The sequence below is a fragment of the Pieris napi genome, chromosome 1, assembly GCF_905475465.1.
Source record: "Pieris napi chromosome 1, ilPieNapi1.2, whole genome shotgun sequence".
Classification (NCBI taxonomy): Eukaryota; Metazoa; Arthropoda; class Insecta; order Lepidoptera; family Pieridae; genus Pieris; species Pieris napi.
This window is the reverse complement of record NC_062234.1, coordinates 4,875,912-5,020,090: the sequence shown is the minus strand read 5'-3', so window position 1 is coordinate 5,020,090 and position 144,179 is coordinate 4,875,912. Positions and strand designations below refer to the sequence as shown.

At 34.3% G+C, this 144,179-nt stretch overlaps 9 protein-coding genes and 1 long non-coding RNA gene across 14 annotated transcripts; 5 read left to right on the top strand and 5 right to left on the bottom strand.

The window, feature by feature from the left end:
• Positions 1–6,697: 6,697 nt before the first annotated feature.
• Positions 6,698–8,062, bottom strand: LOC125051528 (centrosomal and chromosomal factor). Its single transcript, XM_047651912.1, has one exon. The coding sequence runs from the start codon at positions 7,930–7,932 to the stop codon at positions 7,330–7,332; it is 603 nt and encodes a 200-aa protein (XP_047507868.1). The 5' UTR covers positions 7,933–8,062; the 3' UTR covers positions 6,698–7,329.
• Positions 8,063–41,108: 33,046 nt separating this feature from the next.
• Positions 41,109–44,064, bottom strand: LOC125049804 (lipase member H-B-like). The gene is made up of 2 exons (XM_047649267.1): positions 43,892–44,064; positions 41,109–42,499 (listed from the first exon to the last, which is right to left on the bottom strand). The coding sequence occupies exons 1-2, from the start codon at positions 44,001–44,003 to the stop codon at positions 41,604–41,606; spliced, it is 1,008 nt and encodes a 335-aa protein (XP_047505223.1). The 5' UTR covers positions 44,004–44,064; the 3' UTR covers positions 41,109–41,603.
• A 7,060-nt stretch (positions 44,065–51,124) lies between these two features.
• LOC125049783 lies at positions 51,125–57,022 on the bottom strand. Of its 3 annotated transcripts, XM_047649239.1 has the most exons (11): positions 56,575–57,022; positions 56,140–56,349; positions 55,374–55,539; positions 54,749–54,876; positions 53,939–54,065; positions 53,702–53,851; positions 53,481–53,612; positions 52,653–52,839; positions 52,421–52,527; positions 52,115–52,254; positions 51,125–51,235 (listed from the first exon to the last, which is right to left on the bottom strand). In XM_047649239.1, the coding sequence occupies exons 1-8, from the start codon at positions 56,775–56,777 to the stop codon at positions 52,792–52,794; spliced, it is 1,164 nt and encodes a 387-aa protein (XP_047505195.1). In that variant the 5' UTR covers positions 56,778–57,022; the 3' UTR covers positions 51,125–51,235; positions 52,115–52,254; positions 52,421–52,527; positions 52,653–52,791. The 3 variants fall into 3 exon arrangements, with proteins under 3 accessions (XP_047505195.1, XP_047505204.1, XP_047505211.1); XM_047649248.1 differs by lacking the exons at positions 56,140–56,349; positions 56,575–57,022 and having other exon boundaries at positions 53,438–53,612; positions 55,374–55,770; XM_047649255.1 differs by lacking the exons at positions 55,374–55,539; positions 56,140–56,349; positions 56,575–57,022 and having other exon boundaries at positions 53,438–53,612; positions 54,749–54,982.
• Positions 57,023–57,311: 289 nt separating this feature from the next.
• Positions 57,312–81,582, bottom strand: LOC125049823. Its single transcript, XM_047649289.1, has 4 exons — positions 81,402–81,582; positions 72,237–72,365; positions 71,318–71,498; positions 57,312–58,444 (listed from the first exon to the last, which is right to left on the bottom strand). Exons 2-4 carry the CDS (start codon positions 72,330–72,332, stop codon positions 58,119–58,121), a joined length of 603 nt encoding a protein of 200 aa, XP_047505245.1. The 5' UTR covers positions 72,333–72,365; positions 81,402–81,582; the 3' UTR covers positions 57,312–58,118.
• On the top strand, positions 60,224–63,657 carry LOC125049849. 2 transcript variants are annotated; one of them, XR_007117064.1, is made up of 4 exons: positions 60,224–60,950; positions 61,062–61,213; positions 61,407–61,465; positions 61,555–63,657. It is a non-coding gene; the product is annotated as an uncharacterized LOC125049849 (long non-coding RNA). The 2 variants fall into 2 exon arrangements; XR_007117063.1 differs by having other exon boundaries at positions 61,407–63,657.
• Positions 81,583–84,109: 2,527 nt separating the features above from the next.
• On the bottom strand, positions 84,110–100,475 carry LOC125049765 (nuclear pore complex protein Nup133). The gene is made up of 22 exons (XM_047649215.1): positions 100,276–100,475; positions 100,056–100,174; positions 99,711–99,904; positions 99,185–99,398; positions 98,818–98,933; positions 98,449–98,641; positions 97,568–97,693; positions 96,480–96,635; positions 95,687–95,846; positions 94,519–94,606; positions 93,711–93,916; positions 93,026–93,183; positions 92,303–92,430; positions 91,474–91,674; positions 90,739–90,860; positions 90,028–90,176; positions 89,028–89,161; positions 87,558–87,794; positions 86,428–86,622; positions 85,580–85,690; positions 85,178–85,292; positions 84,110–84,570 (listed from the first exon to the last, which is right to left on the bottom strand). The coding sequence occupies exons 1-22, from the start codon at positions 100,383–100,385 to the stop codon at positions 84,419–84,421; spliced, it is 3,384 nt and encodes a 1,127-aa protein (XP_047505171.1). The 5' UTR covers positions 100,386–100,475; the 3' UTR covers positions 84,110–84,418.
• Positions 100,476–102,544: 2,069 nt separating this feature from the next.
• LOC125049758 (structural maintenance of chromosomes protein 2) lies at positions 102,545–121,094 on the top strand. The gene is made up of 22 exons (XM_047649205.1): positions 102,545–102,811; positions 102,977–103,126; positions 103,218–103,379; positions 103,660–103,770; positions 103,999–104,120; positions 104,474–104,630; positions 105,635–105,826; positions 107,125–107,260; positions 108,618–108,793; positions 109,418–109,601; positions 110,214–110,287; positions 110,867–111,013; positions 111,906–112,127; positions 113,064–113,206; positions 113,668–113,767; positions 114,628–114,740; positions 115,045–115,273; positions 115,892–116,086; positions 117,442–117,642; positions 118,736–118,951; positions 119,886–120,095; positions 120,919–121,094. Exons 1-22 carry the CDS (start codon positions 102,644–102,646, stop codon positions 121,030–121,032), a joined length of 3,522 nt encoding a protein of 1,173 aa, XP_047505161.1. The 5' UTR covers positions 102,545–102,643; the 3' UTR covers positions 121,033–121,094.
• A 4,041-nt stretch (positions 121,095–125,135) lies between these two features.
• Positions 125,136–128,370, top strand: LOC125049832. 2 transcript variants are annotated; one of them, XM_047649302.1, is made up of 5 exons: positions 125,136–125,228; positions 125,473–125,611; positions 126,609–126,758; positions 126,974–127,068; positions 128,139–128,370. In XM_047649302.1, exons 1-5 carry the CDS (start codon positions 125,207–125,209, stop codon positions 128,321–128,323), a joined length of 591 nt encoding a protein of 196 aa, XP_047505258.1. In that variant the 5' UTR covers positions 125,136–125,206; the 3' UTR covers positions 128,324–128,370. The 2 variants fall into 2 exon arrangements, with proteins under 2 accessions (XP_047505258.1, XP_047505264.1); XM_047649308.1 differs by lacking the exon at positions 126,974–127,068.
• A 1,648-nt stretch (positions 128,371–130,018) lies between these two features.
• LOC125054097 lies at positions 130,019–133,386 on the top strand. Its single transcript, XM_047655826.1, has 3 exons — positions 130,019–130,212; positions 131,523–131,692; positions 132,383–133,386. The coding sequence occupies exons 1-3, from the start codon at positions 130,019–130,021 to the stop codon at positions 132,748–132,750; spliced, it is 732 nt and encodes a 243-aa protein (XP_047511782.1). The 3' UTR covers positions 132,751–133,386.
• A 1,741-nt stretch (positions 133,387–135,127) lies between these two features.
• LOC125049814 (phytanoyl-CoA dioxygenase, peroxisomal-like) lies at positions 135,128–137,833 on the top strand. The gene is made up of 4 exons (XM_047649277.1): positions 135,128–135,358; positions 136,001–136,174; positions 137,111–137,281; positions 137,447–137,833. Exons 1-4 carry the CDS (start codon positions 135,158–135,160, stop codon positions 137,699–137,701), a joined length of 801 nt encoding a protein of 266 aa, XP_047505233.1. The 5' UTR covers positions 135,128–135,157; the 3' UTR covers positions 137,702–137,833.
• Positions 137,834–144,179: the final 6,346 nt, after the last annotated feature.

The following is a 144,179-nucleotide window of genomic DNA, read 5'->3' as shown; positions in this document are numbered from 1 at the left end:
TAGGTTCAATTCATGGAGTATAGAACTAGGTGGTCAAATGAGTAAGCGGTTTTAAGTTGTTTATTCGCTTTTTTAGTCTTCAAAGTACTCTTTAGAAATGTACTTCAAATTTTTTAGTTCAACAGATATTTAATAGCTATTGAACTAATGAGGATGCTTAGCTTTTTGTTTAGAGAGCAGTGGCTTAGTGGCTTGAGCGTGCGACTCTATAAGGTCGTGCGTTCGAATCATGGCTGAGTATTTGGCTTTAAGAAAGCTGCCGGTTTTCTTAGTGCTAATATTATCTACTTTAAAAAAAATCTACTCATTGATTTAAGGCCAAATCCAATATCCTTTGATTTTTATATTCTACATATTATCGCTTCGCATAGTACCTAATAACAGAGGTTAAACTATTCTAACATAGTCCCATATTATTCGATAGAATAAACCATGACATTAACAAAAATGTGTTCCCTTATAAATAAAATAATATCCCACAGTTAACAGTCCAGTCCAATGAGAAAGAGGTTTTCTTTTCGATTCGTTATAAATAATTGTTTCCAATCGATTAACAATCAACTCCAATCAACGGAGTAATGAAATTCAATTTATTGCCATTTGTGACTATTGCAATTCCAATTATTAATGAAAAAATGTTTATAATCACCATTTAATCATAAAATTCGGTATCATACCATAATTTTAGGTATAAGTAGGTACATAGATAGATATTAACACTAAGTAGTTATAATTCACGCTCTATATTTCATTTAAATTTATAATCTAAGTTTTAGTTGAAGTCGGATTACAGTCGACTCAAGTCGACGTGTCACAGATTAAATAAAATTCTCATAAGCTGCATGTCAGTGTTTCGACGGTAAATATAAAATATAATATAAATGTATTGACCGCCACATCCCAACACAGGGTTGGTTCCCAACACATGCGTACCTTCAGACAAAAAGTATCTTAAATCTACATCAATTCATACATTTTTTATATGTTAATAGTATATCCTAAATTTGATGAAAAGTTTATGCGCATGTCTATCGAACAACCTTACGTTTACCATATCTATAACTGATGTATATGTCGCAGCCAACTAGCTTAATTAGCCGTTTAACTAGCGGCCTGAAAGATGTTCAGCCAGATGATCAATCAGCTAGGCAAATAACTTGGATCGATGACGTTTCATTACTTGCCTAGCCTGTTGACTGTTAATTTAAATTTAATTCCACTTCCTGCCACTCTCAAACTTGACATGAAACTCTTCAAACTGTCAATATGGCGTCAGAAAACCACAACTTGGATGGTGTTTTCCAAAGTTTCATGAAAAACATCAAGTACAATGGAAGAGTGTGAATAATGTGAATTTGACTCAAGCAATTTAACTTTAAAAGAAATATTTTTTATGTGATATGTTTCATCTTTTTTATTTCTGCCAAATAATGACTCTATCGTACGAATGGCCTAAGCATTAGCCAGCCAGTTTCTTAAATGTTGTAAGAAACGCTACGGCTGAATATCTTTCAGGCCGCTAGTTAAACGGATAGGCTGTTAATTGAACGGCTGATTAACTTAGTTGGCTACGACATATACACAACAATCATATCATAATCGCAAAATATTAAGTATCGTCCGACTTAGAAAATTTTCTTTTCCATAGACTGTTATACTTAAAACACAATTTTAGTAGATATGTCACCAAGCCGCGAGCTACACAGAGCAAACCAGAGAAGCCAAATTAAAATTTTGGCCTCCAAAACTTTCTGCCACTTCTGAAAGTATTTATATTTACTGTACGAAAGCGTACGAAAGCTAATTGTAGCTAGTCACGTTGTTCTAAAAACGTGTTCCATCGTTTTATAAACAGTTTTCACAACCACTGCACATTTTGTTATGTCGCAATGTTTTAATCAACGTTTCCTATTCAGAAGAACAGCTAGAACTAAACAAGAACGTGACAACATTGTGAATTTCACGCACTATTTACTGCGTACCGGTATCTCCTAATTAACTGTAGTATTTGCTTTTGTATTTCAGCGTTGAATAATTATTCAGATTCGATACCAGATTAAATAGCTATATAAATGTAATAAAAATCCCCAATGGGGCATGGCCTATGGCCATGGCTAATTCTGTAGACCCAAAACAAATATTATTTACCTGGAATATTCCAGAACACGGGCATAAATAACTAAGACATTACAACGCATGGATGAATAAAAACAAAAACAATATCAGGAACAGATACGTTGTAAAAGGTAGAAATTATCTTTACATATATAATTCTTCTGTGAGTGTGTATGTCACTGAACTTCTCTCAAACGACTGGACCGATTTTGATGAAATTTTTTGTGTGTGTTCAAGGGGATCTGGGAATGGTTTAGACTTTAGTTTAGTTTACTTCACAAATCAGCCCGGCAGATGGCGCTGCAGTCGGTACTTTCATACTTTGTTTAATATCGTAATCGCTTGAAATATCATGCAGGACAACGTCTGTCGGGTCCACTAGTATTTTTATTTTTCTACTAGAGATATAAAGCATTGTGAGAACCACATGATTATTCGTTTAGTCAGGACTTCTTCCTCACAACTATTCCAAACAAGTAACGACGAAAGTTTTTATATTAAGCAACATTATTTGCCACATAGGTCTTAGTATATCCATATGGATAAAAATTGCCATTAAATAATCTTTTATTGTATGGATAATGGATATAATACCATTCATAAATATCATTGATTTTTAAAAATATAAAAAATAACTAGGTGACCTGGCAAACGTCGTTTTGCTATGTATATCATTTATAATAAAAAACAAGGGTTTATCGTAGAGGGGTGAAAATTAGGGGTTGTATGTATTTTTTAATGCTGTATCATAAAAAAATTAAAATTTATCTAAAAATTATAAAAAAAATAATAAGGGGTATTTACCCCTAACATTTAGGGGTAGAAAAATAGATGTTGTCCGATTCTCAGACATACCCAATATGCACACAAAATTTCATGAGAATCGGTCCAGCCGTTTCGGAGGAGTTCTACAAACACCGCGAAACGAGAATTTTATATATATTAGATTTTTCTCTGTGTTGTATGGCGTTGTCGTAGTTTAATTATTAATTATAACCAATATGGATACACACCTATACTTAAAAATTAGTACCAAGTTATCTTAAAGTAAATTAAAGTTATATTAAACAATATTAGCTGTCTTTTTGTACGTTGGAAATTATCATATTGCACGTGCTCACTCATGACAGATTTGACAAAGATGGATGACTAGCCGCCATTTAAACTGTGTATGAGAAATAAATTCAATTTTAATAATAGCTGTAATGTGTGCTTGTAATTTGTGCAGTGATTGATTTACAAAGCGTAGTATTGAGCGAGAGAATCTTTACCTCGATCAAACTCATTAGCCATTCTCATTCCTCATTATGCTAGTAGCAAAAAGCAAGTATGTAGTAGCAAATAGGCTTAGCGTAGCTTCTTATTCAGCTAACCTTTTAATAATTTGATAAACTGAAACATAGACATGTAATTAAGCGAAAATGTTGCTAATAATTATTACTGTAACAATAGTCATCATTATTATTAATAATTTTAAGATAAGAAATAATAATTATATATACACACAGCCAATTAATATAATATGTAAGTATTTGTCTTCAATTAGCCTTCTTATAGTCATTTGAAATAAAAGTTTCTAAAGATTTGAAGTTAAAACGATACACAGCTGAAGCGACTAAATTACAATTGCTGTGCTTGTGTGCGATGTCCGTGTAGTCAGCTGAGCGTTCGTGTGTGCGTGCATCGCGACAAGGCGCGCCCCCCCGCGCACACTAGCATTCGCCAATCAGCTGATCGCTCGAGGTCGCGCTAAAACGCTTTCATTTCGCGCACTGCCAAACTAAGGCCTACTTTAGCACAGGCCTTCATATATCGGCACCAAATTGTTACCTTCTCACATAAAATAAAATTAATAAAGCTTCCAGTCTTGAATTATATTCTGTATATTTATACATCTCTTTCCGGTACATAGAAATTACGAACAAACCTACCAAAGAGTAATTTAAAACCACCATTAAATGATACGTTTCAAGAAACAACTACTTACTAAAGTATTAAGGAAGCAAAGACATAGGTAATTCGTACAAATTTATAGAATATGTACATATAATTCTAACAGTACCCAGAACACGTGGCAATGCCACTACATTAATTGTCTTTTCAAAATAAAAAACATTACAGCCTTAGTTGTTGCGTTCCTCGTCGTTATTATAAATTCAAATGTAATTATAACTTGTCTAACAAAACGAGTAGGTAGATGTTTAAAACATGCGTTCAAAACATCAAGATTTAAACCGAGACGCCGATTCTTAATCTAAATAATAAAGCACATGCTCGAGTGTAATTTATTCCCGACAACCCGCTGTTTAAACCATCAGTGAAGCCGTTCATGCGTTTCAGATAAGAGAAGAGGATTCCGGCAATTCAAGCTGGCGGCTAGCGGCTGTACGTGCACGCCACGGCTCGGCACGCCCGGTTATTTCAACGTATTTATTTACAAGGTAGGTACCTGAAATCAAGCAGAACGCTCCACGAATGGAACATGAAAGATACCGCTCCCTATTTTCATCCCTTTCGCTCTCGAACGTGAGCACTGGATAGAGAAGGACGACAGGATTTGGGATGCCGGGCACGCCTGTCAATTTCGGCACTTAAAATGGACGATGCTTAGTTCGTGATCGCCTAGGGATAGGGAGGGGGCGATGTCGATAATATTATGTTTTATGGCGGACTCGAGCGTACATAAATTGGATATCCGTTTTATGCGATATCGATGATAAAAATAATCACATTTTGGTGTCAGCCATATTGGAATTAGTAATTTAACCTAAGCTGAATGAAGTAGATATTATGTACTAAGTGGCAGTTTTATTGTTGCAACTGTCTAATTACAAAATGAAATATGTTATTAGGCCATGAAAAGAGATATTATTATACTTTATTAGCCATTTTAAGCTTAGTTTACCCACGGTTAAGTTATTACGTTTTACTTAGATTTCTAACGTCATAAGGTTGATCATTATACTTACTGAGGTTATACAGCATTTATCATAACAATAATCGTTAAAGGAAAGAAACGCGGTCATTAATTTATATTTTAATAGTGTAGTAATGAGTCGAGTACCAAGAATTCCGTTTCGATCGTGCAGTATTGGAACATTTCCTTTTAATAACTCGTTCATGATTGGCGTGACAAGGTTTAATTAGCATTATATTGAGAAACACAAACACGATATGGAAATAAGAATTGGAAACGACAATTTTACTGCCAGATTCGGATAAAACGTCAGCGATTTTCACGCGAGATGACCACATCGCACGAATCTGGGTAAACGCAATATCACGGCCATAAAAAGTAACGATAAACTTTTTACGATAGCGAGAGGATAAAATAAATACAGCTATAATTCGCCCCCTCGCAGAGTATAATTTTCTTTCTCTTATGATGGATATAAACTCTTAAAAGAATATAATAGCAGTAAAAGCAAGGAGGGAGGCGCGCGGCGAGCAACGCCACGCCGGTTTCCTACAATCATCCATTCGTCTCGATGTTATTTCGTGTTTATTATATGAACGCTAATTTAACGGATCTGACGGCTAATGTGTGAGAAGGTCTTATGTACTCCTCTAACTAATGCCCTTCTCTGAGATCACGTACATTAAATACTTCGATTATTCTGGTTGTTCTATAACCTTAGTTTAAAAAGTCGGAAGTAAATAATCGTATCATCAATTTCGTTGTCTTGAACCTCATTTCCTTGAAAGCCGATTCAGTATACACCCTCTTTCCTAAAGTCATTGTTGTTAATTCATGACGCATTGTGTAAAAGAGCCTTTGGTATAGAAAATGAAATGAATGAATCTTTAGTCTTTTGTTCGGTAAATGTTTTTCAGACTTGAACAATAGAGACGCTAACTCCGTCGGATCAACTGTTCAAATTCATATTCCTCTTATGAAACACAAATCTTAATTATTTTCTATTGTATACAATATTTCTAGTTTTTATCATTATTACAACAAACACGATGCCAAGTTATTAAATAAGAAATGTCTTTTTGGACATTAATTACGTAGTAATTTTCTACTACACAATTTTTAATTAAACGCAGTAGTTTTCTACTACACAATTTTTAATTACTTTTAACGTTTCATTAATTTTATAGGCGTGTAAATTCTTTTTTTTATTTTAATGAACACGCGATATCTACACGTGATTGCAAAATATTATTTTTGCTTTCAATATTTAATTGAAATTGAAGAATATTTCATTACATTCAGCCAGTAAGCGCACTCTCAAACACTTAACTTTCCAATTTTAATCTGTGAAAATGTAATAAAAGGTAACATTTAATGTTATTTTAAACTACTATAAAAACGACAAACCTGTACAGAGAGCACTTAATTGCATTTACATTTATTACACGAAAGGTGGTAGAGCATGCTCCTCTAATTACCTATATTAGACTTAGGAGAATTGTTTTAAAATGTCAGTCTCTTTAGTCCATACTTACGGTACCTTTGCTAAATGCAATCCAGGTTCGTCAACATCCATCTGATGACACAGCACTTGTAATTTGTAATACTAATAACACTACACAAGGACACTATGGACACAAACGGCAAACGAAATAAAACGATGCATTAGGGATTTTTGTAAAAAGATAGTTATATTTTTGGCATTGGACTATGACACAATATAATACTATGATATGCTAAGTAAGCGCATTATAAAGACTTTTACATGCCGAATATTTGTTAATCAGACTATTCATCAGAGGACTCTTTATATTATATAATTTTAACAAACATAACTGCTTACAAAATGAGAATAGAGTACGAATCTAGTTCACTCGGGACTGTCCTATATCATCACCTATCGAAAACATAACTATAACTAGTTTTATTCGTAATATTTTTTTCTCACTTTCATGTTTTTACTCTATAGGTACATATTATTTTAATATAATACAATTTTTGAACATATATTTATCGATATGATATCTTATACAGAAATACGCAACGAATCAGCGACCGTACAATAATTTATGAAGCGTCGGTTACTGCGAATAAATAGGTTCGAGTCGGTGGGCAACCTGCCGTCCGCCGGCGGGTCCGACTGACGTCAGCCGTAGCGCGTCCACAACACATAACTCCACGTTCAAACAATATATCAACGCACATAGGTACTATTTGGTATCGGGTCCGTCCGCGGGTCGCGGGGCACTTAACACTAGCTAATTACAACGAAACATCACAGAATGCGGCCCGAGCGGCTACATGTAGATCGGCAGCTGCTGCAGCGCTCGCTTGTCGAAGCGCTCGTAGTGCGCTGGGGGCGGCAGCGCCCGGATATCACAGTCCAGCGCCTCGGGCGGCAGGTATGGGTGCGCCTTTAGCCGGCCGCGGGATAGCTTGCTGCCTTCCGTTAGATACTCAAGCCTGTAGCGGCGCGCATCTTCGGGTAAGCGTGCTCTCTGGGCTGCAGCTGGTTGGGGCGGCGGTACTGGTGGGGCAGGTGCCGCGCGGCAACAGCGTCTCGCTTGGCGGCCACGGCTTCGGGCGTCCGGTGCGGCTGCCGCTGGCGTGGGACCCAGCCCGCCGCCCGCCGGCACCGCGCCCTCCGTCCGTGGCAGATTATTCACGAACGGCACACGTCTTAGGCTTTCGAGCCTCCGGAAATGCGAGGGGTGGATCATGAGCAACGGCTCGATCTTGACGCCCTGCGGCGGCTTGGCACAGTCGGGAAGCTCGTATTCGATACTGCAGTCTACGTGTAAAGGCACCGAGTAATCCTTTGGAGCCAGCGAGGCGGGCCGGGTATCCCGCCGGAAGCGGTCAGCGGCAAAATCGGCCTCGCCGCGGGCGTAGCCCGTCATGGTGCGGGCGCGGCCTCACGGCATGTGCGCCGCGGGGCGCGCGCCGATCAGCTGATCTTGTGAGGGAAAGCGCGCAAAACGTGCGCGCAATTCGGCGACGAGCGTTAGACTGAGCGAGCGGGCGCCACGCGTGCGCGGTGTGCTCCCTTCCCCCTGTACTCCCTCCGCGGAGTCCCGGCGACAAGTCGCGGGGCGGGCCGGCGGCGGCGCTCCGCTCGATAAAGATGGCGACGCTTGCGCTGTCCGCTAGGCCACGGGGTGCTTGCAGGGCGCAGTCGTGAAGGCTTAGCGAATGTCAAACAGCTGATCGGGCCACGTAGTAGGCGCCGCGAGACAAAGAAACTTGAAATTCAAATGTCTCATTGACGCGACTGTCGCGGCTATCGTCAAAAGAAACTACCAAATTTTTCGGCATAATTACCCAATTAATGATATAAATTTTAAGTTGAACGCAACCTTTATTTAAAATATACTTTAAATGCACTATTAGATTAGCTTAGAAAGAAAACCCGAGGAACGGTTGCAAAAATTCGATGAAATACAAATTAAAACAGTCAGCAACGCTTTCGTCTATAGGTTACCTTTATGATTGGTACTGAATAAAATTCCAAGAAACGTACATAAACTGACACTGATATTTAATGAAACATGTTTCATTAGTCAACTACAGAAGCAAATTAAGACAAAAGTCTTCGGTAAGATAGCTGTATCCGCAAACCACGAAACCTGAGTGGCTGGGAGTAGACTTGATGCGGGCTGCAGGCTATGAAGCTATGCGGTTTGATCTTCCCACAGGTCATTCAATTCTAGCATATAAAGCGGTGGAATAATCAGCGCCTAGTTTAATAATAAAAAAATGTATTATTATTATCCATGCAGTGAAGGAAAAAGTTACGAGAAACCCAGATACTGGGACTTAAAAAATTACGACGGGTGACGGAAAGAAGGTTGATTTCTTATAATGGAAAAATATTATATAACAATAATCGTGTATCACAGCTATTATCTATTGATATTTATTTAAGTGTAGTTTCCTTGAATCTCTATTCCCAACTAATTGTTATATGTATAATGTTTTGCTTCTGTAATTTTAAATAGTATTTTAGTTTTAATATAACGTTTGGCAACACATTAACTGAATAAATACATAAATCTGAGACCAAGACTGCCAAGAATCACTTTTGAATTACTTACGTGTTTATTAATTAAATATGCTTACTTTTAGATTTTTAGATATATTAACAAAATTAGTAACAGTGAGTAAACACAATAATATTATTTGCACTCAGTCGTAAACATATTATGGAAAACAATGAATACATTAAAGTAAAGGTCTTATTCAGGCTCCGGCCGCGACACGAGAGCTTCGAGCCTTGTATCCGAGCATTTACACACAAGAGATATGGAATATGTATGAATTAGATCTTAACAAACAACACTTCTAACTAGATGATACAAGCGGCTCATGCGTAGGCAAAACAAATTATTTTCAACATTCCTTAAATACTTTACTTATTATTCCTTCAAGCTTTGAAAGAACCTGAAGAACTTATTGTACACGTAGGTTTCCGTGTGTTATCTTAGCGCTAAATATGACTCCTGTCTGCAAATAAAATCTAATTGGATTTTGAAACATTGGCAGCCTCTTCGCGCATAGTATGGACTCGCTACAATTCCTATAACTGCAACTAAAAACATATTTGTATTAGGTTTTTACAGTATAGATAAATTTTTTTAAGTGATATCGCCACACATGGACACACACACTGCCAGGAGACTCGCAAGTTCGTTGCCGGCCTTTCAAGAATTGGTACGCTCTTTTCTTGTAGGACCCTAAGTCGAATTGGTTCGGAAACACTTTAGTGGGAAGCTGATTCCACATAGTGGTGGTGCGCGGCAAAAACTGCCTTAGAAAAACGCTCAGTTGTGGAACGACGGACGTCGAGGTGATACGGATGGTATTTTGTATTTTGCCTTAATAATGTTAGTAAGTTCGTTCCTTGATAAGGTGAATAGGGCTACCCTTTCCACGAGGTTAATCTGGCACTCGTTAAGTAAACATATTAATATGCTATCTAATTGTATAGCAAATACTACGCACCGTTAAAAATGCTCTCCAGTTTGTACTATGATTGCGCGACGGTTGCGCCGCTGTGATTGGTTTTGTCACAAGCGATCATCTGTCACATTCCATCATAGCGTAACCACAGTTTGACAGAAAGAGACGAAAGAGCTAATGTACGTCGTCTGTTCTGTAAAACTAAAAGTAATAACTTCTCTTAAAAAGCGGTATTAGAGTATATGTATTATAGGGTTAATTTCAAAGGCACGTTTAATTTACTTGGTTAATCACAATGTATATATATATATACTATGTCAAAGTATATACTTTCAACGAAGAATGGGTGGTTCCTTTATCTGTTGAGATGAATAGAGAGATTGTCTCCCCTTGCCGAGACCACATCTCGGAGCGGTCTAGCGTTAACAATTACAAGCGACAATGTCGTTTGAGCTTTAACAGGCAACCTTTGTACATTATTTTTTAATTCCAGCCTTGCTCACATTTTATCCATTATGACAGGTGATCCATTTCTCAAATCTATTGTGAGAAACGAACAAGAGCTAAGATAAATTAAACAGAGAAACGTAAAATAAAAATTGGTTCTAATTTATTAAGTACCTTACGCGGGACGAGGTATCGACTATCGACTATTGCTGGACCATTCAAAGCTGTTATTTTCAGTATAATAATTGTACTTTAAACTCTCAAACTGTACGTATTGGTGATACACTTTAAGGTAAGTTAATTAACAAAGATATACTTAAGATTTTGTAAAATATTCCTCTATATAACAACAAACCGAATTGTAGTTAACCTCCAATACTTGAGTGTTGGAGGGCATAGATTGCCTTACAAAACTTATAAATAAAACAGACGCATTTCCCCATTTCTCCAACATGGGATTGCGGGACTTGTATTTAACTGGTTGATTTCTACACATTCTCAATTACTTGATAAACATGACCACACTGGCAACAATGTTAAAATTCTCTACCTATAACCATAGTCTATATATCCTGTTTAAGCTTGAATTATTGAAGAAACGTCAGCACCACGTGAATTAAAGTCCTTGTTAGGGCGAAGGTATTAAATAGGTTTGAAGTTAATACGACGGTGTATTTAAGCCAAAGCAGGGTTATGTCGTGCAGGGAGGAGGTTGAAGCGATATTGCGCGACACTAAGTCGCCTTTTGTTATTTTCCCGAACAAAAGAGGAATATTTTTAAAGAACTCTTCAAATAAATCGCTTTTGTTCAGATATCGTTTGATAAATATAGCGAAAGTTTCGGCGCTCCCAAATACAATGACAGCTACGGTCGGTCGGTCTTCGGGTTTTTATTGCCCAAACAAATCAATTCTTTAGAATAATATTTCTTGTTATTGATTAACTTATGTGTTTTATAGGTATATTTTTGTATATAAACTATGTAATGTAGATATAGCTTAAATAGTAATAAAAATAATAAGTTTTTGTGTTTGAATTAAAGATTATAGCAGTTTTACGTCATACACTATTGTAACTAACTGACTCTGTCTCTTTCCATCACAGTGTAATCACAATTAGATAGACAGGGGCCAATGATGGTAAACGGCTTTAGTTTTTATGAATAAATTTGTGAGTCTTTAATTTATGAATCATTATTTTTGGCTGGTGTCTTACTATGTCTACTTACTAACTTTTAATGAGAAATAAAAGAGCCATCTACATTTTCTGACTTACCAAGATCGTATCTTTATTATTCCAATATTGTTTTTTTTTTGGTTGATCCAATCGAAAACTATTTATTACAAAGACCTAATTCCTGGACCGTTGTAGTATCGTGTCGCTGCAAGGACGATGACGTAAGAAGAAATTTCAATTAAATATAATTATGTATGTATAAGATAAATACAATGTTATGTCAAAACTTTTGGTCTTCGAATATTACATAACTTTTGTTTCTATTCAATTCGAAAGTCTGAATATAAATTATATTTAAGAAAAAATTGAAAGCTTGAAACGCATTTGCGCGGCACGGCACATTTCTCACTTATTATTTACGTATTGTGCCATTTAGAATTGAATAGATCGCACACCCGCTGTGTGTGTACAGGGTGAGTAGTCCAGTCAAATTATGACTAAAAACGGGTTAAATAAACATGAGCGAACACAGTTTGGGGATTTTGAGGATCGATAGGGGGGTGTATTCTGAGCATAAATTCCAATTTGAGGGGTTGTACTGAGGTCAGCTCAAGGTCATTTCGATGGAAACGCGTTTAATTCGATATCTCGAGAATGGTTAGTGTTAGGCGAAAAATTGTAGAGACCTTTTCTTTTCCTAACTAAATTTACTAACTTTTTTATTAGAAACTTTTTTTTATAACATTAATATTTTTCAAGTTATTACTCCCGCAAGGCAGAAATTTTACTTTTTTTTCAATTTTTCGTCGTTTTCTCCCCAACCATTTAATTTTATTAAATTTTACCGATCATGGAAGTGTAGATCTTTTAATTATGAACAATTTTGTTCTTAAACTTTTTTCCGTAATGCCAATACCTTCGGAGTTATAGATTACTTTACCGAGCGAAATCCGCGCCACTGTCGCAATATAAAAAGGTCAATCGATTAAACTATTTAAAAATTATTTATTTAATTAAGGTAAATTTAAGTAAATTAACAATTAAAACTGTTTCACACATTTATTTATAGAAAAATAGGTTATAAAATTCGGAATATTAAGCACCCGAGGTCGATGGAAGTGATTCGTAAATATTCGTGGTCCTGACGGTATCGGGGCATACGTCATCCTCGTCCATTGCGTCAAGATCATCATCGTCGATAACGTTCGCGACATTCGAACAATAGTTCTCTTGGCAATTGGTGCAAATCACTGAGCAAAAGAGGCCGGCCTTTCTGCATTCGCACGCTTTGCCGCATTTGGTTTTGCATTTGCACGCAATCGATCTCAGTAAATTATTAATCTTAATATATGATTAATAATGATAATTAATCAGTAATTATTAGCCGATAGCGATGTCATTGAAACCAGCTCCGGATAATTTAGGACGACGTATGCCTCGATACCGTCAGGACCACGAATATTCACGAATCACTTCCATCGACCTCGGGTGCTTAATATTCCGAATTTTATAACCTATTTTTCTATAAATAAATGTGTGAAACAGTTTTAATTGTTAATTTACTTAAATTACCTTAATTAAATACCTAATTTTTAAATAGTTTAATCGATTGACCTTTTTATATTGCGACAGTGGCGCGGATTTCGCTCGGTAAAGTAATCTATAACTCCGAAGGTATTGGCATTACGGAAAAAAGTTTAAGAACAAAATTGTTCATAATTAAAAGATCTACACTTCCATGATCGGTAAAATTTAATAAAATTAAATGGTTGGGGAGAAAACGACGAAAAATTGAAAAAAAAGTAAAATTTCTGCCTTGCGGGAGTAATAACTTGAAAAATATTAATGTTATAAAAAAAAGTTTCTAATAAAAAAGTTAGTAAATTTAGTTAGGAAAAGAAAAGGTCTCTACAATTTTTCGCCTAACACTAACCATTCTCGAGATATCGAATTAAACGCGTTTCCATCGAAATGACCTTGAGCTGACCTCAGTACAACCCCTCAAATTGGAATTTATGCTCAGAATACACCCCCCTATCGATCCTCAAAATCCCCAAACTGTGTTCGCTCATGTTTATTTATTTCGTAATTTGACTGGAGTAGAGTCCGTCACACATGATTTGTTCGCTAACTAATGTACATTACCTTTTCAAGCATCATAAACTATGCACACCCAATTTTGACAGGGCTATATATATAAAACTAGGCTTATCTCGATGACAAGCAAACCTCGTCCGCAGGTCCGTCAAAATTCTCAAGTCGAGACAAAATGCGATACGCTCCTACGCAGTTCGCGTGGCAACGCTGCGAGCAACTAAGTACTTAGACTATTGAAACTTTGACAACTCCACCTGTGAAGATTTGAAAATTCTGCAATAATTGCTACATTACCGTCAAAAACTCGTTTCGCGTTCGGCAAAATCCTCAAGTCGAGGGAAAAGATGCGCTCCGCTGCTTCGCGAGTCAATAGTTTGTAAAATTAAACTTTGACTACATCTCTGAAGATTTGAAAATCCGTAATAAAAATACCAGACCAAGTAAAATTGCTTTCATGTACTAAAGTTTTCCGCGCCTTCAAAACCACATGTCATACGTATCTATAGGAAATAGGTGTGCTTCGCAGCTCACGTGGCAACGTTGTGCTTACATTAATACTCAACAATGACTAAAATACGTGCCCTTACATTCCGAAGAAAGTACCTATATTTTGCAATCGGCAAAAATAAAATTAATTAAACTTATAATCGTATAAGAAACCTTATTTGGTACATTCAGAAATATTACATATTTCAAAAAGGCGATAGAACGAATTCCTACCGACGCAAGTACCTACTGCATGAACTAAGAATAAAATGGTCGGCCAGATATTTTTATCTTTGTTTTATATAAATTTAATATTACGAGCCCAAATACCCATTCAAATGCTGGTATTAAACGGAGGGTGGTCTGAAGCTTAGCGGGCAAAAGGAAGAATTATTCAATGTATCATTAATATATTAATAGGCAATCTTATAAATAGGTGCAGTATAAAAAAGAGAACATTATCTTCTACCTTCAGTATTTATATATTTTTAACATTTAAATATAAGTAATATAACGTGTGGGACTTAGTAAGTGGTTATTGCAAAATGTTCAGTTGATTTGCACTTATAATTCTTTTGACGAATATTTGTTTGTTTTTCTGCATTATAGTGTATAACATCAAACAGCAAAGTGGCATGTGGGATGCCTAACCTATGGTTGTTCATCTGCCATTTTGTTTGTCATATTTTAGATACTATATATATATATATATATATATATTTTAGTGAAGGAGTTTTTTGTTCGTTGCGTTCGTTACGTTGATGTACGTACGGATGACTGAGAACTGGTAATAATTATAAATTTAAAATCATTTAATTCTTTTATTGACGTTCATTAGAGTTAATATGTTCGGTAATAGGAATACATATTTCGTTAATATTTTATAAATACATAAGCTTATTAAAGATACATTTATACTTTAACCCCTAATAATTTCTATTATTTAAAAAACGAAAGTCATTATATAATAAACATATTATAGAGAATTCTTTACATATATTACGTATTCATCTATCATTAAGTGTTAGTAATATTAATATATGCATATATTGTGTAGCCGTCAATAAATCGAATTAGCATTAATTGCATACCTACATCCCAGGCTGTGATCTAGATAATATATATATATCTACACAGTTGGATATGTTTATTTGTTTGTTCAAAACACATATAGGTAACTACTGTCAACGTAAGACTATGGAACGCCTATTCTGTCTCCCAGCTCCAACTCGTACTCTATATTTCCATTAAATATCCCTTCTTCAAACAATATTTGTCGATATGGTATCTCTAACATGACCTTGAAATTCTAACGGTTATAAACTAGATTTAATAAAGGTGTGATACATTTCTAATAAAGTTATGTGGCATTTTACCATTCTTGTAGGGTTGTCTGGAAGAAGGGCGCCCGTAGCTCTAATTGTTTGTACTTTCGTGCAACAAACTGTGAATGCATGAAATTTTTTTGTCTTAGACCTTTCAAATTCTGCAGTTCAATTTGGCCGTTCACACGTCTTTCGTTCAAAATCGAACACAAAGAGTTCACCTGGGACCAGCGGCTCGGGTCATGTGCAAATCGACTACTATTGTGTCCGTGATGATGTATTCATCCGCTAAATTCCATTATATCTATAGCTTTCACTCCAACGTAAAATTATTGTGATAGAATAATAACAAATCGAATCCTAGCTTAAAAATTACTATTCATAGCGCTAAAATTTGCAGAATAAGTTCTTACTGTTTTTTTTAATTAATTCACAGTATAGTACATAATAGGTACATCGATGTAGCAGGCTTTTGTGAAATACCGTGCGCGCTGTGTGATTGTTATCCAATATCACATGTCATTTCAAATACGTCAGCACGACAACTACTTATTATTGACTGTCGCAGCGGAAATCGAATTCCGAGCCGTAACTTAAAAAATAATGAAAGGAAAGTAGCGGAGTATGAACGGAAAGTATGGGGGTCGTTAGCATTTGGACTGTTACAACAGGAGGCCGAACACGAGCAATTTAAATACTATTAAAGTACATTTATATACATATTTACATAATGGGCCTGCGAGTCACTTGTCAGATGTCAAGTATTTTTATAAACTTTGTAATTAACAAAACTTGATTAAATTTGAATTGAGTTTGTCTGTAATAAATGGATTTCGATTACGAAAAAATTTCGCCAAATATGTTATTCATATTATTTTATATCCTCCTACGTAGAATTTTTAAGTTAATAGGTTGAGTCATACCTAATTCTCGTTATTAGTTACTAATATGAACGCATTGACATTTCCTTAGGTCGGATATATAATACGTGATTTTTGCAATGGGGAAAATTTATATTAATTCACCAGACTATATACGTCGATGATCTGATACTATTACTTTTCTATTCAACAATACGTACCACACGGCAAGATACCATATCCCTCGCATGTTTGACATTCAAATTTAGTATGATTTTGTGAATACGCAGAACGGAAACATAATAAAAACGCCACGTCTCGATTCTAACATTGTATGTTAATATTGCGGCAACCCTAGCATCTACTAGCTCTACCTTTAGAATAACTTTGAGCACGCAAAGAAATTGATGAATAAACATCACTTGGATATTCCCTCAGTGACACTTGTATAGAAAATACGTCATTAGTGACATTACCAAACATCACGTGAACACAACTAGGTTCGGAGTTGGGTGCCATGCGAGGGGAGTTTTGAACAGTTTCAAGTGTTTCACTGTCGCCACAACTAGTAAATTAATGGTCCAATTTTGTAGTGTTGGCTGAACTTGAAGGCCTTTAATTTGAATGCCGTCTGTCAGAAGTACATAAATTATTTTGGATGTGAGATTTAAGAATCAACCTCATAATAGAAAATATATTCCAGTAATGTATAACTGTTGAGTACAGTATTGAAATGCTGATAATGAAAAAGTCAGAAGCAAATCTAAAAAGTAAGCTTGAGAAAAATAGAAATCTTTGCGTGTATTTGAAAGGGAATACTTTTTTACAAAACGTATTCAGTCACGAAATAACATTTGAATTATTTTATATAGATGGTGTTCATACTACACAGAACTTTATTCAATAATTCATGTCCAACTTTATACATTCTGCGTTTGAACTATCCAACTATCATACAGCAACGTTTTAGTATTCCACGCGAAATGCATTGCAGAAAGCAGAAAAGAGCTTTCAGAAACAAGAAGAGCACTGCTTTATAGTTATAGCAAAGATATAGCTGGAGTTATTTGCGCTCCGCAGCTGCAACGCTTTCATGGGTTTACAGAATACAAAGTCGCAGAATACGCGTTTTCTATATACTATGAAGACTATAGAAGTACGTAGCATGGCCACAAGGCAGCGACGGCGAATGAGTTTTGCAATATGCATTGTGTGCCCGACCGCATAATGTCTAACTTTTTGTGCCTGCATACAATTTTGCTTGAACTTAAGTGAAATGGGTCGAAAACAACAAAGAAATCTGAGAATTAGGGTGGAATATAACCCTTTTCAATGAGAATAATTACGGAGACATCGCGGCTGGGATGCCGGGCGGCCGGCCGTGAGTTCAAATTGTAATCATGTCCCGGATTAGCATTTGTATGAGTTGGCTTTTTATACTACAATATAATACATTCAGTATCAATTATAAAGGGTTCTGAGAACATTTTGCCTTATCCTTTATCTACATCGAAGTCACTGGGAATTTAATTTATTCGAATTAACAACTGATAAAGACTCGTTTTAACTGAATTCAAAGCCTAAGGAGAAAGTATACAATTCGATATGTATTTTTTAAAGTAAAAGTTGACTTTAACCAACGTTTCAGCGAGTATAACTATATACATATATACCTTTAGTTACGTATTCTGTTAAAGCAATTAAACTTCGATGTTTGGGAATGGTAGACTTACAAGTTAAGAATAAATATTATGAAATTCACACGTTGTAAATAATATTAAACTGACTTGTGTGATTGTTGGTACTAATTCAGTACTGGCGGAGTAAAATACTGCATATAACATGTTTTGTCACCCGACACTGCCCGGTCGACACAATAACAGGATAAGGTTTGCACACAATGTACAATGAAATATTGTCAGGAAAACTGCAGCAGCTTTGAAACAACAACGTTTACAATTTTCATTTGAATGGTTTGCTTTTATTTTATTGTTCCGACGAATACAATCGTCTAGAAAAAAAGGGTGCGTGTACTTATGTACGCGCGTAAAAAGTTATACTTCTTTGGCATTATTAAAAATTGTTTTTGATTGCATGCAAATAATTAATTACAATTGAATAATCAAAGACTGGAAAAGGAGTCATTATAGTCAATAAAGTTCAGTTTACATTTGAAAAATTAAATAAATAAATATTTATTATTATTCTCTTAAATTAAGTGTAACATAAATTCTATTAATATTCGAATGTTGTTTTTAAATTATGTATGTCCAATGCCGTAGCATCTTCCGTGGGTAACTTCATTCTGTTAATTTTGTGTAACGGTGCGCGCGCATCGTAAAATTTTACTCTCATCAATTTCTAATAACGCGCCTAAGTATAACTTCAACAAGTGCAAGTAATCACCTACTTGTTTATAAAGAGCAACAATTAACGATCCATAAATGTGTCTCCATACACAATTGGGGGCTAAGTATACAAGTTTTACACGTATATTATCTATTATTTTGCAAATTACTGTTCCATTTTCTGCTGTTGTCTATATGATCTTAACTTAGCGATAATTCGTCAGCCAACAATATGTGTGTTCACCAACCACTAACCACACTAAACATTACATATTTCTGACGACTATTAACTTCTTTGTTAAACCAGAAAAGAAAATGACGGTCTTTGTACTTTCGAAGGACGAAAAATAATGTATTTTATACGTTTGTGTATCCCACAAGTCTATGTAAAACGTGATGCAATTTGAGCGTCAGTTTTTAATTGTTTCTCGTAAAACTGGTCATAAAGCGAGTGGGTTCGAGTCCGCGCGGAGCCAACCTTCCATTGTTTTACGATTACTGCTCAATTCACGGTATTGTTATTCACCCGGTCGTGTTGCGCTCAAAAGTCCTTACGCATGGAAATAGAGATTTAATTTAGTATCAGTAATGTTTTTATTATTATTTATCAGTAATGATAAATATTACTATGGAATTGATTACAAATAACTGTCAAAGCGAATTCCATATTCGGGTTTCTGTCGCCTTGTGTAATACGATCTCTTTAACTATTTTTCATTACAGTACCTACCTGTGTATACGTATGTTTATACCGTGTACATAAAAATATCATTTGAGATCTTTAGATTGTGTATAAGATAAGATCTTTTTTATTAGTCTAAAATTAGTAAATACTTTAAGAGTACATTTAGGTCTTTCTTTTATACTTACGATGAAAGGACGTTTGAATAGGTGTAAGCAGTATTACGTACTTCTATAAGCGTTTGTAACTCACAATAGCTCCACATTCACGATTCCACGTGATTATGCACTTAGCGTCAGGACTCAGGCAGTGGCCGGGAGCCGGGAGACTAATGACCTATTGTGGCGCGAACCGATCGCAAAAAATAAGCAATTTGCTCCGAGAAGCCGCTTTGTCCCGCTCCACCTCGCTTCGGGGTGCCATTAAACTATATTTTTTTGTTCAAATAACAGGAAGAGTATGTGATCGAGGGCGATTGTAGTTTTTTTAATGGAAATAATAAGACAATAAATAACTTTGGCTAAGCTGATATTTCACAGGAATTTTGAAAAGGAAATTGTGCAGCTGTTTGTGTCTAGGTGGAAATGGGTCGGCTCCGAGATTTATGCTCTACATCGACGGTCGCCTGTGCACGATACACCTTAGCAAAATCAATACGGCTTGTTTGCGTTCGCTATTTTCTACTTTGTAACAGTTCAGTGAGGCTTCATTTGATCAGATCAAATACATTATCGTTGAATAAAGTATTTAAGCGTTTGTGACATTACGTGATAGGTACATTGTCGTAATACAAATGTAATTAATATCCCTCGGAGTTACAAGAAATTGTATGTGAATCTTTCATTCTCCAACTCCAACAATATTGCGTTCTCATTAGAGTGAGTTCCATAGAACCCACTTTAGTCCGTTCGTTAAAAGGGAACAAAGAAAATATACTTCAACTTCTTATGTTTATCTTAAGTAAGGACAAACAAAGCTGTGTGATTACAAAGAGCTCTAACAAAACAAACAAATCCAATTACGGCATATTCCAGTAAATTCAAGTTAAACAACGTTTCTGAGGCGACTCCCGCGCACTGTGCGGGTAACATGTGCTCTTTTAAAAATATTTTAATATGTTTTATACGTTGCGTGGTGTGAGCCGAGCGTTAAGGCTGCACATGTCGTAAATCACGCGATTTTCATGTTTAAACTTAGTCCTAGAGCTTCGGAATAATCTCACAACGTTGCATTATTTTATAATCTTTCCTTCTATGAAGATAACCAACAGAAAGGTTTAACGGGAATAGGTTAGATTATGTTATAATAATTTAAAGCCTTTATATTTGAAAAGCCAAAGTATTTGCCATAAAGATGAGAAATATTAAAAATTTCACACTAAAAATAAAAAATAAATAATAATTATTAATCGGCAAGCCGGTTGTATTCTGTTAAACAGCTTATCCTTGGACATCATAGGCCTCCTCTCTTCTCTGTTTCTAGCTTTACGTAGCCACATCCGGCCAGCTACTCTTCGCACATCATCTTCCCATCTTTTTATTTGTCTTCCTCGTTTTCTTTTGTCATAACGAGGAAGCCATTCCGTCACTTTCTTCGTCCACTTATCTTTTTCTTCTCTCATAATGTTAGTGCACATATAATGCAATACTTTTGGTTTAATGGAGAGGTTTATAAAACATAAAACGCTTATAAAACTCATGTATTTTGTTTATTTTCATCAGCAACTCTTTGTTTGACGTTGAATATTAAAGCTAGCGACAGACACGTAAATATATGAATAGGAATTAATTTGAATGTTCGTACGCTTAATACCACACGTCGCCTTTCGGTTTTGAATAGATATTACAACAATACAGATTCGCGTAAACTGCACCGTAAGATCAAAATCATTCTAAGCTTCTATTTTTGTTAGCATAAAAATTAACTCATTTTTTACCTAGCAAGGCATAGAATAGAGCAGTCAGCCATATTTGTAAATGTGGAAACTGGAGAGTGATAGCTGAATTCACACGTGAACGTTAGACAATGTGAGACTGTGACTCGAACAGAATACATGATTGTCACACATGATACGGCAAACTGGAACATCTCTATTACCTCGAGAACGAAGCAATGTGCCATTAATATATCGCTTTGTATGAGTCTCTAGTCGCTATGTTTAGTGGTTCCGGTTGTTTAAAATGGCTGTTGTTTTCCCTCACGGATTTGGTTACATTTGTATGTGTACAGTTTCGAATGCACAAGTAGCTAATAATTTGGCAAAGGTTGACAAAAACACAAGTTGTTGTCGGTTCGAACAGAAATACTGTTGCTTCACCCTCTACAAAACATATTTTTTTGACTCCAACGGAAAAGATGATAAAAACTGCAGGTATTTGATGACGTCATTTTTACAATACTTGATAATGCGGCCGTCATTCGAATTTTCTTTTAGTGATTTTTCTTTTCTTTCATTCTTTGTAGTATGTATATATGAAACACCATCAAAATGCGAAATTATGAATAAAAAATAAAATACCCGTTTCTTTATTTACTTGATAAAAAAGAGTACTAATATTTTTTGTGATAACATATGCATTTGAGGTTTTATGTATAAACTATATTTCAACACTATCGTTCTTTACACAGAAATTTGATAAACTGATATGCATTTTACATGTCTTATGTTACTTTGTACTATGAAACATGCGACACAAATGCGCACCGAAAAGTGTTTTTATTGTAGAAATTTATTATAAATTTTGCTACAAATCTCTCCGCCGCTACCCTTCGCATCAATTATAAAAGTGTGTGTGAAACAACTATTGTTTATTACATACACACACACGAATGTATATAATTTTGCTAAAAAAATATATTCAAAGGTTGCCCTTCACACCATTTAATCATCGGTCATACCTTGCCCTTTACGAATTAGTTCTTTCTTCAAAATACAGTTTTTAATTACCAAGACAACGGATAGCGGCGTCAGAGGCCTGCGGTATTTTTTGTCTTAAAATATCGTTGACGTCATATCTGCAGAGTACCAGGCGCTGTCCCACGATAATTCAGTTCCAAATCTAGAATGACGACGTGTTACGCCCAAGGGTCCACGTCCGGTCACATTCACGCTATTACTTCGTAAGTGCGCATAGTTTCTCGTGATTGAAAGTGTAATAAAACATGCGATCGGCTCCGTCCCCAATACTCATTGTTATCGGAATGAAATCACGTAAGCTAAAGTTATTTCTCAAAATCGTATTACGCTCGCCTTTGTCGCAGAACTGGCATTAAGAAAGTTGTGTCCATAAAAACCAGCCAGCTTGTATGGCTACTGGGAATTTTGATATATCACGTCTGCATGTTGAATTGCATGAAAGAAGTCTTACAAAACTAGTTGAGGTTTATTATTCAAATTTCGAGCATGAATCTCGAATAAAGATTTTTATGAAAGGTCTCTTATCTAATCTACATTTTATAACTTTCGTACGAGCCACGCTTTGACTATGTTTATTATACTTTTAGGTCGTGGTTTCAAATAATACTACGATACCTTATCTTACTCAAGTTATTGACATTCAGTGAAATTAGAACGTACATTATCTATACTAATATTATAAAGAGGAAAGATTTGTATGTTTGTAACGCATTGGCTCAAAAAGTACTGGACCTATTTTTAAAATTCTTTCAGAATTTGAATGCTACCTTATCACTGATGATTTAATAGCAAGAATAAATTATTAAGGAACTAACTAACTAGAAAAATATCTTTCATCGTTGATATGTTCTTCAATATTAAAGAACATATCAATATCTACAAAAAATGTTTAAAAAATAAATGTCCAGCCGTGCGAAGCCGGGACGGGCCGCTAATCTTATATAAATGTTAAAGTTTATTTGTTACATTTTCTTGTTTGAAATCACATAAAATCGATATATATTTTTAGTTAACCTGTTACTTGCAGATCCTAACAATACATAATGTTTACCGCTCATACATAGTTACAGATGAATCATTCTACCAAAGTTCTTATTTTTATTATTATCATTATGTTTCCCAGTTTGTAATGTTCTTTTACATTCAACATTCATCTAAGATTTATATGCTAGACAGGCAACAAATAATAAAAGAGGCAATAAAAGTACGTCAATCTCAGATGAAAGAGTGTTTTTTATTCTATAGCCTTTGTGCGCGGCTCCCGACCGCTCCATACAACTGAAACTTCAATGTACTTTTGAGAATTTGTAAAGAATTTCTTCAGTAATTTGAGTAATTATTCGCGTGAACGAAACACAGGTCCTCCACACCCCTCACATCTCTCCGGAGTATTCAAATATGTCACGAATACTAGCTGGGAAGATAATTAAATGACGTGCGAGGGGCCTCACTAAAGCAATATTAATATCCGGTATTGCACAGCGCAGTGCAATTCAAATGTGTGCTTTACCTTAAGGCTATATATCTGCGTTTGGCTAAAGTCAAATTCACATCTTGCCTTGGATTTATTTAACTAAAAAAAGGTTCACCAGCGGGCATTCTTATGAAAGCTTACATCTAGAAACAAACAAAAAAAAGGGTGCGTGTACTTATGTACGCGCGTAAGAAGTTATACTTCTTTGGCATTATTAAAAATAGTTTTTGATTGCATGCAAATAATTAATTACAATTAAATAATTAAAGACTGGAAAAGGAGTAATTATAGTCAATAAAGTTCAGTTTACATTTGAAAAATTAAATAAATAAATATTTATTATTATTCTCTTACATTAAGTGTAACATATACTCTATTATTATTCAAATGTTGTTTTTAAATTATCTCCAATGCCGTAGCATCTTCCGTGGGCAACTTCATTCTGTTAATTTTGTGTCACGGTGCGCGCGAATCGTAAAATTTCACTCTAATCAATTTTTCATAACGCGCCTAAAGAAGTATAACTTCAAAAATCCCTTTAACAGGGACAGCTACTATATACTTTACTATTACTAACAGAATTCAAACTTTAAATACATATGTGATTTATAAAGCATAGTAATAAAAACATTAGAATGTTTAACATATGACCTTTTAATATGTGATACTTTTCTTATAACATTGGAGTGTCTATACATGTATTATAAACGTTATGAACAAATATGACGCGCCCTGTGACGTAGGTTGCATGTATGTAATTAGACATTTGCGCAGATGGTGGCGTATTCACATGTTCGTAAATAATATATTTTCATATCGCAATATAAACTAAACATGTGCGTAGAGGAAATAGCATAGGGGTTAACAGTTTTAAATTGTTAATAATGCTGTAGTATTTTTTTTAAATGTAACAGTATTCTATATTTTAAAGACAACTAAAAAATCGCGGGCGCTTCAATCTTTTTAGGTCTGGGTCTGATTCTATTTAGATTTTTCCAAATAGACAGGACTTCTGTGTCTAAGGGTCTAGGACATGCCGGTATTCTCCCGACGTTTTCCTTCCGGACAGAAAGTCAATTGGTGCACAGCCGGGGTTGGAACCAACGACCACGGTGCATCCATCTAAATTAACGTTTGCGCATTTTACATATTTTATAAATAAATCAGTGGCGCTACAACCTCTATAGTTCTTGGCCTCAGATATCTGAATCTGTTTCATTTTTAAATCTAATAGGCAAGTAGGTGATCAGCCTCCAGTGCCCGACACACGCCGTCGACTTTTTGGGTCTAAGACATGTCGGTTTACTCACGATGTTTTCTTTCATCGTTTGAGCAAATGTTAAATGCGCACATAGAAAGAAAGTCCATTGGTGCACAGCCGGGGATTGAACCTACGACTTCAGGTATGAGAGTCGCACGCTGAAGCCACTAGGCCAACAATAGAGCAGCTATTTTTTAATATATTTTACTAGGTTTAATCTGCAATGTGATTGTATAAAGCAATTCACTTTCCAATTCACGTCGAGACCACTGTAAGCTTGTAATAAATAAAAAATGTATTTTTATTATATTCCCATGCGCTAATAAAAATAAAGGGCGCTCGAAACCAACTGCCACTGTGAAATAACAGTAAAAGGGAATGTGTAATATGTATGGAGAGTGGTCGATTCGCCACAGAGCCGAAGCCGAACATATACAGACTGCCGCACGTCAGCTGCATGTGACGGCTCTTAATAGAAAAACCGACAATACACAGATTAATATTTGCCGCTTCATTATAGACGCCCATTGCCCTCACATCGTTCATACACGAACACTACGGACTTTGTATATTAGCTCTTTGTTAGCAAAACAGCTAAGCTTAAGTATTTTTGGTATTTATTTGGGCTTAAATACGTGTATAGGATAGTTTAGAAGATGTTGAATTCTACAAAAGCATGGGTGCGACCACTAGTAAATGAAATCCCTACTCATCCGAATCTCTCGCAGCTCGAGATGGTCCTATGTTTAAAAAAAACGTTTTGTGTGAATTTTTATCAATGGAGGTTTTATAACGACTCCCTAGTATAGGGACCAGCGATAGATGAATTTTGTCACAACCAATTTCTATTATAAATAAAGTTTTTATTATTTACTAGCTAGGCATATTGTGATTAGTTGAGAAATGAAAAACAAAACAAAAAATACATATGATATAAGTTTAATTTTGCAATACTTGTGGAAAAAAAACAATGCTTGATGCGGATTATATATCATGCTTAAATTTCAGTTCGATCGGTGCAGAACTTTTTGAGTTTTTGAAGTGTACACAAACCAACATAACAATTTTATATACGTATATAGATGTCTTTCCCCAATAATATACAAACTGTAACGTAAATATACAGTATCCGACCAGTACCTAGTATAACAAGGGTAATAATGACATATATAGTCAGCTTATAGATACGTGACTGTAGTTCAAAGCTTTCCCTAAACCTAATAGATGAAACAGTAATCCCCAACAGAGCTTGTGCCTGGCAGCTATTTACCTTACTGCCGCAATAGACTGCACCCTATCGCTGCCAAATTTCATACTTATATACCTACTTGTATCATATTGAATAGGTTTAATATAATTGTTGCTTGCGTGATCTAGTTAGACAACAGCATAATCACGTATTATTAAAATTGCACAATATATAGTGAATCGTTTTAAATATAATTAAAAGTTTTCCCAGGTCGCACCAAATAAAGACTTTTCTGATATATTTTAATACCTAATACGTTATATTCTTTATAAATTAGTTGTTAAATGAACATTTCAATTAAAAACAAACGATTTTTGGTAGTATAAGATGTTGTTAGGTTAGCTAATTACGTAATACCTTAAGACAAGGTCCCTGAAGTAGGGACTGAATAAATTAACCGACTTGGTATTACATGGATCTGACAACATTTTGCAGTAGAAGACTTGAGTTGCGAGACTTGGTTTTTATTACAGTTTGATTACGGACTTACTTATTAAGAAAGAAGATCACGATAGCTGGCTGTAGTGACACTGTTTCATTTGTTATTGACATTCATTTGTTTCTTTTAGAATTTTGAATATAATATATATATAGGATAGGACTTGCGGGCAAAAAGCCTACGCGACGCCCAAAAAGGCCAGTCATCGCAGCTCATGGACACCTATTTTAGCGAGTGCGTTGCCGGACTTTTAGGGAGGAGTATACTCTTTCTTTAAACAGTTGGAGCTCGTATCTACCAGAGACGACCCCTAACGGCAGTCGATTCCGCAGTTCTATAGTTCGCAAAAGAAAAGTGTCGTGAAGCGGACCGTAGAAGACTTCCAGTCATGAAGGTGATCCTACTAAACTTAGTCTATATATATAAAAATGAAACCCGTTTTCCGTTGTCACGACATAACATGAAAACGGCTTGACCGATTTGTCTGATTCTTTTTTTATAATATTCCTCGAAGTACGAGGATGGTTCTTACGGAGAGAAAAATTAGAAGGAATTGAGTGAAAAAGTCTAAAAACAACACTTTTCTATATTCCCATACAAAATATTCGTAATAATATTTAAAGGCAATTTGAACTTTAATACCATATCATAAAGTTCAAGTGTTAGTGGAGGGGTTCCGGGAAGGTAAATTTTTATTTTTGACATAATGTATTTGTTGTATTATCAACTTTCTTTTTTTATCTTTCTAGCTAGACCGGTGTACCGAATAGCAGAATAAGTATTAAAAAAAAAGAACCGACTGTTAGGCGGTACGATGTTCGCCTGGCCAGCTAGTGAATTAATAAATATACCAAATAGTATTATAAAACCTCATTTCACGCAGGTGAAATCACCAAGCAACTACTATTTATTTTAACAACACAAAAGGTGTGTTTCAGTAAAGAGCTCTTTGAATTCATAATAATACCTACCTTTCATTTCAAAGGCTGCGAGCCGGACACAGCGTGAACTGAACATTGATGGGGGTTATTGTTCCAGTCTCAAGAACTAACAACGTAGACTTATAATTCATGCGATATTCGTTGAGTATACAAAAATATTCGTTTGGTATTGAAAAAGTCCGGAACCGATATTACGTATCTTTCCTAAATTCTCTTGCATCATTTGTGGAACTTCTATGCAAATTAATTGAGCGCTTGTTTTTGAAAAAAAAAAAAATTGGAAAAAAATTTAGTGTAACATTTTTTCGTTACGCGTCACATTTTTCGGTTACGCGCCATCTTTTTCTTGTCCCTACCACGGTTGATCCGAAGAGATTCGAAGCCATTAGTAACAAAAATATATAATAACGATAACAATGTTAGTAATACTAATAATTCTATTACAATTAATGAAATTCTGTAATAATCTTAGTACTACATAGTAAGTACAGTAATAAGTTAAAATGAAATAATTGTATTTGTATTCATGTCTATGATAATAAAAGCCTTTTGATAAACTTTATCTAATTTAACTTTATTTAACCAATTTCTGTAAAGTTGCATATAGTAGATCATTTTTCGAAAAATAAGGTCATAAATTAGTTTCACTTCTTACGTGTGTACACCTAGTACACTCACACATTTTTTTTTTAAATGTATATTGTGAAATTAATCTGTGCGTGTGTGGGCTGTCAGTATTATTTATTATGGCTGTATAATTAATTGTATGAAAATACAATGACGAGAATATTGTAAGCTGATATAATAAGTTATTGTCTTGGCATGTCGATAGAGTAATTGTTTCTTTCTAATTGTCTTCAAGAGATTGGTCAGCAGTGTGTCGTATTGTTCCTTATGAAACTATTTGTTATCATTACGTGACGTACCTAGTGGTTTAGGCGTGCGCCTCTCAACCATGAGGTCATGCGTTCAAATCGCGTTGCACTGAATTTTCGTTGAAGGCAACATTTATGAGGAAACCGGCAACGCTGAAACCCAGTAATCGACGAAATACTTGTGTTTAAAATATTAATCGAAGATCGATAGATCGGATGCAATCTAAGACCAGGCTCCATATAGGGTTGTATAGCCACAGAATTAATATAATTATTATTACCAAGAGGTGTATCACGTCGTCTTAAAAAAGAGTGGCGGAGAGTTTATTGCCAGTTCTTCTCTTCCGTTCTACGCCCTTAATTTGAGAAATGGCAGTAATTGTAAAATTAGAAGCATTTAATGTATATTTCTTTTTTAACTGGATGTACACAAACTTGCTTGTGTTCTGCTTTGACCAAGACAGAATATTTATTAAATGTAACTATACAAATGTTATTAAAGTGAAACTTGTGTCTGGTTTCATTCGTGGTTATATTAAATACCATTATGAAGTACTCATAACACTTATAATCTTCCATTGGACGCGCTCGCTATGTTGCCTTCGTTACCAGCAATCGTTACGCCCGGAGCTATTATAATTACTTTCATGATCAATTTTCACATAAAAACTATTAAATGGCGCCGAACGTGCTGAATAAATGGGAAATTTACTTGAATTGATGTCAGCGACGCGTTTATATATATAAAAATAAGTTTTTTTTATATTGAATCACACCGTGATATGAAATAGATTTTAAATACATGGTCAAGTATTTAGGTTAACGATTATCGAAGTATTTAAGTTTTATCTTCGGAAATACCACCCGTATAACGTTCCACAATATTTTTTATTTACTATGTAATCACACTACACACACCAAAAGTATATAACAACAACGTTTACCGCTTTATATACTTGAAATATATATAGCGTGTATACTTTTTGGAAATGGACTTTTAGGGCGTTCTAAGATATATATATTCTTGCCTAAACTTTACAAAATAGAAATACTTATTGTATAATTAGATATAACGTTGAAAATATCATCTACTAGTGGACCCGACAGACGTTGTCCTGCATGATATTTCAAGCAATTAGTAAAGCAAAGTATGAAAGTACCGACTGCAGCGCCATCTGGCGGGCTGATTTGTGAATCTATCTCCATTCCCAGATCCCCTTGAACACACACAAAAAATTTCATCAAAATCGGTCCAGTCGTTTGAGAGAAGTTCAGTGACATACACACTCACAGAAGAATTATATATATATATATATAGATATATCGATGTAATTATCGTGAGCAAAGTAGACCCCTGTCAGCGTTAATGGCTTTGGAAGAGTCGGAACAATAGCGTCTACAATGTCGTTCTATCAACGGAGCGGATCTGTTCACCCACCCCAGGCTATACACACGAACTGAATCAAGATCTCTTTTGATGCTAAGAAATTGCAGATGCGTGCGACTTATCATAAATCTCTTTCGTATCAAGGTGTGCGTTTAATCGCGATCTTACAGTTATTTTACGTAGATAAAAAATAACCTCTCAAATTATTTCAGATCATAAAAAGTAATGGTAAAATGTATTAGTCGAGCGCCGCGCAATTATTTAAAAACTTTAAATTTAAGTTAACTGTTGTGTTTTGAATGGTTAATGTAAAAAAGTATACCATTAAGAACACATGTTGCTTTTCAACTAAACTCATCAATCGTGCATTAAAATGATATTATACATAAGTTTCATATAACATGAGTTAGGTAATGAATTGAAAAAGCAAATATTATTTAATTTTATATACATCGACCATATGTGAAGCTTTTAAAAAAGAAATAAGTACAAATTTAACCCATCATTATGTATGAATACTCATGTACTGGGCATGCTAAAGGATGATACTTATCTTTAAATTAAAATTATAAACAAAAATTTCCTGCGACGGGCGACAATTACGAAGACCCTAGCGGGATATTACAAGGGAAATGTGTGTATTGCGCTCCCTGCGGCTCTTTCTATAGCAATATCGCCATACAAAAGTTCCCTTTCATAATGTACCAAGAACGGACCTGTACATTTGATAACAAAAGATAAATTATTACATTGAATGTATAAGGTGTTCTAAAAATACCCTAACCCGTATAAGTGCGGGAAAATTAATTATAATATGATAAATATAACAGACCATAGTGCACTATGCACAAGCAAAAATACTCAATGGACTGATGATGTCATGGAAATATTGGGTCTTAAATGGAAGAAAATAGTGGATAGTAAATAAAGTACCTATTGGGAAAGGGAAATCTACATGTGTACTTTAGCTGGTGCTTATACGACTGAGCTCGTTAGATGTTCGATTCTCGGAGAAACAATATTCATATGCACCATAATTTTTCTTTCACACTTGATACTCTTGTACGGGTACTTTATTTAAATTTCTGACTATATAAAAGTTACAAATATATTCATTCAAACGCAGCTGACATTCAAAGAGCCAACATGTTTACGAATCAAAAGTTGATTAAAAAATATTATTAGGATTTTATTATACTGTAAAAAATAATCCTCTAAGCCCAGTCTGGGCTTAGAGGATTATTTTTTACAGTATAATACACACAGTCGACCTTATTAATCCAAGCTTTAACATTTAATTTAAAATCATCGTACAACTCATTTAAAAAACTAGACATTAAATCGAAAGATAATATCTTGAAACGTGAAAGATTAAGAATAATACCTTTTTAATAACACGTTTAGGCGCAGTGGGTCCGGGGATTTGCCGGGCGCCTTTCATTTCTATAAATTACAAACTGATGCAGAAAAAAACTTTAATCTTCTTTAGGTAACTTATTACGTATAAAATGTGTGGGAATTAGAATTTATAAAGTACCTTTAAATGCCTCGTAGTAATGTACTCGTAGTTCAATGTAAATTACGATTATAATCTCGTATTCAGATATAGATGCCATACCTTCCGAGGGCCATGAACTTCTTTGTTGCACGTTTTTATTTTCCATAGACAAGAAAAGAAATTTATTTACATTCAATAGATACGAGAATAACATGAATGATTAAACACGTTTCTTTGATACTTTATGCAGACGCTATAGAAATATAAAATTCTTTTCAGGCGGCGCTTTCATCTATCAAACATAATATAAACTCAGACTACTATACATACATACTAAACATAGTACAATTCAGAAACTAATTAAAGGCTCGTGAGTGTGTTGCCGGCCTTTTAAGAATTGGTATCTCTTTTCTTCAAGGACGCTAACTCGAATTGGTTCGGAAATACTTCAGTGGGCACCTGGTTCCACATCGAGGTGGTGCACGGCAAAAACTGCCTTAAAAACGCTTTGATATGGAACGACGGACGTCGAGGTGATACGGGTGGAATTTGGTATTCTGCCTCGACGTCCGATGATGAAACTTAGCTGAAGGTATTAAGCCGAACAACTCTGAACACTTTCCATTGTAAAAAACAATTTTTTTTTTCATTTCAAACATTTCTGAATGGTTGGTTTTTTATTAGTCGAAATGTTTTAAATGTTTAAATTTAAGTTTAGAAAAGTCGCATTCAAACTAAACCTCTACTGTCCCATTTATATCAAATGAAATAAAATTGTTAAATATAAAAACATTGATAGCTCCAGTCTTTATTAGATTGTAAAAGTTTCTCTGTAAAATTAAAGTAGATGGAGTTGTTAATAAAGGAATAGTAAAAGTACCATAACTCGGGTTGTAAAGGTTGTATAGAGTGAGATGGAACTCGAGGCTAAATAACTTTATTGCTGGCAATTCCGAGCGGCTCGGTCTATTCCGTGCGGACGTTATTACTCATTCGAGTGCTCTTAAGACTTCTTTCATAATGGCTATTGACAAGTAAACGCGTTTTATACGAAGATAATATGAGTCCCTGGAACTAACGTTATTACACAGAGATAACATGATCTATGTATGCATATGCGAATATATGAAGAGTCGTAAATCTATTCGATATGAAAAAATAAATTACAGTTGTTAACATTTACCGTTCGTACAAACCTCGTGCCAAACATGTCGGAGAATACTGTTAAAACTATTTACTACATAGCTATATTCTGTTAATAAATCAAGCTCCGAATAAATAGAGATATAGGGAAATAAAAACGATAATTCGTTTATTAATGAAGTAGCTATAATAAACATCGAAGGCAATATAGGTCATTAAAATGCATAATATCCGCGAAAACCCATTAAATTGTCAAATTGCGCCGCGCTGCGTGTGGCCAACTGGAAAATTAACTGAATTTCGTGTAAAAATTGTTACGGCCTCGGTAATTTGTTTGCGGCTATCGACTGCACACAGATACAATGATATATCGAATCCAATTACTGATTGGTACTTTATATTGAGGATATAATACATATGTAATGAGGCCAGCCGCTAGTAAATAGACCGTATCTCTATGTATAAATAATAAATATTGTCTTTTTTTTTTAAGACAATTCACACCAATTGACCTAGTCCCATGATAAGCTGGTGAAGCTTGTGTTATGGGTACTAGGCAACGGACATACATACATATTATAGTTAGATAGACATATAAATACATATTTAAACACCCAAGACCTAAGCACAACACCAAATGCTCATCACATCGATGTTTGTCTCAGCCGGGGATCGAACCCGGGACCCATGGATTCGCAGTCAGGGGTACTAACCACTAGACCAATGAGTCGTCAAAGTCGTCTTCAATCCGTGAATTTATTATTTAACTTTTAAAAATTAAAAATCGTATAAAGGCTTTTAGCCAAATAATAATTTACTTTCATTAAATGTAAGTAATTAATTTTAACGAGATCCAGTATGTATCCTTTTCATAATTAAGATGGGTACTGAAATTAGTTGGCGGTAGTGAAACTTAATTACATCTTAAGAATGAATATGTAATTTAAAATTTAATTTGATGTTTTTTAATAAATTTCGTCGTATTACAATACGGACCATAACTTTAATCACTTAAAATTAATGATATATATTCAAATAAAAAAAACATATTTCTAGAACAGTTACGTTTAATATTTGTATAAATGTTAGCCCCAATCCCTTGACAAGTGTTCAGAAATGTTTTATGTTAATTGTAGGTGTTCAAATAAAGTGCCGCCTCTCATGTTAAGCTTGGAATAGTGACAATGTAAATCAAACTCTGTGTACTTACAATAAGGTTGGGTATCAAGTAATATTAAGACAGAGTTTGTACCTCTTAAATTGGAATCGTTATAGATTGGGTTACATTGTTAGAGGACAAGTAGTTGCAAAATTGTGTACTTCACAATTTTGAGGAAACGTGAGGGCGTTCATTCGTGTTCATTAACAGTTGCCGGTTTGAAAAATAATTAAGGAAATTGTAACCAAACTAAATGGAGATAGGGATTGAAAGAAATGTTTAGTTAATTATTAATTTGGCACACTAACAAAAATATAAATCTGTTATAACACTAACAACAAACACTGAAAATGCACGTACATCAAATATAATTTACGTGTATAATGTACAGTACAGAATATAATAAACATAACAAACCAACATCATCATTCTATGTTACAATCTTGAACATTACTATTTCACTTATTATGCTGACAAAGTGTATATACAATTTACTAACCCATGTTTCGGATTAAAACATTCTAACTATAAAATATTTTATATTAGAAAATCATGTCTTTTTCTGGTTCCTCATGAGATCTATCGGGGTAAGAATTTAGATTTTGTATATGTATTTTACGATTTTCATAGTAAGACGATATGGAGTAATACAATTCTTCAAATACCTCCAACCAGCAAACAGGCAACATGCATTTTTTCACATTTTCATTGTGTTCAGTTTGCAATTCTCATTTTTATGCAACCACGTGATTGTGTTGGCATTTGTATGTATAAATCAAAGAAATTTAAATGTAAGAACCCCATTTTACCGTGAAAAGAGAAACGAAATATGTTAAGTACACCGAGGCAACTAAAAATAAATAACAGTCTTCCGAGAAAGAATGTTAAAAGCCTTCAAACATGTCGAGGGCAGAAAAAGCTCTATTTGTTGTGTTCTGTGACGAAACGTGATATTGAAGATCGATGTGCATCGTCATCAACCACTCTACAGACTTGATCTTAGCTATGGGAACCGATTTTGTTGCTAACTCCAGGCTGCGAAAGCCATGACGCATTCAGTGGAAGACCAATCGAGTAGATTGGAATGTTGTATTGCCTTATCTGATATAAAGCAAAACTTTCGAACATTTTTAAAATTTTCGTTTTTGTGTGTTCTAAAAAGTTTCTACATCTTTTTTATTAGCGGTAACATTCATATGATTTATTAAGTGGGTTTATTTAAATATAAACTTCTTGATACAAGATTGCCGATTCAGTATTCGGTGGAAATCTTTGGGACAACACAAATTGACTTAACACAATATATATTATATAATATTACTTAACTTATTCTTGATTTGGAAATATTATATAAATGTTATTGTTAATTTGTTTATTTACCTTCAATCAAATTTACAGTCAATAAGATTTTGGGTAAATATCAAAACGACTTATACATGCTTCAATGAAGAGAATTCTTTTTTACTGTTGTGTACACAATTGTTAAGTCTTTAAGTGTACCAGAAGAGTATCAATAAATAGGACATGTTATATATTCTTTACATAGCCACAAGACTAGAGACCACAACGGTTATGTACTTTTATGTACAATGACACAGCCGCGGGCTGTCATATCACGTATAATTACACAGTCATTACAGTAACCGCACGCTTATCTGTATAATTAGTTACATTCACCAGCTCTTTCACTAATAACAGTATTGCTGCTCTAACAATATCATACAACTCACGCTCATTATTTGAAGACAAGAAACTAGTAATTATATTTTACCCTACATTCGTAGTTTGAACTATGTTCGGCCTCTAATGATGTCTGCCTTGTTCTATCTGTAGTATTAATTATAGTAATTCCAAGATAAGTAAATGTTATCTATTAGTGTAATTTCAAATTTTTATTTATTTTTTATTGGACAATTTACACCAATTGACCTAGTCCCATGCTAAGCTGGTGAAGCTTGTGTTATGGGTACTAGGCAACGGATATACATACATATTATAAATAGATAGACCTAACACATATAAATACATAAAATTTAAACACCCAAGACCTAATCACAACACCAAATGCTCATCACATCGATTGTTGTCTCAGCCGGGGATCGAACCGGGACCCATGGATTCGCAGTCAAGGGTACTAACCACTAGACCAATGAGCCGTCAATGTCTATTGATTTTAATATTTCGTTAGCATGTTTTTGAAGAGAAATTGAATTTCATTATTATAAACTTTTATAACTTAATTGCTAATTAAACAAACTAAAGTTTTGCTAGAGGGCGCCATGAGCCGGTTAAAGGGTGCTGAGTAGGAACAGAACAAATAGGCAAATGGGACGGTTATCTTTTATTATTGTTGGCTGAAAGGGTCGCGTTGTTGCGACAGGATAATTTTATTCCCTTTTGCTGTGGGATAAGATGGAGCTTAGATAATGGAACTAAGTATTTATTAAATTAAATTAAAGATAATTAAAATGTTGCCATATATGTCAGGTTTTATATTCATTACAAAATCGATTAATGTATTTCCTTAGTCAATCAGGAGGGCGAAATTGTAAACTTCGCAAATGTAGGTAATCCAATTAAAAATCGATTTCACGAAACATCTCGTGTCCCCTGCACATTTCCAATTTATAGACACTACAGCTACTTCAAAGTACGGAACGCCCTAAAAAAATAAAAGAATCCCTCGAATGGAGCCGTAAAAGTCGTTTAATATAATTTGAAGAGATCTCTAGTGAATGCCCCTTTCCCGCGTCCCCCCCACCTCGCCCCCCCGGACACAATACAGCGACTGTGATATAAAATTTGAAATGCTGAAACGTGCTTCAAAATATAATTGAGTCAGTGCCATGCCGTGGATAAAGTAGAGTTCACATTACGCTCACTTTTTAAAATAATTTATATCCATCAAATGATTCGTGCGATTTAAATATTATAAGATCGTGGTTAAAATAAATTCACATTAAAACAACACTAACTTTAGTACGTATTATTTTATAAAGGCGACTATTTATTCGAAATAATTTAATATTTAAAAATAAATTAGTTTCGAATTCTTATAAAAATACTCTAAAACAATTTTGTATTTAGGAAAGTATTCCTTTGTTAACAGTTTTAATTAATTTTAATACCCAGTTTAGCGTCGGCCGAAATTGGATATTTATGTAGGATTTATTAGGCCCTCAAACCCTTCTCAGATGTTAGAAAAGGGCTTATCAAATCTAAGCCGTGTGCTCTCAGCCTTATCTCAGTTACCTACCCCATGCGATGTTCGGTCTCAAAGGGCCCGGCAATTACCAACCAGCCGCGTCCGAATGTCACAATTGTTATAATAAAAAAATATAAACAAGGGTTATTGTTAAAGCGAATTATGGACTTACTAGATTTAACGAGCCGTTAAATTTACAATCAATAATAATTACTTCAGTCTCGGCGGTATCTTTGATGATTCAGCTAAAATCGTGGCGGCTTGTTTGAAGATTTCGCACTCAATATAGTATGCATATAGAAACAAAAGATGTTTGGCTTTTGGTATTTCCGATGTTTTTTGTCTTATATAAGCAAAGTCAGGTTCAGTAACGGTGATCAATAACGGTAGATCTGTTTCCGACAGAGCAGTCGGTTGACAAAGTGTAGAGATGGTGATAAGGTGCTCGTTTATCATCGTCAACATGCATTATGTAGAGCTCCTTCCGCTCCGAGTTGCCTCCCTTATCCTTTCAATACAAAACCGTCACTAAACATAATATATCATTATATACACGTTTTTAAATTATTATATGTAATTAAACCGAATTATTAAGAGGAACGTTAAACGAGGTTTGGTCTTTATAAACTTCTAATACAGCTTCTATCGTGCGTAAACTTCAATCGATTTTCCGAAACATAAATAACTTTTATAAAACGCATGAACTGCTCTATTTGCAAATGTGACCTATAATTAATCACTTAAGTATAATATAATATACAATAATTATAAATAGATATACAATAAAAATTAGAAATAATTGATGCAAATATTCGCTAATACGAAGTTTTAGTACTGATTTTATTTAGGATTTTTCACAGACAAGTACCTCGTGGTTTTTAACAAGTTCTAAAGGCACAAGTCCTTATTAAATCAATTTCTGTAAATAAGTAGAGGGTGAATATAACCCGCTTATATTAATTGGAAGGGGAGTATTCTACTCATGAATAGATGCACATATTTTGTGACATAATTGCAGGTGCGCAGAGCTTTAAGCTGAGTTGAATAGTGCAATTAAAAAAAGCTATTTAAAACCAGGAATTAGTTACTTTTGTGTCAGTTACTATTCATGTTAAATATATAGTTTTATATAAAACATAATTTAGGTTCCTTTCTTTTAAAGTGCATAAAATTGTTTGATAACATGATATTTTTTAGTTTTTACGTGATATTCAAATTAATGGAATGTCAATATCTAAAGATACAATATGCAATGTTTCATTAAATGCGATGTTTGATCTCAATTGTTATCCATTTATACTTATTAAGTTAGAATCGCGAAATAATAATATTTTTAAATTTAACACGTTCGTTGCATTACGAGATCTATAAGATCTCTTGCAGGACTTTCGTATTGTGCGTTGAACATAATCGTGTTTTTTCACTCCTTGCGGGAGGATCTAACTTGTAAAGTTCTTTAAGGATGAGCAGGACAAATATACATATTTGCTTCCTACTTAAAGCTGAATTCAAGGACATTAAAAAATAAATTAGAGAAGGATTAGGTCCCTAACGCACAGTACTGTAATTGTTTTAATTCCTTGCGTTAGGAGATATGTCGGTACTCGTGAAATCGTACGCCTCGTAGACGCAAGAGATGGAGGATGGGATTTTTAGTGTTGTCCTAGAATCGACATTCAGGAAGTCGCGGGCACGTTTTGGAAACAACACTCGCGTATATACCAGCGTGTTGATTATTTTTGATAAACAATGAGTGATTTTAAAAGAAAAAAGTGTAAAAAATCTATTTTATTGGTGAGGTTTCTAACAAAAAATCAACGCCAGATTATACTGCTGCATCGTCCAGTAAAATATTTGTTTTGGAAAATGTTCAAATTTGCCCCACATTGACTAATAATGACAGTGATTCTGATTATGAAATATTTAACGATAAACCTTTTTCGTTGGAGCACACGCAGTTAAACAGCACTGACGCTTCTAAAAAAAACTAAATGAATTGTTACCATTTGCGCGTAATGTGCAAGCAATCAATGTGCTTACCACGTTTTAATGAAAAACACTTTGCATAATTAATAAAACTTTTAGAATCGATAACTGAGATATTATTTTATTCCCATCACTACTTACTACACATATTGAACTATCTTCGGTTGCGGTACGAGATACAATCGATATCTAATTTTTTTTTTGGTATTTAAAGTTTATTCAAATGTCGTAACTGCGTGCGAACCTAGCAAAATATAAAGCAATTAGCTATCTTTCACCCACAAAAACTTCAAAATATATGTCATTGTTTTTTTGGAAGATATAAATTATTTTCAAAAGTGTATTTTTAGGAGACTGATTAGGTCTCAAACGCACCCAGGGATAGGCTTGTTACGAGATCTTTTAGGTCTCCATAGCACCAGCTGAAAGTTCTTTAAAAATGATGGCGCAGTGAACGTGTTAATATTTATTAGATATAGAAATTTTAATTATGATAAAACTTTGGCTATTATTTCCTTAGACTTTTCCCACTATATTTTGATTTGAAATTGCTGCAAGAAGCAGCGCTGGCACGCCCCGAGCCGCATCATTAATCTGCTGTCGAGCGCACACCAACTCTGAACATTATCCATCGGCGTACAATGACGTCGACGTAAGCTACCATACACTTGCGACTGTATTGTAATTGTTTCATTAATTATCTATATAAATAATACAAGCTTTTAAATAGTTGTATGTTAAACAATCGCATGTTACGATTATTTATCAAAATAATTAAATAGGCACTTTCCGATTCAATGGAATGAAATCATACTATGAATGAAAGAATTCGCCTGTATAAGAATTAATTTTAAGGGATGCGTTAATGTAGGTTATACATTCACACTTACAGCTAATGATTATTTAACTCGATTAAATAATCGTTTAATAGATTTTGAATGCGTGTGAAACGATATTGGTATAATATTCAACCATAATTCTAATTTGATAATCGAAAATCAAAGGCTTAACCCTATTTTTATATAAAATCAATGGCTTTTGCTCAGCATACACAATTTGGTGCCAGGCGTATAATCGGGCAGTGCTCAAGTGCCTACTCACTGAGCGGCGTTCTGCTCTATTCAGTCAGGCCGCAGCCCACAGCCCGCTTATCATTAAAAACCTTCCCCACAGCTCACAGCCAATATCCTTTGTGCTCACTTCACAACGGTATCGAATTCTACGCAGCTATTAATTATAATGGTTCTGTGAAAAAAACTTCTGTGAAAATATGAAACCGGTGTGAAAGCTACGGTGTAATTACCATTCTTATTTTTAAGAAAATAGTTGTACGGGTGTAAAAAGGTTATGTTTAATATATTTTTCATTTAGATAATTATTTTTACCACACGCTGTAAAACATAGTGTGTCTTTTTGTACAGAATCACAACAGGACTTATCGGGTTAAAATTTTTATGATAAAATCTACGTGCCACGAGGAAAGAATTACTAATAAAAACAGTCACTTAAAACCCACATATGTTTGGAGTATTGTGCTTATCTGCCTACTAGCTGCTCGATTATTATATTGCCACATGAATACTTTAGAGCTGACAGGTGCCATCAATGCATCCAGTAGACATATGCAACGATTTCAATACGAAAAGGGCTTCAAATTTAACTAGAACATAGTACTTAAAAGTAATGTGACATAATATATATAATTATAGGTGCCAAATAATATTAAAATAAAAATAATTATCTAAATTGGCAGTGTCTTTCTCAGATTACTACCGCCATCTGTGTTTAGTATATGAACACGCTAGTAAATTGTAAGAATGATGTGTACTATTTATTACGTTACAGCGGTAGTTTTGCGTGTATTGCATAGATGGCGTTGTTAATAATATACAAACGGGCTTAAAACTAAAAATGTTTTTAAATATCTTGTATAGAAATTGAACTTCATACTGAGACATAATTAATTGCTACATAGTAAACTATGTAAGAGAAATTTTCTACGGGTAAAACCTGGAAAATCACCAAAAAATATTTGATCAACAAAAATGTTTTTGTAATGGTGGTGACGTTTTTTTTACATAGATGGCGCTTTAATCAATAATATTATGGGATTTCATAAGCAATAAATTTTCATAATATAAGGTTTTAATAAAAGAAAGTAATAGAATTAAAAAGAAATTTATTAAAGCGATTAAATTTTAAATCGAAGTACTCAATAATTATTATCACAGCCACAACTTTACGAAATATATTATAATAGACTTACACAGTTTCATATGACCAATAGGAATTATTGAATATAAATGTGTAGAATTCATGAAAAATCTATCCATATAGTACGGTCAAATTAATTGAACAATTCATATTAATATACCGTTTCTTATCGTACGTGTTCGGAAGCAATAATGGTAATTTATTTGTAAAAGTATAAACTCATTACAGTTATTGCTTATTAGAAATGCGGAGAAGCACGTTTGTTTTATTCATATAAACTAGAAACTAATAAAAAATCAGGCTATACTGTAAACCGATAGGCATGTAGGTGAGTCTTTCGGAATGAAGATATCAAATCCGTTATGAGTGCCACTTTTCTTACCTACATACATTTCAAATTACCGATTACTTGCTTACACCTAATAAACTACAGCAAAGTTATGTTATCTATTAAACCATGTTTTTATATCGAAAGGATTAAAGACCTTGAGTCTCCTGCTTTCCTCCTGAGTTGTATAAAGATACAGGCCTCTTGTTTTCGACAAGCAACCATAGCCTACATTAGTTCTGTCACCACTACATTTCCTGTGTCTGAGCTCGTTCCATGTTACACATTTACTTCCGATGAGTAAGCTATCGTTGTTGACTGACACGGCGTAAAGTTTCCACGACAGCGCGTGATCGCATTCTAGCGTAATTGCACGTCCCTTGCACTCGGGTTGGTTTGACGTGATTCCGTTAACATAGACATCCACATGACCAATAGGTTCCTCTAGACCAACGACGCCAGAGCTTGTATGTAGAACGTAGACGAAACTCGCATCTTCCTTCTTTAGCCTGTACTTGGAAGGCTTTATGAAACACGGTCTTGCCGGGTCTAACGCAGTAATCCTCTGCAGACTCTTATGTAATTTCTGTTGCACTAGCCTCCCTGTTATGCCAGCTACATGTGCACCTAAACTAAATCCTACTAAATGTATTTTAGATATCGGATAGCCCTGAAAATGAAGGTTTTGAAGGAAGTTGAACAATCGACGAGCTATCCCATTAACTTGAAGAGCTGAGGACACGTATCCTCTTCTGAAGGATGATCTTGTGTCCATTATGAGTACTGTTGGGTTCTTCATCAATAAAGCTTTGACGAGTGCATCGGAGGATTCATCTGTGGGGGTGTTCCACCAGCCCGGGATGTATATTATTAGCTGCGAAGAAGGACTAAAGCCCCTGGTGTGTGCTTTCGACACTAAGTACTTTCTCTTCCCTGTTTGCGTAAATTCGAAGAACTTTAGTTCAGGAATAATCTGTCCAGATGCTAGCGCGTCAAGCGGGAGCGACTCACCTGAAAGCATTTAATACAAATTATTATAATCCGGACAATAGGTATAGCATGTACATTGTACAACGCTTATATTGAATAAAGCAAATACTTGATTCTTCGGACACAAAACGGTATTTCGTATAACTCATTTGGGAGGTACCCCACGTTCAACCTAAATGTGTTTTTTATTGAGATTTTATTTATTTTATAAGGCGGAATAAACCTATTTGGACGTGAGTATGAACACAAATCACAACTAATGCCGTGTTGTTTGGGTTTTAATGAAGATTAGGAAGAGGATAATATAACGTTTCCCATCAGTAATTGCTGATTCGCTGCTGTTGGCTATTTAATTATTATGTATGTCGTAAGTAGTTGTATTTAATTCCCATTGCAAATGCAACCACACTAACTTTAAAACATTATGGATAAAAGATATATATATACTTATATCGTTATGGTCATACGTAAAATTTATTTTGATAGAATTCAAAATTATTAAACGGTAAAGAATTTCATACTGTTTTAAAAAAATATCTTTGTTCTTATATAGTCACTGCAATTGTTAGATATAGAGACGCTTTAATGTCAAAATACGTCTAAGTCAGCGAAACGTGTTTTAATTCAGTATTTTAAAAATATAATAAAGTAACGTAATACATATAATAAACAGAATTTCTGTTAAGGTAGACCTATTTGTTTGTACATTGCCTGAGTTCACAAGAGTTGCTTCCTAGTTATAAGATTTAGGTATATAAATATATTTTTTTTAATGTTTTTATCTAGGTTAATTGGTGTGGGTATAAATATTGTGTCGTTCTATCGAATTAGTATTTACTGTAAAGATAGAATAATGATATGGAATAAAATAAAATAAATAAATAAAAATAAACGTTGTCTCTTGTTGTTTGTATTGTTGTTTTACACGTAATCATCTTGACATGTGAACATTCAATTAACATGTAATTGAAATGAACTTGTTATAGTGTAATATAACATAAACTTAGCACTAATTGTTTACATAAATATTGCAATATTGCCTACACAATCATAGTGACACTTAATCACTAATTGATCAGTACTAGATATGTTTGAATCTACCTACATTGCAAATATATATTTACGTTTGAATAAGAGTAATATGATGTAATTATTGAAATGAAATGGTATTTAAATTCTCATTAGTTTGGAAAAATTTGTTATTTTGATGTTTTTAGTATCTGGGAAAAACCCTCCAAATAACACGCGTTTACGACCTTTGTTTAAGATGCAACATATAATATTTCAAACATCGAATTATCTACTGCAATACTTATATTAAATACAGCGGTCTTACCCGCTGATGAAAAGAGTCGTTTTCTCTGATAACACTTCACTAATTATTGCACGAGCCAAGAAACATAAAGAACGCACATGTATTAGAAGCTGCCTTAACGAGTTCGTCGACTGTGGTGGACAGCAGACGGGGCGGCAGCAAAGCAGCGGCCGGCACCACCAGCGTCACTGCTGCAACAAGCACGAACATGGTTCCTAACGCTTGCGCATCCGTGCGCCTCGCGCGCCGCGTTCTCTGACATTGGCTCGCCAGCAGCCGCCCTTGATCTTCACATACGATGGCGTATAACGTGACTTATCAGAATAGAAGGGGTTCGTCGTTATCGCATCACACATCATCATCACATTAGACCATTGTAAGAGATTATTAAGTGTTGTGCATTTACAGGGTTAAATGTACTTGCTCTATTATTATACAAAAAATCTGTGGCACTACAACCTCTTTAGGTCTGAGCCTCAGATATCTGAATCTGTCTTAGCCATGTCGGTTTCCTCACGATGTTTTCCTTCACCGTTCGAGGAGATGTTAAATGCGCACATGGACACAAGTCCGTTGGTGCACAGCCAATCTAACCTACGACCTCAGGGATGAGAGTCGCACGCTGAAGCCACTAGGCCAACACTGCTATTATTATAAATATAGATCTATATTTGTGTTTGGAACAAAAAATCTCAAAAAATACTAAACCAATTTTGAAAATGATTACACCATTTATGCTACGTTATCCCGAAATAATATAGGTAGTGTATGCTACAGTGCCCAATTTCTTTTGAAATAAGTCAGTACACACAGTGCTATTATAATACTAATAGTCTGACCCGACAAATGCCCCACCAAGACTACATTATCCCGGGATCAGCAGGGCAGAATCTATCCCCGCCTATTTATATATATATATATCATATATACTTATTACTTATATTGAAGTCTTTAGGCCTACCGTTGCACTTTTTTCAAGAAAATAGTTAATAGTGTTTAATTATTTTAGTTATTCGTATATAAGATTTGTTGCAGAATCCAATGCTTTTATTAATTAATTAGATTAAATTGTTCAATTCTGTGAATGTGAATTTAAGTAGTAATGATAACAGAATAAATCGAAATCTCGCATTGTTAGCTTAGCCTCGTTCCTATCTTGATAAGCTTAACTTTACTTTAGAATAAAAATCTAAAAACTTTGTCCGCTACGGAACTTTGTTATTGCGTGAGTTTTATTATAATAAAGGCGATAGGCTCATCTTTTATTCAGATAACACTAAACACTTAAATATACAATTTCAATTATTGTTACTAGATATCCCTTTTTATGCTACAAAATATACTATAATATGTATATATAATATAATACAATATAATATAATATAATATAATATAATATAATATAATATAATATAATATAATTTTTTTTTTTTTTTTTTTTTTTTTTTTTTTTTTTTTTTTAAAAGACAATTCACACCAATTGACCTAGTCCCATGCTAAGCTGGTGAAGCTTGTGTTATGGGTACTAGGCAACGGATATACATACATATTATAGATAGATATACATATAAATACATATTTAAACACCCAAGACCTAAGAACAACACCAAATGCTCATCACATCGATGTTCGCCTCAGCCGGGGATCGAACCCGGGACCCATGGATTCGCAGTCAGGGGTACTAACCACTAGACCAATGAGTCGTCGATTATATAATATAATATAATATAATATAATATAATATAATATAATATAATATAATATAATATAATATAATATAATATAATATAATATAATATAATATAATATAATATAATATAATATAATATAATATAATATAATATAATATAATATAATATAATATAATATAATATAATATAATATAATATAATATAATATAATATAATATAATATAATATAATATAATATAAAATAATAGATTTGGAGGTTACAACTATAAAAAGTTAAACTTAAAAACTTAGTTTCGCGTAAGTTTTTAAAGTTTAACTTTTTAATGTAATAAATCAATGTGATGTATTAAGCAAAAAATTTGAGAAATATATTTCCGTAGGTAATTAATTGTTATAAATCTCAAACACAAGGCTGTAGATGCACTTCCTTAACATCAAAACGTGTTTTGTAGCTAAACATGTAATATAAGGTTAACAGTTACATAAATTAACTCTTCCTATTGAATTACCAACTTAGATGCAAAAGCCTTGATAGCGTCTCATATCCTTTTGATTGACTCATTATAAAAATGTACTCTATAATAAAATCCCGACTCTCTATAACGTTATGTATGAGAACATGTAGTCCTAAAAATTGGAAACGGAAGGACTACGGAAGTAATGAGATAAGTTAACGCCAACAAATTAAGACCGACTTTAATTATAAATGAGTTGCGTGACAGGTACAGTATACTTATTTAAAAACTAAGCAAATTAATATTAAAATATTATAATTTTCATTATTTGACTAAAGTACATATAACAATATAAAATAAAAAATCTTAAAGCAAAAAATAGTTCCGTGAAATGATGGTGCTATTAAATGAAATATGTATATTTATTTTTTAGATATATTTTAACTAATGACTTTAGTTTTAGTATCATATTCTATAATGATTAGGCACTATTTAAAAATACCAATTGTTATTGGGTCGGTTAATTTCGATGGTATCTGTTATTGGCCTCGATAGATAAATTATATTGCTCCACGAGAGCCGGAGGGCCTTTTGATGCATCTCGTAATTTATCAAGAATCCAGTTAATCGGCGAAAAAACTGACAGACCGCGCCCACAAAATTGAGAGACATTTTTGGGTAACCATTCAACGTTTTCTGAATTCCCGTAACCCCAGACACATTTTTAAAACTGTTACATTGATCTTTTTCTTCAGTCAAGTAGATGAGTAGCCTTCAGTGTGTGCAAGCTGACACGAAAATGTTTCGGCGGGAATCCATTCCAAGACTTCGAGGTTATATGCCATATTTGCAAACCCGTGGAGGCGGTTAAATATTACGTATAAGAGATTTATTTTACAGAACCGGTACCGGAAGATGAAGTACTAGATTCCACATAAGACCAGCATTAATGACAATTCAATAGTCCTTTTATATAGAAGTTACTTATAAGAAGATAATTTGTTGTGAAATCACAACACACCTTTAATAATTTATAGTATCTCTTCAGTATTGAAGTGTGCGTGAGGACGATGAGGTAACGGTATTGTTGACTTTCTTGTTGAGGTTCAATGTCGATAAATTTATTACCATATCGTGAATCTACTATCGGTTTTTGGCGAGATTGTGAGGGTCAAATCGGTTAGATGAGTCTAGTACCTCACGAGATTTAAGGAAGGAAAATTCAAAAGCATTTAAATATGAAGAACAAAATGGAATTTTTCCTTTGCTTGTCTCTTTTATTAGCATCTGGTCGATGTCATACTTTAAACGCTTTGTCATGCGTTAATTTAGGAAAAACCTAGGTTCTTGCGTTTAGGTCCATAAGACACGCAAGAACTCGCGAACACATGTGGTCCGATGGATGGTTAAATTTGAAGTAGTAATCGCAGAGATTATAGATATCTCATTAGCTGTATTATGAAAGCTAAAGTGGGAAACGATAACAGTAGCTCGCAAAGGCACGTATACAAAGGCATGTACGAGTAATCTCTAAGTTACGTCCAGCTTCAAATCACTAAACGTGCTAAACAATCATGAGAGTCGAATACAGAAACCTGACATTGAAGTAAATAATTCGAGAAGAATGTAAAGTAATGTATGCATTGTTTGAGGTACTTCATCACGAGGCCGATGTCGGTTAGCTGTAGTCTAATGCATGTATACTCTCACCTTGTAACTACGCCAGATTTTGCATACTGGCAGATTGTTGATGTTATTTTTCCATATAAAATTGTTCCTATTAGGAATAAGCCTAAAACGACTACTACGTATCTCTCACTCTATCTTATTTTCCGGGAAACATACGATTCTAAGGTATCGTATAAAAATAGTATTGTATCAAGCAAATAAATCTTATTGAGTATTGCGTGTTACAAAAAATTATTGATAGAAGCAACTTAGTCTTTGTGCGTGGTAATTAAATCAGACAAAAGAAACGGAAATTATTGTAGGTTTGGTTTTGGTTGTACTTCTAAATTATTATCATAATTATTAGCTCGATGCAAAGGGAATTGAATGAACATATAAAATAGGAAAACAGAAACATCTTGCTAATTTTAGCTCATATAATGAATACTAACTATTATGAGAATGGGTATAACCCGTCTTAGATAGAGCTATTTATTAAAATTAGTTAATTAATTTTATAAAAAATATAAAAAGTTATAAATATTCATTCTAATTGCACTATTCTAACTAGTCTTTTGTCTATTTGAAAAAGGGAAATAGTGTTGGCCTAATTACTTCAACGTGCGACTCTCATCATTGTTGGTTCGATTTTGTGTCTATGTGCGCATTTAACACTCCCTTGTACGGTGATAACATCGTAGGAAACCGGCATACCTTAGACTCAAAAAGTCAACGACATGTGTCAGGCACAGAAGGCCGAAATAATGATACACATACAGAAACCTGAGAACCTTAAAGGTTGTAGCGCGACTGATTGTTTTTATGACACACGTATGAAAAAAAGTACCAGATGAGTACTGAAGTTAGAACGATGCAACAGGACTTATTTATGTTTCAATGAATTAGTTTATAATCCTATTTTTACCCTATATTATATATATTTAATATAAAAATCTCCGATCTACGGAGTAGAAAGTGAACAGTTGATGTTTTGCTGAGTTTTTTTGAGTAGTACCACAAACAGTGTCGGGTCAACTGTATCGGTAAGATGTAAACTTTAAATAAAAATTGAGAGGAATAGGAATTCACACAAAAGTCGTGGTTACATTTATAACAACTATCATTCAAGTGCTTTTGTCATGTGAGTTGCAGACGAAGTATGATGAAAAAAGGACATGAAAACTGGCAGCCAGTTTTCATAATCTAAGTAATTTGGTACATAGGCGCTACAACCCTAGATGGGTTTCATTCTCTGATTTTATATGTTCCTTTAATCATTTTTATTTTATGAAATAAGTGGGTGTTCAGGATTCTGCCAAACACTTTCTGTTGTTCTAGGGTCTAAGACATACCGGTTTCCTAATGTTTACCACCATCGTAAATGATGATTATTATAGGAACTAATAATCCAATGCGTCAGAGACGAGGATGGTAAAAATGCATCTCCATACATGTGCGATCCACTTACGAAGCCAGAAAACAGAGTCAGGACCTGCAATGATCATCCCTGCCCGCCAAGGTACTAAAACCTCTTATAAACATAACTATTGGTATGAAGACTATCGAAGGGAGCATAAATACTAAATATTCTAGCTTAAAAAATCCCCACTCATCTGCTACTCTGTGAAGATACTCGATATCGAGTACACCAATGACCAATCGGGTCAATAGTTTTTGCAAGCTTAGACCAGTGCCGATAATTTTTGAAACCAAAAAAAATTACAGTAGGATGAAACCCATTAGAAAAGCAGGTGAATATGATCAAAATGAAAGGAAAAATAAATTACGGTCGATCTGAGGTCGGGAAGGGGTAGGGGGGGGGAGTTTTAAGGGTAAAAAACGGTTTATCTCGATTTCCGGCAAAACTAAAAGTCCTATCGAAGAAAACTAAATGGCAAAGTTGTAGGTCATAAAAAGATCTACAACTTTTGTATTTACACATTTTTCACATAACCTACCTAGTATTAAATGCAAAGAAAATCCATTTGTCCACAAATGTGATTTAAACGCACGACCTTTGAGCGTCGACGTGAAATTCATTTCTAACATAATATATAAAAATATATGTAGCATAAATGAAGCAATTTTCTGTTGATGTGTGTTCTACAATTGCTATTGTTTAATATTTATTGATACTAACCACAAAATTGACTGAAATATTCATATGAATGGAAACTTGATGACGACCGCTTTTCAAATTGATTGATATCGACACGATATATAAAGACTCAACGTCAACCTGGGTCCGTTTAGAATAAAATAAACAAATTACAGATTATTTAATATATGTACGATGTACATGATATCTCAGATGTTCCCATCTAGATTGAATATCAAGTATATTGATATACTTCATGCGAAGATTTCTTATTATATACTTATCTTGAATATCCGTTTTTGTAACATAGGATAGCTTACATCTCAATTTATACCCGCAATATTATTTTATTGCTAAATATTTGTTTATTATTTGACAGTCACAATTCTCGTGGTGGCGCTGTGTTGAAAGTACCAACGTTTCACATAAGCTACAATTTAATGACAAAAAAAAAGCATGGTGGTCCCCATGACTGGTGATCTCCTACCGTTTCCCTTGAATAGTTTGCTACTATGTAATATAACAAAAACCTTAGCCACAGCAACGCTTGGCCGGTCTGCTAATAAATTATAAATATTGAACGATGTTTTTACTTTAAACGTACTCAAATCTAATTTCGGATACCAGACATTTTTCCTCATTTTTAGACAGACGAAGCCTACTTAATAAACATAGTTGGCCATTATGCTATTACACGATACTTACGTATAAAAGAAGTAGCAAAGTAAATAATTCCATTTGTTCACAACAATGTTTGAGAAGTTATATTATTGCTTATTTTTCTTTAATCTCGTCAGTCAGGCACGCAATTTTCCAGTACGAAGATTTTGATTTTGATTTTAAATATTTTTTTTTTCCATAAAACATAAAGATATATAACATTATATTTTATGGCAGACATATTTTGGTACCTTTCTCTTGTTTTAGCTACACGAAGTAGAGAAATTTGGATCGGGATTAGGGCAAGGACTTGTGCCTCGTCTGGAGGCTTTCGAGGCAAGACAAATGGAAGCCACGAGGCACTTGGAAGCACGGCAATTGGAGCGTCTACCGTTGCCCGGCCCTCAAGAACTAGAGGCTATCAAAAGAGTCGCCCAACTCCTTGCCACGATCGGAGAACAGGTACCGGAGTATTTCACATATTTTGTAGAATTCATAAATTTATTACCGCTATGTAATTATTATATTTTATTATAGCTAAGAGATAGATGATGTCTTTACGCTAATTAATCCTGTACAACTTTTGAACACAATTATATATGAAAAGAGATTTCTGAATAAAGTTTTGGAATTTCCGCTGTTGGTTCTAGTTTTTACATTCACGCCACACAAATAAGTCATACATAAAACACAGCATTTTATTGAATAAAGAAGAAATTTGACTAACTTCAAAAGTTTAACACAAAATTCATAAATAGTATAAAAATTCATATTCTTTTTAGGTGATTCCAGCAATTATCGGTGACAATCCAGCACACAGGCCCACGACTGCGTCAGCTTCACCACACGTTACTGATGTGCCAAGTGACCCTGTTCAATTAAATTAAGGATTTCAAATTAACTATAGTAATACTGTTTATTATAGTAATGATGACAAAATCTATCTTAATATATATAAATTACGTGTCACGTTGTTTGTTCGCTATGGACTCCTAAACTATTGAACAGATTTCAATCAAATTTGCACACCGTATGCAGTTTGATCTAACTTAAAAGATAGAATAGCTTACATCGTAATTTATACCCGCATTATTATTTTATTGCAAATTATTTGTATATTATTCGGCAGTCACAATTCTAATAGAAGACGCTGTGTTGAAAGTACCAACGTTTCACATAAGCTACAATTTAATGGCATAACCACCAAAAGCATGGTGGTCCCCATGTCGGGTGTTCTCCTACCGTTTCTCTTGAATAGTTTACTACTATGTCATATAAAAAAAAACCTTAGCCACAGCAACGCTTGGCCGAGTCTTCTAGTAGCTTTATAAATTGCTTACATAATTATCCCACATGTGTTCTCATGTTCATATTTTTCTCAATAGTTTTATGAATTTAAAAAAAATTATTCGCGGTGAAAACCTGCAACCTGAATAACTTCTATTTTTTTCCATTAAATAATATATGTATACAGTATGTAATAATGTATGAAGTATTACTAGTTAATGTTTAGTAAAACAGCACTGAAGATGCCACTGTTATGCTGGATTAATTGGACTTCAGTTAATGTTGTTTAGTTTGTAGTAACAATATGTATGCACTCAATCTCTGTACCGATCATGTAAAATAAAAATAATAAATCAATCAATAACATGATCTTGAATTATTAGCTACAGCACTTAGAATAAATTAAAGCATATGTTTGACCTAAGCATTAAAATGGTATTTGATCATAATTTGTACTTTTACCTTGACCTGTGCTGTGTTATGAAATAGTTATGTCCGTCTGTGGTGGTGGCGCCATCTGATGGTGCAGTGGTAGATAACTTCAAACGTAACTATTAATATACTTCCGCCGCTTAGCAGAATCCAGTGACTACCCATAAGCGCTGTCAAATATGCATTAAATGTCAAAAGATTATGCTAATTGCTTTGTTTTAATTAATTATTATTTTTAGTTTTGAATATTTTTTACAACAAATGTTTTAAACTGAGTTGTTAGTAAAGGTTTCAAAAGAATTCTTATTAATAGTATATAAAAAATATTTTTCAAACCAATATCTTCAAAGAATCGCAGATTGGTTTCTAGCAGGTAAAAGATCTGATTTTCCTCCGATGCATAGAAAATTCGAATAACCGTTGAGTTAAGGTTTAAGCCATGGCTGTAAATAAATTCCATGATAATTATTACAACGAAACAATTTTAACAAGCTAGTCCACAAATCGTACTACCCAAGCAACCAGTTTATAAATCATATAAGATACTACAATTGACCATAAAACTTACAGTAGTTTGCTTAAGAAAAGTTTCTTCATGGGGGCGAGATTATAATGGACGTGCGATGATTCCGCAAAGTATACTAGCCCTGTGCAGTCAGGCTGGCATTGCGCACATAGTACACCATCCGACCGCTCTTTCTCCAGGCTCACGTGATTTGCACCATGACCAGTCGGTTTAAAGTATGTAAGCTTGTCTGTAAGCAACCGAGAAATGGGCTAACGTCATTTCTCAACTCAAATGCAATAGACAATAATATTACAGGTTGGTCAAAAAGTCGTGGATCAAACGCAAATAGGGGATATCTGAGGTCATCAGCTGCAAAAAATTGAACTCATGGCCATGTGTAATACCTTTTCAGAATCCCTATTAAATGCGCCAAAACTTGTTATACTGGGTCACTTTTCGGTAGAGTAATTTTTTTTCACAGTGGGGTCCGATGTTAACAAAAAGTTATGATATGAAAAAAAAATTATATCTTATAACTTATTATCTTCAATACACTCAATAAACAACTATAAATAGTATGTCTAACGCAAGAACTCATCAGTACCAATCTAGTTGATATTATGAACAGATACAGGATGTAGATTTTTTTCGAATTTTAATAAGAATTAGTAAAAAAAGGCAATTTCTTATAAAAACGCAAAATAAATTATAACTCTGCAGGGGTTGAGCTTAGAGACCTCCCGTAGAACAATTTTTTGCAGCTGATGACCTCATCTATCTCCTATTTGCGTTTGATCTACGACTTTTTGGCCACCCTGTATAATAAGTGCTTTCAGTGCATTTACTCTTATGTTTATTAAGGCAACCAAGATGCTCTGGTGAACAAACTTTGTGATGAGGTTCTGGCTGAAGCGTGTAGGGCACGCAAGAGCAGAGCGCCAGTGTAGCATTACGGCGGCACTGCAAAATGCATTCAACTTCATTGCGAGTCCAGCCGTGGTCTGACACACGGCATCCGCGCTATAATATTGACGAGAAAACAAATTATCATTAATATAATAAATAGAAATAGAACAAATAATTCGGATGTTGATAATAAAATTACGTACCCACGCTTCACTGTGATACATCAATTGATGGCTGATATACTGTGCCTCAAAATGTAATTTCAAATATACTGAGGAGTTGAAGTGAGCAGGATATGAGTGGACTCCGCTAACTTCTGTTAGAGGATATTGCATGCCGTCAAACAGTATAACCTACGTAAAAATGATTCATTTTTATTATTATAGAACTTTTCACGAACAATTTGATCTACGTAGTATTGTTGGTAATGCTGTCTAAACCTCAACATCATGGCAAGGTCGGCGAGCAAAAGCGACGTCGTCAATATCTTCTTTCACGGCAACAATAAGACTCTGATCTTCTCCCACAAAGGTCACTTTCTTGGCCTCTCTCTTTTTGTCTTCTGGGCTAAATAAAAAAACGTGTGTGTTATGTACACGCGTTAGAAGTTATACTTCTTTGGCGTAATAATTTTCTTCGAGCACTTTAGAGGGACGTCAATTGCATTTTTCTTTCGGTGTCGGGTTTTTTGTGACGGTGTGCGTGCGCATCGTGAAACTGTACTGTCGTCATTTTCCCCTAACGCGCCAAAAGAAGTATAACTTCAAAAACATTCGGTTCAAAGATACTTTATTTCTCAAAAAATTACATTCACTTAGCGAGAAAATTTAGAGTAAGTTAGTTATGTACATCGTGTTATGAAATTATTTGAAAATACACTATATAAAATAAAAATATTAGTTTCTAACAATATGTACCATATTTGTTACAAAAGTGCAGGTAGGTCGCATCGATGTTACAACATGTTACAAGACGCTCGTTCGCAGACATAAGTAAATGCTAGAATAGCCTTTTTGATGTTTTGTAAATACATGAATTATTCCATTAATTCATATTAAACTTTTACAGACACAGATATAGAATATGGTTGTTTATATTTTTGTTATTTTATAGGTATGTTGTTAATTATATGTACTTTTAAAAGTTTTTTAAATTTGTAAAAAGGTTTTATTTCTTTTAATCTGGGTGGCAATGTATTAAATATTTGATGAAACAATATCGGAAATCTCTGAATTAGCATGTAAACCAACCTGTATCTGGCATTCATGACGCAACAAAAGCCGCTACCAGTGATACGGGTTGCAAACAGTAAGTGGCAGGGTATAGTTTTAGCTTTCCAGGAGCACCGCTCGAGTCTTGACTCACATGTCGGCGAAAGCTGGACACAAATAGTATTAAATCGCCTTTATCGTTTCCTGATAATTCCGGTTTAAGAGGACATCCTAATTAGCGAGTCAAAGCGCCTGCCAATATTTTATACTACACTACACGGCATAAATGAAGACACCAAAAGGCCCTTGCATCTTATCGAACAAATGATCGAGTTTCCCTTTTCCCAATAGCCTTACAACGCTTAGAGCTATACCTTTATTGTCTCCTCGTATTGAACCGGAGAGTAAGTATTATAGGTTGAATAATTAGATTGGTAATTCAATCCATGGATTGAATATTAGGTTTTCTTTAGAAATTGATTGAATTGTCGACATAAGATTGTTAAAATTGGATGGAGATTGCATATTAATTCTGGGCGTATAGGGGCTGGCACCTTTTTAGTATAGATACCTGCATGCATAGCTAAATCAAAGACATAACCATTACGCATTTATTTCAGATAGGATTTCCATATGTTAAATTATTAAAATTAATAATATGTACCTTCAGCATAATATTTGTGATGTTAGTTTCATGATCTACATCGGACAAAAATGTCATAAAGGGAAGATCGAATGGCTCCGGTGACGTAGTCAGTAGGCCACCAAACGCCAATAAGTTCGCTTCTATTTGAGAAAGCGTAAACGTCCCATTTTTATCTAAAGATGCCCTTAAATATTGTTAAAAGTAATTTTAAAGGTTCGTAAAAACAAAGACATAGATTTCATCAAACTTATTACATATTCGATTTAAGTTCCAAAAACACTAACATTTTGAATTCTTGTAATTGAATTATTTATATATACAGTAACATTATTAAATTATTCAAGGGTGGTTATAAACTAGCGTTTTTACGCGCGTATAAGCTCGTTTTTGGAAGTGCATATAGGCACGTATAGTCGCGCCTTTTGGCACATAGTTTTAGTCTTGATGCAACCATCAATGACACCCAGCATCTTTTTCGTCTTCTTAGTCGACGAGTCTCAGTCGACGCCGTATAACTAACGCAAATAGCAATGTTTCTTCGTCAGAATCCATGTTGATACTGACACTACGCCATTACCGGTTCGAGCGAACATGCCGAAATATGCCCGTTTACGCGCGTCCGGTTTATTGAAGCGCATATTGTGGCGCGCGTGTAAGCGGGTATGCTGAAACTACCGTATACGCGCAGAAAAATACGCTAGTATGTAACCACCCTATGTGCTGTTAGATTACCATGTTATTTTTAGAAATATGTTATGATATAGGTTATGATACCGGTCCTTACAATCGTCTCGCATAGTTGTGTAGCGCGCGTTTACTTATAATATTGTAGGTACAAAGAGCCACGGCTGGGAACTCAACATGCTGTTGTGGATGCTGCATCGGCTGCTGGTTCACCAAAAGTGGAGGCTCATGCCGGAACTTATAGATATTTAGTAACGTTATTAGCACTCCACTAAATACTCCTAACATTAACAGACTCACAAAGATGGACCTGGAAGTCGTTTATATGAACGTTTACAATTAGCATTTAATTCGATTATCAGAATCTATCGAGTACAAGTGACACCTATAGCAATAAGCATATATGTTGTATCTTCTTCTTATTATTTACTACTACTATTTAAGCAAAGACGCAAATGCGCAAAATTTATTACTGTCTTTTATAAGCAACATACCTACCTACGGACAGCTATGACAATTCATTAAATACACATACCTGATAGGCTTTTTAGTATGCATTGCGGTTTTAACTCCTGAGAGTGAGAGGTTCCTCGCTAAATCCTTCATTGCCTTTGAAAAACTTGTTCGAAGTCTTATCTCAAAATTTGACGCCTGATAAGAATGGAATTGCAATCTCTCTTTCATGCGTGATGGCTTCTTAAGTCTCTTGTACCAAAGTTCAGGGTCCACAGTTCTCATTTTTTATAACTTTACTATTTCTCATTCAACGCAGAATATACTTCAGATAGAACTCTTTTAGTGTTTTTCATAGAAGTACTCATAACTCGACGGTTTGTGTATTAATGTGAACAATCCCATGACAATTAAATAGTGACAAAGGTTTCAAACAATTAGTATTGTGCATGTCGAAAAACAATTAACTGTAGTTAATTTAAAGCACGAATTATTTTTTATATTATGTTCCATTTTAAATCGTCGGCAATTTCAAATTAATAATACTTATAGTTGAAATTTCTGTCATGGACAGAAAATACTTTACTAGCAAAATATGTGGTCAAAATCTAGTCAATGTATTTGGCAATACAATAAGGTACACAGTTTTGGTAACTTTTTTATGTTATATTTCGGTTCTTTTACATTTAATACAATTACAATAATAATTACGTGTTTTATGTATTTTATTTTCATTTGACTGGGATAAAACAAATTGTGCATTTAAAAAGCTTGCAATTTCTCTTATAATATATTTATCGATACAAATATTAAAATTCGTAAAATCATCTAAATTTAATTTGCTGATACATGTTCTATGAATTGTGCAAGCTACACTACATCATACAATACTGATTTGGTATTAGAAGACTTCTACTAAAATAACTCTTTAAATTATTTACAGTAAATCACTTAAAACTACCTTTGGGTTTCGTAACAATACAAAATTTAACCAATCTTAAAACTAAAGTTTCAATTGTCAAATAAAAAATAAACGCAGCAATAATGTAGTGGATAAATAAATTAACCAATATATAATTAACGTGTCGCTATTTCATAGCATTACAAAAATATCATGTATTTGTACGTCTGTCACAAAGCAGAATCACAATCGTTCTATATGTACTAATTATAAAGTAAAAAAAAATCTTAATTCTGTAAATTCTTAATGTATAGTTTCGACGCGTAATTCATTTTTGGGTCTTTTTCTGTTGTTTCGTGAGCTAGTCCCCCACCTCGCCACAATCATTTACGCGCCGATAACACCTACTTATATTTTTAAAAGGGTGCACATGTAACCATTAGGATGTTCTGATATTAAATATTTACGTGCAGGTATTTCAAATAATGTTTATTTAATATTTGTACATTAAAAATGCGTGATGAATATTATTCAATATGCAATAATCAATAATGTTGATAAATTCACATGATATATATATCGTCTGTTTGAGAGAAATGCGTTAATTCCTGTGTCGTGAATTGGATTTCGCTAGAATCCCTTCTTATGTGTGTAAATTAAGGGCATAAAATTGGAGCTGATCAGACATGCGCGGGCGGCAGCGGCGGCGGGTGCGTGGGCGCGGGTCACAAGTACGCCACAAACAATAACATAGAGAGCAATAAGAGCGATACGCCACCCACCGCGACCCGGCTGGAACGTGACAAGATAGCCTTCCACCGCTGGGCCAAGTGACGGTAGCAGCAGCAGTCCCGCAAACGTACGTAACGAACGCAATCGTGCGCCAGAGGGCGACAGCGGTGTGGGCCCATGTAGCATGTGTGTGGCAGCCAAGGAAAGGGTTCAGGCAGGTAACGTCGCTCGCAGCAGCAATGGTCCGCTACAACTCGCGTCTCGCAATACTCCACCTCACGCCGACTGCACGGTCCGCAGCCTTCTGGACTAGCAGGGACTGTAAAGACAAATATTGTGTGTCGTATCTTTGAATTTAGTAAAAAGCTTTGTTTTAATTCGCGTACTTCATAACAAAGGTAACAATTTCACAACTGTGTGTTTAATATTAATGCCAGAACCTAGACAACCAGATATCAACATCATCCCGCAGTGCATTCTATTGCTCCACTTCCGTTATCCAAAAGGACTCGCGGAGAATAAGAATGTGATTTTATTTAGAATTCACATCACTTGAAACGTTGCAAAGTTTTTATTGTCTATTCAGTTGTACAAATAAAACACCAATCCCCAGGCTGAGACAATTTAATACAAAAACAATTGAGATACTTATACTATTTTTGAATCATAACGATACCGCGATTCAAGGAACCACAGGCGACATCTATTGGTTCAACATAAAACTATAATAATTTAAACATACCGCGATTCAAGGAACCACAGGCGACATCTATTTGTTGAACATATAACTATAATTGTTTAAACATACCGCCCACCATGGACAGAATGTACATCACTTCCGCCCACCGTGAATAAACTGTAAACAAGTAATCGTAGTGGACTGTAATAGAGTTTAAAAAGTTCGTGCCAGCCTTTCACAGTAGCTAGAAGTGACAACATACCTATTATATTATACAACAACAAAAATAAAATAAAAAACGATAACATCAGATTTACCCAAATATCTTACTTCGTCACAGGCAATACACATAATTTGGTTATAGGACGCTTAACGATAACATTCTTACATTTAAGACTAACAACCCTCGTAATATTGTCCGAACCTGCATGTTTATCCGTTATAATACCTAATAACCATTTTGCTGGAGGAAGATTATCCTCTCGAACTAAAACAATATCACCAACATTCGGTTCTGGTTTTTGATGTGCCCATTTGTAACGTTGCATGAACTGCGTGAGATATTCATTTGACCACCTACGCCAAAAATGCTGCAGCAACTGTTGCGTTAGCTGCCAGCGCTTTAGTGATGAAACCGATGAGGTTTCATAATTGCTGTCCGGCACCAAAACCAATGGCTCGCCGACAAGAAAATGTCCTGGGGTAAGAGGTGTAGGATCTTGTGAGTTCACACTTAATTGTGACAATGGTCTGGAATTGAGACAGGCTTTTATTTGGTACAGAAGAGTGCTCATCTCTTCAAAGGTCAATGTCTGAGTACCTATCACTCGTTTTAGGTGGTGTTTGGTGGATTTTATTCCAGCCTCCCATAATCCACCGAAATGTGGAGCATGAGGTGGAATAAAATGCCATGTTGTTCCATTTGTTGCCAAACTCTCAGCAATTTCTATTGCCAATGATGACTTTTCTTGGGACCACAATGTTTTGAGTTCGCGTGCGGCACCTACAAAATTTGTACCATTATCACTGTATAGGTCAGCACAATGCCCACGTCTGGCCACGAAACGCTTGAATGCGGCCAAAAATCCTTGCGCTGTAAGGTCGCTTGCAACCTCCAAATGTACTGCTCTAGTTGCCATACACACAAACAAACATACATATCCTTTGTATCCTTTGTATGGCTCACCTTTGGATGTTCTTATTAAAATAGGACCCGCATAATCCAGGCCGCTTCGATGAAAAGGACGAATTGGAGTTACACGTGAAGGAGGTAACTGTCCCATAAGTTGGTCTCTTGCCTGTGCAGCGTATCGTACACATCGAACACAATTTCGAACGAATAACTTTGTACGAGTTTTAATATCTAAAATCCAGTATTTGGACCGAATATAGTTTATCATTAATTGCGGCCCACCATGCAAAGTTTTTTCATGGGCGTCCGCTATGATCAAGTCGGTAAGATGTGATTTTGACGGCAAAATCACTGGATGTTTTTTGTCTATGTTGAAGTCAGCTCTTTCAAGACGACCACCAACTCGCATGATACTTTCACGATCCAGAAAAGGAGTCAATACGGTAAGTTTACTTTTCTTATAAATTGGTTTATTATTTCTTAAATCATTGATTTCCAGAAAAAAATACTCATTCTGACATGCTTTTATAATAATATGTAATGCTTGATTTAGTTCTTTATTAGTTAACCATATAGGAAAACTCTCTTCAGGTCGCTTTAATTTGTTTATAAACCTTCTACAGTAAGCAAATACTCTTAATGATTTCCTTAAAGTCGAAAAATTTGTCCAAAAAATGTTTTGACTACTATCCACCACATGGCATGCCTTCACACCTTTTTCTTCTAAATTAGTGTCTGGTATGGGTTTCCTTTCGTAATTGATAACTTTATTTTGTAGCCAGGGGGAACCAGTTCTCCACATTTCCATGTTTACTAAAGCTGATGGTGTCACTCCCCGAGAGGCACAATCTGCTGGATTGTCGGTAGATGAAACATGTGACCACTGAGTTGCGTCTAAAATGTCTAAAATCTCCGAAACACGATTAGCAATGAAAGTTTTCCATCGACTGGGATGGCTACTTAACCAAGCTAGCACAACCGTGGAATCAGTCCAAGCGTGAAGTTTATCCTTTGGTACGTGCAGAACTTCTGCAACTTCTTGTAACAACTTAGCCAGTAAAACAGCTCCACACAGTTCGAGCCTTGGAATACTAACTTGTTTGATTGGTGCTACCCTTGTTTTAGACGTTATCAGATGGACATGAACATTTCCAGAGCCATCAACTACCCGAACATAAATTACAGCAGCATAAGCTTCATTTGAAGCATCGCTAAACCCATGGAGCTCCAGTGTGACATCTGCTTTAGTACTTATCCAGCGTGGGAGTCGAAATTTGGTAAGTTCCAGGAGTTCCTCACGGTAAGTAATCCAATAATCAAGTAAATTATTTGGTAATTCTTGATCCCATCCGATGCCTGAAAGCCACAATTTTTGTATTAATATTTTTGCTTTCACAATTGCTGGAGCTATCCATCCCATTGGGTCGTATAGCCTTGCAATATCCGATATAACCTTTCTTTTTGTTACAGGTATGCTGATTGGAGGTAGTTGCACGGAGTATTCGAAGTCGTCGTTTCGTCGGTTCCAGGTAAGTCCTAAAATTTTAACTATTTCATTTGATTTCAGTTCTACATTAATATCTAAGTCTAAACCTTCTTTATTTATTTCCTTTAACAGATTTTCATCATTGCTTGACCACTTTTGGAGTTCGAAGCCGCCTGTCTTTAGTAGGTTGGTAATATCGTTAAATAATTGCTTTCCTTCTGAAACTGATTCACACCCAGTAAGCAAATCATCCATGTAAAAATCCTTTAAGATTTTTTCAGATGCGACGGGATACTCTCCTCCTTCATCGTGTGCTATCTGCTGCAGAGTTCGAACTGCAAGGTAAGGAGCAGACGCAGTGCCAAAAGTGACACGTAAAAGGCGAAGATGCTGTAAATCTTCTGTAGTGTCTGTGCGCCACACTAAACGTTGATAGTCTACATCTTCTCTTGTTACCCTAACTTGACGGTACATTTTGATTATGTCGGCAACCCGACAAATAGGATGTAGCCTCCATCTTAAAACAATGTGACGTAAGTCAGGCTGTAGCGCCGGTCCGACCATCAAATCACTATTCAGTGATACACCGTTCTGGTCTCGACAGGATGCATCGAAAACAACTCTGAGTTTAGTCGTCGATTTATCAGCTCTAACGACCGCGTGATGAGGTAAGTAAACCGTTTCTTTTTTGTCAATTTCTTCTATAGGTACTAACTCCATATGTCCCAACTTCAAATACTCTGATATTACATCTGTATATGATTTCTTTAAATCTGGTGATTTCAATAAACGCTTTTCTAACATTAAGAATCGTTTAATTGCTATCTCACGTGAATTACCATATTTGCAGCTCGGATCGACATCTCTGAATGGGAGTTTAACGATATAACTTCCTGATGGATCTCGCTTCGTGGTTTCTTTATAGATGTCTTCACATCTTTGTTCTTCATGAGTGAGGTGAGTTCTTTTAAGGTTAAAGTTATCAGACTCAAGTTCCCAAAATTGTTTAAGGTTAAAATCATCATTGTTAATTTGAGTGTGCATTGTTAATATGTTTTCGCAACCCAAACCATGTTGGTCGTGATGATCGTTCTCAATTTTTCCAGATAAGATCCAACCTAGCCTAGTGTTCTGAGCTATTGGTGTTCCTGGTGGTCCTCTCATTAGACCCTCAGCTATGATTTGACAATAGACATCAGCACCAAGCAACATATCAATATGACTTGGTTTGTTGAAATTTGGATCTGCTAACTTCATCCTTGGTAGATTTGGCCACAGATGGACAACGAATTCCTTTACAGGGAGGAATGAAGTTAGTTTTTTAAGAACATGAGCTGTTACACAAATAGTAAATGATTCATCTTGAATTGATTGCAGATTAATCTGCACTACATATTTGGAATCAAGTGGGGCATTGCCGTCACCTCCAACTCCAGATATGACACTGTTGCTTTTGATTTTCTTTAGCCCCAGCAACTGGACTGCAGACTCCGTAATAAATGAAGCCTGTGAGCCCTGATCTAATAAGGCTCGCAGTGTCATACTTGATCCAGAATTATTGTTGGCCCTTACGAGGGCTGTTGCCAATAGAACTTGTTTTCTGGTATTAGTAAAACAAGTGGTAATATTTTCAATGTTGGTCTCGTCTGGTCTCGATGTTGTTGCCGTTGCAACAACATTGATATCTCCTGGTGATTGGTTGTTAGCTGATACATTATCTGTTGATACACTAGCGTTGTAATGCAAAAGTGAATGGTGTTTTCGTTTGCAAATCTTACACCTGGTGGGCAAACGACACTTCTCAACCGAATGATTAGCACCTAAACAGTTGAAGCATAAGGCGGAACTTTGAACAAACTCACGACGTGTTTTAAGGTTACCCTTAGCAAATTTCTTACAATTTCCTATTTTATGCGTACTATCTGAACAAAAGACACAATTTGATTTTTCCTTAAAAGTTACATGATGAGATTGAGTGCTTTTGACTGGTTTGTTTATTAAAAATTCAAGTGACCTAAACCTTTGCTCTAAAAATTCAAAAAACTGATTTAATGTTGGCAATTCATCTGTTAAATTACAAATTTTAGTTTCCCATAACTCTCTAGACTTAGTATCTAATTTTGAACTTAAAATATATAAAACAATAACATCCCAATTGTCAGTTACTATTCCTATATTTTTCAATGCATTTAAACATTCATTTGTGGTGTCTAGTAATTCTTTAACAGCATTTGAAGATTCAGAAACAATATTCTTTTGAGAAAAAAATCTTTTTAAAATACTATTTGTAATAAATTTCTTATTATTAAAACGTTGTTCTAACATACTCCAACATAGTTCATAATTTTCACTTGTAACCGGCAAATGTCGTAGTAACTGCTCGGCTTCACCGGTCAGGTAACTTTTTAGGTAATGCAACTTTTGGACTGCTTGCAACGATTTGTTGCTGTGTATCAATGACTTAAACAGGTCACGAAACGTGATCCATTGTGAATAGTGGCCAGAAAAAGTAGGTATTGTTATTCTAGGTAATTTTACTTCACTGTTAATGTTGCTTACTACATCACTCGTAACTATAGGGCTATTTTTAAATTTAGTAAGTTTTTCCTTTATATCAATTTTGTATTCACTATATAAATCTTCCGTCTCTCCATATACATCTTTCAAGCTGTACTCCGATTCATCATAATCTTCCTCACCATAGTTACATATTAATTTATTGTGTGTCTCTTCAAATGTTGACCATTGTTTTTCTAATTGTTCCAATCTGGTTTCCAAATAACTTCCTGTAATTCTATCTTTTGGTGTTTTCTTAAAATTTGTATAAGCCCTTTTTAATGTTTTGTTAATATCTTTCTGTACTCTTACAAGTGATTCCATTGTGATTTTTCTAAGTTACACTTGTAAAATTTCCAAGTTCCAAATCGCAAATTTTTCTAAGTGTTTGGTGTACCTAATAATTTCGACTTAGGCAAAATCGGGCATGGATTCCCCGTGGTTAACCACTTTTGCCTTAATTTTTCTAAGTTATTTTACTTGCGTTATTAGACTTCCAATTTGTTAGGCAAAGTTTTAAAGTACTTACAGTTTTAGTCACCTTTACACTTACACACACCACAATCACTTTTTTACACTTTTTATACACTAGGGTTTCCACTCACTGATGTATCCGGCTACGAATGACCATGTACAAATAAAACACCAATCCCAAGGCTGAGACAATTTAATACAAAAACAATTGAGATACTTATACTATTTTTGAATCATAACGATACCGCGATTCAAGGAACCACAGGCGACATCTATTGGTTCAACATAAAACTATAATAATTTAAACATACCGCGATTCAAGGAACCACAGGCGACATCTATTTGTTGAACATATAACTATAATTGTTTAAACACAGTTCTTGTAGGCACAAATTTTCTAAAATTCGTTACGTATATGGTGTGTGTTTTACATGTGTAAAGATGTTCCTTACAGCTTTAAATAATTTTAAATACGATTTGTAATAAAATTAATGTAACATTTTTAATTTTCAATATCTATCTAAGAAGTGAATTAACAAATGCCAATTTTGCAGCATTAGCTACTTGTACTCTTCTAAAATTTGAGTGTCTACCTAAAAATGTAATAAGATTGTGACCATCAACACTTTTTATGAATATTCATTTGATCTTGAACTACGACGATAAGGTCTCAGTGAGGCGTGACAGCATCACGCTGTTCTATTTTTTTTAATTCTTAGAATTGGCGAGACGCACAATAAACCAGCTAATGCAAATTTCAAAACACGAATAACAATGAAACGTATTTCTGACAGACGAAGTTTTATTCTAAAACGTGGAGATGTGAAGAACACTTTAAACAGTTGCGGTTTAAAACAAGGGCCACAAAAATAGTGCAATTACTGGGAGAACCCGCGAGTGGCCGAGCTCGCCAAGGTCTCTACGAGAAAGCTGGCAACACTAACAAGAGTCGACGTTTAGCGCACTCTACAAACTTGGCACATTCACTGAACGTTTTAATTTTATTTGATCATGGAGAAGGTAAAACGGAACTTAATTATAATCAAAAAAAGAATACGCTGTTCATACTAAACTAAGATAACTTCAATTAGTATATGCCTCATCTTCTATTAAGATTTCGATAATAACAGATACTGGTATGTAAACAAAACAATTTGTAATAACTCAAAATAACAGTTATAATTATTTCCCATCTACATGAAACCAACTACAGAGCTGGTGCGGCTTGTGAAGCGGCTGAAAAAAATAAAGCATGCAAATACAGGGGTCTGGGCTCAGAATAAGATTTTGTCCCATTCGGTGTCGAGACCCTTGGTCCGTGGGGTCCTAGCGCTTTAAGGCTTTTTAAAGATATTTCAAAAAGGTTAGTCGACATCACAGGAGACCGAAGATCTGGCAGCTACCTCGGACAAAGAATTAGTCTAGCAATTCAAAGGGGGAACGCTGCCAGTATCTTCGGAACCTTGCCTAAAGGGACTCCTTTTAATGATATATTTTAGTGTATGTTAGGTTTAGTTATTTATTTCAATGTATATTATTTTATATATTATTATATCAATATTATTATATTGTTTTATGTAATATGTGAAATTATATCTTGATCAAACATTTTATGCTGACGTTACATAAAAGATAATAAAATGAGAAGTCATATAATACTCTGTGATTAGATATGATGCATCACGCGTGCCTTCACCACTGTAATTCAGACTTAGGACAAGGTCGCGTCACAATACGTGAACAGTCAATGCAATTGTTGGAACTACTATCAACTTCAGATATGATTACATACCATTAACCATTTTCATTCTTTTTCTATAGCCTTCGTATAGTGGGAATTTACGATAAAATAAAGCTATAAACGAATTCCCTAATTTAATTTAAAAGATGAGGATTTACTAGAAAATGAAACACTTCATGAAACTTATATTCGGTTTTTGCTAGTCCTACTCGTTTAATTAATATTTCTTTTTTAAACGAGTAGGACTAGCGAATTTAAACTTGAATTTATATTTTTTTTAATGATAAACGAGGACAGTAGTCTGTAAAGCATATTTAAAAGTTGTTGCAAGTTTGACGTTGAAAACATTTTCATTTTTAATATATTAGATATGGCAGGCAAATTACTTATATATTCTATAATCATTACAGGAATACTTACTAAATATATTTTTAATATAAAGCTGATGTAGGTTAGGATCATGTAGGCGATTGAAGTCGAGAACAACTGAGGGGTTGAAATGGTTGGGGGTGACGTCATACACTTACAGCACAGTTACACATACAAAAACCATAAAAGTACTTACTTTTCTGTGAATGTTTGAGGTTAAAAATACAAAATTTCATTATGTATATGAAAACGTGGTGAAAGATCGAGATTTAAAATTGAATTTTGTTTTCTTCGTAATAATAATATATAATAATAAAGTTTCAATTATTATATATTATTCATTTTTTATATTTATTTAATTATTTATAATTAATGTTAGGGTAGTTAGTGTTTCAGACAAGTTACTAGATATCATGTTCTGCGAAGTAGTGTGCAAGCATAAGCAACACTATCATAAATGAAATATAAATTTTTTGTATCCCAATTTTATTTAAATCACTACCGCGAATAACAAAGAAAGTTCCATTGTCTACAAGTAATTTAAAATAATTATAATTCCTTCCCTTGTCTCATTAAATTATAAATTCAAAAACAGTAATTAAATTGTAACGGTCATGGCCGAGATATTATGAAGGTCTTTTATAAAATGAATATTTTTAACTGGCAATTAGTGCTACCACTTCAGATTTAGAAAATTTGCGTTATAATTTGTACGTAGATAAATGTGAATAATTTTTCTCGTACATCCTGTTCTACTTTATAGCTATTTTTCTTGTAATTCTCTGATCTCTAAGAACAGTGTGTCTTCAGCGTGCTACTCTAATGCCTGAGGTCGTGGGTTCGAACCCCCGCTCTACCAACTTTCTGTCTATGTACGCATCTAATAACGCTCTTTCGTACGGTGAGGAGAGCTACACGTCTGGAGTCCAAATAACGAGGATATTTGTCAGACAGAAGGCTGAAATAAAAATTATCAAAAAAACAGAATCTAATTGATGACGCCCTTATTAGTTAATTCTCTTTTTGCTTGTGTAATTGCTTATGCCTCTTTAGGTTTTATGACTGGTTATATTCGAAACGCTCGCGGAGGAACCAAAACATTCTTGATTATATGTATATGCCATTGTATACTCTCTACAATAAAACAGATACAGTCTATAATTTGTATGAAAATACAGTTTTTAAAAATTAAATTACTACCATAGAATCGACACACACCATTGTCAACTAGTGACGGATACAAGACACGCCCTTAGCGACCTTGCAGGCCATAATTGGAAGTGAAACCTTATGATTTTCGATACAACCCAGTACATAGTTGTGCGGACATTTTAGACTGCACCTCTATTTAGATAAAGACTATAAAGAACCTCTAAATTACTGTATCCAATCGAATCTAAGGATTAGGGGTTAAAGCAAGGTCTCCTTAAAGCAAGGACCATGTTTTCAACTTCATGTATGAATTGTTTCTGGTAACAGAAGTAGGTCGAAATCAATGAAACAACTTTCTGAAATAATGACTATTAAATATTTTGTTCTTGTCAATAAGTCATCCTAAAGAATATAATGTGTATATTAATTAATTTTTTATCCAGGGGGCGTCAAATACATTCGACGGTCTGACGAAAACAGAGAAAATAAAAACGTCACATGAAAGAGAGGCCTATGTCAGAAAGCAACCTGACCATAATGTTCCTAAAGAAACATTAAAAATATCTTTTCTTTTTATAAAATCGATTATTTATTTATATTCACGTTGTGAATATGAAATTATGTGCGCTAATTTCATGAGACAGCTGCAATCGACTTCATACACTTCATAAAAAATAATTATCACATTATTTAAATAACTTGACGTTTCGAGTGCTTTTCAGCAATTGTGGTCAACGATAGAAGATATATAATTAATAAATCTATATATTTTGATGAGTTCTTTTTTTGTTAATTATTTATGCACGTCTTGTAGTTTACCCTCTGTAGGTGTATCTTTTTTATTGTTCCATATTAGGGTTGCCTGGAAGAAATCGCTTGTTAGCGATAAGGCCGCCCGTTGCCTTATAAGTTTATAACTTATGTATCTAACCTGCTTTTTTATATTTTTTTTTAAATGTATGCATAAGGTAATAAAGCGCAAATAAATAAATCGATTATTGTTATTACATTGCTATATTAATTAATATTTTAATTTTTTTGTGTAATAAAAGCTTTTTCATTTATTTGTATAAACGCCATTTATATTGGAGCCAACTCTAGAATTTAACAGCAAGAATATTTTTTAGATTTTCAAATTGTCAATTGAAAGAAAATGAATAGTTTAATTAATAATATAGATTATAAAGGGGTTACTCTAATCTAATAAATTTCGCTTACACCACTGCCCTCATTAATTTTATTGCTTTGAACTAGGACGCGGGGTTGAGTTCGAATACAAAGGTGTCACGCTACATAAAAATTCATTTTCATTTTCCAAATAAGAAAATAACATTTGAAGTTACTTTTTCAAATACATTTTTCCATTTCATAAACACATACACGATTAACGTGCGTTACTTTATGTCGAGTACTTTACAAAAGACTTACTGAAGACTAACTATTTCAACTAACAAACAAAGATACTATTATTAATCAAATGCGTTGAATATATTGTTGTAATCGAAATATATGACAAGCCGCGTGAAATGGAATGAGATTACATTTTCCCCAGATTTTAAACTAATTCATTCATTCCTTTTTATGTATGTATGGATAATACCTGTCTAAACAATCACAATTAATATGTCGGCAATGCACTTTCGCCTTCTGGCAGTGTCCATGGGCACACTTAACAACACAGCTGCCCCTTTGCTCCCTGTTCCATATAAAATAAAAATGTGCGTGTACTAGTGTACACACGTTAGAAGTGAAACTTCTTTATGACCTTATTTTTCGAAAAATTATCCCTATGCAACTTTACAGAAATTGGTTAAATAAAGTTAAATTAGATAAAGTTTAACAAAAGGCTTTTAATATCACAGACTTGAATACAAATAATACAATTATTTCATTTTACCTTATTACCACTAAGATTATTACAGAATTTCGTAAATTGTAATAGAATTTTTAGTATCATTGTTATCGTTATTAATGGTTTAGCATCTCTTTGAATTAACCCTGGTAGGGACAAGAAAAAGACGCACGTAACGGTCAAATGTGACGCGTAACCGAAAAATGTGACGCGTAACGAAAAAATGATACACAAAATTTTTTTCCAACCCCGATAAAGAAGTTTCACTTCAAAAATGATTGTTTGCTAAATAAATGTACTGATACGTTTTTACGTGATACATAGATGACATAATTGTTGTTGGCGTGCGCATTGTCACCACGAATTAAGACAATTAGACAGCTCGCTATTGCACATACCTAATGCAGCTAATTGTGATACTACACAATCCCTACTCATCTATTCAGTAGAAGTATGCCTGTACATATCAATGTTTTAACTCATAATAGAGAATAGAGAAAAAATTTTTGAAAGCAAATAGTTCATAAATTTTCACTTACTTTGAACTATGACCAAACGGAAAATCTGCTAGACGTAATAAAATAATTTTCACATATGATCTCAGGCGTGTGCCTAACACTCACTCACACACGCATACATACACTCTCCCACTATCACACACACTCATACACACACCCTCCCATACACCCATACAACTTTATTTCTACTTTCAACTTCTAACTAGTTGACTTTTTTGTTTTGTTTTTATTTCCTTATTTAAAACGTTAAATTTTTTTGCCTACCCATATATGTATGTACTTTTTGTTACCACTCAGTATGACTTTGCTGTGGAATGGAAGCCTGGATATCCATATCACAGGTTCTTTCCTAGTTTGGAAACCAGTCTCCCAATACCTTCTTAACTGTAATCTTATTGTTTGTTGTAAATGTTATATGGGAGAAAATAAATAATTATATTTATCGTTTTGTGTTGTGGAAGTCGAGCAATTGCTTTAAAATCAAGGAACATTTGATAGTACTTATACTACGAGAACTACTGGCGAATGAGTGATACCAAGCTTTAATTAAAATTCGCTTTTAACGCCAATTAAAAACGCTCAATTTATTCACTGAGTCATCACTATGTTTCCTTTTAAATAGATGAATTACAAAACCGAATCTTTTGATATTAAAATGTTTATACTATATATTTGTTATGATCAATTACGTAAGTACTACATAATAAGCGATCAGTCGATAAGTCGTTTTACTTAGTAATTGTGTTAAACTACATCTGTAAATACGTTTGTCAGAAGTGAAGGTCCCAAATTTATTATTATCAATCATATTTTAATTCTTTATAATTGGAGTATACGTAGTGAACTCAATTTAAAACTCAAAGACAAGATCAGAAGTACAGAAATAAGAAATAAAACAAAAGTTATTCATGCACTATCCCATTGCAGAAAATTTAAATGAAAATGGGTGGCCATACCATGAACAATAGTAGATGGTCAAAGAGGGAAACAAAGTGGGAAGGGCCACCATGAAAAAGAAAGAGAGGTCGCCCTCTTGCACAGTCTCGTGACGAGCTTAAGGAAGTTGGTGGAGAAGATTGGGAGCATAATGCTCAAGACAGAGAGAGATGGAGCCAATAGGAGGAGGCCTTAAGAGGTCCTTGAAAAATCCTTGTGTATATTTTGTAAGTGGTTCAAGAAATAAATGAATCTTAATTATTGTTAAACGTATCAAATTCCTTGAGCTATACATACTATCTTCCAGCCGTAGGGCGATGGCAGCGGCGCGTGCGTCAGCTGTAGAGACGTCATGTTCTACGAAGTACTCCTCATAAGTCACTTCCACTTCGCTTTCCGCCCACGCTTCGGTGTCGTTTGCCTTACTGTCATTGCCGGACTCTATACCCACACGCTTCTGCACTGATATGGGGTGTACCTGGCGTAATAAAATATTTCACCGATAGTAACTTAGTGAGAAGCTGAAGGGTACAAGAATATAATTTTAATACTGTATAAAAGTTTAGTTTTATTTATTTGCACTTCGTTAAATTTATAGAAAAACATATATACTGTAGTTGATGTGAATTTTGTGAAGTATAATATGTACTATACAGGTAATATAAGAATTGACTTTGACTTATAATGTAAAATGTAAAATTCCTTAACACAAATTTGCGCGTCATTGTGTGTGGCAGAATACGCGAATTTGCGATTGTACCACCTTAACATTTTTGTACAATTTTCTTGCAATAAATTATTATTATAATACATAAAAATTATAAGGGATGCAACGGACGACTATATCGCTAACAAGCGATCTTTTCCAGGTTACCCTAGTAAGGAAATCTAAAAAAAGAAATATGATGGGTAAAGTGCCAGAAGTGCATAACCGAATCTTATAAGACAAAATAAAAAAATAGAATCGCCAACCTTAATCAAAAATAATACAAAAGAAAAATAAAATGAACCCTTACTTTCACGAAAACAATAACTTTCTAACAATAACTTGCTTGTTTAATTAGTTATTAGTATTAATAAATAAAATGATTACGAATAAATTTCTTATTTTTTCCTTATCTCTTTTTTATAGTGGTTGACGATTATATATCGTTAGAATACTGGGTTACTTTTAAAAATGTTCACAATGTTTCTTACTACTTGCATAGGTACCTACCACGACAGTTGGAACTCGAAAGATGACGTCAGCGCCCGCCACCGCCAACGCAGCGAATAGGAGGGCGCGCAGAAGCCATGCTGTAGACCCTTGCATCCCATCGCACTCCACTATTGATTCTTAGCGACACTGAAATAGCATACATACTTGAAGGGCGGAGGTACGAGTATGACTCATAAAAATGTTACATGCAAACTATATTACTATCGATTTCGACTAGCGGATACTAAAATATTTATTTGCATCACAAACACAAATGTTAATAATAGTCTTTCCGCTGAGAGCAGTTCCAGACAATCCAAGCTAGATTAGCTAAAGCCTAAGCAGTAATTAGCTTCAAACAGACACAACAAGGTACTAAAGAAACGCTACAAAACATTGCAATAATACGTTTTACAATTTGCTACCGACGTATTGAGTAACCTTTGCAAGGAGACTGAAGACCGAGATTAATTTTTAGTGCGGCAGTTGCTAAGCAGCATTAGAAAACCCACATTATTTAAAAATTCAGTACTATTAAAAACACTTGAAGCTGATCCGGTTAGCTCCACAGTTTAGTGATTCATCGAAATAAGGAAGGTTGTTTTCCGTTATTAATCTTTCATAGATGGTGTTAAATTTCTATTGACCTCGATAAGGCGATCGGGTGTGTTCAGGTAACACAAGACATAACAATGTTATACAATACATAACTGGAAGTCGATAGTTAATTATGATGAATGTATATTAAGGCCTAAAGCACGCTCTTATTTGTTGATTTAACATTGTTCACATGTAGTAAAAGTTTAAGTTTCGTCCGGATTAAGTTCGGTGGAGGTTATCGTATGGATATGTTCAAATATGTGTTAAATGAAACCCTTTTTTTGTTAAAACATTGTTTAAAACATGAGTTTATAACTAAGATAACATTAGGGGACTGGGGTTGCGACGCTAGATTAACAAAAAAATTACTTGAGTTATTGAAGAGTTCATAAATCTATGTGACACTTATATTATTGGACGAAACGAGAATGTTAAATTACAATTTATAAGTGTGGTAAAAACTAAAGAGCTCATATTAGCTTCAAGTGTGCGATGATTGTTTACATTTTGTTTACGCTTTTAACTATTAACAAAAATAAATATATATATTTGTAACTTAACTAATGTTAGATTACTCCGGTCTTTGACTATTTTAAATTGACTTGACTTTTTTATTCTAATATTGAGTTACTTTAGGCAAATGTTATTACAGCCGCAGTCAGTGAATTTAATGGTAGATTAGCTAAGGTGTATATAAAGACAAAGTCTAAGTGAATCGGACTAATTTAATGAAGAATAAACAAGTGAAAGACATTGAAAGAACTTTTACAGCGTCTAAATGAAAGACATCATCTTTATTTTGATACTTTCAATTACTTAACAGTTAAAGTAACTGCAAACTCTTTATATACGCCTCCGTGTTAGGCTAAAATCAGCCTTATCCACCAAAACGGTGGAAAATATTTAAATTTATCTATTCATACAAGTGTAAGGATATTGATAATAATAATAAACACTATAATTTCCATAGAAACAAGTAAAAATATAAACTACTATGGATGTAAAAGGGCGGTCTTACTTCCAAGAGCAGTTTCTTCCAGGCATAACCCACACGTAAATTGTTTTTACACACGACTGATTAACAACTAATTTAAAAATGTATTTTGACGCAACAGTAAACATTGTTATATTAGAATAAGCACAATTGGCCAATCATGAGCTAAAATAATCTAAAGCTTTCCGCAGTAGAGGTGCAATTGTGTAGCGTCCAATAATTCAGTTAACTCATTGAATGCTAATAAGTTAAATCATCCATGGATCGTTATGTCTGCACTACAGACCGCACCTGTTACGAAATTGCAGTGCAGTATTTTAGTGATTGTTTCTTTCAAGTTTTTAAAGTTAATTTACTAGTTAACTTTAAAAACTTGAAAGTGAAATTGGTGAAATAGTTAGCGCTCATTGAAAGGTTCAGTCTTGACAGCTTGAGGCACGTTAGGGCAATTAATTTTCGCATCTGTTTACCACTTTGCTCATAAACCATCACTGAAAAAGAAATCTAAATCCAATAGGTACACATAAAGCGCTTTTTGCATTATGTATTAATAAAAATTAATAAAGCAGATTAATATATAGTGCCTAGCTGTTTATTCGTGATTACCAAAACATACATTTTATTGGCATGTCTCCAATTACTCTCTTAGAAGATCTTGGGCATTTTATATTTAAAATTGTTAATAAACTCGACTTTGAACTATCCAGTCAAAGTACAGACAAAGAGCATTGCATTGGGTGCGTCGAATGACATACGATTCAAGGATAATGAACGATTAGCAGTCCGCTCACGAATTTTTAGTCGCGAGAGGGTTTCACGTATTGCACCTCGGTTTCTGTTATAGGAAAAGCTATTAAAGATTTTAGAAAACTGTTGTACAAAGTCATGTCATATTTTAAAGTCAATGTGGAAGTCTGTTTATCAAGCCATTTTCTTTTCAATTACATAATCGCGAGTGAATACATGTTAGAGAACGTAGTATGAGAAAAACAAGCGAATAAACTTACCCATATATGTCTAATAAAAGATTTTGTGATAATAACTAAATAATAAATAATAGTTTAAAAAAACTAGAACACACGCTTTTAAAGCACATCAAACTAAAAAGTGAAAAATTATTCCTAATTTAGGCTGAAAATGGTAATGAACAAAAAATACTGGTATTATTGTGAAAAAGCGTGGGGCGCTCGATAGACGAAAAATATCTGTGCCATATTAGCTATAATAATATAGTTTGATGTGCTTTAAAAGCGTGTGTTCTAGTTTTTTTAAACTATTATTTATTTTTTAGTTACTTTTTTTTTTATTTTATTTTTTTCGGATTATTGCATTGTCATCTATCTTTGACAGGTGCGCAAAGTTTGAATTAAATCTGTCCGTTAAAAGTGGGTCAAAATCGAGTTCCAAGGAGTCGGTTATATACATACATACATACATACATACATACAAGTGAATATAAAGCGTGTAAAAAGGTTTCTAAAGAATAGTGTAACTCATTGTCATCAGTTTGACTCAAAGAAATCAGTGGAAGATCTTTCTTCTTCGGACTGGATATTGTGAAGTTATTCAAATCGTTACTAAATTTCTGTTACTGTTAACGCCTAATAGTCAGTCATATTAACCATATGTCATGTAATGTCATGTAAGGGAAGGTCCCTTTAGTTCCTGAAGTACAATGGAATTTAAATTTAGCTGCATATATCGACTTGAGATGTAACTCTGACCTTTATTGCGAGAATAGAAAATCCATACAATATTTATAATTTTATTTATGCATTCAAACGATGACTGTGCTTCTGATACGTGTTTATGTTTAGGATCTGACGGCTGCGGCATTGAATTTAATCCGACCAGCCTCAAAGGAAATAAATAGTTCACTATTATTTTTATTTGAAGCTCAACTATTTGATATAGAATTAAATTTACGAGGCGACGATATCAGATTTACGATATGTTAACGACTAGAGAAGTGTTTCTGGCACTTATCTTTCGGCCAAGGTCCCACAAAAATATTACAATCGAATATTGACGTATTTATCGATGATTCATTGAACAAAATCCTATCATAAACTTTATGAACTTGTTATTTTAAGCTTTGTTTAGAAGTTATCTTCTTCTACACTATTATTAAATTCTCAAATATATTCCTTCATTTTTTGTACCAAAGCCACAAGATCTATGTTATTAAGAGATTGAAAGTTCCTATTTTCTCGTGTTCTACATTAGCAAAAAGCAAATATTTTCTAACTTCATTCACAAGCATATTTTGACTGACTGGAGAAATAGGACAGCTTAGATGTTTGTGAATTACGAAAAGCTTTCAACTTAGTATTAAAGCTCCACATTTGAGCCAAATGTCCACAGTGCATGATGTATAAAGTCAAACGGCTAAAAGAATATTAAAACAGCCCAATTTACTTAAAACAAATTTAGACTACAGAATACGCTCTAAACTTTTACATACCGAAAGACGCGGGTTCGAAACGTTTAGTTTAATTTGTAACTGCATTTATTAAATAATATTAAACTTGACACTTTTTAACAAAATGGCAACAAATAACACATACAATTAAATTATATTATTTTTAATATTATTTCGTTAAGAAATTAAACACATACCAATTTTATAGCTTATGCTTAAAAAAATAGTATAAACTATTTTATCACCTTTATACAAATACGCCCAGGTATGACAAGGACAAGAATTTTATTTCCGTTAAACTTAAAATAAAATCCTTTTTTTATGAGCTTATTACTAACCTACCATTCAGTAAAGTTAAATGTAGATATGGATGCTAAATAATAAGAAGTGTAAGCCTTCTCCTTCGACTTTTAGAAGTAGCCTTGCTTCCTTCTTTGTCATTCAGTCGTTATTTTGTCGGGCATAAAGTTTCGTAGTACTTGGGTAGGTATAGACAATTTCACGGACCACTATGATTAAAAAGATACTATACAATTTACCAATGATAATAAATTGATGATGTTAACCAGTATACGCACTGTATAAGTAGTACACTCCTACATATTTTACATATCGCACGTTAAACTTTGGATAGATAACGATTGTTTGTTAAGTTACGACACTTTAGATAAGATGTAAGACGGCTACGGGAACGTTTCTTGCTTGATCTAACACTAGACATAAACGGTAAAACCTTCATAATACATATTAATTACAATGATAGCAAGCTTACAAATAAAATCTTTGTTTTTCGATAAAAATCATCGGCTTAGTCGTGACGTTTCTAGGCATTAAATTTAGATTGATTAAATCATAAGTAGATACTATTTTTATAGAAATTTCCAGTACATTTTGCCCTCTTTATGTGTGTATGATGGTATCAATATTAAGTTCATCAACCCCGAACACCCCAAGTAAGTTGAACGTGGGGGCAGGTGGGACCCCGTGCGTTGCGAAATGAGGTCAACACTGTATACTCAAAATGTACAAATACGTTATTGACTACGATAAACGTATTCCCAAGGAAAAATATAAGTGATATTGATCATAATACCAATAGTCCGATTAACGCGAATTTTACATACAATACCTTCAATGTATACTTATATTATACAGTACCCTCTTTGTGATGTAGGTACCTCATTTACACGAAATATGGAATAACTTTACAATACTTAGAATAAAACACCTTATTTGTGTAACTATTGAATTCACAAGTAAAAGCAAAGTACATAAAAAGATAATAATAATACCGAATTCTTACGAGTTCAAATTGTCTTGGTAAATAAATGTCTAAACCTCTGTGTTCAAGATATATAAGATTTAAACCTGACGACATACTACAAATAATGATTGAAATACCGTAGTATTGAGTGCATCAGTAATACGAATACGCATCCGTATCGCTAAATCGATGCCGGAAGTGGTTCCATACAAAGTGTTGGATTATGCAGACGGGTGCGCCGCCTGCGCAACCATACCAATGCATCGTCTATTTAAAAGCATAATTATTGAAAACTTAGGAGTGGCTAATGGATATACTACGATGTTCAAAACATAGTACATTACGTGCTTACTAATGCATTGAAGCACGTGCTTTTTTTTAATTTATTTATCGTGTTACATAATTAATCTCTATTTTGGAGTTTCTAGTCGTTGTCGACAAATAACATTAGTTAGCTTAGGTTTAAAGTCATAATCGCAATTTGATTAAGTTCAATATCAAACAGTTCGTTGTATTGTCTTTTATTGACATAACTTTTAGACATAGAAAAACACTTTTTTAACGGCTTTGAAGTTATGTTTTATTATAAATTTACAATTATTTTACATAATTTTAAATTTGACCGACGTTTCGCGTGCTTTACAGCGTGCGTGGCCACGGTGACTGAAGACAAAAGGTGTTGAATGTCAAAAAGTATCACAGCTGTAGAAAAAGTTGTGTTATCTGTATTTATTTCCCCGGAGTTGGTATCGACTAAAAGATGGAGGGTTTTGGCAGAAATGGCTCACGGTGTCCTCTAAACAGTTCGTTATCAAATAGCCAAAAATCGTTTGTACCCACAATTCAAGTGGTAATGAACTAATGAGATACTTGCGAAAAGCTGCAATCTTCATGGAAACGAGGATATCCTTATTAGAAGAATCACGAGACGTAAATTTAAGCTGTTAATAGCCTATAGCTACCATTTTACCTTTAATTTATAATCTCGATTTATAAATCGTCTTTAATATCTATTGTATTTTAAATAGTTAACTTATTAAACTGAGATGTGCCTAATTAATTGCACAAACGGCTTAGTTATAAAACCTTAATGTTTTAAAGTAGCACAAAAAATTAGAAGTAAATCGTTACTTTGTCGCTATTCAAATTACTTATAAATATTAAACAATCATGAAATTTACGTCACGAAAATCGAGTGGCTACCAAATTAATATGCAGTGAATAGTAAGTATATGGGCTTCTCAAATACAGTAACAATCCCATTGTTAATTACAGACGCAATGTCACGCTTTATTTCTTCCACACATATATTATAAGTTATATAATAAAAAGAATAGCAATAGTCTAGCAATTCAAAGGGGGAACACTGCCAGTGTATTCGGAACCTTGTCTAAAGGGACTCCTTTTAATGATATATTTTAGTTTATGTTAAGTTTAGTTATTTATTTCAATGTATATTATTTTATTATACCAAGATTAGATACTTCATGTCTCATATATTATAAATAAAGTTTAGTAAAATCTATATCAGTTATATAATAGTTAAAGCAAATTACGTAAAACTTAATGTACGTCTTAGTGGGGTAGCTAAGTCCACCATACATAGTAAAGGCACATTTTCGGGTTAATGGATAACATAGCATTTAGAATTTGTAGACGAGTGTTCGATTTAATTTCTATAGTTAGATAAATTTATTTTCTTACTGACTATTCGTGACCTCTTTTGCTAATCCTGCAAAAACCTTACAATTTGACAGCCGTGAGAAAGCGTATCCTAACATTTACCACCGGGTTCTCAGCGGTTTTCATCTATTGTGTGCTAATGAGCAACATTGCATACATGCCTTGTTCAAACAGCCACATTCATTTAACATACGTCATCACAAGCACAGATAGAGTAGAAAGAAAAGAGTTTATATAGAATATATGAGCACAAAAGATTAGAATATTGAGTCATCACTGTTTATTCTTATTTACCTTAACTTAGTTTTTTGCCGAATAGTATGAAATGTGTTACTAAGCAACTAAACTCTAAAGTAACAAATTTCCTACATCTGTAGCAATAACTACATAGCGTTAAGTGATGACAAAAGGAGAATGCAGTGTTTTGTTTGCAAAAAATATTGTGTAACTCGTTCTACGATTAGCGTAGATATCATAAAAACCTTTTAGAAAATAGTAGATAAAAATTATACAGCGATTTTATTTGCGAATATATTCAATTATATAATTTTACTGAGATTAGATTAGACAATCGACCTCAATAGGATAAGCTTAAAATAAATCAATGGCGCAACAACCTTTTTAGGTCTGGGCCTCAGATTTCTCAGGTGATCAGCCTTCTATGCCTGACGCACGCCGTTGTTTTTTGGGTCTAAGGCAAGCCTCCTATGGTTACCTCACGATGTTTTCCTTCACCGTTAAATGCGCACATAGAAAGAAAGTCCATTGGTGCACAACCGGCGATCGAACCTACGACCTCAGCGATGAGAGTCGCACGCTGAAGCCACTAGGCCAACACTGCTCACTCAGGATATAAGCTTAGCAATATAAAAACCCGAGCAATTAAATAATTAAGCGTGTATCGTGAAACACGACGCAGCAATGTAGAGCGACGCGTTTAGATGAAAGTCTAATTAATTGCCCAAATATAGTATAGGAAAACATTTATTCTGAATAACGGGCTGTAAATTTTATAAGAACAGTTAAAAAATATATATATTTAAGTGAAAAATGAAATACCTTGCTTGCAGTCAAGTAAAAAATTAGCTATTAAGTTTTTGTCAACTTCTATCTGTCCTCAAGAATTACTGAAGCGTAGCGCGTTAATCTGAACCACAGTTACCACAAACATAAGTAATAATACTAAGTGGTCTACTACAAAAATATATTAAACTCGTTTAAAAACTGTTGAGGACATCCTTTGCAAATAATAATAGGACACGCAATACAATATTGATCGCAATGTCGAGATTCCCCTTTAAACTACGTACTGACTATAAGTCGGTCATTCGTGCCGTAATAGCCTTTATTAGAATCGAATAACAGTCCTATATGAAGTATACCAAATCAAATTTAACACCTAATAGAAAACATTTCGAAAGAAGGGCAACTAGATATGCCTGTTCAGCAAATCTGTCCGATATTAATAACTAGTTAAGTATTAGTACAAGGCTAAATGCAGCCCTTGAGTGTTCTAGAGACTCGCCTTCATCACTCCTCGAGAGCTTTGAGGGCCCTTCATCATCGTAAACGTTTATTTCTCAAGTCTTTGTTCAATGTAGCAATATTCAGCCTGTTTATATTTCTCCTAGGAATAAATACATTTTACCAAACATATGTTAGAGATACTGTATTATAACGTTTGTTTTTATGTATATACATATAACTTAAAAACTAAGTTTCCACCATTCAATTCATTGATTGCTACATTATCCTTGAGTAACATATTTCTTTCCAAAATAATTAAAAAAAAACTTTCAGCCTTGCAAAACTGGAACGGGCCGTTATTTAATAATTTCACAGCAAATACAAATCGCAAAACTTCGGAAATTCACTAACGATAATTAATCAAATTTCATATTCAGACTTATTCAAAATTGTGATATTTTTATTATAAATAGTATGTATAAGTTAATTAATTCACGGCGCTACGATATAACGAGTCAGTGATTGTGCTCTAATTGTATATTTGTATTGGTTCGCAGGTTAATTAATCTTCAATTGTTTTTTTTAAACGACAATAATAATTGTATTATTGTCTCGCACACAAAAAATAAGCATATTTCCCATGGTTTAGTTTCGTAATTATTTAATCTGTTTACTTAATTATCATATATGTACTCAAAAACAAAATTAAATACAGTTATTTCCGCACAGAAAAATATAAAAATACGAACTCACAATGAATATTCGCAATCCAAGCCGGCTCGTTTGAAGCCGACGTATGCTGTATATCACAAACAGTAGTTGCACCCTCAAGAACAAATTGTCAAATGATGGGACCACGGAATAAACAAACTGCACGCAACACGCGTGCGCAACGCGGGCCTGTCAGACCCACACTTAACGTTTTGCTTTGACTTTACATTCTGCCAGGCGCCAACTGTTGCCGCGAATGACGAGATTGGCGAGAAAGTTACTAGAGGATTACTGTCTTTCTAAAAAATGTACTGCCTTAAATTGTGTATGTTTCACTAAAACTGTTTGCTAAACGTTGAATAAAATTATTATGCATATCTCTTTCGAAATATATGTGGTTAATTTTAATAAGTTTTATCTTATTTTTAAAAATTACAATGTAAGAAACTAAACAATTGCATTTCTTATTTTTTGTATTAAACAACAATTTATTAATTTAGGAAATTAGTAAGTGAGTGATTTTATAAAATAGATATAATAGAAATCTTCGTTTAAAAATTGAGCGAAATTTAAAAAAGGGTGCGTGTACTTATGTATGCGCGTAAGAAGTTATACTGCTTTGGCATTATTAAAAATAGTTTTTGATTGCATGCAAATAATTAATTACAATTAAATAATCAAAGACTGGAAAAGGAGTCATAATATAGTCAATAAAGTTTCTTGAAATCTCCGTGGGCAACTTCATTCTGTTAATTTTGTGTTACGGTGCGCGCGCTCACTCTCATCAATTTTTCATGACGCGCCTAAAGAAGTAGAACTTCAATAAAAAATGTACTAAATTGAAATTAGGTTACCTGAAAAAAGAAAACTCAAAATACAAAATCAAAAATTTATTCAAAAAACTAGTCTTACTTACATATTTACATTTCATTTTATTTTACATCTAAATCAGTCTGACTGAACATCATCGAATGGTGAGTTTATTAATTTTATTGCGTCACAAGATACCTTTTATGGACTAAAAAATTAAAAACTCCCTGTTGAGGTTGATCATTGATAAATATATATGTGACTGATTATGTTGCGTTGTTCCATTAATAAAATTTGTCTAATCGAGATGTTTAATAGGATTTCCCATACTATTCCTCATTCCCATTGATATTACCATTGAAAATTTAACATTAATTAAAAATAGAAATATCTGTCTGAATACCTTAGGGAGCGTTCCAGTATTACGTAACGAATTTTGGGGGAGAGGGGGGGGGTCCTTTTGTAAAACGTTACAATGCGGGGCGGGGATTGAATGACGCGTAACTGTTAATATTATTTTCTACTTACACCACATAATAGTAACTAAAGAGTCACTAGGTGGTCACGAAACGTTTTATTAGACTTGTGTACTGAAAAACGTTACGGCGAGTTCATGGTTCCCGGCAATAATCTCCAAAAATTGCGTTACGTAATACTTGAACGCTCCCTTAGAGAATATTTAACGGGTACAGATAAAGTTGAGATTAATTTTTATGTAAAAAATATTCCCCTTTTAAGTTATTTAAATCAGAGACAGGAATTGCAAAGGCGTGCGCTTAATCTGTGACGCTCCTATATCTAGATTATCTATCATTATCGTAATTTGTCATTTTACAAATCTTACTTGCCAGCAATAAGATCGACATAAAACAATTTTTATCTCCTACTTAAGCTATCGCATCTGGCGATCCTACTTTATATAAAATCGATTATCCCATTTTTATGATCACACCCGGTTCTAAGAATAGGAATGTCAATATTTGCCAACTTTTATCATTTAAAACTTTTTACTTTTTTACGCCGTGTGGTGTAAATTGAAAAAAAAAATTCAAATTTTGCTTACATATGATTGGCTAGAACAGATTAAATATTCTAACAAAAATTTTGTTTATTTAAATAACTGCATGCAGCATTGCTGCTTTTGGATCTCAAATACCATTATGGGGAATGGGGCAGATAGAGTTCTGTGATCATTGAAAGAAAAGTGTCAAGGCTTACAACACGGAGCAATCACTTTAATTTGGATCACTGCGCGTTACAAAATCCTGCGGTCAAAACTTCTATAAATTATAAAACATGGAGTTATTTTTTAATACAACATAAATGTTCTTAATAATCTAAACTTAATATATTTGAACTTAGAATACCAATACAAGCGGATCAGTCATTCATTTTCAACTGTATATTACGAACCCCCACAAGACTGAATGTTGACCAATCACACATAGGAACAATATGAATAATAGGCCGGGAGATAGTGACACAAAATAGTGGGTCATTTGTACCCGTATGGCGGTTCTTCGGGGTTCTTATTACGCAATGAAAAACATCGGTTGTCTGTAAAGTCGGTTTACTGACGATAGTTGAACGTGACAACGTTACGAATCGCTCACTCAAGTAGGAGAGAGACAGATGTCGAACGCTGAAGAGCGCGGAGTCCGATTGTGACTCTCTGTCGCTTCGCGCTCTCGCTTGCACTTCAAGCCTTAAATGGAACGCCTCAGAGCGAGGTAACGCCGCATGAGTCATTATTTTTCGTGCGTGCAGCCGGCTCCATCGAATTATAAAATAAAAAAAAATAAAAAAAATTGACGTTAAAAAGAGACGTTGTCACGTCAAAAATTAAAAATGATGGTCATAGCGCTGGTAACGGCGGCTCAGTCGCGTGGGCGTTAGCCGAACTCGTCGTATTTTGAATCACTATCTCCCGGCCTATGATTTAGTAAAAAAAGGTTTTTTGCATGGGAAAAGTTAACCGCGCTCCGTGGGCGTACGTACACTTGAATGAAGTGCACGTAGATCTATTTTTATTCGAGTTTTCGTCGATGTGTTACGTCATTATAGTTCGACAGTAATCATGTTGGTACTTAACATACAAATTGAAACTATATAATTTTTGTACTTAAATGAAACGAGCCGTACCAAGAATGATATTAGTACGCAAAATCGCCCGTTTTTCGCACAGCGTTTATCGTATTGACGTAGACGAACTCCTGAGGAAGCCGTAAGTCTTTTAACCAAGCACTAAACTACTCCATACTTTGGTCGGTATCGTGATGAGTGAGACAGGCGTACGTATACTTTAAGAGATAGTGTAGACGCGGGTCTTCAGTCAATCGAGATACTTCTTTCTGCTCCAATATCATCTCCAACGGGGGAAGTAAACTCTCGACGTCGGCGCCTAAAATTTTATTGAAATATAATATTTAATAATATGTAGATAATATAATAGTTTTTCTTTAACGCATTTTGGTACTAAATATAGGGTGTGTATTCAAACCAAAACTAAAAAGTTCTCAGTTATTAAAAAATCTCTTCTGTTCCTTAAGTGAATACTTGCTGACATTTAAAAGTTTTACATTACAATAATACAATACTCTGATTTTTAATTCCGTAGAATTCTGACAGCTATCATTTTTTGACATGTCAGAGATTACAAACCTTTTTGGCCGGGCACATTTTTCAATTTCAATACGAGTCGGAACATCTAAGTCTATGCATACATTTTATTGTTAGGGAATTTTATTAAGCGCTGTCGCTTTTCATCACAAATAATAAAAAAATACGTAACATTTTATTTTTATTGTCCTCAAATGGGTCAAACTTGTCCCTTTTTCGGTGGAGAACTTTGTTAGTAGCAATAGTTATGAAATCTCAGAATTCTACGGAATGAAAAATAAAACTATATATTTATTTTAATGTACTGTACTGTCTGGAAGCCATCGCTTATTTGTTCGCACCTGTCACACTACAAACATATTTCTTTACTTTAAATGTGATTATCATACCCATTATATTAAGAAGGTCTATCAGTCGATAGAAAAGAGTCTCTTGCACGGCATGTTGCGGGTCTTCTACGCTGACGTGCGACCAGTCCTCGCGTATGATTGACGCGCACCATACCTGCGAACACAATTTACTTAAAACGCTTGACTAAACATAAATAATATTAAACTAAAAAACCCATAATTAAAAAAGTTAGAGGAACAAAGTAAAATGTGATTAACTAAAATTAAATTATATTTCGGAGATTTAGCCTATGTGTTGAAATGTGCCAAAGCGATGTCACTCTTCGTATATTATATCGTTTAAGCTGAAAGATTTTCTTACAAATCCCGAACTTCTCAATTCTTATTAGAAGCAAATATTTTTATTAAAAAATTAAACTGTGTATAATTATTTTATAATACCTTCAATCTAAGCTCTTCTCGTAGTTCTGGGTCTTCTACAAAATCAGTGAGATCGAGGGCCTTTTTGTAGTCGTACTCTGTGAGGGATGTGCTCTCCGCATCAATATACATCTGTTAAGTAGAAAATATTTTTTTAAATCTTAATATATACAAATTACGCGTCACGTTCTTTGTCCGCTATGGACTCCCTAAACTAGTTCACCGATTTCAATCAAATTTTCACACCGTGTGAAGTTTGATCTAACTTACAAGATAGGATAGCTTTTATATATATAATTGTACTGTACGTGTGTATAGCACTGAACTCCTCTTAAACGGCTGTATCGATTGGAATGATTTTTTTTGTATGCGTTTGTTTGGAGCTCTTTTAGATTCACAAATCAGCCCGGCAGTTGGCGCTGCAGTCGGTACTTTCATACTTTGTTTAATATCCTAATCGCTTGAAATATCATGCAGGACAACGTCTGTCAGGTTCGCTAGTTAAATATATGTAATAAGTTGATAAGTTAAGAGCATTGTTGGCATAATGGATTCAGCGTGAGTCTCCCATCTACGAGGTCGTAGATAGCCAGCTGTGGTTCAATTGACTTTCTGTCTATGTACGGATTTAACACTCGTACGGTGAGGGAAAACATCGTGAGGAAATCGGCTTAGACCCAAAAAGTCCTAGAAAGGCCTAGAAAAAAACAAATGAACATGAAACAGATACAGGAATCTGAGACCCAACTGCACATATTATGTGTACTGTTAAACCATATTTTTTTTATGAAACACATTAAATATACATTGTATTTTAATCCAAAATTTGCAAGATTTAGTATCAAATTAAAAGCACAGTGATCAAATACCTGCACCAACTCTTCCGGGTCGGATATCTTCATATCGTGTTCTCCTAAGCCATAGTGGAGTCGTATATCTCGGGGCAAGGCGCGATGTTGGGCTCCCAAACTTAACACCGTTTCCGACTGTTGAAATTTGTCACGCAATTGGCCCTTGCTTTCGTCACTGGCCACAAGACACAGCTTTGCTAGAGATGCCATTGTCTGTAAAGTAAGTATAAAGATAAGAAGGAAATTCCATCCCATTGATGTAAGTCATTAAGAATCTCCGGCATGTCATGGAATAAGGTTTCCGTATTGGTTAGTTCCCGCTCTTATGTATTTTTTTCTAAGTTATTCAAATTATTCATTTAGCTAACACAATGTACACTTATAAACGTCAATAAAGAAATACATATTAAATGCTAAATAAGCATTAAAAATATTGTATATTTTAACTAGAGGTACATCGATTTTAATATGTATGTAAAATTTAATGTCATCTATACTCTGATTTTTAATTCCGTATAATTCTGACAGCTATCATTTTTTGACATGTCAGAGATTACAAATCTTTTTTGGCAGGCACATTTTTCAATTTCAATACGAGTCATCATCTGACTCTATACAAACATTTTATTTGTTAGTGAATGTATCCATTTTATTAAGTGCGGTGCTCAACATTAAAAGTGGTTTTACGGCGACTGATAATTACGTCCCATGTCACCACAAACAGTAAAAAACGCACAGGTAAAGATATTTTTTTTAAAAAGGTCTAAACCTGGAATTGGTAGGCAGTGATGCCAGCTTAAGAATAAAATAAAGTAATTAAAGTTAATTCGATATATTGTTCGTGATATTGAAATATTTGTTAATTTTGTACTAGGTTGAGTATGTAAATATTAAGATTTACCTTTTTGTAGGTAAAACATAAAAAATACGTAGCATTTTATTTTATTGCCCTAAAATGGGTCAAATTTGTCCCTTTTTCGGTGGAAATCTTTTTTAGTAGCAACATTTATTAAATGTCAGAATTCTATGGAATTAAAAATCAGAGTATAGACGGTCTTAAGATTAGAATCTAAAATAATTTTTGAAATCACGTTTATATTCAAAGACTACAATATATAAACAAAAGCAATATTAATACATAGACATACCACCATCCTATTAACCGAATCCCGTTCATCCTTAGCCATCTGCAGCAGTGTGATCGCAGCATCACTTAACGGAGCTCGAGCTAGTTGGTGAACGGCAAGCAGTTCCCGTCTTTGGGGCGCTGCGGCCAACCATCGGGCAAGACGACCTGGACGACGCTCGCCTAATCCCCGAAGCAGTTGAGCCCTATCAGGCCCAGAACCCGATGCTAGATAGGCAAAGGCGGTCTCTGCTATACCCTTTATAATAACAATCTTAGTCAATAATGTATGTATTTAGGTTATAGAACCAAAAGTCGAGGGAAACAGGCCCTCGTTGAAAATAACCTCAGATGATTATGATTTATTAATAAACATTTATTTACATACAAAAATTACAACTAGCCCCAAAGAGTTCATTATCTTTTCCACTCTTTGAATGAAGGAAAGAAAAAAAAAAGATTTAATCATTACTAATATTAATTTATAAGAATCGTAACACTGAATTAAAAAGGGAATAAGAAAAGAACCATTTCCTATACTCACATAGAAATTATGCGGTAAAGTAAGTTAGGTTGTTTTTTTTACTCATATAATTTATACTTGGCATATTCGGAATGTCACTTCACACACACACACAATCTTTGGAAATTACCAGCAGTCGAGTTATTTCTCACTAGGACAATAAAGCTACAAAACAATTTAGCTCCGCAGTTTTAACTAATTTCGGCAACTTAAAAACCACGTTTTAGTATTTAATTGTTGTCGTTAGTGAGGGTGGGTGTAATGCTATACAGAGTGTATCATTGTATGGAAGTCTAAACCAATCTAAGCCGAGTATCGAGTACGTTACATGGAGTTTACACTGTATTTATGGTCTAAGATCCCGCTATACAACGACCTTCACCGAGATGCTTATTTAATGAAACTTATTTTATATTTAATTTAATATGTCAATAAATATAATCCATATGGGTTGCCTAGCAAATTTCAGTCCAGAGTATGTTTAATTAATTTAAAAAAATATATATTTTTTTAAACATTTCACCGGTATGATTATTAGATAAATTCTATACCAATCGAAAGTATGAAGCCCATAGAATATGCAAACGTTAGGTTGTTTTTAATCAATTAATTATTTATGTGTATATTTTTTATGTGACACTAAAGTATATATACATCTTTAGTATAAAAGAAGGTTATAGTGATACATATATAATACTACCCTGATTGAAAAAAGTTCAAAAAAATTACTACATATGCAAATTAAAAAAAAATTTTTTTTAATATTAATTAAACATACTCTGGACTGAAATTTGCTAGGCAACCCATATGGATTATATTTATTGACATATTAAATTAAATATAAAATAAGTTTCATTAAATAAGCATCTCGGTGAAGGTCGTTGTATAGCGGGATCTTATACTATTATGAAAACAAAATCTAAATCTGAAGAAAATTTAAGATTAAAAAATAATTTAATCAAAACATACCTCGTGTTCATACTTGTCGACGTAGTTGTACAATCTTTCAGAGTCGGGTTTGCGAATACACATTTCCACCAATAACTCCCACGCTTTGAACTTTTCGGCCAATGCCGCAGCGCGATCCACTTCGCCTTCCGCAACTATTAGTATAAATGCCATTTATTAATCAGAATATCTTTATATATATATATATATATATATGTATGTCACTGAACTTCTATCAAACGACTGGACTGGACCGATTTTGATGAAATTTTTTGTGTGTGTTCAAGGGGATCTGGGAATGGTTTAGATTCACAAATCAGCCCGCCAGATGGCGCTGCAGTCGGTACTTTCATACTTTGCTTTACTAATTGCTTGAAATATCATGCAGGACAACGGCTGTCGGGTCCACTAGTTTAATTTAAAATATTGTTCCAAATCGGTATCAATTAAAAACTGGTTTCTTGAGATTCTCGAGACTTGGCCCTATTGTGTACGTAATACGGATTTGGACATACTGAGGTCAATTCACGCTTAAACTCGACTCTGAATCTTAAGCAGTCGAATCGCAATCAAAGACCCAAAAATCTAGCTTCAACCAAAAATATTTTTTTAATAAAATATATATATTATACTAGCAGACCGGCCAAGCGTTGCTGTGGCTAAGGTTTTTGTTATATCACATAGTGGTAAACTATTCAAGGGAAACGGTAGGAGAACACCAGTCATGGGGACCACCATGCTTTTTTGGTGGTTATGCCATTAAATTGTAGCTTATGTGAAACGTTGGAACTTTCAACACAGCGCCATTTGTTAGAATTGTGACTATCAAATAATAAACAAATATTTGCAATAAAATAATATTGCAGGTATAAATTGAGATGTAAGCTATCCTATCTTTTAAGTTGGATTAAACTACACACGGTGTGCAAATTTGATTGAAATCAGTTCAGTAGTTTAAGAGTCCATAGCGGACAAACAACGTGACACGTAATTTATATATATTAAGATATAGATAACTTACTATATGGCCGAATAAGGTCGTTTCGCAAACGGTGATAGGTGTGTTCAGGCAGCGTCTGCGCATCCATTAGTAATAAGTCGGCTAGTACGGCCGATGCCTCCAGTACCTGCGCGCGCGAACTGGCGTCTTGGCAATTGTGTGCCGATTCGCTGATGAAAATAAAATGTACCGCATGTACGTCTTATAATCAAGTAGGGTATAGTAATGTGTAGTATAAATTTATTTCTAAGAAATTGCTTGTATGTTCATCCTTTAAATCTCATACAAATTTAAGAGCAATTATTAAACTACTTAATTTATTTCTGATGTTAAGTGATACCGCCCATCAAGAGCACAGGGATCGCGAGTGCGTTGCCGGGCTTTAAGTAATAATGAATAGTAATAAAAAGTTAACTACTAAAAATATTGTATTTAGTCTAGATTAGTTAAGGGACCGTTCAAGTTAGGTAACGAATTTGGGGGGGGGGGGTGTCCTTTTAAAACGTTAAGAGGCGGGGCGGGGATTGAATTACGCGTTATTGTTAATATTCCAGTACTTTACACCACATTATGGCAACTTTTAGATATAAAGAGTCTCTGGGTGGTCACGAAACGTTTTCCTATTGGGTACAGAAAAACGTTACGGCGCGTTACTGGGGGGGGGTCAATAATCTCCAAAAATTGCGTGACGTAATACTTGAACGCTCCCTAATCTGTGTTCTATTGACTTACGTGACAGCTGTAGTATGGTATCGCACCAGAAGAGACAGATCAGCGCAAGGCTCGCAATCGGTCTCTCCCTCGCACCAGCTCGTCCATTGGCTCCGGACATTGTGCATTTCGTTAAGTATCGTCTAGAAATTTAACATAATTTCATGTTGAAAAATGACTGAACGTTGTACGCGTACCGTGGTATTGTTGAAGTGAATTAGGATTTGAGCCAAACAATAGAATGCATTCCATTGTTCGACTGTTATCTGTAAATCTCTATTGTTACAAAAAAAATTGTGTATGTTTCGGTACCATGTTCAAATGGATTCTGTTAAAAGTATAGTTTTTAGCGCACAAATGGATATGTGTCCATGTTGTGATAACTATTTAAACTCCCAAGCAAAGTTTGTAATGATTTATAATTTTACTGTATAGAGATGTATCTGTTTAGTTTCCTTAATAAATAAATAAATAAATATGTAAGTCAACAAATTTTTAAAATTTAAATCATATTATCGAGATTATCTTTTTTATTTAAATCAGATCAATTCGAATAAATTCTTAAGGAACAGTTTTATGAAAATTTCAGTAGTTTTTGAGATATCTACGATTTTCTCAAGGGGATATATGTAGAATGTACTATCCTGGGTAAACATTTTGACAGGTATTTGAAGCCAGTTTTATTTTTCCATACCTAATAAATGTGCGTCTATTGGAAGTTTTAAAACGACTATTGGAAATACAAAGTAAACTTACCGTAATAGCACGCAATGCGTGATGCGCATGCGCTGCGGCCGCATTCGCGTCGACCGCGGGCGCTGGCAAACGTGCCAATACGTTCACCGCACGCATCACGCGCGTCACACGGCGCAGAACTACATCAGCGGCCGTGAGTGCGCCCGCACTTAGCGCCGCACATACTTCCGGCTCTTCTTCTGCGTCGCAGTCCGATGAAACCTGCGCGTTAGACTCATTTTAAATTAAATACTCCAAACGCAACAGATCAAATGATCATGAAACAGATACAGAAATCTGAGGCCCAGACCTAAAAAGGTTGTAGCGCCACTGTTTCATTTTTTATTTTAAACGCAACAGAAATTAGCCTATATAGAGCCTCACAATTTATATTTACCTGTTTCATACTTTTAATTACAAAAAAAATTACATGACTGTCAGAACTACGTTTTAACATTGTGTACATCCTGCTTGCCTATGGACTGTAAAGTGTGTCGAAGTTTACTTGTGAGAGGTGTTAGGAGGGTATGTATAGACAATATAGAGTGATGTTATTGGCAAACTACACTAAATTACTGAATATATGAGACGGTGAACTCTAAGAACCTAACCCCCCCCTACACATAAATAGATATTTCGATATTTTTTAGATGTCTGCACCAAGACGCCTAATATGTCAGACAAGTTGAAGGTTGAAAGAGGTTGCCTTAGACCCAAAAAAGTCGACGGCGTGCGTCAGGCACAGGAGGCTGATCACCTCACAAATAATCATGAAACAGAAACAGAAATCTGAGGCCCAGACCTAAAAAAGGTTGTAGCGCCACTGATTTTTTTTTACTAAAAATATCACCTGTTGCATGGCGGCATCGACGAGCGTTGCCCCGGCACTGTGAAGCCTTTGCAAGGCACGTGCGGCCGCGAGACGTTCCGCCAACGTACACAACACGCGTACGCTACGCACACATCCGCATCCACTCTCTAAAATACGTGATTATATTAAAACCGGATTACAATACATAAAATGAGGACGCGATTCACAAAGAATTAACTAAATTATTGTCTTTAATAAATTCCGTAGATCTATAATAGCAAACTTCTAACATACATCAAACTGATACTTATTTATAAAAATACTAGCTGACCGGGCAAACGTCGTTTTGCCATGTATATCATTTATAATAAAAAATAGGGGTTGATCGTAGAGGGGTGAAAATTAGGGGTTGTATGTATTTTTTAATGCTGTATCATAAAAAAATAAATAATGTTTTCCTTAACATTTAGGGGGATGAAAAATAGATGTTGTCCGAATCTCAGACATACCCAATATGCACACAAAATTTCATGAGAATAGGTCAAGCCGTTTCGGAGGAGTTTAACTACAAACACCGTGACACGAGAATTTTATATATTAGATGTCTGAAATAATTAATTAACAAAAAAAAAAAAACATTTTTTTTTTCAATTTCTGTTTTTGTTATACCAAAACCGTGAATGAATTATTAATTTATTTGTATTAGAGCTATAAATTAAAATTTTTTACTATATAACAAACCTTATTCAAATATTACCCTACCTTTGCTGACGTATCCAAGACGGTGCCAAAGGCCAGCGGCGTGCAAGAAATCTATATAAAGTGTAAGAGCGCGGTGCTTATCTCGCAGCTGACCGGAAGCTTGGAGCGCGCCCGACGAACCCAGCGACACACGGCTGCTACCCGTAAGGATGCGCCATCTATTATTAGAATGTAATATTATATCAATGGAGCCGTTCAAGTATTACGTAAGCAGATTCACTGCCATTCATCTTCCCCCCCCCCCCCCCCCCCCCCTCTTTCAACAAAAGTAAGCAAAGCTCTACAAACACGTATTAGCTTTTTGTAGGAATCCTCGAAAATGCATTACGTTTTCAAGCATAGACAATGTGTAGGTAATATATGTGTAAAAAAGTAAATTATTACTGGTGACGTAATCACCAAATACGAAAATCTCCCCCCCCTTATAGTGTACGTAATACTTGAACGACCCCAATATTGTCCCAGGCAATTATTTTTAAATTCCGCATATTTCATAAACGCTTTATGTTAACAGAATGGCGTGTCATCAAACATATAATGATAACCTAAGGTAGTTGAGAAGATAAAATTTAAAAATAATAATGTCAAAAATGTATTGGTTTTTGACACATGGGGATCGCGCTAAGTCTCGATATAATATTACTCATGGCAGAAAAAAAATATTTGATAGTTATAAGAAATATACCTAGGATCGCCAGCAGGGACATCATCCAACATTTCTGAAGCGACCGCGATGACAGTTCTATCAAGAGGCGCGTCTACGTCACTGGGCGTGGCTCCTCGCGAAGGGAATAGTTCAGCCAGAATTTTGCCCGCATTTGCATCGCGTCGTAGATGGAATAAGAAGGCGGCTTTGAGCTTGCCACATGCATCTGACGTTGTTATACCAATCTGAAAATAATTATACAGAAATTAATAAAAAAGGAACTCGCAATGTTATTTTACATGTTTAAACAATAATATTGTCTTTTATTGACATAACCTTTACACATTTAAAGAAAAAACTTTTTAACTAAAACAATCCGCGAAAATAGAGGACACCGTGAGCCATTTTTACCAAAACCCTCCATCTTTTAGTCGATACCAACTCCGGGGAAATAAATACAGATAATGCAACTTTCTCTGCAGCTGTGATACTTTTTGATATCCAACATCTTTTGTCTTCAGTCACCGTGACCACGCACGCTGTAAAGCACGCGAAACGTCGGATAAATTTAAAATTATGCTAAATAATTGTAAATTTATAATAATACATAACTTTAATCCGGTTAAAAAGTTTTTTCTTTAAATGTTTAAACAATTTATACCGGTTTTGTATATTGTATTATGATTGAAGTTTATTTTTTGTCTATTATTATCCTTTATTAACTGAAGGATCACCAAGAAATCTATAAATTTAAAAAAAAATTTACTAAAAAACGCTGATAGCGAAGGTTTAAGAACAAAATATGCAAAAATATATAGAATTTATAAATTTTAATTTTTTAAACTACCTCATGTGGATCAATCTCATAGAGCGTAAGGTTTCCGTCGAATATGTCAGATGGAGAGGGAGAACCCATTGGGCTGCTAGTAAAAGATCTGAAAATTTATAAAAATTATAATAATCAATTATTATTAGTCAATATTTAAGTAATTGTATTGTATTGTAACAATTAATTAGGAATACATAATGAAAATATATTTATTTTAAGTTAATCTATATATATATATAATGAAAATGGTCTTCGTTTGAGGCTCAATCACGCCAAACACAATCGTATCGACATGAAACTACCACCATTCGATGCGAAATTGGCTGGTGGTTTATGGTTTATGGCTATTTATTTATTAAATTCCAACGTTCCTTCATTTTTTTATTGCTGTTTTACTTTTATGAAAATTTATCCATACGGACTTCACCGCGGAAACATTCGGGGAGGCTTCCTAGAACCTCTAAACGTCAACATCTGTTAAAAACTCGATTTTCGAAATATTTCAATTTTCTTAGCGGGAAGTTAAAAAGAAGAATAATAAAAATATGAAAAAAAATAAAATAATGAAACATAAAATTTATTTTAATTCGTCCAGCAAAGCGGGCGCGAAACGGCTAGTATGATATAAATATGGAAATACATAGTTAAAAATACATTTTTGTTAAAAGTTTGTTTGAGTTTGCAGCAGTGCTAAACCTCTAATGTAATTTTTACAATATTGTTACATTCCTTTCGACATATTGATTCTTAATATAAAAAAAAGTATATCTAATATATAAAATTCTCGTGTCACAATGTTCGTTCCCATACTCCTCCGAAACGGCTCGACCTATATGATTTTTTTATGCATATTCAGAAAGTCTGAGGATCGGCAATCTATCTTTCAAACCCCTAAGTGATAAGGGGTGTCCACCCCAAAAATTTTATTTTTTATTTTTCAGACAATTTTATTTTAAAAAATTTTTATGATACAGCATACAACAATACATACAACCCTTAATTTTTTATCTACCCTCTACGATCAATCCCTATTTTTATTACAGTAGATATTGATTTTTATTGAACTAAACATTTTTTTCCTAGAAATAATATACATGGCAAAACGACGTTTGCCGGGTCAGCTAGTAATTAAATAATAATTTGCACAGCCGCCACGCCAGTCGCTTTCTACAGACTGTATACTTACTGTTGGGTCTCATGATGGGTTGAAAGCGCCATGGTGAGGCGTAGTAGTCCGTGCTTGCGGGTAACCAACAAAGCCCCGTTTCCGCCCCTTCCCGCGCCCAACACTCGGTCGCCTTCCGCGGACACATCTACGTGTTCCGGTTTCTCGTTGGCCACTGATGCTATATCAAAACAACTATTTTTAGAATTCATTCTACTTTGTATGAAAAATAAGGTGATTCGTTTTTTTTAACTATTTATTAACGTTACAAACATTTGTTGTGTATTGTCTTTTTGCATATAAACTCCTATTTATCTTCACATCCTCAGGTTTATCGACCATAGCAACTCGTTAAAAAAAAGGGTGCGTGTACTCATGTACGCGCGTAAGAAGTTCTACTTTGGCATTATTAAAAATAGTTTTTGATTGCATGCAAATAATTAATTATAATTAAATAATCAAAGACTAGAAAAGGTGTCATTATAGTCAATAAAGTTCAGGTTACCTTTGAAAAATTAAATATTTATTATTATTCTCTTACATTAAGTGTAACATAAATTCTATTATTATTCGAATGTTGTTTTTGAATTATGTCCAATGACGTAGCATCTTCCGTGGGCAACTTCATTCTGTTAATTTTGTGTCACGGTGCGGGCGCATCGTAAAATTTCACTCTCATCAATTTTTCATAACGCGCCTATAACTTCAAAAAAGGCTAACGAACTATGGACTACAACCGTTACTAAATTAATCACTTTCATTTCACTATAAAGTATGGAGATATTAGAATAGCATATATAATAATTGTACGTACTATCTGCGGGCACGATCGCAAGTGCGGTCGACGTATATAGAAGCGCGCGTAGACCAAGTGGCAGACAACGCGGAGATCCTTCTTCCTGTCGCCCGGCTCCAACTGCGCATATACTCACCACTTGTGGTGACTCAGGATTTTCCACTCTTATTTGGGCTAAAAAAACATTAGACATAAATATGTACAGTCAAACTAGGAAAATTGAGAGCGCAATTTCTTATAGAGGTTTCTCACTAACCCGAGTTTGTAGCTTACAGAGTTACAGGAGTCTGTCTCAGAGGTAAGAAAGAAAGTATAGAAAACAATCACAGACGCGCATTTGGTTTGAATTAGGAGTCCCACGAAATTTTAGAATGGGGCATAAATAGCAAAAGTTAAATGCGTTTAACGGTCGCTTAAAGAGGTTTAGGCAAGTATCAATCTCACTTGTAGAGGTTCACGCGTGAGAAATAACTGCCACTTATACAGGTTTCATGTTTCTCAGTTATAGAGGTTTGGGAGCGTTTTTAGAGATTATTGACCCCCCCGCCCCCTAACGTTTTTCTGTACCCAAGTATAGTAAAACGTTTCGTGACCACCTAGTGACTCTCTCTACCTAAAAGTTACCATTATGTGTTGTAAAGTACTAAAAGTCGAAAATAATATTACCAATAACGCGTAATTCAATCCCCGTCCCGTACTACTCTCATTGATAGAGTTTTCCCGCTTACCCAGTTGTCACTTACACCGGTTTGATTGTATTTCAAACTAAACCTTATAATATTTATGTACTAATAATTTGTAAATACATATTTAAATTATACTCTACCAAATTCTTAAATCAAATATAACATTGCTATTACTGATTTTTATTATTATAAATACAAAATAAATATAAAATGGTAATAATCAAATACATTTAAGACCACAAAGAATAAATATATTAAGACTTGTTATATTGCTGATTCACTTAATGCTTAGCAGTATTGTTTTTAATGATACAAAGTTTTGTTAATAAGAATGAAAACAGAATAATTAAATTTAAAGTACAATGGAATTAAATAAACATTTACTCACATAATGAAAAGAATCTCAGTAGTAAAACTTACCCAGAGCATATCTAGTATCTGCAGGTCGAGCCGGTGTGACCGCAGATATGGTTGCCAAAAGTAGTAAAGTATGATCACCTGCCGCCTGCACATCCAACGCTGTTACCTCCATAGTACTTGGCTCACCTATATTATGCATCTTTTAAATATCATAGAGCAGTGTTGGCCTAGTGGCTTCAGCATGCGACTCTCATCCCTGAGGTCGTAGGTTCGATCCCCGGCTGTGCACCAACGGACTTTATTTCCATGTGCGCATTAAACATTCGCTCGAACGGTGAAGGAAAACATCGTGAAGAAACCGGCTTGCGTCAGGCACAGGAGGCTGATCACCTACTTGCCTATTAGATTTAAAAATGATCATGAAACAGATTCAGAAATCTGAGGCCAAGACCTAAAGAGGTTGTAGTGCTACTTATTTTTTTTTAATATCATTTATTCTTGTAGGCACTTATGAATGTATCAATAATGAACTAGTTGTAGAAATAACATATAGGCTCAATACGTAACCTTGTCACATTGTACATTTATGTTGGAAAGCTAAAAAGACACTTCCTTTGATTGATCTTCAAAAATGTTTAAATAGTTAATAGATTTTTATCTATGCAGTAAATGTAAGTATGTTCAAGGGGATCTGGGAATGGTTTAGATTCACAAATCAGTCCGCCATTCATACTTTGCTTTACTAATTGCTTGAAATATCATGCAGGACAACATCTGTCGGGTCCACTAGTTTTTATGTATAATCAATTATAATTATGTAAAAAATTTGTAAATACATACAACAAAAAAGGCAAATAAGCACTGCTGCAATCACTTATCGCTGGGTGGTGCTTTTTCTGCACAGACTCTAAATATAATTTATTTCACATGTGAAAGTTTACCATGTGGAGCCAAATGGGCCCGAGCTGCTGCATCCAGTAATGGTCGACGTAAATGATGCTCATGCAATGCGGATCCACTCCACATTTGAAGAAGTGGTCCACCTGCTACCAGGCATATTAGTTCATCACTATCACTCTCCTCTTCATCAGTAGTTGGAGGCACATTTGGAAGAATGACCACACCAACTAACTTCTGTAATAAAAGAAGTTTTATTTAATGTGACTGTGCTAAAATTTTAATATTCCTTGTAATTTAAAAAAAAAATATTTAAAAACTAAATTTGGTTGTTTTAATATATTTTCTTTGCAAAGTAAATAGAATTTAAATTAATTATGAATTTTCAATTAATACGAAGAAAGTATATTTACTGTATCAGCATGAGCTGGCATTGAGCCAAAAAATAGTAGTGAGACACGTCGACCAATACCACCAAGCCAGCCACTTGGGGGCCTAAGAGTGGTACAGCTCACTGTTGTTCTACCCTCTGAAAAGCAAATGAAATATAAACAGCTCATTATATTATAACAAATATAAAGCCATATTGCACTATATACTATGTATTTATAATTTATATACATTTAGTCTGAAATACATAAATCTTCTCAATGTATTTATGAACACTGTCAGAATAAGTACAACCAATAAATAAATGAGATAATGGATTTAAGCTTGACATTGTGCGAGCCAAGAAAAAATAGATTCCATTCACTGATTTTTTTTTAAAATGAAACTTACCTCTATTAGTAGATATCTTGACTAAAGTACAAGTAGTAGTTGCAAGAAGCAACGATCCCAAGGTTGTACCAGTGTCATCTACTCTTGATACTAATCGATCACATTCTTGCCCTGCCAGTTCACAGCTTACTTCACTGTATGCACCCTCTTGCCCCACTGATGACCAGTAACGAACAATTCCTTCAGGTGAAACCCCAACACAGGAAGGTACAGTCTAAGAACAGATAAAATAAGAACTTGGATGATTGTATGTATGATCTATACATATGTTATAGCTTTTCACTAAATTATTAATTTTATAAGAGTTATACCTTATTATTAAATACAAACATATTATTATATTATAAACACTATAGGTACACTACAAAATAAAAATTGGTATAGAGGTAAAAATACTATATACCTCTCAGACACGAAAACACTACAATGTGATACCTTTTATAATTTTGAAGGTGAAAGAAATCATAAAAAGAATTTCACATTAAATTACTATGTGCAAACTAGACATTGTTGATTTTTTTTTCACCTGTACATCATTTTCATAGAAGATAAAAACAAGGTCTGCTTTGTGTGCCAAGTCAGTCTGAGGTAAAATGAGCTCACGAGCAGCTACTGGCCCTGATGAACCTGTCAGCTCCTGAGGCCAGGCCAGAACCCTACGCCCAGCTACAACCCAGCACCAACCAGATGGTGACATGCCTACACTCACATCGCCACTGCCTAAAATTAAATAAAGTTTTATCTACCAACAAACTGATATGCAAAATGTGTAGACAAAAGTATAACATAAAAACGAAATAGTAAAATGTAAAGGTAGTTTCAAGGATTATTAGAATCTAGATTGATTAAGATTGATATTTTAATTCATTACCAAATGTAAGAGCTTCAGTAACCATTACTGGGAGGGGCATTCCATAGGTCTCTATTGTGCTATGTATTGTCTGATAAATCACGTCACCCATTTGCTGTTGCGATGTTCGTTCATATTTGCTAAAACGAAAGTAGTTTTCATAAGTAAAAGAAAATGAAAAACAATTGATATACATAAAACCGAACGTATTATTTTTAATATGAGAAGGTTATGCATGTACCTCTGATTCTTTTTAGCTGTTGATAATCCAAGGGCTCGTCTTCCAGATAACGATTGCCTCACCCGTGGAGAGAACGGACTCCTCATTCCACCAGTACTATTGTAATCCATTATAAAACGCTTTAGAGAACTTTATTCTTGAATAAATAATAATTTGTAAAATGAAAATTTAATTAACCGCCAGACGCTAATGTGGACTATCAAATACTGTCATAATAGACGATTGACAACTGACACTAGGTAGATAACAGTTATATGCAGACAAAATTAGACAGACAATAAAGGTAGACTTTATACATTACGTGCGTTTTCCAATTACAGAGCATAATGCGACTCAGTGCCGCACAATGCCGCATAATGCTGAAGCTTAATTGGAACGTGAATTAGTTTTCAAATGCATCAGCAGAGTGCGCTAACTCAGTGTTGAAAAAAAAAATGTTCTGAATAGAGTTAGCAACCTCATGAATGTATAAATAATGTGGTTAACACATTGATATACAAAAAACCCAAGATGCACAGTCTCATATAAAAGTAACGCTCGAAAGTGTCCCGAAACACTATTTCTGTCCATAACAGTATATGTTACAAGCATATATTATTGCAAAATCAACCTTACGCGAATTGCTTAAAGTTGTTATTACAACGCAGTGTATACGTACTTAAAGCAATAAAATTTTACGACCGACCGTGGTCGGTAGGACAAGGAGTGAGTGGAGTCGAACATGACTTTTTTATTTACAACTATTTAACATAATTTTAAATTTATCCGACTTTTCGGGTGCTTTACAGCGTGAGTGGTCACGGTGACTGAAGACAAAAGGTGTTGGATGTTAAATAGTTGTAAATTTATAATAATACATAACTTTAATCCGGTTAAAAAGTTTTTTCTTTAAATTAAAAAAAAAATGTTAAATTGGCTACCTCCTGACCCACACTTTATATAGCGTAAATATATTTGGCAAAAACTACACACAAAAAAGTTCAAGAGTACATAAATTTATTTATAAAAAAAACACAAATAAATAACATCGACTCCACTTGTAGACGCGAGACTATTTGAAATGAGCGCACAATTTAGAATGATGCGCTCATTTTTTGAGGACGTTTTTTTGACGTTGAGTGTGCATCTTGGGTTTTTTGTATATCAATGGGTTAACAATAATAATTGGTTGAAAACTTTTTACGCTTATTTTAATAATCAAATAATTTAATGAAATAATTAACATTTTTTTACTGAAATAAGAGAAAACCTTTAAAGAATATAAGGTTTTAACAAGCTAAATTAACAGTAAAATATTTAGTTGCATGTAAGAAGTTTACATCATTTACGTTTTGAGTCATTTTTTTAAAATGATTTCTAAAAAAATTACTTATATACTTTTTCAAAACATTTCAAAACATTGCAATGTTTACAAAAGTATAATCCTGTAAAATAAATTTGTTTACAGATCCGAATTAAATGTGGAATATAAAAAAAGTAACTACATATTTATACCTTCATCCATACTTATATTTTTTTTAGCAGTTTGAAATAACTTTAATTATTTTCAAAATCTACGACGAAACAAATTTTTCAACAATCAATAATATTTACTAACGAAAATTTCGATAAATGCCAACTTAAAGAAAAACACTGGTCAATTTTCAGTCACTGTGTTGGTATTTATTGCGAGAAGCACGCGAGAGCATTCGTTTTAAGAGTGCTCAATTGTGCGAAGCGTTGCTGTAGTTGGAACATTCAACGTTGAGCATTATGCCGCATAATGCGCTCTAGTGCTGTAATTGGAAAACGCACTACATTGATGATGATGATGATATTAATTTGTCCAGACGCAGCGCTGTAATCGCGCGACATAATGTTGCCATTTATGAGTAAAAAAATTACCTATTTTACATTTAGCATATTATGGAATTTATTAAATAATACTATTTTCTGCATAAATTCAAATAAAAATTATAATTAGTATATAATTCATTGGATAATTTATTTTTATTGACGAAAAAGGAAATACAGGGATGGCCCTGTATTTCTACCGCCACTATTCCACTGGCCACTATTCCGGTATAAAACTAAGCTACGTAAATCAAAACACGACAAACATTGATTTATTCTTTTTAACCATAAGGATGCCAACACATTTCTTTTTTTGATATTGCAAAATAGCGCGTTTTCCCTTTTTTAATCTAAGCCATTGATTTTTGGTTTCAGCTGTCATTTCGTCTTTTGATAATTTAAAACTGTAAGTTGTAACTGACATTTGGATATTTATTTGGTTTAACGGCATATACGCGCGAATGCCGATAATAATTGTTTAATATTAATAAATATTATAGAGAAAATATTAAGAGCGTTTGTTTTTTATAATAAAATGTATATTAAGTCCATTGTTCTTGACGGTTTTAAATCGTATGGCAATAGAGTTGAAGTCACCGGTTTCGATCCAGAATTCAATGCGATTACAGGCTTGAATGGCACTGGAAAATCTAATATCCTAGATTCAATATGTTTTGTGCTTGGTATTACCAACCTTTCAAATGTAAGTTTAAAAACAGTCCACTAATGTGTATGTACTATAACTAAAATATCCTTTATATTTATTGTGTAGTCAACCTGTTGTTTATTAATTGATATTCAAAGCCTGAATGCATACAAAAGGATATAAAACATGAATGAAACTACTACTCTAAACTTGCTTTGGTAGGTGCGTGCGGGAAGTCTTCAAGAATTGATATACAAACATGGACAGGCTGGTATCACAAAGGCCACAGTGAGCATCACATTTGACAACAAAAATAAACAGCAAAGTCCAATTGGTTATGAGAATCATGATGAAATTACAGTTACCAGACAGGTTTGTTATAACCTCTCCATAACCAATAGTTTTAATTGAAGAAAATGATCACGATTTGTGTAATTTTTATCTACCGATTCATACTTTACAGGTTGTAATGGGTGGCAAAAACAAGTATTTAATAAATGGGATTAATGTTCAGAACAAGAGAGTAACAGATCTTTTTTGCTCAGTACAGCTAAATGTCAACAATCCACACTTTCTCATAATGCAAGGAAGAATCACTAAAGTTTTGAACATGAAACCACCTGAGGTATGTGTGAATATAATTACTTAGGTCTTCCATGGTATCGCTTATCACCAAGTGAGTCTCTTAACCGTTTCCTCCATGTCCTACTAAAAAAAATCAGTTTTGCTTACAGTTTGACCTATTTACTATTTTTTTATCAGTTTAATTGGCAATAATTTACATGATTAAAAGTTTAAGTTTAAAGGAGTTATATTATAGATCAATGTAAGTCTTGTTTAAATGTTATTTTTAATAAAAGTTTAGCAATAATTTATATATATTTTAATAATAAAAAAATTTAAAGATTTTATCAATGGTGGAAGAAGCAGCGGGAACAAGAATGTATGAGACTAAAAAGCAAGGAGCTCAGAAAACTATTGAAAAGAAAGATGCAAAACTGAGGGAGCTAAATGATGTATGTATCTGTTTTTCTTTGGTACTACTAAATATATTTATTCTAACAGTATTTTGTAGTGTAGTAAAATTTAAGGATTCTTTTTGTATAGCTATTTGTATGCAAAATTTATGCAAGCCTAGTAGTATTTTACTATTAAAGAAAACATATGATACATTTTATATGATTTTTAAAGAATCTGATATTATTAAAGTATGCTTTAAAAAAAAATCTTTGCATTTTTTACAGATAATTCGTGAGGACATAGCACCAAAGTTGCAAAAGCTACAAGATGAAAGATCCCAGTTTCAAGAGTATCAAAAGGTTGTGCGAGAACTTGAAAATTTGACACGTCTACATGTTGCCTGGCAGTTAGTGTCTTTTTTTTTACCTTTCTATGTAAACGAAATAAAGTATTTTTAGAATACTAATCATATCTAACGAAATGAGGGAAATACAATATGAAATCATATAGTATTGTTTGTTTTGCATTAAATTTAAAAAAAGTCAAATATAATAATTAAATATTAAAAAAATTAAAATAATCGTAACCAACTCTGCATGATCTTATTATAAGAAATAATTAAATAGTATAACAGTATAATTGTAGGCAATGGAAATCACAAATGTAAAAACAATACATGGAACAATTCTAGACCACAATACAAGAAAATATTTTGTTTTTCTCTTACTATATTATTGATTATAAAATTTCAAATGCTAGGTATGTAACAGCTGAAGAGAATGTGGTGGAAGCCAACAATAAAGTGACTGAAGTAAAGAATGAGATACAGCAAAAGCAAGAAAGCATTGAGGGTAATATCGCACGAGCCACGGAGGTTGACCAAGAAGTGGCTAAGCTTAACCAGAAACTTGATGAGGTAGGAAAATTGTTTTAATTAATAATACTATGAATTTTTAAAGTCCCCTTTTTTGTTACAAATTATAGATTGATATAAACTGAATGATCTTTCTGTGACGTAGAACCTTTTAGCAACTGTAATATATCTTGAAAAAAATTATAACTAATTATTATCATTTAAATATTCCCCTTTGTTTATGTTGGTAGATTTGAATAATTATACGGGTAAAATATGTTCTTCATACCAAACTAATATGAGCTAATATAAGGCATTAAATAATACATATAAACAGTATTGTTCAGTTTCATATAATAAGTATCAAAATGAGGTTTAGAAGTTGGTTTTCAGTTAAGTTGATCTTTCTATGTGCATCTGTATTAAGATTTTTGCTAGCAATAGCTCCATATTTTAAGAGGGTGAAAAATATTTAACTTTGTTAATATTGCGTGATCCAATCAAGCGGGTTAGGGAGCGTTCAAGTATTACGTAACGATTTTTTTTCCTCTTGTATAACGTTACGATGCGAGGCGGGGATTAAAATACGCGTTATTGTTAATATTATTTTCAACTTTCCAGTACTTTACACCACATAATGGTATATTTAGGGTATAAGGAGTCACTAGGTGGTCACGAAATGTATTACTATTGGGTACAGAAAAACGTTACGAATTTGGGGGGGTCCTTTTGTAAAACGTTACGATGCGGGGCGGGGATTGAATTACGCTTTATTGTTAATATTATTTTCGACTTTCCAGAACTTTACACCACATAATGGTATAAAGAGTCACTAGGTGGTCCCGAAACCTTTTACTGTACTTGGGTACAGAAAACTGTTACGGCACGTTACATTTTGTCCAATTGCGTGACGTATCAATACTTGAACGCTCCCTTACAATACTAACTAATACGAAACAATGATTGTTTCGATGAGAATCAAATCATATAGGATTATCCACCACATATGCTAACTCCATAGTATGTTTTTACACCTCAATTTGGTTTTTTTGTCAAAATGTTTGTAGGAAAGTGGCAGTGTACTAAAAGATCTCGAGACGGAATTGCAAACGGCAGAGAAATCAGATGCAAGTCTGGCGGCTGCACACCGCGCCGCGAAGGAAGCCGTCACATCCAGCGAAGCTAAGGCGAAGTTGTTGCGACGCGCGTTAGCCGATGATAAAACTGCACTCGCTGATAAAAGGGCGGTCCTTACTCAGGTATTGTGTTTATTAAACTAGTATTGTTACTAAAAACTATGATGAGGGGCCTCATAGCCTAGCGGTCTTATTAAGTGGCAGCAGCTAGGTGAGGGGTACCGGGTTCGATTCCCTGTTCGAGGGCAAGTTTTAGTTTAATTTAAATTTGTTCTCGGCCTTTGGGAGGGTAGTGCGGTACCGGGCGAGTGCCTCAAACGTACATGGAGGACACGGTCGAATTTCTAAAGACAAGCACGAATTATAAAAAAAAATCCTATACTTGACGCTGGCTAATACACATATCGTGCCAGAGCCATAAAAAAAATAATAACTCTGATGTATTTGGTTTCGAAAAAATACACTTAAACGGATTTAAATATTTTTGTCAAAGTATTAGGGTATTCAGGCCCGTATTCTAGAACACCAATCAATTACGAATCTCGACATATTTGCAAGAGCTCAAAATGAGATAGTAACTTAAGATACGATTCGAAATACGGACCTAACCTAATAGACTACCTAGAATTTATTAACTAAAAGAGCATACTACTCCCTCGAAGATCGGCAACGCACCCATTAAAATGGGTGTCATAGGCCATCACTGCCCTTTTTGGGTGTGCCGTAGGTTCGTTGGCCCCCTTATCCTCAAAACAATGCCTTTGGACTAATATGTTAAAAGAGTCCATGAAACTGTTCTTAATTACAAACAAAATTATTTCGTTAACTTATAATACATGCAAAGAAGTTACATATCGTTAAATTTAACCAGTTTCTCCCACTCATTAAGCAAAAATATGCTTCCAATCAAATCCAAAATCTAAATTTGATTAGTCGTGGTGACTGGTCGTGCTTGAATTTGTGTGTGAGTGTGAATATTATTAACAATTTCTACCACTTTACACCGTTTTCACCTCGATTTCACGTTTCTATTTTGTATGCAGATGCCAACCGTTTGATTTTTTATTCAGCATGTTGCTCAACGATGGACATGGTACCAATTAAGAAAACACTTTTTTACCGGATTGAAGTTATGTATTAATATATATTTACAATTATTTTACATAATTTTAGTGCGTGGTCACGGCGACCGTGAAAAAAAGTGTTTTCTTTAAATGTGTAAAAGTTATGTCAATAAAAGACAATACTATGGTACCAATAGTTTAATGTCAAGTTCCTTACAATTTCCTTATAAATCAAAAATTATTCAAAAGAGTTGTGGAGAGCCCGCTTCTTGCCCGCTCTACGGCCTTGATTTGGAAAGTGGCAGCAAATGTAAATTCAGACTAATCTGAATAAATTAATTTTGAATGTAATTGTAGGCATCTTCGACGTTCGATAATCTACGCAGTGCCAGCGAAGCTCAAACTCAGGCTCTGGCCGAAGCACAAGCTCAATTCCTCGCGGTCAGTACGGGACAGGAAGATGCGGGGGAATCTTTGCAGAACCAGCTCATGGGTATATCTTTATATATATAATTCTTCTGTGAGTGTGTATGTCACTGAACTTCTCTCAAACGACTGGACCGATTTTGATGAAATTTTTTGTGTGTGTTCAAAGGGATCTGGGAATGGTTTAGATTCACAAATCAGCCCGCCAGATGGCGCTGCAGTCGGTACTTTCATACTTGGCTTTACTAATTGCATGAAATATCATGCAGGACAACGTCTGTCGGGTCCACTAGTATTAAAAAAAAATATTTTCGCATTATCTTGAAGCTCCTGTGTTCACATTTATAGCATACAAATCCAGGACGGATATGATTTCAGGAGAAAAAATAATTCTTCTGCTTGGTAACTTCAAAATTGATATTCTCATATTAGTATCGTTAACTTTATATATTCTCTTGTATTATATTTTCATATAAAACTTATCTTTCAAATCATTTGCAATTATACAGCGATTACACAAGCTCCTGAATTAAATTCTTTAGAGTAAATGTTTACTAAAAGTATAAACTAAAATAGTTTTTAATCTTAATATATATAAATTACGTGTCACGTTGTTTGTCCGCTATGGACTCCTAAACTACCGAACCGATATCAATCAAATTTGCACACCGTGTCTAATTTGATCCAACTTAAAGATAGGATAGCTTACATCTCAATTTATATCCGCAATATTTTTTTATTGCAAAATATTTGTTTATTATTTGATAGTCACAATTCTAACAGATGGCGCTGTGTTGAAAGTTCCAACGTTTCACATAAGCTACAAATTTAATGGCATAACCACCAAAAAAGCATGGTGGATTGGTGTTCTCCTGCCATTTCTCTTGAATAGTTTACTACTATGTAATATAACAAAAAATATTGGTTGTTTGTAAAGTAGGTTTACGATCGAGATGTTTACGTGATAACGTCTTATTGGTGATATAAGTTTTTGGGAAGTAAGGAATTAATGAAGATAACAATTTTTTCAAATTTTAAATTACATCTATCGTTTTATTCACACTTTTGATGATAAATTTCGGGTGTAAAATGACAAGTTTACTTATTCGACTATGATATACATTTTTCTTCATACATTCACGGAATGACTGGCAGCGCTCGAGATGAGACGGGAGATCGGTCCATCTCTCTCTCGTTATACCTGCGATCGCGCTCGTGAGGTTTTGGTGTGACACAAGTTTCTGTTCGTTATCACGTGAAAAACCTTAGCCACAGCAACGCTTAAGTTATAAAATTCATTAGATACTAAGCCATCTGGCCCTGGAATTCCAGCATTGTTGAATAACAGTAGTTATTTTGTAAATGATGCTTGTATTGTTTGTGATTGGAAACCAGTGATGGAATGTTCTAGGTTTCTTTTTCAGCCGCAAAACAGCAAGCATCTGAGGCGTCTACCAGAATCTCTCAGAGCATGATGGAGAAGAAGCACGCTGAAGACCGGCTGAAGGGTCTGGAACGTGAGTTCAGCTCAAGTAGCTCCCAACACCGACGGGACTTGGAAACTATTGCCGAACAACAAGCTGTTGTCGACCGGCTGCAGGTATTTGCCATACAAAAACTGTTTTAAATAATTATATATTAATTATGAGCCGCTCTAGGAAAATCCCTACAAAATTATTTTAATTATTATTTAATTAAAAAATACAAGGACTGTTTGAGAGCCTTCATATCGATGTGAAGATAGACAAATACTAGGGACGGTTGAATGGAATGATTCAATTACTAAAACTTATATAATATGATTAAAATGTGTAACATAATATAATAAAAATTAAAATGTTATCAAAATGCATGAGCTATATAGCTAGAGCTAGACTATATAGTCTATATAGTCTGGTGGTTCTTTTGTATTAAGGAATTAATAGTCTATAAAAATAGTAGTCACATTCTGAATGCTTACAGGAGTTCTCTAGAGTGGGTTTTAATCTGAACAATTTGTTGCAACTATTTCATTTAAAAATGTAGATTCTTAATTAATATTTATGGATTACCTCAGCGAGTGTATTTAATTAGAGTCTGTGCGGAAAGAGAACCGGCGTCACAGCTATGCTAAATAATATTATATATATACCTTTGTATTTCCTACGCGTCATTTCATTTATTTACAAAAATTATATACGTTATTTTTGTTGAAAGTATCAAGATTGTCTTTTTTCCTATATAGAGTCAGCTATCTGGCATGAGTTTTAGTGAGTCTCGATGCACCGAGACTAAGGAACGTCTACGCACTCTACAAAGGTCTACGCGTGGTGCACGCGATCGCGCCGATGACTTGGCCGCGAGGCTACAGCGCTGCAACTTCCGCTATACACCGCCACAACCGAACTTTGACCCTAATAGAGTTGCTGGTATGTAATAATATTAAAATAGGTTAAAAAAACTAGTAGCGCTACAGCTTTTAGCTTCAGATTTGTGTATCTACTTCGTGGTCATTTCTCATAGTTATGTTAATCGTAAGGTGTATGTAGGTGATCAGTCTGTGCCGGATACAGGCCATCGTACGTCAAACAAACAAACAAACAAAAATCATTTATTCATGTAGGTAACACAATGTACACTTATGAACGTGAAAGAGAAATATACTTTTATGCTTCTAATTTTACATTTACTGCCAGTTCTCAAATCAAGGGCGTAGAACGGAAGAGAAGAACTGGCAATAAACTCTCCGCCACTCTTTTTAATCGCCAAGTTTTTGTTTTACATTACGTTTGTAAGGAGCTGCAACCATTACACCATGTTCCACATCTTAAGTAATAAAAAATAATAAAATAAATTAAAAACAAAGATTTGTCCTCTATCAGCAGGAGGCATGGTGAAATAGGAGCACGCACTTACATTCTCGTGGTACGTGCGAGTGTTAAATGCGCACATAGACAGAAAGTTTGTCCATTAGTACAGTACAATTATCATAAGGATTCTTATTAACCTAAGTTACTAGTAAAACCTAAATGACATTTCAGGCACGGTCTGTAGACTGATCGACGTCGTGCATGACAAATACTGTACTGCACTTGAGACTGCGGCTGGTGGAAGAGTGAGTTGTCTGAACATTCTTTATAATATATTTTATTCAAACTATTAATTATTATACATATTTATTAATTCATGATTAGTTTCTTGTGTTTTGGATTGATGATTGACTTTATTGAGATAATTTTGAAATTGGCTAGTAGTATTAATATTTAATGTTTTTATACACGTTGCCGCTACCACACTTTTTATTCTTACAAAAGGGGCAAACGGCCAGAAGGCTCATCTGATGTTAAGTGATACTGCCCGGCGCCTATGGACAATCACACTGCCGGAAGGATCGCAAGGATCTTAAAAAAACATTTAAAGATCAGTAGTAGAAACGACTGAGGTCGATATAAGGGTGCGTCCACATCTGGCGAATGCGCCGCGAATGTGCAGCTCGCGAGCCGTTTGCGAGCTGCGCGCGTGCAGTCACGGCAATGGACGCACCCTAATACGAACACCTAAACAGATCTGATAGATTTTTCGATAGAGAAATGGTGAATAATATATTTTTTTATACTTTTCTTAGTATCAAAAATATAAGAAAAACATGTGTTAAATGGTTTTTGTTAATTACTAAAAAAGTGTTTTGTGACAGTTGTACAACGTAGTGGTAGACACGGAGGTGACAAGTAAGCTACTACTGCAGCGTGGTCAACTACAAACGCGCACTACCATCATTCCACTCAACAAGATCTCCCCTGCACGTCTCCCGGCTGAGACGGTGCGAATTGCTCAAGAAATAGTAAGTTCATTGTCTCTTACGGTCTAGAAAAAAAAATTGAAATAATCTTTAGGAAATATCTAGGGTTCAATACACATTGATAGTAGTTCATAATAAGAATGATAACGTAAATCTTTAACTAATTTCAACTTTCAAAATTTTGGTGATGCACATTACTAGTCTGGCTAATGAAAGAAGATAACTGAATTATTTGAAAACTTTTTTGGCAACACAGAATTTCATTGAATTTCTTAGTATGGTTTATTGTCTTCATACTTCATGCAATTACTCATTTTTATTTCTATTATATATTTTTTTCAAATAGTTAACAGGTATAATAGTCTAAACTTTGTTTTATTGATTTTTGGATTTTTATATTCCGAATAAAGTTGTGTTTTATAATAAATATATAGTTTTCCATGCAATGCTAGTTTTATTTTAAGTATCAATAGTAAAAGACTAATACGAATAGAATTAAATTTCATAGAAATACAGTTACTATCAATGTTATAAATAATTAAATAAAATCAAGTATCAAGTAAGTTTAATCCACAAAATATATCTAACTTTTAGGGATACCATACTATTTTTTTTTGAATTTGCCGCGCTTTATCGTTATCTTCTTTGATTAGCCAGACTCTATAAGGTTTATTTTAATATTTTCTGTAATAAAGATAATTTTTAAGAAAACAATTTATATAATATTTAAGATGCGTTTTTTCCTAAATTTACTCTAATAAATGAACGAACTAATGTATTGTCAAGTGTTAATTTAAGTTCCATCAAAATCGGTTCAGTCGTTTTTTAGATACTTGGTTTGTAAGATTCACGCATTTCTGAGTATAGGTCCATGTAAGTAATGATGACTGAGGTGTCCTAATTTTTTTTTATTTCTTTTATATTCATAATTCAGGGTGGAGGGGCAGACAAGGTCCAATTGGCCCTGGATCTTGTAAAGTTCCCTGAGCGAGTCCGAGCAGCGATGCAATGGGTGTTCGGTGGGACACTAGTATGCGCTGACCTTGAAACAGCCAAGCGCGTAACGTTCCACCCGCGAGTGCGTACGCGCTGTGTGACGCTCGACGGCGACGTGTTCGACCCGGCTGGAACACTTTCTGGTGGTGCGAGAGCTAAGGTATAATCTAAGTATTTTATTTTAAAGTTTATGTTAGTAAGTTAACTCAAATTAATTTTAAGTGAAATTATTGTTAGCGATATTAGAATGTAGTATTCAAATTTAATATTTGTGTTTTGTATTATGATTTAAAAATCAGACAGCAATCAGAATAGGTAATCTACATTAGGGAGTGATCAAGTATTACGTCATGCAATTTTTGGAGATTATTGACCGAAACACACCAGTAAAAAGCCAGTACCCAATAGTAAAAAGTTTCTTGACCACCCAGTGACTCTTTATACCTAAAAGTTACCATTATGAGGTGTAAAGTACTGGAAAGTCGAAAATAATATTAACAATAACGCGTAATTCAATCCCCGCCCCGCATCGTAACGTTTTACCCTTAAATTCGTTACGTAATACTTGAACGCTCTCTTACTCTCATAACCCCCCCCCCCTTACTTTCGTCTCATTCTGTCAAATTATGTTTATGCTGTGATGAAAAGAGACGGATGAGTACTTACGTTAAATCGGGCCAATTAAACAATTTTTGATGAATAAGTAGGATAATTATCTATCCGAGATGTTTATAAATAGTTACACGATCGCTTTGTTCAAAAACTTTTGCGACTAATAAAATTCGTTTCCCGAGGTCAAGCGTTCTTATAACGACTGTGTACCAATGGATTTATCTCTATTTGAAAATATTTGCTCGTACGGTGTAAGGATACGTATGAAAACCGCCATGTCTTACGTTCGTAATAAGATTCTAAGTCAAGAATAACGCTAAGTATGACTCCCGAATGACTAAATATGTTTAGACATACTGGAGTTTTAGGTCTTGTTTCGATTCGTTATCTGTGGGACCCAACAAGCGAATGCCCAGCTACCAGGCTATTAAGTAATAATAATGAAATCAAAGCAAGCCTTGTAGCACCACTGGTTTTTTTACAGGGTGGTTCGGTTCTGGTTATGCTAAGCGAGTTAAAGCAACTGGAACAGCAGTTGCAGCAGTTAGAGGCTGAGCAGACGCAATGCAGCGATAGCCTCGCTGGCATGCAGGCAGCAGCTGACAAATATGCGGCGCTGCAGCAAAAGTTAGTTTAAATAGTCTATTGGAGATGACATTACGGATGTACGTTTGTGTATGTACGGTGCCGGCGATTTAGCTGCGCCCACGCCGGCCCCTAGTGTGTTTTCGTCGCGGGGTAAAGACACTCACACACACTCACATTTTGAACGGACATCGGCACTTCTGCATTTAAAATATAATTTGTATCTACAAAAGATGGTTTTAGTGAAGATTTCTTTACAGATTCCTTATTTTAATTTAAAATTGTTTTTTATTTTTTAAATGTATAAAGATAAGATACATCTAATCAAGATAAGACTTTGTAGGAAAATATCTTTAACCTGTGTTTTAGTACACGTATTTCATTAAATGTTTTCAGTATATTACACTTTACATTAATTATTTATTTATTTCGTAATCCTACAGCTAACATAAATTATATAAAACAAAAAATAATTATACTAAAGATAGCCAAATTTTCTATAGGTTGGAGATGTCCCAACACTCCTTAGAAGTTGCGAAGTCTCGTGTAGCGGCCACTGCGCACGCGCAACTTCACGACGAGATCGAGTCATTACGAGAACAGGTATATTAACATAAGAGCATTTAGAAGCAGTGATTTAGAACAGTGATAGCAGTGAGTACCTTATGTATGCTACTCACATTCCTCGTAGGTCCCATACCCGTATGTCCAACACTACTTTAACACGTACGGTGAAGGAGAAATCATAGTGAGGAAACCAGCTTGTTCAAATCCAAAAATCGATGACATATTGTGTCTGACAGAAGGCTGATCACCTAAACTCAAATTTTGCATTCCGTAGTATGCCTCCACCGAAAAGGGACAAATTTGACCCATTTGTAAATCTAAATATTTACTTACTGAAGTGACCTAATACAAAAATAACAAATATTTCAATATCACGAACAATATATCGAATTAACTTTAATTTCTTTATTTTATTCTTGAGCTGGCATCAATGCCAACTAATCCCAGGTTGTAACCTTTAAAAAAAATGTTGTCTTTACTTGTGCGTTTTATTACTGTTTGTGATGGTAAATATCACGCGCCGTAAAACCATAAATGTTTTAATGGATCACCGCACTTAATAAAATGGACATTCACTAACAAATAACATTAAAACCCGGCTAAAAAGGTTAGTAATCTCTGCCATGTCAAAAAATGATAGTTTTCAGAATTCTATGGCATTAAAAATTAGAGTATAGTTATCTATGAAATAAAGATGATCAAAAATAGATGCAATCTAAGGCCCCAGACCCATTTAGACGCCACTGAATTATTAATTATTATAATATGGTGGAATTAAAAAAAAAAAAAAATAGTAAAACTCATTTCAGGTTTTGGGGATTTTTAATTGAATGTTGAACGCAGCTCTTAGTCTATGAATGTATAGAATTTCTTATATATTAAATGTGTCTCTAAAGGTGAAAGAACTGAGTGCAGCGTTAGAGCGAGACAAGAAAGAACAGAATGAAGCTGCCGCCCAAGCAAAGGAACTTGAGGCTAAAGTCAAAGACATTAAAGGCCATAGGGAAAGGTAAACCAAAACCATATGCTAAGATTGATGATAGTATTAAATAGTGTATAAGTCTACTTTTCAGCTTAAAACTGCATATGTTTAGTTCACAAAACAATTATTTATCTACTATATGTTTTTATTTAAATATCAAAGAGCATATCTGGCGTATTAATATTTTTTTTAAGTGCGGTTATGTGTAAAGATTAGATATGATTAAAAAAACAATTTTTTCTATTATATATTTTATATTCTTGCTCAGATACCGATTAGTGCCATTTTGATATACTTATACAACTTCAGTGTGAATTAACAAATTTTTCAGAGAGTATAAGAAAGCAGAACAGGCTTTGAAGAAGGCAAAACAGGAAGCAGAGCGTCACAATAGTTTATGGAAGCAGAGGGAACAGGAGTTCGAGACTTTGCGTCTTGAAATCCAAGAGTTGGAAAATGCCGTGAATACTGCTGAGGCGCAGCTGCAGGAAACCACAGACAATACTGCAGACCTCGCACAGGCATTGGAACAAGCCCAGACCGATCACACCGCGGCCTCTGTAAGTAACCAATATCGATTTTATAAAATTTTATTTAAATCTGTAATAATTGTCTTATTGACAATAAAAAAATGTCAGTATCATATTTTTAGTCTGTCAGAATATTGATTTTCAAAAACTAGTAAAATCATTGTTGAATGAAATCAGGTCCAATTAGTAACAAACTTACAAACGATTAACATAATTATGTACGCTAAGGCCAGTTTCATTACAATGATGTGAAACGTGTTTATATTTTAGAATGTCAATCAAACTTAAGTCTAGTTTCAATAGCTGTCAAACTGAATGAAATTTTACATTGATGAGATTGTGACTTGCGATAGGCATTAGATGGACCGAACTGACCGAACTTACTGCAGCACGTATTGGGAAAACAATATTTAAAGCTAAACAGCCTTAAATGTTGTGATGAATAAATGATTTTAAGTAATTATTAATTAAATCACCGATAAGGAAATACCTAACAAAAACCTGTGCAAATAAAAAAAAAAATATGGACAGCAGCGTTTCGTCACTCGCAGAACAGTATTGCAACACTGCTATTGTCAACAATAATGCTTTGCTATCTAATTTATTTATACTTTGTATGTAAAATATAATTAATAATTATGTTTCCAGGATACTGTTAAGGAACTTCAAGGGAGAATAAAGAAACAAAAAGCGGCGATCGCAAGCCGCAGCTCGGAAGTGGCAAAACTCGTTCAGAAAAAGGAAAAAATTTTGAAGGGAAATAGTGAGATTGAGCTCAAGATTAAGGAGTTGGAATATAGTATTAAAGAGTTGGAAACGGAAGCTTCCAATTGTGAAAAGAGGGTAGGTCCATATTGCATAAAAGAGTAAACGTAGTTTATTAACCGCCACCTTCGGATTGGATCTGTCGCTTCCAGTCATAGTGAAAGCTATGATGGAGGCTGACAGTGACGGCCCGTGGAACACTTTCAAAGCGTTCTGTGAGGCCGTCATTACACTTAAAGAGAATGCGGAGAGGGTTCGGGAGTGTAACCCAGACGCCGACCCTCAACGTAAATAAACATAGATTTATATCGTTAGATAGGCCCTTACCGCAGTGAGACCGCGCCGTGTTGTCGCACAGTCGAAGTGAGTGAGCTCACTAACCTGGGATCAGTGCACCCCTAAACACAGTGTTAGCCGGACGTGTTGTAAAGGACGTTTGCGAGCAGTTTAGTGTCACAAAATGCCATCGTGTGCCTTTCTAAAGTGCAACAACAATTCTAGAAACACAAATAAAGCCAGAGGTGTAACATTTCACTCGTAAGTATTGCGATTTGATTTAAAAACTTTTATTTTTCCTTCCGCACTGTCTAAAATAACAAATTTAGATGGCGAGTGCACGAAAGAGTAAGTAGTGTTTGCAACTTATGTAGGAGAAAAAGAGATGACACTATTTTGTCAGTATTACAACAGATAAGTACAATGGCAGAAACACGATTTTTTAACTACTCGTTAGTGTGCGTGTGTCGGCATTTTGTTAACGCACACATTCAAAAACAATGCCACAGTTTTTGGTGTCGGGGCCTATCTAACGATATAAATCTATGCAAAAAAGGCCTGGAAGGAGACGTCGATTACGCACGTACTCCACTGGGACCTTAGCACAGAAATGGGCAACGCAGAAGTTGTGCTCACACAGCAGACGCTTATGACGGAGGCACGGATTAAGGGAAACTGTTACCGCGCCTCCCGTCCATAGTGAACAGATGGGGCTGTTGGGTTTTAGTGGGTAGGTGTCCATTGCACCATACGGACTGACTCCCACACTCCCCGCGTCACTTTTAAATCGTTGCCCCGGCGCGGGGGTCAGTAAATTGATTTCCCAACAATGAAAAAAAAGTTAGCTAACAGCCAGGAGAGTCGCACTCTGAGCCCACTTTTTTTTTCCGTGGGGAAATGCGTTACGCATACCCTCCCGCGGCATGGTTGACCTGGTGGGGAAGGGTTATGTGGGACTCGCACAACAGTGCATACCCACTAAAACCCCACGGCGCCACCAGCAATCGCCCGGGGCAGAACACTGTAACAGCGTAGCCTTGTCCGCATCCAGCCACGCGATCAGCCGTTAATATTACGGTCTTCTACGGCCAACTCTGAGCCCACTAGGCCAACACTGCTCTTTTAAATTAAATATAAAAAATATATATTCATTTCAGATAAAATCCTTACAAAAGGAACACACATGGATCCCATCTGAGCGTCAGTACTTTGGCCTGGCGGGGGGCGTGTACGATTGGGGTGGACGGGCGCCTGCAGAAACGGCCGCGTGTCTTACGCAACTACGAGAACGAAAGGACAGACTCGCACGAGGGCTCAATACACGGGCGCATACGTTGCTCGGTTCTGAGGAACAGCAGGTAATCAGGGCAGAAAAATCCAAAAAGCATAGAGGTTGAGTAATAATCGATGCAAGGTGAAACGATGCGTTTGTTTTTGGTTGAACGTGTATTAGATTAGAGATGACCAATCAGAATCGAACGTAACATACAATGGTTCGTCTTTCGTTCTGGAACTCAAAAACTATGGAGTATGTTAATATACCTATGAAATATCAGCAAGCAAGTTTATTAATACAAAAATTTGGAAAATCCAAAAGTGCACGCCTCATAGCGGTCATTCACATTTCAAAAAAATAAAAATAAATCATTGGTTTACATTTTTTATTTTTTTTTATTTTTACTACTTAATATAATTAAAAAATATATATATTGGCGCCATAACTCTTAAGGTGAGGAAAAAAAATATACTAAAATAAATGTATATATAGATATACAAATACACAGTCGTATTTTAGTTTTTTACAAATTATAATTAAACGACAGTACTTAGAACGCTAATATTAACTAGGAATCAGCCCAGGGTATAACTTTATATAATAAGAAAAAAAGTATTCTGGTACTATAAATTTTTCGACCAATTTCTCTGCCACATGGATCCATAAACACAGACTGACGGACGTCCAAAAATGATTGATTTTAATGTTATTATTTACTATGTTAAACAAAATAATTGTTCATAAAAATACCATATGTGCTTGATAGATTATTCAACTCGATTTTAGTGCACTCATATTATCCTGTAAGTGTTATATTAGTGAGAAAAAAGTCATTCCAGTTTCGAAAGACTGGGTTTTTTGACATGTCGAGAGTAGAGCACTGCCTCCGCTCCGCTAATGAGGCGTGCAAAAGTTACCTACATATTTTTTATAATTATTAATTATTCTTAATTGCGTAGAAAACTTATTCTTTTACTTAGTCCGGAAGTGGACTTCTGATACTAATAAATTGGGGCTGTATCGCCCCATCAATCATAATTTTTTTGTGAACTTTCGTAAACAAGAATTGTATGGAAGTTAAATTCTTTGTCTGTAATTTAAATTAGCGTGTTCAGAGGAGTTGTTCGGATTAATACTTTAATTTACTACTTAATAATTTACCGGCGTGTTTGCAGTATCAAGAAGTATTACGGAAAAAGCAAGTTGTAGAACAAGATCGGAAGAAGTTGGTGGAGGTTATGGGTGAGCTGGACGAGAAAAAGCGACGGACGTTAGTATCTGCATGTGACCAGGTCAACCGTGATTTTGCCTCCATATTCAGCACCCTTTTGCCTGGTGCGCAGGCGCAGCTACGACCACCCCCGGGTCAAGGTGTACTCGATGGCTTGGAGGTAACGAATTTTGTTTTTTTTTTAATACCAATTCCATCAAGTAATATTATGATTCTCGATTTTATTTATTAACTTCTGTAGGAGAATGAGGGTAAAATTTTTACGTATGAAACGCAATACTAATAATATTAGCGTCACGAAGATGTGCAGCGTTTTTGTCGAAGAAAAGGGAAAGAGAGATTGAGAGTGAGCATGGGCGAACGTAGCATGAAGCAAATAGCCATGGAGCGAGAGTAGGGAGCAAGCAAGTGAGAAAGATCGAGAGAGAGAGTGAATTAGAGCGAACGTCGCATCACGCACGGTGCCATGGAGAGAAGTGGGAAATATAGAGCTATAATGGTCATCTATTGGGGCTTTTACCTAAGAAGTAATTAAATTACAACCAATATGAACGAAGCATGGAGTATATTTTTTAAATACGAAAAAAATCGTAGATATATGTAAGCGAGGAAAGATAAACACAAATGATGTAGGACGGAATTGTTTTTTAAATATAAAATAAAACTTATGTTGTCAACTAATTTACTATGTTTGTATGTAATGCTTGAGATTGATTTGCTCCAGTTCAAACAATTTGTATGAATAAAAACTTAGCTATTTAAAAGAGTGGCGGAAAGTTTCTTGCCAGTTCTTCTTGCCCGCTCTACGCCCTTGAAATGCGAACTGGTAATAAACGTTTTTCAAGGCAGTTTTTACCGCGCACCACCACTTTGTGGAACCAGCTGTCTTCTGAAGTATTTCCGAACCAATTCGACTTAGGGTCCTTCAAGTAAAGAGCGTAACAATTCTTAAAAGGCCGGCAACGCACTCGCGAGCCCTCTGGCTGACTCCTGCCCGTTTGCACCTGTTCTATAAAAAAGAAAAAAAAAAAAAAACTTGTTTAACTATATGAATAAAGTTATTTTGACTTGACTTAACGTTAACCAATCGATAGGTACGAGTGGGTTTTAACGGCACTTGGAAGGAATCTCTAAGCGAGCTGAGTGGGGGTCAGCGGTCTCTCGTAGCCTTATCCCTAGTATTGGCCATGCTGCTATTCAAACCAGCACCGCTGTATATTCTGGATGAGGTGGACGCAGCACTTGATCTCTCTCACACGCAGAACATTGGCATTATGCTGAAGGAACACTTCCGACATTCGCAGGTATTGTAATGGATGCTGTAAAAGCCGCCTTAGGGTGCGTCCACATCTGGCGAATGCGCCGCGAATGTGCAGCTCGCGAGCCGCATGCGAGCTGCGCGCGTGTAGTCACGGCAATGGTTATGTGCGCCGCCCGCGCGCTGATCGCGTTAGGTGCTTAGGTTAGGCGTCGCACGAACAAAAATGCACGCGCGCAGCTGCACATTCGCGGCATATTCGCCAGATGTGGACGCACCCTTATGTAGACCAAAATGCGGTTACCATGGTTACCAATATTTTATATGAAAGTTACATTCGTCCACGTTTGTTAGTTAGGACAATATAGACATAAATTTTTTATAAACTCCTTGTATATTATAACCACTGTATTGATGAAAAAGGGCAATAGAGGCTGGAGAAAAGACAAGTGATATTGGTCGTGTACTTTGGATTTTGTTGGTCTATCTTGATTACAATATGGAAAAATTTACAAAGAGAATTGATTTTATTTAATTTCTTACACTAATATGTAATAAATATTTTCTTTTTCATTTAACGACAATTCTCTAAAAACGTTAAATATTTTAACGTTTTTAGAGAGTTGTCGTTCAGTTACTTGAGTGTCGTTACATAAAAACTAAATTCACCTATGTTATATAATCTGTTTTTACTGGAACTTAGAAAGAAAAACAGCATTTATTTGATTAAAGCACACATACACAAAAAAAGAAATACAAAGACAATCACTTTAATCAAAAATGGGCCCAAATCAGCTTTAAGATGCTGTCGTACGACAGTACTATTTTGGAGTGACAACTATACACACTAAACTTATGATTTTTTTCAGTTTGTTATAGTATCACTGAAAGATGGAATGTTTAACAACGCGAATGTTCTCTTCCGCACTCGGTTTGTGGATGGTATGTCGGCGGTACAACGCACTGTCAACCAACGGCGATGAGATTGTAATATGTATTTTGTATTTTTACTTGTAAATAATAAAAAATAGTTATTATAATGTTATTTCTTGTTATTCCTTTTATTAAAATTAAATATTTATTTTTATAATTTGTAATGATGCAAAAGAAATGGCAATTATTTTCAACAATCAAAAAAAAACTATTGTTCTAGTGACGTCACTATTGTTTTGCCCTGGCTATGTATTGGTCGCTGGTTTTTATAGTCGCTTAAAAGATTAGATTTTTAATAGATACAATTATTAATTATTGGTTGTGAGCTATGACAAAACCTATCAACTTGAGGTAGTCATAAAAATATTAGTTGCCAATTAGTTATATTTTTAATTTGGACTGTGCCGGACACTTTTTTTTTTTAAACGGGCCCCTACATCCTAGCCTATCAGCCACGCAATCAGGCAGATTTGTGACCGAGTGGCCAAGCAGCAGGGGAGTGTCAACATCTCCCCTTTCTTAAAAAGGTACATTATTGCCTTAAAGGGTTGGCGTCTCCCGCCGGGCCCGGGCGACAACTACTCCGAAAATATCGTCATAATATTTATAGGCGAGTCGGGGCCCGCTGCCCGGCGCCACCCGCGTTACCTCTCGTGCTATTTTTTTGTGAGTGACATATCTGACAATCTTGTCGCAGAATTTTTCCAGCTGCGATCTGTGCTCAAGCAACATGTCGGATAGCCCATTCCGGGATACCCTCATGCCAGTCTCGAGTTCCAGATCGCACCTGGCCCTTGCCGGACTCTTGGGAAATTAGCTCTTACGTGAGGTGATAGCAATTGTTAATTCCTTTAAATAATGGAGAAATAACTAGACACTAACTGCTCGTGAATATTTGAGTTTGTTTATTTAGACAGGTACATTATTACCCTTTCATTCTGTCCTCAAAAACTGTAGCTTAACAAAAAATAACAACTATATTAACCCAGTCCCAATATTCCTAAAGTCCGCTTTTGTGAATCCACTTCTATTTTTATTACTAAAGAAATCATTCTCGCAACCAAACATTAACGTTTACAACTTTAATCTTCAGTTGAGTTGAGTGAGGTAACGAGATATGTTCAATTTGTTAAATACTTTTTTTAGATTTTCGACACAATATATTTATAATTATTATGTAAGTACTGATATCATAACTATTACGTTACCGTATTATGCTCAATTATTAAAAAAAATTTATAAATAGTTGCGACTTATTCAGTAACGTCTAAAATCTAGAAGTACGCGGATAGAGACGGACTTGTTACAGACTAATTCACTCCAATTATCTGTTGATAAACAGATTGTAACACGCCCACACGTTTTATATTCAGTCAGGTGATACATACTACCGCTACTTCGAGATAAAGTTTCTTCTGTGGCAGGGCTACCCTATTACAAAGGATTAGTAAGTCAAGCAAGTCTCCCCGGTGTGTCGCAGAGGCTTAGCTTTTTATTAAAAAAATAAGCTTCCTGGTGAGATCGTCCTAGTTACATAAAGTTAAAACGTTTTCAGGAGTACCTCATTGTTATGTAGGACTCGAAACTACGATAGTGATTTTATGCAAAGAGCAACTCAATTTGTTTAGTCTATGGTTTACTGAAAGCTATTGTTATTGAATGGGAATATCTTCACCAAAATCTAGCCCATGAATAAGGAACGTGGCAACAAATTTTGGCATTTGAGGGTAAGTTTAGTTTGACTTAACTTCCAAGCCCGTTCAAGCCACTCAAATGCGAAATATAAAGTTAGGACCATTCATGGAACGTTAAAGATTCTATTACTCAAGTCATAAACATTCCCCATTCACCTGACCCGCGGGAAATAAAACTTAACTGTTTAATATCAGACACTGAAGCTAACACTTTTATTGTCGCTACTAAAACTACGATTTCATAACTAGCGAGTGCCAATCAAATTGCTACTAGTATACTTGAGACCATTTTAAAATTTATAGGAATAACCATTCCTCGCTTCTCATCGTAAACCTAACAGAAATAAACAGAGAAACAAATCATAGTTTTCTAAATTATTCATTTCTTTTGATTGCCATACATTTTCTTCCAGTTTTGTTAAAATATTTATGAAAAAACTGTCCACCTCAAACTATGTGGATATCTGTCGTTAATCTTCGCTATTCTGTGCAAGCTTAGACCCTCATAACTTAAGAAATCCGTCCCCGTATAATTTCAACGCTCGAAGATATATTACGGGTCTTGGAAATAGTTGTTGATAAACATATCTATTTTACAAGATAATATAGAACATGTAAAAATATTAAATGAAAATGAACAACTTGGCAAACGAAAGAAAATATTACACCAAATCGTCATTGTATATGTCACCGTAAAATTGTAAACACCGCTAGATTGTAATCTATCTCGCGAGATTTTGAACTGTCGAATAATAATACGTTAAATTGTAAGCGGTACGTTGAGTTCATAATCTTTCGAAATAAATATCGATTACTTTATTCTGTATATTCAGTAAACATACTCGTATTTCTAAATAATGTTTTAAAGCGGATTTGAATTAAATGTGTATATGTCACCGTAAAATTGTAAACACCGTTAGATTGTAATCTATCTCGCGAGATTATAAACTGTCGAAAGATTGTGAACCTCAACGAACTGCTTACAATTTAACGTATTATTATTCGGTAGTTATATGAAATTGTTGGAAAGTAAAATTAATCTGTAATTGACCAAAGAAGTTTGAATGATAACTAAGTTAGTGTAGTACAATCTACCGAATAATAATACGTTAAATTGTAAGCAGTAAGCTGAGGTTCACAATCTTTCGACAGTTTATAATCTCGCGAGATAGATTACAATCTAACGGTGTTTACAATTTTACGTTAACATATAGAACTACACATGCCCACAAAATACTGGAGTATAGGTTGGAAAATAAATGAATTCCTATTTTTATCGAAAACAATCCTAAAGTAAATAAGTGATGATATAACGTTTGAAAGCAGAACCACTCTCAAAGCGTGTTAATATTGAAATAGTGCCGTGCCGCATTAGAGGTATGTTGATGAAATAAACATTTGAAAAATATTTTATAGGTCGCCTACTCCTTAGGACTTTTTGCAAACTCGTGGTCGCATTATGAATGAGTATGTACACCTTTGTATTTTTGACCTAGAATTTTCTTAAGCATATTAAAAGGGCTTGCTTGGATAAGTAAGTACAAATCATGTGTATTTTATTTATATAGAATGTACTTATTAAGGAGTTATAAATTGTATATCAAGATAATAGAGGGATTATTTTTGAAGTGAAACTTCTTTTGGCGCATGAGGGTAAAATTTTTACGGATGAAACGCAATAATAATAATATTAGCGTCACGAAGATGTGCAGCGTTTTTGTCGAAGAAAAGGGAGAGAGCGTCTGAGACCGATTGAGAGAGAGTAAGAAAGGGGGAACGTAGCAAGAAGCAAATAGCCATGGAGAAAATATTTTTTTTATTTTTAATAAATTTAAAAAATTAAATTAATTTTTGATACTTAATATTATTATGACAATTAAATTCATTAAATTCCTAACATATCTTCCCTTTTCCCCTCCCTCTAAGTCTCGGAAATCTAAAGTGTAAGATTTGTAGAAATATGAACAAGACTTAAAAAAAATTTTAATGTATTTAAGTGAAAAAAAAAAGAAATCTTGTGGCGGTTTGCAAAAACCCAGTTTACATTTTTGGATACCAATAAGAGGAAAATATATAGGAAAAATTTGAGTTAAGCGATAACGAATATATATAAGTAAAATAGTGATATGGGGAATAATTGTTTTAAAAACCACACTTTTTTCTGGGTTAATGGAATCTTTACTCACTCGTCGTGGTGGTGAAATGTCTAGTCAATATGGCTTAACTATTACATAGAATATTCATTGCAAACTATGTCGTACAAATAAAAATATTATATATATATATATATATATATATTTTACCCTCCTAAAGAGTGCATGAGTGCTCATCATGGTGCAAGAAGAAAATATATATATGTAGGTAAGTAGAATTTCTCTGAATAACTTTTCTTACAGAAAATAAATTGCTTACCTCTAGATAAGCAAATAGCAAATAGCACTGAAACTATTATTTTTATCGAAAACCATCCGCAGCGTTAATCATAATTAATATCGAGTTATTGGATTTATGATTTATGGAGATTTAAAAAATGAATATAATCTTTATATGGCGTGAGTTGTATATATTCTTTCTATAATACTTACGAATAAAGTTATATGTTATTATAGGTATAATGATAATGTAATAAGATAAAATTTAATTCGCAAATATTAATAAAAAATAAAAAGCAAAATTCGCGCGATATCTCGGTATGCGATAAACAATATTTATTTCGAGGGAGTTTTAAAATACATCCTTGAAGCGTGAATGATTGCAGCAACAAAGTGAAAATTATAAATGCAAATTGTTCCGCAGTGCAGTGTTGGCTGGATTCGGGAATATATGCGGGACTCTCCCAGATTTTTGAACCGAAAATGTTCGGATGGTACCCAATGGTTTGGACCGCTCGCCGACAAGCATTGACCCATCCCTTGCATACGCAAAGTATTACAACGTGAGGAGAACACGTAGGGGAAACCCGGGCAAGACGAATATGTTAAGGGATAATGTAAATTAAAGCCACAATCTGTTATTCAATAGAACTCTTTGTACTTTTAATTTGTACTATGGTTATTCATATTTGGAAAATAATCACATAAACTTAAATACTTTAATGATTTCTATATTATTTATGAGAATTAACAAAAAGTATCAATTATCCGTTTTGCGCGATCTAATGCTTGCTCAGTTTTGACAGGATTAGACGTCTACACCTCTGATTTCTATACAATAATCCGTTTTGCCCATATTCTTTTTGCCCAACACTCTAATATTAGAAAAAACTTGAAGACTTGAAACCATTTTAGTAGGTAACCAAAAAGTAACGATTACAAATAATACTTAGATAAACGTGCAATAGGCTAAATAAAACATTTCATAAGATAATTAATGACTACTACAAAAACTTAATGTACAAACCTTCACAAAAATCGTAACAAAACAACGATATTTATGTTTTAACAACAAATGCTACGCGGGTGCATTTCATTCTTTTGATTGAACTGTAATGGCATCGCCGGTTGCATGTGAAACAACTAAAAAAATTGCCAAAGCGATATCTATTTTAGATTTATGGAAAAAAACGGTTATTCTTCTTGCCCGTACCTTCTTGCCTTCTTGCCCGGGCTTCCCCTATAATTAAAGTATTTGTTAAGTAATTAATCATTAGAAGTCTGGCTATAGGATAGGTATAAGATTATTAGACGTATAATATATTCACGATTATATTATACGTATACACTATACATATATGTATTTATAATCGTGAATTAGTAAAAAAAAAATAATGTTCTCTTTTATCAAAATATAAACTGTAATTACAATTTTGGTATGAATAAATTACAAATATAAAAATTATGACTTAAGTTCTACAAAACTGGAACTGAAGATTATTAAGACAAATGTTTTGGTAAACATAATAGTAAAAGTTTTATACATTGATGATGTTATAGACGAAAGAAAAAAAAGGTTAGACAGAAGTCTGATCCTAATTACGGCTATGAGCCTTATTGGGAAGGATATGGGGAAAAGTTGGTAGAGAAAGAAAAAAAAACGGGAGAAGATTTTGCTTGTGGAGAAGAGTGTCATCTTATGTTTGTAGAGTGAGTTACGTTCTATCATTTAAATGTTTTATTAAGATCTTAGAAACATCTTGTGTAAATTTATGAAAGTAATTTTTTGTTAAAAACAGTTGGATGTATCTAATTTCACTGATTCTGATGGCTATTCTCTACGGGTGTGCGCCCCGCAGTAGTTTTTATGTTATTTTATTGAACGAAGTGAGACGTGTTATTTATAAAAGGATTTGTATTTTTAGATATGGAGAAGTCTGCGGTAGGGGAAAAAATTACACCCACAAAACGTTTGAGAACTACTGCCAGTTGTTGAACCATGACTGTAGCGGACGTGAAAGTACGTTTAGTTATACGTGAATTTAAACGTGAATTTAGTATATTATGTACATAAATCGACGTTTTGAGTGCTTTTCAGCGATCTTGGTAATAAAGTAATAATAACTAATACCCTGTTCAAAATCCGTTAAAAAAATTAATTAAATTTGTAGTAATTCCGTAAACCACTGACAGTATTACTATATCATGATGTAAATAGCAAGATAATATTGATTATTGAAGTCGTTTGTCTTGTAGCGAGAGAATACAGTAATAACTAACTTATTTAGACAGTTAGATTGCTGAATCCAACAACTAATTTGCAATTTAAGTATGCTTTATATCACTCTTTTCTTAGTATGAGTATGAAACTCACGAAATGTTATCTATCAAATTCTCAGGTCCTTCTAACTATATGTTACGCTCTTCTAATAGATGTTTATTGGAAATTCCATCCCACACTTCATCCTTCTTAGGCAATTCTTTTACGATCTCCGCCATTAAGTTGTGGAATACGCTGCCTGACTCCGTACGATTGGCTACCTCTCTGTCATCTTTTAAAACTCTTCTGTATAATCATTTCTTAACCTTATCCTATCCTCATCAATCGTGACTTGTATAATTCTTATGTAAATCCTTTTACATCACTATTTGCTGTCCATGTATTTGTAAGATTAGCTTTTAAGTTTTTAGTTTGTATTACTTTAGATTAAGGATTCTGCACTTCTCGCACGCATGTTTCTTTTTTATTTTTTTTTAAGTTTTTCTCTTAACTAGGGTTGCCTGGAAGAGATCGCTTATTAGCGATAAGGCCGCCCGTTGCATCCCATAGAATTTTTATGTATTGTGTTTCTTTCATTTGCAACGAAGGGTAAATAAATAAATAAATAAATAAATAAAAAGTTACATTACTCTATTGAATTTAAAATTTCTGTCATATTTTTTCTCCAACTTTGAATTGCGATACAATTATCTTTCTAAGCTTAATTAAGATTTTAATTGAAGTGGAGTATATAATGAACGAGTCTAATGTCTTGATAATTATATTTCAATTCGGGTTTGAATACATTTTAAATTTTCATTTTGTGACAGAGTGGATGATTGCATATCGCGGGCCGTGCCAGAATGGCACTTTAAAAACCTACCCGACGAAGCGTGCAGACTTCATTGATAGAGCAAAGAAGTATCAAACCGAATTTTATAGGAAGAATCCCACTACAGTCAAATTTGTAATAAAAAAAACGTTACCATATCGTTCGTTTACAACACGATCGTAGAATGAAATGTATCCTGAACGATGCCACAAATAAAGTGTTTATCGAAATACAATTGTCTGTCTTAAAGTCATTTTTTATTTGTTTAGTTTATAAGAAATTTTGATATAGGAATTAATACGTATTCATTAATTCTAAATGTAGAAAGAACTTATTAACTTATTAACTTATTAACATTTGTTTATTTTAATAATTTTAAGTGGATTTTGTACATGGAAATGCAATCTTCAAAAGAAAAGAAATGATTAATATGAATGGTTAAGAATTCCTTAAAAACGGAAAAACTGCATTTTACGTGAGCAAAGCATACCTACTACGTCAGCTAGTCGATAATTTCAATTAGTCGTCGCAGTTATGTTTAAGGAATTCTTGTTTTCAATGCACAGTTAGTATTACTCTTTTCGAATTTATGTCTCTGTTTCCTTTGAAGCGTGATGGAAAATGTTATTTAGTTTCTGTAAATATTTAAAAAAAAACAAAAAGTGTCATAATTCAACAATAAAAAAGCAAAATTCACGTTAGTGCATACTTTAAGCGATTTGGATATTTTCGTATATTCATTGTTCATGCATTTGTTTTTTCAAACCACACTTTACATCTGATAATAAAGATCATACACGGTCAGTTGCATTGCATCTTGTATTGAAGTTAGTAGTTTTTTGTGCCTAATGTAGTTAACTAAAAGCTATAACTCAAATTGATTTGATATTAAGTATAATTATAACTACCTTTTCTTTTGTTTTAAGTTACCATTTCTTAAGGTATCCAACAAAGTAACTTTACTTTTACTAATTTCATTATTTTTCTCACATCCGAAAGGGACGAACCTGTACTTTAGTTTTTTATTAATTTTTACAAGAGATGGCCTAGGTCAGGGATATTTTAAAGCCTACAATATTTTATGGAGCTGCTGTACGTAGGAAACTGGCCACTTATCCGACAATACTCTTTAAATATTTACAGCCAAGAGGCAACACGGTTTCCAGCGGCTCTCGTTTCACCATCCTTCCTATTATTATAGCGTTTCACGAAATAATTTTTTTCGCAGAAAACATCCAGATTAGACTTGGATGGAGGTCTTTATTACGTTAGTTAACTTCTTTAGAGTTGTCCTTGTATTGATTTGGTGTTCCTAGTCGCAACTGGCAGCTGCGAACACTCGACATTCTACGTATAGTATAAGGTGTGAATACACTTTGTTAGATTTCGAGGCAGAGCTTGCACGACGAGCTGCGCACACGCAGGCAGAGCTTGTTTTTAAATGAAATCGATGTAGATATAAACGGACCATGTCTCATGTCATTTTTTCATTGTAACATTTACAGTTTAATTCTATCTAACAACTCACTTTTAGGGATAAGAATTGTTAAAGAAATAGCGGCAAAATAACATTTTTGTTCCAGTTCTGTATTTATGTATACCAGTTGAACAAAAGAAAGAACAAAAAGGGTAAATATGATAAAAGCATTAATCGCATAACTGTAACATTGTTAATTAATGTTTTAATTTCAGTATAAAGTAGCATTGGAAAAAATATGTTCATATTATGAGTAATGATTGTACTTTGATGACACACACATATTTATAATTAAAACAAGATTTTTTTTTTGTAAATTACAAATATGTTATTTTTATTTGTTTATTATGAGGCGATAATACTTTTCAATCTGCTACACGAGATTACAATATATGATTTCTATGCGAAGGACGTTCAAAACATGGGTTGAGAAGAATGTCCCTAAGCTTCAACCAAATTACAACCCAAATCATGGCTATGAGCCGTATTGGCCTGGAGGTCACTGGCTTTATTTGGACAAAGAACTTGGCCCAAATGAGACCACAACCAAAACCCCCCTTGTTTGCGGAGAAGAATGCAACTATTTATATACACGGTATGTTCTTTCATAAAGAAAAGTGCGTGCGTACCAAGTACACACGTCAGAAGTGAAACTTCTTTGGCAAACTAATTTTTAAGTCTTGTTCATATTTATACAAATCTCAAAATTTAGATTTCCGAGACTTAGAGGGAGGGAAAAAGGAAGATATGTTAGGATGAATGAATTTAATTGTCATAAAAATATTAAAAGTGTCGAAAATTAATACAAATTATAAATTTAATTTTTAAATTTATTTCTTCGATAACACTTCGAATACAATTCGCCATTTGAGATTTCAGTAAATTATTTTGCATAAAATATAAAATACTAATACATATTTCATAATGTTAAATAATAATACCTTGTAGAAATTGGTAAAGAGAATACCAATTAAAAAGAAAAACGCTTTTTACCGGATTAAAGTTATGTATTATTATAAATTTACAACTATTTGACATAATTTTAAATTTATCCGACGTTTCGCGTGCTTTACAGCGTGCGTGGTCACGGTGACTGAAGACTAAAGATGTTGAATGTCAAAAAGTATCACAGCTGCAGAGAAAGTTGCATTATCTGTATTTATTTCCCCGGAGTTGGTATCGACTAAAAGATGGAGGGTTTTGGCAAAAACAAGTTTTAGTCGGATAAATTTAAAATTATGTCAAATAGTTGTAAATTTATAATAATACATAACTTTAATCCGGTAAAAAGCGTTTTTCTTTAAATGTTATGAGTTATGTTAATCAAAGACAATACTAGAATACCAATTTCCACAAGGTAATTCACCCTTCGCACTCTCTCTCAATCGGTCTCAATGGCTCTCTCCCTTTTCTTCGGCAAAAACGCTGCACATCTTCGTGACGCTATGGTTATTACTAATGCGTTTCATCCGTAAAAAAATTACCCTCATACGCCTAAAGAAGTTCCACTTCAAATTACAAAGGAAAGTTTTTAATACTGTACGACTGTTGCAAGTTTATTTATTTATTTAGTTATTAAGCTTACGACATCACACACAGTCCTAAATTTACTAATTATTATACAAAATCTTACATCTAAAATGTGTGACAATTAATGTAAGCATAAGTTTCCCAAAAAAAATTAAATAGAAATTAAAAAAAAAAATTAAAACATATACGATAATACAAGCACACAATAAAATAGAATAAAATTACAGAAATTTGTTGGCATTAAGCAGAAAAAAAAGAAAAATCATCAAGTTGATTTTTGATACCATCTGGCCCTTTCAGACATAAAACCAATACAAGCTCTGGTCTTGGTCTAACTCATGATATTTTTTACATCTGGATGTGTTTTGTTTATAGAGTTGGCAAGGTATGTGCTAGAACGGTGGATAACAAAGAGTACCAGCAATGTGTGTCGATATTCGGTCTGTGTCTTGGTTGGTGGCGCGACGAATTCTATCGAGGATTCCATACCTTTGATACCTACTGCAAATTTTTAGATGCACAATGCAGGACTGAATACAGCAAACGTGCGTATTTCACTTACATAACGTTTTGTTAATCTCTCTGATTTAGCGAATTGTAGATCTTTCAACCAAACTAATGGCGAGAAATCAATCAACAAACTTACTAATGGTAGTCATGGTATTAGCTCCGATGAATCAACGAATGGCACTTTTTAAACACACATTAATAAAATAGCATTTCCTGACTTATTCAACAGTTAAAGTTCAGCTTTCAGTAACATATATTAACTTGCGTTCTATATGGATATGTATTTTAATTTTTATGTCTTTTGATTTCTTTATTTTAGTCATTGCTTATCAAATAGATGTTATATTTTACTTGTATTTTTCAAATGGCTTATAGTGGTTTTAAGACGACTCATTGGTGTCAGTGGACTCAGTGGACTCAGTGGTTAGTACCCCTGACTGCGAATCCATGGGTCCCGGGTTCGATCCCCGGCTGAGACGAACATCGATGTGATGAGCATTTGGTGTTGTGCTTAGGTCTTGGATGTATAAATATGTATTTATATCTATCTATCTATAATAATATGTATGTATATCCGTTGCCTAGTACCCATAAAACAAGCTTCAACAGCTTAGCATGGGACTAGGTCAATTGGTGTGAATTGTCTTAAAAAAAAAAGATATACATTTATTTAGTTGAACACATGTTATTTTAACCTCCATCTAAATTTATTATATACCTTTAAGGATGGATTTTAGTACATGAAGGGGAATGTTCTCACGACATCGATACCTACTTTAAGCCTCTACACACTTCACCAGGACCGCTGTATAGGTTGAGTTCGTACTTAACAAATTTAGTTAATAACTACAAGAATGCTGGCTTAGAGAGTCCACTTCGACATGGTGGATCTTTACCTGACCAAACGATCTCCGTGGACGGGAATTTACCACTGATACTGGATATTGGTATTCAGCCGAATCTTGGAATTTTCCCCACTAACAACCGCGGTGCTTTTAGGCCCACCCTCCCTCATAAGGTCAAGCAATATATTCACAATTTTGTAAAAGATATGTTTTTAGGTAATATCAGTGAAAGTATAAATAAAAATTAGCTATTTGTGTATTGTATATTTTTAAGTTTATTGTTTTATTTTTGTTAAATTTCCCGGCAAAGTTAACCACGAAATCTTTTAGCAACGTAATACAAAAGTGGTAAAATATTTCACACATAAGTTAGAATTATGGACGTTATCTAGTTATCATAAGGGAACGTTTGCCCTTCGAATAGCCGTCATTATCTTTCGCATATATCGTCCAATGTAACTGAATGGTAAAGTAATGTTCTCACTTAAAAATAATTTCTCTTTCTTTGTGAAGGAGGGAATGGCACTCGGTCATTTGTTCTTCTTATCAAGACCCACTGGGCCACACATACAGGCCAATTTATTGCTTTTGTGAAGCCTTCATCTAGCTTTGATTAATATTTTTAGACATTGTCTTTCAGAGAACTGTTTCGGATAGATATGAACGATTTCGAGAAATAATTTTATCGCAAAATCTTTCAAATTCACGGCAATTGACATTATCTATTTCACGGCAATTTCCATGTTTAATTTGAAGCTATATAAAAAATACCCATGAAGGTATATTTCTAAAAGATTGCAACACGATTAATAAGAAAATTATTTCAATAATCATAATATGAAAAAATTAAATATGAATAAATCTTTATACAACTTTTGTATGATAAAAGTTACTAAACTATTAAAATTATGTATAATAGGCGCAGCCAAAGATGAGACTTGACGGATCACGTGGTTAGACCTGCGCAATAGATAGTTCTCAGACCATTTTGGCGGTAAGCGAGGCAAGCGGGGAGGGACGGGGTCCGAAGTACTGATCAGTACAAAAGTTGATTGATTTCCTTTGTTTCGTTTTTTTTTGTTATAGTTATTCGTTATTGTATTATTTGTTACAGTTATTTGTTTTCTTATTTTGTTGACTATGCCGCGAGGCAAAACTTTAAAAAGACAAAGTAGGAAGATGGTGTATGACGTTTACAAGTTTATGGCGAAAGAAGCGGAGGAAGGCGTCGGCAATTTGAAAGCGGTACAAAAACGTACCGCTGCTGCCACTCAGACATCACTTATCACGGTGAAGAGAATTGTGAAGGAAGCAAATAGCTCCAGATTGGTTGATAGTGGTTGCCATCGCACCGAAGAGTACATAAGCGGTGTACGTTTTATAAACTATGAAGACAGCGATAGCGATTTCGATATGCAATAAAATATTTTATTAATCCGAACTAATTGTTTTATTTAACTATTTTGAAGGCGACTGTACATGCGCGAAATCCTCTCTACTAGCATCTGACAGGTCTCATCTTTGGCTGCGCGCATTATACAAGACGTTAGACGTGAACTTTTTATATAGACTTGATAAGTTAGGATAGATTTCAAAAACTCTTTCGTAAATTCTTTCAGTTCAAGAAGAGTTGCGCTGAATTGACAAACTGAAATGCACTATCTTTTGCACTCAAAGCTGCAATTTATAATCTATGAAATTTTACAGCAGACTTAGAGTGAATTAACGTAACCAAATTATCTTGCAAGATCATTTTTAACCTTCGTGATAGACATTAGAGTTTACATTCCAAATTCTAATTATAGTTCTAAGGCGTAGGATTAAAGATGCAACAGCCGTGAAATGAAATACCGACCCAAACTTGATGAACATTCACATTTCAAGATATTTTTGAACTATTCCCATTATTGTTTAAAGATTAAATAAGTTGCGTTTCTATTTATAATAATTTTAATTATTCCTTCTCTATTTAAACTAAAAGTTCAATAGTTAAGTCACTGGGAAAATAAAACTGAATCGCAATCTCTATTAATAATCCAATGTAAGAAGTTATTGATTCAATAAATAAACCCTTTTGCAAAAAACGGGCACCTAAGAAAATTTACGTTCTGATGTCGATTTCTTTTAATGAAATGAAATTTAATTATCTGACGTAGTCAGTATACTTATTATCATGCAAATGAATACGCGTGAAGTGAATTATGGCAATTTATTTTAAATTTTTGATGAATTCTTTAAAACCGATGTATACGACAAACGAATAAGAAGTGGTTGGTCGGTAATAAAGACAATAAGATTTTTTTACATTGTTTAATTAAATAAAGTTACAAATGTAAAAACCTAATACCAAGTGCAAAAGAGTTTATTTATTTTAGTTATTGATAATATTTTTGTACAACATATTAAAATAAAGTCTATTCCTATAAATCTATTTCTTGACGTCAAAATATTATCTTCTAATTATTTTCTATCCTACCATTTTTTTTATATAATCAGGAATAATGAGGCATATCGCTAAAATTACGTCGTCGTATAAATAATAAACATATTTCCTCGATTCTATTTACCTTCGTTATCTAGAGCCATGACCTTTGTTATATATTATATAAACAATGGGATAATGTCGCGAACTTCAGTTCGTAAGAAAACATCAGAATGGGCAGGCTCAGCCAGGATCAGATCCAATTCTTCAAGGACAATGGTTATATTATATTGAAACAGCTCGTTCAAGGCCAAGAATTACAGAGGATAACTGAAGAGTATGATAATCTGTTCCATAGGAAAAATGAGTCCAAGATGGAGAGTTCCTGGGTAGGCAGTGAAAAGAACCATAGAGCGAGTGACAGCCCCTATACAGTACGTATTACATTTAAATAAATCTGAATGATTATTATCGTTAACACCTCGAAAGCTTAAGTTTAAGTATGAGTTAAAGCATTGTTTGATTCAGGTTTCACTATTACAATTGAATGCATTTTACTTACAATACGAGCTTGGGACTTTTTAAACAAACAAAGTCTAGCACATACATTAAGCTATTACGTTTCATTTCATCTTTGCTATAAAAACATTTTTTATCAATAGTTCAAGTTCATGGGCGCTAGTAATAAGTATTGATAATAATTTATTTTAACACGTTTTAATTAACACTTGGTTAATTAAAACGTGTAAATCAGGAAGTAATTTAGCTTAAAATTAAAAAAGGTTAGTCGACATCACAGGAGACCGAAGATCTGGCAGCTACCTCGGACAAAGAATTAGTCTAGCAATTCAAAGGGGGAACGCTGCCAGTATCTTCGGAACCTTGCCTAAAGGGACTCCTTTTAATGATATATTTTAGTTTATGTTAAGTTTAGTTATTTATTTCAATTTATATTATTTTATTATTATATTTCCTTTTTATATTGTAGTCCATACTATATACCTATATTTAGCTTAAATGTATTATTTGATAGTATTATAATATAACCACATACATAACCCAATATAAGATTTTAGGTCAAAGGAATCCATAACCTTCAAATGCACCATGCAGTTTTTGGGCGATACCTGTATAACGACAATCTGTTGGATGCTATGGAGGACCTAATGGGTACACCCAACATTGCTCTTCATCATACCAAAGCACATTATAAGCCACCAGAAAAGGGAGCCGCTTATCCAATGCATCAGGTAAAAGAATTCCGTTACCATTATGATAAATGATCAATTAATCTCTTAAAATCAATGGTTTCGACTTTGCGTGTTGTTCCCACGAGAATGTAAGTGCGTGCTCCTATTTCACCATGCCTCCTGCTGAAAGAGGACAAATCTTTTTAATGTATTTTATTATTATTTATTTCTAAGGATGTCATGTGGACGATGTCAGTGTGTAATGGTTGCAGCTCCTTACAAACGTTGTGTAAAACAAAAAACTTGGAAATTAAAAAGAATGGCGAAGAGTTTATTGCCAGTTCAAACTCAAACTCAAACTCAAAATATCTTTATTCAAGTAGGTAACCAAGTACACTTTTGAATAGTCAAGTTAAATTAATCGTAAATTTACATTTACTACCAGTTCGCAAGTCAAGGGCGTAGAGCGGGTAAGAAGAACTGGCAAGAAACTTTCCGCCACTCTTTTTAATCGCCAAGTATTGTCATACAAATTGTTTGAACTGGATCAATTCAATCCCAAGGATTAGGATCATTTAAGTAGTCCTCAAATTTATAAAAAGCTTTGTTGATTAATTTTCGTTTAACGAGGACTTTGAATTTATTTAGTGATAATTCTCTAATTGCGCTTGGGAGTTTGTTGTAAAAACGAATACAATTTCCATATAAGGAGTGATTTATCTTTTGGAGCCTGGTTGGTCGTACACTCAAATTAGTTCTATTTCGCGTATTATACTGGTGAAAGTCACCATTTGTTTTAAAATCGTTTATATTTTTTTGGACATACAACAAGGCTTCAAGAATATTATAGTTCTTCTCTTCCGTTCCTTGATTTGAGAACTGGCAGTAAATGTAAAAGTAGAATCATTTAATGTATATTTCTTTTTTACGTTCATAAGTGTACATTGTGTTACCTACTTGAATAAATGATTTTTGACTTTGATTGTTTGTAATTAGGATTACCACTATTTCCCATACGAAAATGATACTATGACAGCTGCTGTGCTCTTTTTGGATGATGCTGACGTAGAGAATGGTACACTATTTGTATGGCCGGGCTCACACAAGTTTGGCCCTCTCGAAGACTTCGGACCGAAAGAAGGCAGCGAGTTTCATTATGTCGATCAGGTTTGTTAGTTAAATAAAAAAAAAAAAAATGTATTGTTAATAAATGCAAAATAGACACAGGTACCTTAATGTATATATAATGTCAAGAAGTTATTGTTATTGAGATTTATTAGTTTTGAATGTTACTAGCACAAGTGAAGTTAACACGTACTCTTTTATTTTTAGAAAAAATACCCAATCGAAAAAGCAAAACCTGTTGTTGTGGAAGCCGGAGATGTGGTTGTGTTTAGCTACCTAATGCTGCATGGTAGCACCCCTAATTTATCCAAAAGGCCACGTCGAATGCTTTTGGCGCAGCTGTACGACCCCCACGACAAACCTATTGGCGGAGAGCGGTCACAACCTGGCAAAGGTTGGGTTTTACGAGGAGTGAATCTTAATAGGGATGCCACAGTAGCAAGGCGAGCGGACGATAATTGAATAAGTTTTCAAACATTGCCTTGAAATTTGTTATTTCTCTACAAATACGACAAACATTGCAATTTGCAATTGCGAATTGCAAATATTGCAATTCGATTAAAATACATCTACAATAAAATCTTTGTAAATTGACGGTATCGTACATTATTTATTTTTATTAAAAATATACTACATAATTTTTGTGTTTTGAAATACTCGTATTATCACTAATATGTTATACAAGTCGTAAGGAAGTTAATAAGTGGTGCCAGCCCTGCGATTCTGTAACTCACTTTTCGAGCTCACACAGCAGTTTTCGCATCGGCGGTCGCTTTGAAATCAGTCGTGAAGCAGTCATTTTATGATTTGGCATTCTGAAAAGGTTGGAGCTTGTAGTTTATTGTTTATCAGAATGCCAAATCATAAAATGACTGCTTCACGACTGATTTCAGAGCGACCGCCGATGCGAAAACCGCTGTGTGAGTTCGAAAAGTGAGTTACAGAATCGCAGGGCTGGCACCACTTATTATCATATATTTTCTTGCCTAGTATGGAATGGTAATGGACGCATAGCAATGTGGTGGAAATTATGACTGAAAGAAATTGTGAAGTGAATTTTTTCCATACATTCCAAGAAAATAGTAATGGTCACCGGCATCATCAATGTTTTCATAATTATTTTGAGCAAGGTACCCCGGATATTTCGTTATAAAAGAAATTTTTTATAACTTCCTTGACATTAAACTTGGAAATGACATTGTGTCCGGGTGTTAACATTCATCAAAAAGCCTCTTAAGGCTTTGATTGAAATACCATAAACGGCCAGAAAAGCCGGATATACGTGATAATCCCCGTGAGCTCACATTGCGCTACCCGGTCGTAGCCAGAGGAATCCATTATATACATAATACAATATACATGTTGTACCAATTAGTGAAATTTGTTTGTTTCAACGTCTAGACTGATTACTAACTTTGAATACTATACGTAAATCAAAGAGCTTTCTCATTAAAGAGGTGGAAAACATTTGCATTATAACACGTATAATGATATTTTTATCTTAACTGAATTGTCAGGTACCACAGTTTTTATCTAGTTTAATTAACGTTAGTAAAACGAATGGTTATATTATAAGAAACAATTTAGACGACTCATTGGTCTAGTGGTTAGTACCCCTGATTGCGTATCCATGGGTCCCGGGTTCGATCCCCGGCTGAGACGAACATCGATGTGATGAGCATTTGGTGTTGTGCTTAAGTCTTGGGTGTTTAAATATGTATTTATATGTCTATCTATCTATAATATGTATGTTCATCCGTTGCCTTAACACAAGCTTCACCAGCTTAGCATGGGACTAGGTCAGTTGGTGTGAATTGTCTTTAAAAAAAGACACGATTACTATATGGAATAAATAATAATGTTTAATAATTCGTAACAGTGTTGCCACTTGTTCAAAATAAATTGTTTGAAGTATGCATCCTATAACTTATTATGATGAATAAATACACCCAAATAATATTCAACGAACGATTCCGAAGTGATAAATATCGGCAAAGTGTAGGAACAAGTATGGGCAAGTGGTGGCATCATAAACCGCTTCGCTAAACAGTACGGGGACGACATAAATTCTCTTTATGGTCACATTTGTCAAGGGATAATACGCGTGAATAGCGGCTTGAGGACCAGTCTTATTTAATGTCTAAATAAGTCTTCTAGCGATACTTTCTAGATATACTAATCCATAACTAGATAATTGTATAAGAATTTTGGATTTGTATCTTGGTCATGAGGAAGATGGAGAAGAGGTCGCCCAAAAAAGGTGGATAGAAGAAATAGAAGCGGTAGCAGGAAACTAATGGAGAAAGAGAGCCAAAGACAGAGTTGTAAAAAGCTGGACTTCTTTAAATAACTCTCTCCATAGTAGCTTTCAATTACACCACTACACGCCAAACTCGTCGCGCGAGTTTGCTTATCTTGCCGAAGCCGCGCACAAATTATTTAAAGAAGTCTATTAATGAGGGTGTGCAATTATTTTATCAATTACCCTCTAAAAGTCATAATATTAGCGTGTTTAATCAATTCAAAAGGGCATTAAAGATAGATATTAGAATGAGCCTACTAGATTGAAATTGGGATAGCTGATGGCGACGCATATCTCGTTTGTATATTATATTAAGTTTCTCATGTAAATAAAAATACATTTTTTGTAATGAGAAATAAAGTTCTTGAAACATTTTTTACCCGTGAAGGGGTTCCGATTGACGGTACTGAAGGAAGCTAGGATATAGAATAACAGACAAAAGAACATTTTTTTATAAAAATGTAAAATAATCTAAGCTGTATAGTGTATATTATAATTTGTTTTTGTCACGATTGGAAATAAAACGGACTTTATTATTATTATTTTCTTGGGTCATTACAATAAAGTTCATTTTCATAAAGAATTTTCGCCGTGCCGATAATTATTCGATGAAAATCGTCAACACTAAATAGTAGTGTTAGTTGAAAGAACACGATTGTCAACCCCGAGATAATTGAATACCATGTTGAAATCGTATATCCTTTTTTCAATTTGCATGTCACCCTTGAAAAAATTACGAGTAAGGAAAAGAAACAATCGCAAGAAAACATTATATATTTCATAAATGTTTCTCGCACAAGCGAATTCCATTCGGCGGTAGCTACGATAAATCAAAATCGGCATCCATTTACCACAAACATTTTATTGACGTCAACAAATTGTTCTTAAGGCTATCAAAATAAAGAAGATATTCTCAGAAGGAAATGTAAAGATACAATGGTAGATATGAACAATTTCTTCAAAGGAATCGGTTGAGCTCAATAACTGTAATGGTTGTTGTGATCTATTGCTTGTCGACAATATTGTTATATATTAGACGTTTTTATCAACGAATAAATTGAATTTGTGGATAACTATATTATCTTTGATAAGACTATAGATAGTATTCATTTGTAAGAAGAGTGCTCTGTTTTATTTTGCGTAAAATAGGTAGTGTTACCCGTACCAATATAAAACTCGAATATTTAGTGTTAAAGACTCATAACTATATTGTTAAAACTAAATCGCTGTCATTTTATTACTAGTCCGGTCGATCTAGACCAAAAAACGAGAGTGAAGGTACAGGTACAAGGTCCGAACAAGCTAAAAATCAGTAAAATTGTTCAAAAATTACAATTATAAATAATATTTAAAAGTTCCCCATCATTCCCGTGTATGGATTTTTTTTTATTTAATGTCAAAGGTCAAATAAATGAAAAAAAATCATGTTCAATGTTTCAATTATATCGACGACAATAGGGCTATGAGATTGTATAATTTAATACAAATCGTGTGTAGTCCCAGGTGGTTGTAAGTTTTGCACATAGTGGATGTTACTTAAACCATTTAAACGTGTAAAAACACAAAATTCAGTATTCAAATGGATACCAGTAAATCTACGAGTTAAGAAACGGTACCATAGTTACATTATTTACTTACCCTGTCGACTTTTTCTCGGTAGGATCACAGGGACGCCTAATTAATAAAGGAATGTATATAAACTTTTTTCAATACAATGTCTCAGTGATAGTGGGGTAAGGCGAGTATAGTCGACTACACAATGTGCATTGTGCACGTCACTTGATTAGAAATAATGTGGTGTTGTCGTGATTCACAAGGACTATTGTGTGCTCCAGCACAATATTCATTCCACGATGCCATTCCAAGCGGCTTGATCCTTTGGCGTTGCGTAGAGATGTGGGGTCACTCTGCATCTTCTACCGTATTTACCATGGAGAGTGTTCATAGGGGTTGTTCGGACTAATACCTGCTGCTGAGTTTCATCAACGGACGTCGAGGCAGAATACGAAATTCCAGCCGTATCACCTCGACGTCCGCCGTTCCACAACTGAGCGTTTTTCAAGGCAGTTTTTGCTGCGCACCACCACTATGTGGAACCAGCTGCCCACTGAAGTATTTCCGAACCAATTCGACTTAGGGTCCTTCAAGAAAAGAGCGTACCAATTCTTAAAAGGCCGGCAACGCACTCGCGAGCCCTCTGGCATTAAGAGTGTCATCACATATCACTTAACATCAGGTGAGCCTCCTGCCCGTTTGCCCCCTGTTTTATAAAAAAAAATGTTAAATATGTAGAAAACGATATAATAGGGTTATAGAGTTCAGGATAACTCATAAGTTTTAATTGCAGGTAATTAAGGTACCTCATTTATTGTTTATGTGACCCACAGACATTAGTGAATTCCGCAAAACGTAGGGAGTCGAATTTCAGGTACACTTTGTATCCGTCACCTAATTGTAGTACACATTGAAAATTAAGGCCTATGGATCATTTAATGTCCAGGTATACCTGTCTGTTTTTATTAATTAAAATATGTTTCTGCTATATTTAGCATATATATACATATAGCCTGTGCCGAAACAGAACTGGGGTGGCGATTTATTGATTTATCATGAAACATATAGATACATTACTATAATAGGAACAGAAAGAAGACAAATAAAATATAAAGTTAGGAGAATTACATGTATCCTACAACTGTTAAAAAAAATTATATACAAGAATATCACACATAAAAAGACGACACGAATACAATCATTTATTTTATTCACAAATATTATATACTTTTAATTTTTATATTTAACTAGTGGACCCGACAAACGTTGTTGAAATCAATTTCGAATTGGTATGTATCTAAAAAAATATTTCAGAAATAAAGTGTTTATAATTCTAATGCTTTATGATATACAACATTCTTGTTTGTTATTCTAGCGCGTATGTATAGCTTTGTACATAATTATTTTGTATACTCGTATAATTGGTGGTTAAGTATTCTTAAATGTTCTAATTTTTCTTTCATAAGTACCTTCACCTGACAATAGCAAACACAACAAAAAAATAATTAGCGAAATCGGTACAGCCATTCACGCGTGATGCCGTGACCAAGGGAAATAGGGATTCATTTTTATATATATAAATATAGATATGTATCCAGATGATTACTGTCGAAATATACATATACATTGTGTCAACAAAAAGGCATTTGAGTAATGCTACGACCTCAAATTCCATGATGGTTCTATTTCCGCACAGACCCTAGTAAATATAGGGTATTTCAACAAGAAGTTTGTTTTTCAATTGTGGCAACACCGAGAACGTGATAGTTTTGACATTTAGTTTTTGGCGGTATTCGTAGCAGGTGCTTTGGCAATTATTACAATGAATTCAATTTCGCTCGAAAATCGCATTAAAATAATTCAAATCCACTATAAAAATGGTGGTTCTGTTAAAGTTACATTTCGTAAAATTCGTGATATTTTCGGCCAGCATAATCGTCCTTCTGAGACCGCTGTTAAGAATTTGGTCGCGAAATTTGAGTCGACAGGCTCGGTACAAAATGTGCCAAAACCAACACGTGTTCGACCGGGTCGTTCAACAGAAAACATCCCCGCCGTGAGCCACAGTGTTGAAGAAGATCAAAATTTGTCAATTTCACGACGTTCTCAACAATTGGGGTTATCCAAAAGCACAACATGGCGAATTTTGCGAAAGGATTTGGCTTTGAAGCCTTACAAGATTCAACTGGTGCAGGAATTAAAGCTGATCGACCATTCAAATCGCCGCAGATTCGCTCAGTTCATTCAGGAACAACCTGCTGGTTTTTCTGAAAAAAACATTTTTTCAGACGAAGCCCATTTTCATTTGTCAGGGTACGTCAACAAGCAAAATTGTCGCATTTGGGCTTCTGAAAATCCTAAAGCAATTATTGAGAAGGCTTTGCATACTCAACGTGTTACTGTGTGGTGCACTATGTGGTCTGGAGGCGTGATTGGGCCGTTTTTTTTCGAAGATGAGGCTGGAAATGCGGTAACAGTCAATGGATCACGGTATCGCGAGATGTTAACCACTAAATTTTGGCCTATTATTGATGACATGGATATCACTGAAATGTGGTTTCAACAGGACGATGCCACATGTCACACAGCCAATGAAACGATCAATTTATTGCAAACCAAATTTCCCGAGCGCATAATTTCGCGAAATTCAGCTGTTAAGTGGCCAGCCAGATCGTGTGATTTAACACCACTGGATTATTTTTTGTGGGGCTATGTTAAAGACAGAGTCTATACGGAGCCAATCGAATCGATTGCAGCCTTAAAACTCAAAATCCGTGATGTCATTAACGAAATAGACCCTCCATTTTGCCAAAAAGTGATTAAAAATTTTGATGAAAGAATCAGTCTGTCAGCGTGGTCGTGGTGGACATTTACCAGATATCATTTTTCATTCATAATTGCCAAACTTTTCTCTTTGTAATACAATAAAAATTTTATTCATTTTCCTCTAAATTCTTTGTTTTATTTTGTTTTAGAAAACAAAGTTCTTGTTGAAAAACCCTTTAGATATAAAATATATATATGATGATGTAGCCACGTATAAATATAATGTTAATTCGTATTTAGATTACAAAACCAACCTGT

Coding starts and splice junctions, on each gene's coding strand:
- LOC125054097 (XM_047655826.1), top strand. CDS start 130,019: ATGCGAAGGACGTTCAAAACATGGGTTGAGAAGAATGTCCCTAAGCTT. Junction 130,213..131,522: donor TGCAACTATTTATATACACG/GTATGTTCTTTC, acceptor TTTTGTTTATAG/AGTTGGCAAGGTATGTGCTA. Junction 131,693..132,382: donor CAGGACTGAATACAGCAAAC/GTGCGTATTTCA, acceptor TATACCTTTAAG/GATGGATTTTAGTACATGAA.
- LOC125051528 (XM_047651912.1), bottom strand. CDS start 7,932: ATGACGGGCTACGCCCGCGGCGAGGCCGATTTTGCCGCTGACCGCTTC.
- LOC125049804 (XM_047649267.1), bottom strand. CDS start 44,003: ATGTTCGTGCTTGTTGCAGCAGTGACGCTGGTGGTGCCGGCCGCTGCT. Junction 42,500..43,891: donor TAAGGCAGCTTCTAATACAT/GTGCGTTCTTTA, acceptor AAATGCTTTCAG/GTGAGTCGCTCCCGCTTGAC.
- LOC125049758 (XM_047649205.1), top strand. CDS start 102,644: ATGTATATTAAGTCCATTGTTCTTGACGGTTTTAAATCGTATGGCAAT. Junction 108,794..109,417: donor CTGTTGTCGACCGGCTGCAG/GTATTTGCCATA, acceptor TTTCCTATATAG/AGTCAGCTATCTGGCATGAG. Junction 110,288..110,866: donor AGACTGCGGCTGGTGGAAGA/GTGAGTTGTCTG, acceptor GTTTTGTGACAG/TTGTACAACGTAGTGGTAGA.
- LOC125049832 (XM_047649302.1), top strand. CDS start 125,207: ATGAATATAATCTTTATATGGC. Junction 125,229..125,472: donor GAATATAATCTTTATATGGC/GTGAGTTGTATA, acceptor ATTGTTCCGCAG/TGCAGTGTTGGCTGGATTCG. Junction 126,759..126,973: donor TGTCATCTTATGTTTGTAGA/GTGAGTTACGTT, acceptor TTGTATTTTTAG/ATATGGAGAAGTCTGCGGTA.
- LOC125049823 (XM_047649289.1), bottom strand. CDS start 72,332: ATGCAAGGGTCTACAGCATGGCTTCTGCGCGCCCTCCTATTCGCTGCG. Junction 71,499..72,236: donor TTCGAGTTCCAACTGTCGTG/GTAGGTACCTAT, acceptor TTATTACGCCAG/GTACACCCCATATCAGTGCA. Junction 58,445..71,317: donor CGCCCTACGGCTGGAAGATA/GTATGTATAGCT, acceptor TTGTCTTTACAG/TCCCTGCTAGTCCAGAAGGC.
- LOC125049814 (XM_047649277.1), top strand. CDS start 135,158: ATGGGCAGGCTCAGCCAGGATCAGATCCAATTCTTCAAGGACAATGGT. Junction 135,359..136,000: donor CGAGTGACAGCCCCTATACA/GTACGTATTACA, acceptor ATAAGATTTTAG/GTCAAAGGAATCCATAACCT. Junction 136,175..137,110: donor CCGCTTATCCAATGCATCAG/GTAAAAGAATTC, acceptor GTTTGTAATTAG/GATTACCACTATTTCCCATA.
- LOC125049765 (XM_047649215.1), bottom strand. CDS start 100,385: ATGGATTACAATAGTACTGGTGGAATGAGGAGTCCGTTCTCTCCACGG. Junction 98,642..98,817: donor TGCCAGCTCATGCTGATACA/GTAAATATACTT, acceptor CTTTTATTACAG/AAGTTAGTTGGTGTGGTCAT. Junction 92,431..93,025: donor TCTTGGATACGTCAGCAAAG/GTAGGGTAATAT, acceptor CACGTATTTTAG/AGAGTGGATGCGGATGTGTG.
- LOC125049783 (XM_047649239.1), bottom strand. CDS start 56,777: ATGAGAACTGTGGACCCTGAACTTTGGTACAAGAGACTTAAGAAGCCA. Junction 54,877..55,373: donor TCACAAATATTATGCTGAAG/GTACATATTATT, acceptor ATTTGTGTCCAG/CTTTCGCCGACATGTGAGTC. Junction 53,852..53,938: donor GACCTTGCCATGATGTTGAG/GTTTAGACAGCA, acceptor ATTTTTACGTAG/GTTATACTGTTTGACGGCAT.